General features: G+C 44.6%; 1 protein-coding gene across 2 annotated transcripts; it reads right to left on the bottom strand.

Moving 5' to 3' along the window:
• Positions 1-7,676: 7,676 nt before the first annotated feature.
• On the bottom strand, positions 7,677-104,321 carry LOC308434457 (nuclear receptor ROR-alpha). 2 transcript variants are annotated; one of them, XM_080934734.1, is made up of 10 exons: positions 104,191-104,321; positions 45,537-45,622; positions 32,617-32,747; positions 29,920-30,315; positions 23,640-23,761; positions 22,013-22,145; positions 21,147-21,254; positions 19,871-19,981; positions 18,613-18,725; positions 7,677-16,924 (listed from the first exon to the last, which is right to left on the bottom strand). In XM_080934734.1, exons 2-10 carry the CDS (start codon positions 45,563-45,565, stop codon positions 16,760-16,762), a joined length of 1,308 nt encoding a protein of 435 aa, XP_080790860.1. In that variant the 5' UTR covers positions 45,566-45,622; positions 104,191-104,321; the 3' UTR covers positions 7,677-16,759. The 2 variants fall into 2 exon arrangements, with proteins under 2 accessions (XP_080790860.1, XP_080790859.1); XM_080934733.1 differs by having other exon boundaries at positions 32,617-32,758; positions 104,191-104,210.
• Between the last annotated feature and the right edge of the window lie 16,461 nt (positions 104,322-120,782).

Genomic DNA, 120,782 nt, shown 5'->3' with positions numbered 1-120,782 from the left:
GGATGCCAGGCAAGCACTCTGCCAAGTTACATATTCAGCCCCTTTCATCAGTTTTTACTACATACTGTTAAGGGGTTTGGAAAGGTCTAAATAAGACAAAGAATGGAGCTGTATTTAGAGCACCACTCAACACATACTAGGCCTGCATCACGCCCAAGTTCTCCACTCCACTCTCTGTCCCATTTTAGAGAGATGTCCATGTCTGCTGGTGGGCCTTTGTGTGCCTTACTCTATACTTGCTCTGTTATTTTCTGTTTGGTGTTGAGTGCATGAAGGACCAAGACTAAACTCTAGCTTTTCCAGAACTTTTGATCTTTGGGACTCTAAGTCACCTTGAGAAAACGGATCAAAAAAGAAAGTGGTGAACCACTTCAGGTGTTACTGGAGCTGGAGAGAAGCCTCTGCAGTTAAGAACGTGTGTTGCTGCTCTTCCAGAGGCCCCAAGTTCAGTTCTCAGCACCCACAGCAGGTGACTCACAAACATTTGTAATCTGGCTCCAGAGACACTTAAATAAAACAAATCCTCTAAGACCAGGTGGTGTGGCTGGGGCCATAAATATCCCTTTGGAGATCACTCAGCTTAATCTTCCCTCACTTCCATTTGCTTGAAATAGTTTTCACCCGCTCAGTTTTTGTCTTTACTGGTGTTGGGGCTTCTTATAGGCAGCAGATGTTAGTGTGCTTTCTTTCTTTTGCTGTTGTTTTGATTTTCGATCTTTTACCTTTGTTGTTTTGTGACAGGGTCTCATCATGTAGCCAAGGCTAGCCTCAAACTTACTGTGTAGCCAGGATAGCCCTAAACTCACAATCCTCCTGCCTGGGCCTCTTGACTCCTGGGAACATGGGCATAGGCATACACTACCAAGCTCAGAAGCCTGTATGCTTTATTTGGAGAATTTGGTTTGCGTACTGAAAGATACAGGTTGTCATTTTGTTGGTTTTACTCTGGCTGCTTTAGATACTTTTTATTTCCCTCTTACTCACCTTTGCGAGCTGGTTACCCATATCAACAATATTTGATTCTCTTCTATGTCTCGTCTGTGTATTTTCTATTAATATTACTACTTTAACACACTGTTGCAATGATCTCTTTCTTTCATTTCTGAGTACCCCACGAAGTATCCATGGTAAGGTTAGGTTCAGAGTTCTGAGTTTCCTCGGGTTTTGCTTATCTTGGAAGATCTTTGTTTCTGAAGGATGGCTTTGCTGAGTATAGTGACCCAGATTGGCAGTTGTTTTCGTTCACCACCTGAAATATGTCATTCTGTGCTCTCCTTGCCTGTAGGGCTTTTGCTGAGAAATTTCCTCTTACTCCCTCGGTGCTTCTATTAAATGTGATTTAGCGCTTTGCAGATTTTACAGCTCTTCTCTGTCATGTAGTTAGCTGTCTATTGGCTCATTGCTGCCGTGTTGCTGCTGTCCTGGGGAGTTAACCCAGAGCCTTGTGCATGCTCACCGGGCGCGCCTGCACTGAGCTTGCTCCACTGATCTTCTCCCCTTTGACAGTGTGGCTATGTGATGGTGGGGATTCTTTCTGCTCCTGTCCTTTCTGAAGCTAGGGAAGGTCTCTGTTAGCATTTCATTTAATAATTGCTTACACATTTAAACCTTATTCTCTTTACTTGACAGTGATAGAAATGTGTGTCCCCCCCATTCAGTGCTGTCCCCCAAAGCTTGAATGCCCTTTTGGCCTGTCTTGTCTGAATTCGATATTTTAAAAGGTATGTCTCTAAGTTCTCACTTTCTCTCCCCAACTCAATGTGCTCTGTAGCTGAGGCTTTCAAATGACTTCCCTAAAGGTTATTTATTTTTAAAATAAATTATTTTAGTTTTATGTGTCTTATTTAATGTGTATAAATGTTTTGCCTGCATGCATGTCTGGGCACCAAGTGTGTGCAGTGTCTGTAGGGCATCAGAGGAGGGTGTTATAGTCCCAGACAGTGGACAGATGGTTGGGAATCACCATATGGGTGCTGGAACAAGTGCTCTTAACTGCTGAGCCATCTCTCCAGCCATTATCTATTTTAATTTTATGTGTATGTTTCTTAGGTATGTTACGTGTATAGGTATATACGCACATATATAGTATATATGTGTACTATGTATAAGTAATATCAGATGCCAGAAGAAGGTGTTGGATCATCTGCAACTGGAGTTACAGATGATTGTGAGCCACCATATGAGGGCTCAGAACTGAACTCAGTTCCTCTACAAGAGCAGTCAGTGAGTGCTCTTAGCCACTGAGCCATCTCTCTAATCCTCAAATGAACTTTGTTTTTTTATTTTTGTTTTTGACTCACTCCTGATTTTAAGCATTTCTATTTGGTTCTTGTTCATAACTGGTTTTCACTTGATTTTCTCTTTCATATCTCACACTATCTTCCTAGCTCCACTTACTGGTTTGTCTGAGTTCTCTTGGGCTTCTTTGAGCTTTTCACAGCTTTTCCTCCAACTCCTTTATCAGGTGGTCCATCATGCTGTGCTTATGTCTAGTTTTCTCAAAAGCATATGGCCAAAGGGTGGGGACAGCAGCCACTGTGGGTGTGGCTAAGAGCAGGGTGTCAAATCCTACCTACCAGTGAGTCATGGGCACAGGGTAGCACTTTTCTAAGTTCAGTTCACTGCCTGCCTGCCTCCCTCCCTTCCTTCCTTCTTCCCTTTCTCTCTTCCTTCCTATTTTCTTTTTTCCAGACAAGGTCTCAGTCTGTGGCCTTGACTGGCCTGATACTCGGTTTATAGCCTAGGATTTACAATCTAATCTAACCTCCTGCCTCAGCCTCTAACTGCTGGGATTACAGGTAGAGTCCAGCATGCTAAGTAGTCTGTTCAGTGATTTCAGTTGCCTTGCTCACCAAGGAACCAATGGGGCGTTTTTTTTCCTCAGACAGTGTAGGCGGGGCCTCTCACAGGCAGGCTCCACTGTTGCCTCTGATGGCTTGCCTCTCTCCTTTGGGCTCTGGAACCACAGACTTCTCCCCTGTTCTTTATGTGGCAGATTGCTGAAGCTAGGGTGATGGGAACTGTGTAGCTAAGGGTCATTAGGCCTGACCTGATACTGGTGTGAAACCTCAGGAGAGGCTCCACTGCTGGTCTAGGAGGGCGAGATCTTAGATGTTTATTCCTTTGGCCTCTAACCAGTGGTTCTGGTGGCCCTAAGGAGAGCAGGTGTTTTACAGTGACATAATTGTTGCCATCTTGAAGCAGAGCCTCTTCAATGGACAGCTCTTTCTAGATTGGACCTATTAACATCCTCAGGTGTGTGTGTGTTTGGGGGGTGGGAGATGACTCATGCCGTCCCCGCCTCTTCCTGAGATTATAAAAGTCAGAAGCACTCTTGGGGAAGAGAAGATGCTTTGTGGAGTACCTGTTCCTCAGCCCTGTGGAGGCTTCCTCGTGATCCAGATGCCTTTGGCACATGATCCTTCCTGTAAGTCTAGGACCACCAAACTGTAATTGGATGGAATTGGTTCTTCTGTGTCTATTAAAAATAGATTCCTTAGGAAAAGTCCCACAAGAATCATGCTAGGTTGTAACAGCCATTGGATCACCCCAGAGTTGGTTTGTGAGGCACCTACCCACTGACCAGTGCAGAGGATTGTCCGTGGAGTTTCAGAAATGGGAATACATGAGGATTTCTGACCCTCAATGTAGTCCAAATTTTGACAGTATGTACCACCTCCAGATGGCTTGCAGCTACAGCCTTGGGAGGCTGTTTGGATGAAGTCTTTGTCCAGAGTTAGAGCACTGTGCCGACTGAGGTCTCGCACCATGTAACCTGTAAGTCTGCAGAGTCCAGGAGACTCCGTGGTAGGGGCACCATGATTGTTGTTGGTTAAGTCTGCTGGGACTCTTTTCTGCTCCTTCCCTGCTGAGAGGCACTTCCCACCCCAGCTCCAGAGTGGCAAAGGCTAGGGTATTTTATTTCTCTATCTATGGCTCTTACAAGATTCCTTTTTCCTACTACTGAATCCAGGACCCTCCCCTGGCTGCCCTTCCCACTGTGTACTAGCAGCACCTGTTGCTTTGGTCCCTCCTTCTTGGAGGAGCAGGGGAGTGCTGGGAGCCTCTGTCAGGCCATCTTGCTTCTCCTGCATTGGCTCTTGAAGGGTGGGGACAGAAGGTGTTTCAGCTGTGTAAAAACGCCAGCCGCCAGCTGTGTGAAGCAGCACTGAATGTTGGGAAAGAGAGAAAACTGGTTGGGTTATGGGGGGCGTGGAGGGAGCTCTGGAGTGGAAAGGTGATTAGAGCAGGGATTGTCTTTAAGATAGTAGAGAATTTATTCTCTGGTTATCGTGGACAACTGTGTAACAACAGTTTCTTGAGCTGTAATCTACATATCATATCCCCTCATTTTTAACTGTGTCATTAAGTGACTTTTGGTGAATGAATAGGGCTTGCACCACCAACAGTACTTGCTTTCCGGACAGTTTCATTACCCCTGACTGTTTTTATGTCCAGTAGCACTCAGTCCTGTCTATCCTCAGCCCCATGACAAGCATGGATTTCATCCTTGTGTGTTTGCCTTGCCTGGATATTCCATACAAACGGGATGATCCGACATACGGTCTTCTGTGTATATTTCCTTCTAGCCAGAGATTCCAGGATTAGCTGTGCTGCTGTAGTAGCCCATTACTTTTTGTAGGTACTAGTTCACTTATGAACATATCCAAATATGCTGATTTAACATTGGATGACTGTTTGGAGTTGGTTCACTCTTTGGGAAGATTGTGAAAAGTGCTGCTATGAACATTGAGATGCAGTCCTTGTGAGACTTTTGTGGTCTTGTTTTCCTTGAGTAGATACCTAGGCAAGGCATTGCCTACTAGTATGAGAAATCGCCAGCGTAACTCTTTAAGGATTCCCCAGATCATTTTCCAGGTTAACGGTGCCATTGTTTCCCTGTAGGATCAAGCAGTGAAAGCTCTGGTTTCCTATTTATTTCTGCAAACTTCAAGACAGAATCCTAAGTTGAGTGAGCCAATTTGACTTTGGAATAGTTGACAAGTCTATATTTGTTTCAGTGCTTCATTGGGCCAGAATTTTGATGATGGCAGTCATTACTAGGTGTGGCGCGCTCCTCGACCAGCGAGGAAAGACGAGCACCACCAGAGGATTCTTCTCAGATCACGCTTTATTGTGGGAGCCTCTTGATTGAAGGGGAGAGCAGGAATCGAGGGGCCCCAAACTACCCTAGCTGTCCGCTTATATAGGGAGAAGCGCATATGGGGCTTGCCATGATTGGTTGTCACCAGTCTGCTGACACCAGAGGCCTCGGGATTGGCCAGAGATAGGTTATGTACTGCGCATGCGCAAGGGTGCAGCGCCTTAGCTGACAAGAGCATTACTATATATGGAGTTGTTTACCTCAAACCGTGAGGGAGCCAGCGCCATCTTGTAATGGCGTCCGCATTCGGCTCCCCACAACTAGGTATGTATTTCTTCTTGCAGATCAAATCAAGAGGCAGAAATCTTCTCAGGCATTTCCAGACCCCTCAGCTAATGAGCTCCCTTTGTTTGAAGTAGGCTCTGGGAACTTATAGTTTGAAAACTACTTCACTCAATGAGTTTCCTCACAAGTCACTGGTCATCCATAAGGTGCTCTGAATGCAGGAACCCAGAAATAGCCCCGGAGCTAAGATGCTTGGTTTAGAAACTTGAGAAAATGTTGGTAGTAACAGTTTGCCTAAGTCTGGCTTTTCAGTAAGGTGATATTTTAAGTGAGTGCGTGTGGATCGTCCATCATGCAACACAGCATGTTTCCCTTTGTTCTGTATTACATGGGTCCTGGGCGGAACAAAAGGGGCCCCACAGTAATTGCTCATTGGAATGGTGATCTTTTCTGCGTGTGCCTAAATATCTCCGAGAAGTTGATTCCAACAGTTGATTTCACGTAGAGACTGAAACACTTCCCCTTGTCTTCTGGATACTGTGAGTAGTTCATTAGGACAGGTAGAGCATATTAGAGACTGCGGGGATGGAGCTAGCACAGCCTCAATGAATTAGGCCCCAGTGAAAATAATTTTGTCTTCTAAATGAAAAGTAATTAATAAAATAATTTATGAAAGTCACCTTAAGGTAGAAATGTGATCCCAGAGTTCCCTCAAGTGGACAGGAGCCTGTGGGTCTGAGAGGTGACTGTGTTTATGGGAATCAGTACTGGAACCAATTATTTCATTTTCCAAAGAGAGAGAAAGAAAACTCAGACTACAATTAAATTCAGAGATACAATTTAATTGTTTCTAACAGCAGAAGTCACTGATGCCAGAACAAAAGCAAATGTCTCCTCAGCCCAAAGCTGGAGTTAATCTGAGCATGAAGCCTCTGAACCTCCAGGGTGGGGGTGGGGCTGGCAGGGGGAGCTTTGGTGATTCTTCTGGGGTTCAGGAGGAATCTCTTAACAAAACACCCTCCTCTACAGTACTAGTAGGTACTAAATAATTGTCCATGTTTATGGACTGCAGTGTGATGTTTGGATAAAGGTGTTAGCATTGTCTATCATTTTGAAGTTTGCTCTTTTGTTGGTAATGATCAAGGCCTCTTAATTGTTTTGAAATGCAAACTGTTGTCAACCCTAGTTGCCCTACTGGATGCTGTAACACTAGCACAGCAGACCTTCCTAATCTAACTGTATTTGGGACCCAGTTTTTCATCCTTTCTATTCTTACTGTCGTTTCACTGTGACCTTAATAGCCGTTTTAGGACTGTGGCATTGCACCACTAGACCACGTCTTCAGACTTGTGTTCAAAAAGAGAAGATGCTAAGGTGTTAAACTGTACCCAGCACAGCAGGGGCCTCCCTGGCACCATGGCCTCAGCCATGTATTTTTCACAGGTCTGTTGGGAGAAACTGAGACCTTGGTCCCTGTGTACTTGAGCTGTGTGCACATTAGATTTCTACATTGGGAAGCTACTCAACTTCATTGAGGTCGGGGGAGCCTGGTAATCTAACCAGATACTAAAACATCCTTGTGAGGTTGTACTGGCTGGTCAGTGGCTGCTGCTTTTGCTTTCTTTCCTAGAGTTTATTTCTCACCTCAATTTGCTCTCCTTTCTGCCTTTCCTGTGTGATCATTATAAGGAGAAGTCTAAGAAATTCTTTTTATATTGCCATCTGAGCACTCTCCTGGAAACTGGAATTATTGTGTAAACAGAGGGAATTTAGGTATGGATTTGGATGAGGCCTAGAAGGGAGGTGACTGACTACAATCTGAACTTTTTAGCTCTCGTGTCCTGAGACAGCAGAAGGGAGGAGTTATAGGGCAGAGTTGTAGAATGGCACCATGAGCATGGTCTCTCTCTCTCTCTCTCTCTCTCTCTCTCTCTCTCTCTCTCTCTTTTTCTCTCTGCGTGTGTACTTAGGAAGAAAAAGATGGGGAATTATTTTCTTACATGAAGTCAAATTTCAGACCAATTCAGATATTTATGGAACATCTCTTGCTTATAAAAGATGCTTAGATAGTGCAGTGTCTCAACTCCTCAGGAATACACACACAACCACTTATACACATACATATATTTACACTCCATAAGAGTTTTTTTCTACATTATTCTAAAAATAATTCACATTAATTTTGTTGTACCATTAAAATGATGTGCTACTCAGATTAACCAGATGTTCAATTAGAAAAGTATACAATGCCACTTGGTAAGGAAGACATGGGAGGCAAATGTTCCATTAGAAGCTGAAGTTTTATTATAGGATAATAGCACACAAAGCACATCTAAAATTGATGTGTTCAATGCACTTTTAATAAAGGTACTGTAATGTTAAAGGTACAGTTTCTAAGTACAATATAACAACATCCATATTAGAATGAAAATTGGAGTATTTAAAAGACAACATTAAATCTCTTTTTTTTACAGCTTGTATTTACAAAATGAATCAAAATATTTTTTTCTTTAAATTCAGGATTGAACAAAATAAACAGCTGGGAATAAGCAATCTGCTACTGTAGAGAGAGGACTGAAAAGAAAACCCAATGTCAGTGAAAAGTGGGATGAGCCTCTAGTAAAGATCATTAGCAAAGTTTTAGGTCCATACTATGGTTTTAGGAATCCCATAAATGGTTTGCATTTCTAGTGTGACAGAAAAAGAGGCTTTACATCCTGTACACAAAAGAGACAGCATCTTATTTATAGGTTCAGCATTGCTGCTTCCAAACTTTCACGACTACTCACAGCAGGCCAGTCTTGTCACTTGTAGAGTTGTGTGACAATTGTGTGCTTGATCTTGGAGACCCACACACAGGCAGACTCAGCATTTCATGTCCTCTAGAAGGACAATGCGACTCTTAGACTTGGTTGTAATTGTTGGCTGTAAGATTCCGCATGCTTTATCAGTTTACCAAAACAGCCCTGGATTGGGGAGTGTTTTAGTTGTGGGCACACCTGTCATCTTAAACAGTTATCAAGTGTTGACATTTGCTGGCCATGTGCAAGTGCAAAGAGAGACAAATCACTGCCCCAGGGAACCATGGGATACTAAACTGTGAAAAACAATCAATCAATCAATCCATCCATCAATCAAACAAACAAAATGTTTCAATCTCTCTTCAAGCTAGACAGTTATGGAATGACATGATTGTATTACAAGAGTTCTCTCTAAATTGTAACAAATTCACGTTAAAAAGTCAATTGTTATCATCGGCTTTCATTAACCACCCGACTGCACTGATAATCAAGGGACTAGCAATAAAAATGGAAAAGGTCCAGCGTGGTGGGTAAGCAGTTGATGCATGGGATCCACTAATTGTGACTTAAGAAATTATCACCTTCAGTTACAAAAAGTGCAGTAAACAGAAACATTTGCTCTATGTTTATAAATTGCTCAAAAATCTTTGCTAAAGATCTTACAAATTCAGTAATATTACAGAACAATTCTAATCAATATTTAAGAAGGCTAATTACATCCTTAGTTAGATATTTGATGTACAACTTTAACAATGCCAATCAATCTTGGGGAAAGATGTCAGGAGTGTTTACTTAGCTCATTATTAAACAAGTTTTAAAACAAAGGTCCTCCACTCAGTTCACAGAACTGGTTGTCATATTAGAACCCAATGTATATGCTTATACATCTTGTGACTCAGATGACGTGAATGGCCTAGGGTCCTATCAATGTGTCATGAATATTCTACATAGTATCTGTACTAGGAGTTAGATGTATAGTCCAGTCAGGTGCCAATTACAGAGCTCCCAATAAGGGAGGAAAGGATTTCTCCACTAAACGAGATGGTTGCTTTGGGATCAAGGCCTGTCAAATTATTTTTTTAGATCAGAAGATGTGATGTAGAGCTGAGCAACACACTTAAATAAATGGTAACAGTGTTTCATGTCTTTATTTATGAACAAACTTACCCAACAGATGTCAAATATCCATACTAAGGAAGTAATTTTATCCTAATTAAATACACTCTAGAATAATTTATATAATGATATTATGTATTTAAAGAGAAAAGCGTGTCCCAAATCTAGCACTCTGATACAGTTGCCAGTTGGGTACAGGTAGATATATATATAGATATATATATATATGTATATATATACAAATATATAATTATACTCAGTGAAATTAACAAGACCCAAAGGTGGTTTTGTCTAGGAATAAAAGGGATATTTTTTTTTGTTGTTGTTCACAAAAGTAACTTATCTAGCACCACACATCAGAAAAACACAAAAATAGCACACTCTAGTTCTAAACAGCTATGTCTAAAATAGATTATATAGTAAAACCAGTATTACACAGCATATTGTGGATTTGATAAACAGATAAATATTTGCACTGAGTAGGCTGTTTATAATATAACATCTTCTTATCTATACAGAACTAAAGCCAGAAGTTAGCTGTATAGAGATGTGCAGAACAACATTAAATATTATGACTCAAAAGCAGGGCGAAGGTGAATCTGAAAGAAGAGTAGGAGAGAAAACATGTACAGGCCGTTACAAGTTCTTAAGTTAACAGTAAATAAGGAATCTGTTGCTTGAGTTGAAGAAAGCAGTAAACAAGAGATTGCATTTACATGCAGATGTCTAAAATTTGTAGTTTTTAAAGTCTATGCACAAAAGTCATTTGTTTTATTGCTTGACATTCAGTTATGGCTAGATTATTTAACCTATTATTTTTTTTTTTTTGTACTTTGGAAACAAGTATATTGTTAAAGGTGCCATAAAAAATGGACAACATTGAAAACGGTTTGTAAATAAACCACCCAACACTTCAGTTCTTTACAGATTAAAAGCCTTGTCTGGGGTTTGTCATAAGTTCAATATATTTAAACTGGGAAAATATGTTGTAGCTTGAAGCCTCCCATTGGCCCAAACATCCAATACAAAAACTTGTCTCCACAAAAGGAGCACGCAGACAATACAGGTACATTTAAAGAAGCAGCCAGCTAATGTCCTACTGTCTAAAACATTCACCACTGTTGTAGATGAGACTTCAAACCATGATGATTAAGCAGAGAACTGGGGATTCAGGAAGATGTGTACAGTACATACATAGTGTGTATGTGATAGTCATAGTCACTATATTGCTCAAGAACTATCTGCATTTACATATGCAATGTGTTCAGTGATTATCATCTTAGAAGTAGTTACTCCTCCACACAAGTCATAATGAATGAGAAAGGGATCATGCATGAACACTGGAGAGAAGCCTGTTGTTCTGGGAACAACATCATGACATGCACAGCCCATAATGCTAACAGCCAGCTGTCTGTCATTAGCTTCTAGAAGGACCAAAGAAAAAGCATAGGGCAGCTCATGTGGCAAAACACACTGGACATAAACAGAAAGCACAGATCTTTTCCAAACATTCATCTCCACTCTCCACACTAGACCCTGGGAAAAGGTGGTTTCTATTTGGATCAAATATTCAGTCACCCATTTACAAGTAAACAACTGACTGAATGGTGTTTATTGCTCTAAGTTCTGAGGGTGTGGTCGAGCATGCTCTGCCCCCATTCATAGTGGCTTCCTGGTATGAAGCCAGTCTTCCTGCTTGCTTAAAAAAAAGTATTTTGAGAGTCTGACAAACTGATCACATACAAGCATACATAGGTGCAAGGTGTGCGAGCACACACACACACACACACACACACACACACACACACACACACACACACACACGTCAGAAGTGCAGCCAGTTGCTTTTGAAGACATTGATTGCTGGCCTTCTCTGGGGAGGTCCCTGTCCTCAAAGCTGGTGGAAGAATTTCATGCTTTAGTGTTTAGGAAATAGCGTGAAGACCAGCATGACAGAGTGACAGTCACGCAGGATCTGGCTGTTGCAACTGCAATTCTGGGTACAGATCTGATCCACAGTGCAAGAGTGCTGTGGGGTTTGCACCACAACTTTATGAGTAAGCAGTAGCCCTGTGATGGTAGTAAAAATTTCTATCACATGTGCATGCGTATGTATGCACGGAAAAATAAAGGGGAGAAGGGAGATTTCTGTCACCTACACTCAAAACAAGGTAAGGTATCACTGTCACCTGGTGGACAGATTTCCTGCACCTTGAGTTCTCCTACCATAAGAAAAGCTATGTAATTCTGCCAAGAGTGTATTGTGGGGCAGGAGACTCAGAACCATTAGCTACACTGGGCTTCTCTGGCTTGTTAGAAAGCAGTATATGGGACTGTATGAACAGAGTTGTGGGTTCAGAGCTGTGACTCCCTTAAACGAAAGCTGGGCCATGGAAGGACCAATTAGTCTTTAAATGGCAGATCTCCCAGGAAAACAAACACACCCCACAAATCAAGAAAGCCAGGGATGCAGAACAGGACTTGGTTTGCAAAGTGGGAGCTTGGTTTGCCCCTGGAGGAGTTTTCTAGCTGAAGGACTCTGTTGTGGGTCACTGCACTATAGGTCTTCCTGCTGGGTCTAAAAATGTAAATTCACAACACAGGGAATGTGAAGTTGTATAAAGGTGTTTCACAGGGGCATTCTGACTGTCAGGGATCAGCGTATGGACTGCACTCTGATCCTCCGCTGGGCTCTCACTTCCTCATCCGTTCTCCACTCACACAGCCTTAGGAGGTAACCTGTTCTGAAACACAGGGATTTTGAACTCAACAAGATGACATGGGGAAGAATTCACACAGACAGACAGAAAGACAAGACAGACTTGACACTTCTCTACAGTTCGCTTGTGCCTTAGAGGGATACTGTTACCATCACTTGTTTTTAACAGCAAAGTCACAATTAGTCCCAGTCCACTGACCACCCTGTTTTAAGAGTTTTCGAAGTTCCCTGAGCACAGTGTTTCTGACTCTCAGCCCCAACCCCAGCCAACAGGGCTCTGTCCTTGACACCAAGATGGATTGTCATTCACAGTAAGTCAACTGTAAGGTGCTTAGTCTTTTTATTTACCCTTTTGTTTTCCACCAGTCAGCACAAAGAACTGTCAGAAAATAGCTTTTTATTATTATTATTATCATTTTAAAATAATAGCACTGGAAAGACGTGACTCGAACAATCGGTGTTTGAAACAGTGGCTTTAGGCTGATTATCTGGCTGCCTCTCAACAAGAACAAGTGATTCGATCGACATTCCGTAGCCAAACAACAAAAAAGGAAAATAAATCAAAAAAGAAAAAAAAAAAACCAAACAAAGAAACCAAAACAAACCCAACAACTGTACAAATATGTGTTTTTCCCTGAGGGGTCAAAGTACACCAGCAAGTGCTCTATGTACAGGTATTGCACTAGGTAAGAATTAAAAGACATGTGCAAAAAAGCAACGGAGAGACGCTTGCATCCTACCGAAACCTCCTCAGCAAGGCTTCTGCTAAGTTGCTTTGCATTTTGGAATGTCAGAACACAAACAGCCATCCCTTAGTCTAAAACTAAAAACACACACATCTACTATGGCACATTCAAGGAAATAAAAAGTTTTCCAAAGACAGGCAAATTCCATCAAGAAAATAATACAAAGTTTGTTTGTTTGTTTGTTTTTTTTAGAAAATTACATTACTTTCTTTCTTTGTTTCACATTACAAAATCTTTTTTTTTTCTTTACACAAATCACATTTTATTGCAGGAATATTTCTAGTGCCATCAAATATTTATAGAAGGGTTAAAAAAATAGAAGTCTCTCTAGAGTGGTCCAGACAAGGCTTTGTATAGAATAAATTTTTTTCTCCATCTTCTAGTTTTGACTTATGTATTTTGAATACATTTTCTTTTCCATTGACATGTAGTAGCCTAGAAGCGGTCTTACACACACACTTCATACACACAAAAGCCACACACACACACACACACACACACACAGAGGCAAACATGCTCCTTCCTCCCTTGACCCTCAGCCCACCCCCATCCACTCCCAGAGATCTGGTACCTACTGGCTAAAGAACAACCAAACTTAGAAGCAGTGTCTTTAAGTCATGTTTCCCTTAAGTTAGGAAGGGTAAATCAGGATGTTAAAGACTTTGGGGAAAAACAAAACATGATTTAACACAAATTAGAATACTGAGTGCTTTAAAAACAAAACAACCTAAACTCACAGCCTTAGCACAATGTGTGGTCTGTCCAAAAGGCGCTTTCAAATGCACTTTGGATTTCTGTGTGTCCAAGGCCAGTTTCTTAGGATGTTCCTGGATTGTTTGCATATCACAGAAACAACATTCAGAGTTTGTACAAAAACCTCATTTACCATCTTTAGACAAAAGTTTTTCGATAGCACTCTTGCCACTGAGCTGACAACACTATGGTTCAGTCCCCAGGAGACTGGGGAGCCTTTACCTTTAGGCGACTTTAATGACATGAACTATTAAGCCTCATGATTCTGTGCTATCAACCATCTTGTGGCACTACACAAGTGGTTGTCCCTATCAGGAAGAAAAATAAATTGCCAAAGTTTTACATCCTGTTCTGGACTCCTCGTGTCTCCCAACTTAGGTACATACCCTAATCCTCCATCCTCTGTTTCTCAGAGCACGCCGGGCTCTACAGTTCCGTCCCTACAGTGTTGGAGGACTTCCGCTCTGAAAGCCAACTTCCTGTTTTCTCTCAGCAACACCAGAAGCAGTCACACCGCGGCACAGTATGAAGATGAGAGTATCTTGAGTTTGTGTTTTTCATTAGGTACATACAGAATCCTTCCTGGGAAAATGAATTTCTCCAAAGTTCAACATCACGCTCTCTCTATCACCCCTAGAGACGCTCAGCCAGCTCTCCTTAGTCACACGTGGACACTGGAATTGGGTTTAGTTGCTCTTTAGTGCACTAGCACCTGAGGCTGGTCATATGCAGAAAGCTTTGGTTAAAATGAAGTTAATATACTTTACTAAATCTATCCCCAAATTTAGTGAATCTGAAGAACTAAACAAGAAAGGAAAAACAAAAACCAAACCCAAACCTCACACCATTCCCTCACACGGTAGAAACAACAGAAGGAAAAGGGCAAATAAATAACAAAACTGTACTCTCTTCAGAATATAAATACTATTAATCTTTAAAGGAACTATGTTTAAATAAAATTTTGATTTACCCCTTCTTGCCCAAATATAAATACTATATGCTGACTACTAACCTCTCTCCATATAAACACATAAACTTTTCTATGCTTATAAGAAATTTAAGTAAATATCACTCCCCTGTTTATGGTTAAACCCTTACTATGTTTTTATTTTTTTAATTAGATGTTATTTAGGCTTCCCACACACATTTCTGTAGAAATAATTTCTTCCCACTTTCCAAGTCCCTCAGTAAATAAGGCAGAAAGTCAGTGAAGTTACAACTGTGAAGGGCCCTGGGAAGCTGCCCTGGGAACCCATCAGACGGACAGCAGCAGGGACAGAAATGCTGGCCAAAGATGGTCCCTTTTTTCTCTACAGATACGGTCTTTGATGCCCAGACCAGTATCTTGTGACCAAAGCCATCTCCTAAATGCCTCCTAAATTCTCAAAAGAGCACTTTTTAAAGGACTTATTTACTTTTTATGTTTGTCTTTCACTCTGTGTATGAGTGTGCCCACCGAGGCCAGAAAGGGGCACAGACATCTTGGGGCTGGAGTGACAGGTCTTTGTGAGCTGTCTGAGCTGCCTGCTGGGCTCCAGGCTTTGGTCTTCTGATAGAGCAATAATCACTCTTGACCACTGAACCACCATCTCTCTAGTCCCAGGGCACTTGGTCTTAAAATATTCTTACCTATGAACGTAAGAAAGCTCTTTCCTCCTTCCACTGGGGATTACTTTAAAAAAAATGCAAAATGAATCAATACCAAAACACTTCTTACCTGAACACAAAAGCCAAACTACCTTCTATATGTTTAATAAATTATATCCACAGTTTTCTAGTGAGGACACACACACATCTGCAGCTGGCGCCACCTCCGCTCTGAAGGCAGATCTTAAACACAGGACCAGGCTCCATACTGTCTCCCGCCCTCGGCATCCACCATCTACCCAATACACAAAACAGCAGTCTAGAATCTGGGGCAGCCAGTCTAGTGTCAGTTCACCCTGAGGTGACTTCTTAGGGCTCCCGATGCCAAGAACACAAGACATTCAGTGAAAGCTTCATGTGGGGTGTGTGTTTGCACCACGTAGAATCCTTCTTCTAAATAAGAGCTAGAATCCAGTAAATATCCTGGCTGCTAATTTGAAAGCATCAGAACTGCACGCTGAGACTATGTCCCTGTGATTACTGCCTTGTGTTACACAAGCCTCTCCTCCTTCACCTCCCAAAGGTAGCATCTTAAAAACTTTAACACAATGCACACATGGTGTAAGCCCACAGCACCAGACGCTCCTTCAATTCTGGATGAAGCACAGATACACCCATTCTCAACGGCATGCAGAACAAAGTGTGACGGAGAATGCAGTTCTTTACTAAGTCCAAATTTAAGGTGGGAAAAAAAATTCAACATGTTGATTTCTGGATATGACCAGCCAGTCCGTCTTTTAAAAGTAATTGTTTTGTTTGTTTGTTTTGTTTTTGTAAACAGCAGCATAAATACCTCCCGACGTACCTTCCAAGCCTTCTCAGCTAAACTTGTGTTTCTGGTGTACATGCGACAGGGCAACAGTGAACACGCTAGCATTTAATTTAAAGGAAACAAAAGGTGCAAACGGAAAGTGCCTTATCAATTCAACGGGAAAAGCTACACCAGTCACTACATTTTATATTAATTAAAACAATATATAAACAATATCTCTGTAGCTATATATAGTCTTCATGCCCATTTACCCTGTGTACTATATTATAATGCTATTATTGCGAGCGCTGTGGAGCCCCTTCCCACACTATCCTGCTGACCAGCAATTATCGGTGAGAGAAACAAAAAAAATCTTCCTTCATGACACAGGAAAGCAAGCCGTGATGCTGCAACTCCCGCCATACACACCGGGGTCACCGATTGACGCTGAACTCGCTGTTACCCGTAAGAGTCTGTGGGCAGTGAGCTATGAGAAAAGGGGCTCCTCCAACTGTAGTTCCCTCCTCCTGTTAAATGCTGAGGTCAACCGCTCTAGAAGTTGAGACAGAAAAAGGGTCCGTATCTGTAGGCATAGTGGAAATCGTATGCATGAGCAAAACAAGTTCAGCTTTTATTGGTTTTGTTTCCCCTTTGTGCCTGAACCCCGATCACCACAAGATGTCTGTGCAGTGTGTTGGCGCTCCAGGGCTGTGCAGGGCCATTGAAAGTGTCTCAGTTAAATGTGTCTTCGTTGTTATTGTTTTATTTTCTTTTTTATTTTCTCTCTTACTTTCATGTTTGAACTCCAGATGCTCCTGAAGTGCCCCGGTGCTACATTTACCCATCGATTTGCATTGCTGGCTCAAATTCCGAAGTGAACAATTCCTTGTATAACGGAGGAAAATGGAGTCGCACAATGTCTGGGTATATTGCTTTAAATGCCATTAGCTTTTCTGTATGTCGTCCGCATAGGGCTCTTAACGTAGACACCTTGCATATTAGCTGTAAGCAGGAGAAAGGACAGGATGTCAGAGGAGGGCAGTCATGAGAGTGGAAACCAAGAATTGGGGTGACCTCCGCAACACTGCTTGTCATGGGGAGACACACTTGATGCTGCCTAGGCTTACGGTGGGGGCAGGATGAATGGCAATCCTGTGTTAGGATGCTTGGAAGAGGCCAAATGCATTTAGAATACTTTAACCCAAGGAGGAATTCTTGCTTCTCCTTCTCCCCAGTGCTAGAGCCCAGATGAGGTTTTGGACTCCTCTCTGTCCCAGGGTGCACCATCTGGAGCCTCACTGGCTACCTCTGTGTGAAAGGAAGGAGTCTGCTGATGGGGAAGTAGGTGAGTGGCCGTGGCAAACCTGGCTCCCCCCCCCTCTCTGTGTGTGTGTGTGTGTATATAAGTCAGAGGGCAACTTGGCAACTTTTGGGGGTCAGTTCTCACTTGCCACCCTGTGGGTTCTGGGGGTCAAACTCAGATAATCTCACTAGTGCTTTGAGCCTCTTTAGCCGTCTCACTGACTGTACGAGTAAATTCTACGGCAAGCCACCCAGGGTCTCAGCAGATGAGAACCTAGCAGCTGAAGATAGCAGCAGGGACCTGCAAAGCTTATACATTTTGCTGCACAACACAAAGGCAGGCTGTGGTGGTCCCAGCTCAGTCTCTGCCTCTAGGAAATGTCTTCAATAGATCCTGCCTGCATCAGACCTCTCTAGAATAATAGCCCTCATTGGGGCCTCAGACTTGGACCTTCTATTTCTCTCTTGCTCACTGATAAGGTACAAAATCAAAACCACATCCAGTTTCTCTACTATAACCTCCCTAAACTGTCAGCAAACAAACAAATAAACAAATAAAACCCAGAAACGATCAGGCAGGAAACCTAAGCCCCAAACATCTCCAATCACCTTTTTGTACAATAAAATATGCCAAACAGGCAAAGAATGGAAAGAACTGCCTTTATCCACACCAGAAGCAACCACACTGAAAGATCTAGCATAAGTTTTAGCTGCAAAAGAGAATTAGCCACGAGAAGCATTGTGGTTTTGATACGGCACAGAGATAGGAAACTGATAAAATACAAAAAGCAATGCATTCCTGTTAACTAACAAATTTAAGAGAACCAATATTAGAATATTTGGTTATCTTATAGTCCTGTTTAAAGTCTTCCTTCTGTGTGTGTATGTGTGTGTGAGAGAGAGAGAGAGAGAGAGAGAGAGAGAGAGAGAGAGAGAGAGAGAGAGAGAGAGAGAGAGAGAGAGAGAGAGAGAGATTTTTGGGGGGAGGGGTGGGCTGGAGAAATGGCTTAGCAATTAAGAGGATATACTGCTCCTACAGAGGACCAGAGTTCAGTTCCCAGTTCACAACTACCTATAGTCATATAGTTAATTCCAGAGGACCTGGCGCCCTCTTCTGGTCTCTGTGAGTACTTGCATGTAAATGCACCCCTCATACACACATAATTAACGTAGTGATGTTTACCCAGACTACTGTATTACTGCAGCAAACTTTGTGATCAGTTATATTGAGTAGAGTCTAACTTGGCTAATGAGTTTTTGCTCAACAGAATTTTCTGACTTAGCCCATGCCATGCTGATACTTTCTTTGACTCATAAAGATGGGCATAAGCAAGATTTGCACCAGAGGATAGTTCTGGCCAGGCCAACTAGGCGCCTCTGAATCTTACCTTTGTTAGAATCCCGTCTTCTCGGTGGTTCTTCTGAAGGACATGTTGAAGGGCTAGCTGAATTTTCTGTTGCAGTTTTTCTATTTTTACCTTTTCCTGAAGCCACGAGCGATCTAAACATGGAAAAATGAGACTGAGTACATTCCTCCAACACAACGTCAGACCCATGTTCTTCTTGACCACGATGTCCTTTACTGTGCTCCAGTGTGTGCTTAAAGACTCAGAGGTCAGTTCCACTCTGGATGCAAAGGCAATCTCTGACATATACACCAGGGTGCAAAAGCTTCTCACTCCCACTGTGCTGAGCGTGGGGACTTCTCTAAAGGACAGACAATCGCAGGGCTGAACCCGAGGACTGCAAGTGAGCCTGCACTGCCTCTCCATCCCCAAGCCTCCCTGACAATTCTGCTTCTGCAGGTGCTACCTGCCGGTCCCATTAGCCTTCCTGGAAATGCAGTCGCTGTTTAATCTAGGGCATCTCAGACTGTCAATAGGCCCTCAGATGATTTAGGAGTGTCTTTGCCAGAGAATCCCAAGTGAAGGGCTGCTCCCCAAATAGGCTGACTGGAGATAGGAGTTGTGGATGGCAGTGCTTACAAAGGCCCGTCGTCTTGGAGACCGGCATCAAGTAGGGCAGCCCTATTTTACAAACTCCTTTGTCCTGGTATGTGGAATTAGTGCCAGGTACAGTTTTATTAAGCTATTACTTCTTAATATTTTTATCCACCTATCATGAGTCTCCTTCTCTCTGTGTCTCTGTCTTTCTCTGTGTTTGAGAGGGCAATGCATGTATACATATATGTTTGTAGAGGCCAGAGGAGGATGTCAGGTGTCTTGATTTATCACTCTCCACCTATTCCCTTGAGACAGGTCTCTCACTGAACTTTGACCTGGGCTGGCAGCCAGCAGATCCCACTGGTCTTCCAGTCACCTTCCCCGAGCCAAGGCTTAACTTTACTAACATGTGTGGTTGTGCCCAATGGCTTCCCCTTTTCCCTTTTTTTAAAAATGTGGATGCCGAGATCCTCATGTTTGTATAGCAAGAACTCTTGCCTATTGAGCCATCTCTTCAGTCCTGTAAGGTCTTTGGAGAAGACTTGTGTAGGGAGGGTATTCTTTGAAAAACTTTAAATTTAATAAGGGTGGCAGCTGCTCTTGGGAGCTCCTCAGATATCATATAACACATAAAGTCCTGTGCCTCCTAAAAACACTGTGCACCAGGGCGAGTAAGAAACAGCTCTTCTTCTGATTTTCTTACCTGCTGACATCAGTACAAATGCAGAAAATAATGCAATTTCGTCTTCGGTCAGGTGCATAGAACACAAACTCTTCCCGAATTCAAACACAAAGCTAATGAAGTCTTCACAACCTATGATTAAATGGAGGGAGTTTAGGATGGCGGTGGTTACTCCAGGGAAGAATGAGGAGACAGGAAGTTGGAGGTAAGCTGGGAGAGAAATCAGCTCAGCCAACATTACCCATCACCACAAAGTATTGTCACCATTACCAGCACTGTCAGCTGTACATCGGGACCCCCCCCCACCCCATCATGTGATTCCTAGGCAGATAATTGCTTGAACAACTATCTTAAGAGTTTCCTCGGGTTTTCAGACAGTGCTGTGAGGGGCATACTGTTAACATTCCCATCTTAGGGCTGAGGAAATGAAAACTTAACAGAGATAAGTAATGTACCTATGGTCACAACTTGACATTCAAAGCCAGGCTGTCTGACTTGAGAAGCCTCATTTTGAACGAACAGGATCTAATGGTAACTGGCAATGCCCTCTTGGCTAGGATCCATGCTGCTGGTGTAATTATTGTAACTGTTCACCAAATTGAAACAGACTGTGGAAGTCCTTTAACAATTTAATCCACGTAAGTCTCGTTATGATTTGTGTCTGTTGTATCTTGGTTAATAATTGTAGTTGGCTGTGGGCTGTGCTGCTCTGGGCTAGATAAACCTCCTGTCTCTCACATTTCAAACCAGCCATTTAACATTTCCTGGGTTCTCTTAGTTTCTCCTTAATGGCAATATTCTGAACATTTAAATTGTAGAAAGCCAAAACTACTTATTTTATGATGCACACGCCATAGTTTTCTTTAGCTCTACTGGACTTTTTCGATGTTTACATTTTCTTTTCATAAATGGCTATTGTATGAGGTCACGGATGGTGGGCTTTTACATCTTAGCTTCATTTTACATATGAGACATATTCTCTCCATTTTTTTTTGAACACTGTGATTATAAAAAATCTGCTTTATTTGAAGTTGCCAGGGTGACTGAAAGGCCATGCAGTAACTCACTCAAAGGCCACCTTATAACTAAACTTGAGCTTGCATATGATGTAGACAAAGATATTTGCTGCATGCTGGTGTTTTTATAGCAAATGTCTACTATATACAGTAAAATAAATGTTTTACCCTCTAACTTTTGTTCCATATAACCCGTTTCCATTGTGTACCAAGAGGTTCCGACCAGACATATGCTTGCACATAGCCCCCGCTTAAGAGACAAAAGTGTAAGATTTCCTTACCTAAGGATTTGAAGACATCAGGGCTGGCATACTTCCCATCAAAGTACACGGTATTGTTCTGAGAGTCAAAGGCACGGCACATCCTAATAAACACCACCTCCAGAGAGCCTGCGTGGAAGAAGGATTGTTTAGCACCATCCACAGATTTCAGTTCCTTCCTGAGGTACTGACAGGCCATCCTGGGATGGCACAGCGCTGTGTGCAGGGTAAGGCCCGTGTTCTTAGCCACACTGGCCCTCTGTCCAAGGGGACAGAAGAACTGAAGACTGATTCACATTGCAGAGGGTAACACTTATGCATACTTATTTCAACAATCCAGCCCAGGAATGACTCTTTGAACCCATAAGCATCTTTCCAGCAGCTCAGCACTAGGGTCGGAAGGGGGACAGTAAGATTTTGGATGCAAACATTCCCTAGGATAGCCTTATGAATAGGAAAATGCAAGGAATGCTTTCCGAACGTATCTTTAAAAATTTGTGTACACACACCCCCATAAGTAACTAGTGTTTTGCCTGCATGTATGCGTGTGCCGTGTACATGCCTGGTGACTATGGAGGTCAGAAAGGAACACTGGACCCCCTGGAACTGGACTTATTTATGACTGGGTTTGCATGTGTGCACCAGGAATTGAACCTGGGACCCCTGAAAGAGCAGCCAAGTACTCTAACCGTAGAACCAACTCCTCAGCACCCCCTAAACACATCTTTAAAATACTTTTATAAAAAGGGTCCAATTTGTGCTAAGCATGCCCTGAGCTATTACTGCTGAAGAAAACGCCTTCGACATCTTCCTTAGCAAGCACTTCTTTAACAAGCAGGTGGGGAACGGCGAGGAGCGGCATTATGATTCACTTGCAGCACGCATACCTGCTTTTAGAAGCACAATCTGATCATTTTGACACAGCTCCATGAATCCATCAATGCGTTTGGCAAACTCCACCACATACTGGATGGCTTCCGTAATCTTGATGGCACACAACTGCCACATCACCTCTCTCTGCTGTGAACGAGGGAGAATTAACATGAGACTAGCTAGGGCCCCCAGTGCAGCCAGCCTCAGGCTTGCTTCCCAGGTTGCAAAAAGCTTTCTTTGGAAATGGGTTAAAAAAAGATTATAGGATTAAAAAAAAAATCGGCTCTGTTACTTGGGTTATAAAAGTCTGCTTCCTCATCCTTTCTGCCCACTGAGATTCCCACCTTACAGGCCGTGGAATGGGCGAACCAGCAGCTAAATACAAGCCAGGAGAGCAATATAATGACCCCTGTAGCTGTGGGCTCCACGGTAAAGCAGGATCCTTTTTATGCAGTTAATTTATTTTAGGGAGTTTACCTGTGCTCTCCTTGGGGTGGAGGGAAGAAAAGGAGTGACAACTGTGTTTTATTGGTCTATACCTACTGAGCCAGATGCTTGATGGTATCTCTGTTTCATATATTATACAAATGTCTTCTATTCAGAAATGACATCAAGACTCCGAGGTGTCGCAGCTAGTAGGTGTAAGAGGAGCTGAGGCCGGAGGCTTCTCAGGGCTTGCCAGCTTTCCACATTGCTGGCTCTCCTCTGTGGCTCGATGATGAGGCCACTTGGCATTGAGAGGCAGACTAAGTGGGCTGTTGCCGTCCCCCCTCCCGCTCACCACAGTGTCCTGGAGCGTTCTGTTTCGCCCCTCCGCTCTCCTGCTATACGCTGTTGTTTAAGGTTGGTTTGAGCTTCTTTCTAATGATACGAGGGGATCAAACCCTGGAACCAAGTCTCGTGAGGCCACGGGGTGTGGATGCTCTCACTGTGTGGTCATAGCCAAAGGGTGCCAGCTTTTCTCATTTCACAGTAAAGGGAAGGACTCGCCTCAGTCAATTCCATGGTCCTCCTACAATCACTGGAGAAAGCCTCTACAGCTTCTCAGAGCACCACTGCCCTACCTTCAGCTTAGCCTCCGCTTTCATGGTCCCGTTGGTCATTATAGTGGTAAAAGCAAGTAGGGTCACCACCAGTCAGGCTCAGTTTTGGTTCTGAGCAGTTATAGATCTTCCACACCTCGGTCTCCTTCTTTACTAAAGTTTTTATTTTTAATGCATGCGTGTGTGTGTGTGTGTGTGTGTGTGTGTGTGTGTGTGTGTGTGTGCGTGCGCACGTGCATGCACACACTTGATGTAGGTCTTGGGAATTGAACTCAGAACCTCTGGTGAGCCATCTATCTCTCCAGCCCCATTTTTGTCCACAGTCTCTAACCAACCATTTGTTAATCTAGAAGCGTGCAGCGTAGGGCTGGGAGTACTTTCACTTAGAAGGACTTAGGAAACACAGTAAACTTTCACCCTGTAGCATCTCAGGAAGACGACAACGCCTTGGGCACACATGGAAGTAAGGTCCTGATGAGAGACTTGAGCTCTGGCGCAGGACAGCCGGCCTTGGTCTGTTTGGACTCTTAAAAGAATGCCTTCCCCCAACACCCTCTCCATGTGGCCACAGTGGGAGGAGAAAGTCCTCCGACTCTACCTTGTTCTGGTAGTTCTCAATCTCCTCCTGCAGGAAGGTCTGCCACGTTATCTGTTGGAGCTCTTCCCGCAAGTATTGGCAGGTTTCCAGGTGGGATTTGGATATGTTCTGTGCAAGGTGTTCTGAGGAGAGAACGGGAGGTCACAGCCATGAACAGCTGCTTTAGGAACCAGTAACACGTCTGCTTGTGTCGTCCACCTTAAACAGCAACTCACTCACGCCATGTGCTGCCAGTTGGTTTCCTCTGTGTAGCTAAGGAAGGCAGACCGCTTCTGTGTTGGGCCCCAGGGAATGGAGGAGAGGGGCTTTGCAAAGCCACCAAGACTTCATGAAGCATGGTGGACTGGACACTTGACGGCCTTGACCTTGTCATAGGCTTTCTACCAGTGTCCAGAGACAAACATAGTTCAGGTAGGAAATAAAACAATCAACAGCCTCTTGGCTTTTTATGCTACCCTGACAAAAGTGGCTCTTGGGAAGTCAGAAAATTATGTAAGTGTGTGTGTGTGTACCTTTTTATTTTTGCATGTGTGTATATGTATGTCATGTCTTCCTCAACTGCTCTCCTTGCTTCCCCCCAACCCCAAGGCTGGGTCTTTCACTAAATCTGGAGCTCTTTGATTCAGCTAAACTGGCTGGCAGTGAGCCCCTGAGTCTGCCTCTTCCTCCCTCTCCAGAGGCTGTGTTTACACCACGCCCAATTTTATTGCTTTTGTTTTTGTTTTTAAATGCACGGATTCTTAGGTCTTCATGCTGTAATGGAAGCACTTTATTGATCGGAACTGCTCCCAGCCCAGAAAATGCTATCCTTTAATAATGACAACCAACTCTTGCCTTTGCTTCTGTAACGAGCTTTGGGACACACACTGCTAAGTATGAATGGATTATGTACTACTTGGGCAAAGAAAGAGAAACCCTGGACTGAGACTATCTGGGAGTGTCTTTGCCTTGCTACTTTTGAGATATATGGCCTTGGTAAAACAAAGAAACAGCACTTGTTCATAGGACAGCTGTGAGAATCAGAGGAATCACATGTAGGACAGGAAGTGTCCCAAACTGATGCTGTATAATTGTTATACCATGTATAAGGGCTTTGATGATACTATGCCTATGCCAATGATGTCTCTAGAATTGGTCATCCGTGGTCATGTGTGGACATACAGAAAAGATAATTCAAGATATCAGAAAGTCAAATGTGAGGCACATCACTCACAAGATAAAGACCGTGATCGGGAGAGGTCAGGATTGGCTAGATAAAACTGGAGAATGTTTCTTAGAATATGAGGGAGACCATGTTGGACCCCAAGAGATGGGTAGGGTTGGCAGGAGGGGTCAGTTGTGTTGGGAGGGGATGAGTTCTCTATGAAAGGGGCAGCAGATGAAGGAACACATGTGGCACTTGTAAGGGGCATACAGATGTGATAGGGTGACAGGGTTCAAGCACACACAGCTAGCTAGGGTATGACATAACATTAGGACTAAGCAGAACCCTGGCAAGAAAGCTGAGGTACTGAAGATTGCATATGGGGACAGGACAGGCAGTTTTGTGCTTGGGACCCAGAAGGGCTGGAGTAGAAAGAGGTGGATGGCTGATAAAATGTCAGTAGAGTTTGCACGTGAAGTGGGATGTCAATCAGTGTCGGGCAGAAGATGGCTCGAGGAATATTTAAAAAGCTGGACATGATATTACATGTCTATAACTTTAGACATAGGAGGATGGACATGTATGTGAGGCCAGCCTGATACACACAGAATGTTCTAGGATAGCAGGCAAAAATCCTGTCTCCAAAACACGTATTGGAAAGAACAGATGGGAGTTTACAGACTTCAGATCATACCGAAAAATGACCGTGTTCCCAAGGTTTTGAGTCCACGGCAGGCAAACCGAGTAGGATGGCACGGAACTCGGATGGCACGGAACGCAAGGTTGACGACAATAGCAACAGAGCCTGCTTGTTTATAAACACGCCCCAGCTCCCGTCAGACAGAAGGAGCCATGTATTTGTGTGAAAACAGCAAGCTCACCTAAATGCAATCTGAAACTGGAGTCTCCTTGGAGACACAGAAACATAATAAACCCTAACAGCCCTGTCTGGCAACACACAGGTAACAGAACAGCCTGTATAAATAGTATTAAAAACAAGAAATTGAATGTAAACAAAAGAAAGCACTTCAAGGAGACAGAGCTGAGGAGAAGCAGGGAGACCTGCTCATTAAGATACAAAGAATGGGTGTTGGAAAGCAGAAAATTAGTGCTCAGAGAAAGAGTTCTTGCTATGGAGGACACTGTCTAGATTATAAACCAAGACTTGCATATTTAAAAAATGAGGCCCGGGAGGTGCTATAGGGCTCACACGTTGTTCCTCTTTGTGTCTTTTCCAGTTAATGATCAACATCTTGTTTCAACTGATCCTAACAAAAGTTACTGGGAGCCAAGTATGGTGCTACATGCCCTGTAATCTCAGGGCTTGGGAGACGGAGACAGGAGGATTGCCACGAGTTCAAGACCAGCCTAAGTGACATAGTGAGTTTCAGGGGTACTGATTGAAGTTTTAGTCTTAAATTTTATTCAGGGCTGACTGAGAATGTTGCTCAGAGTCAGAGTGCTTGTTTGCCATGCTCAAGACCCTAGGTTCGATTCCTAGCACTGCAAAAATGGTTCGTGGATGCCTGGACCTATGTGAGTCTTTCACGGCAGCCAATAGCAAGAGGCAGTGACTAATGCAGTTCACAGAGTGGGTCAGCAGGGGGCAGCAGCTACACGTGACCAGCTGTTCATAACAGGTCTAGTAAGGCTAATATATATTTTTAATACCCTCCACTCGTTCCAAATGTCCCTTTCAGCAAAGGGGAGTATAACCAGATCACATAAAATCTCCGAAGTTAGTGTGGCTCCCAGGCTGGGTGAGGTGCTAAATCCTAGGACTTAGGAGACAAGCTTTCTGGGTGAAGCTCCGCGGCTTAGTTAATTTTCTTGCTTTGCGACACAGTGAGTCTGTCTCCCTCCTCAGTCCTGACAGTTTCGGTGCTGTCACGGTATCACATGTGACTATGGGTAGACTCAACGCAAAGCTGTAAGCTTACTTGAGGGTGGGGGGAGAAAAAATCTCAAATTTTCACTTTAATTGTGCTGTGAGTTACAATCTTTATTAAACACTTCAGATGCGAAGTCCTGACTTCTAAGATTTTTCTCTCAGACCTCAGGGTAGGACAGAACTTTTGGTATCATCTGGGCTAAATGCATCTTGTTTTTATAGAGAGCATCGATAATTAACATTTACACCGTGGTTGCTGTGTGGCAGAATAAACATCTTCAGAGGGGGAAGGGGGGGCACCCGAGGGAACATTGTTACCGAGGCAGAGCTCTGATGCAAATATCTGGCTTCAGAGTTTGTGCAAACCTTTATAGACATGTGAATGCACAAGAAGGATACTTGGCAGCTTGTAGGCTGTGTGACTCAGTGGGTTGTGAGACCAACTGTGAAGCTCCACCACCCGCATAAACCAGCTTCTTGTCTCACTGCGCCTAGTTCACCCACCATCTCTTGCACAAGGCACTAGCTAAGAGTTGCTGTAAGAAACCCAGTTAGCACTTTTTATAAAACACTCCTTGGTTGTTTATCTGGGATGCGTGACTCAGGCACCAACTGAATGTCAAGGGCAAGGTTTCCTAGTCAAGGATGAAGGCCTGTGCTGCCCAAAATTCTGGGGTATGTAGAATTGTTGGAAGATGGGATTGGGCTGGGGATATGTTCATGTAGAGCTTACTCTCCTACTGTGCAATTTCACTTGCTTACATTTTGATGACAAAGTTTAGCCTCCAAGAAGGTCAGGATGCCCAGAGGGTCCTCACCCTCTCAGAGGAGAAGGTGGAGGAGGGGCTGAGTGAGGGGTGGACGGGAAAGGGGGCAGCAATCGGGATGTAAAATGAATAACCAGCTAACTAAATAATTAAATAATAAGTAAGAGAAGAGACCACAGACATAGCTGTGCAAAAACATCTCACAGAATAGAAGGCAGCTTTGAAGAAGGTCCGGCCAGTCTTAGGACATTTTATGCCACATTCTTGAACCACCCTGACACACAAATGGGTTAAAAAATACCCCCTTTCAGAATAATTCTAATTTTGTTTCTAGCTTGGTTCTATTTGAGTCACTTCGTCCCAGAGGATGCTATAACCCGTAACTCCCAGACCCAGTGAGAGGTGACCAGTACAGGTGTCCGCAGACTCGAGGGCACCAGCTTGGTCCTTTATAGCCCTGTTCTGGTATTTGTGCACTTTTAGCCAAAATACCAAGTGCTGAGGTAAGGCTTTGACTCAGTTCTGTGGCTCTGTTTGAGCTCTGACAAGCTGGCAGCCAAACACACAGGCTCACTGTCACCACGGTGGAGAGGCAGCAGGCATGGGTGAGTCAGGTCACTCTGCGTGGGAACATGTCAGCTTTCAGTCAAACCCCTTTTCATTTTTGAAAATTTAATTTTCATTACAGTCCTGCTTCAGGTTCAGCCAACCAAGATTCCATGGCCAAAAAAAAAAAAAAAAAAAAAAAGAAAGAAAAAAAAAAGTGGGGTGGGGGTTGTTCTAGTTCAGGGGGAAAAAAAAATCAAACCTACCTCTGCTCAGCATGACTTCTAGCTCAGAGGTTTCTCTGCTAATCAAAAGAGCGGCGGAGCACCTTTAGTGCTGTGCCGTGGTCAAAGAGCAGGCTTAAAATGCCCCAGCTCCCGAGGATTTAAATTTAGATCCATAAAGAGATGATTGTGGAAAAACTGTCAAGAACGTTCGATTTGTTCTATTTGGAGATTTTTGGACTGGAAATATAAATTTTCACTTAAAAAAAAAAAAAAAGGATGTTTTATGCGGTACAGAGGTGGAGGTGCCATCTAAAGAATGCAGCCTTTATGGTTGTGAACCGAGGCTTTCTGCGCTCGTCAGGACCCACAGGTTCCTTACCACCTCAGGTCCCCATCGAAGCTCACTGGTCTCTGTAGCAGCTAATTGAAATCTCCCAACGGAGGATAATAACCCCATGTGCAGAATCACTGGAAACAGCAGATCATTTGAAAACTGTAAAGGGGCTTATCAAAGATTTTCTAATAATAGTGCCATATTTAAAACATTAAGTATAGAGGGGGTGTCAGCATAACGCACAAGAAGGGAAGCATTTCCATTGTCTGTGCTGTCAGTGTTTCTAGGCCATCGTCCCCCCAGAAGCGGCCATGCCCTGACAACAGGAAAACAGAGGTGTTTACATCTTTGTGGTTTTTTTTGTTTCTTTTGGTTTGTTTTGACCTTTTTCTCTTCTTCCTTTTGGCCAAGTATGAAATCTCGCCCCTTTTGCCACCAGTGGGCATCTTTAAAACATTCTGACAAGTTCACAGGAAGTCACCTCAGACATCTACAATTCACCTCAGTGCAGCAAAGCTTCGTTACTCGAGGGACGATGGGAATGGGAAGGGTCATCCCTCAAGGGTACCAGCTGGTTACTGGTGTTCACAAATATCGGCTCAACGTAATAGAAAACAATCAACTCCCTCACAAAGAGCTGCTAAGCTGATTTTTCGGGGAAGTGCTCAAGTTTAGCCGGGTAGGACCGGAACTGAGAGAATGTGCAACCAGTGCACGCACAGCTGGGGTGCATGCACAGCTGGGGTGCACGCACAGCTGGAGTCGGAAGGGAACAAACTGTCCTGTGGGCTCCACAGCAGGGTGGCTCAGATAATGGCAATACGCTGTCCCTTTGAAAACGCTGGATGGGAGGCATCTGAATGTTCACTGTAAGCCAGTTCTAAGTATGGGATGTGATGGATATTCTAAATGCCCTTAGCTGATTATGACGCCGTGTGTGACTATTGAAATGGCACGTGTCCCTCATGGTTTATACACAGATGTCAAGTGTCAACTAAACATTTTTTAAATGTTATTGACCAATTTAAAGACTTTAAAATTACAAAACTATGCCTGCAGCTTAGATTTGGCCGGTGGACCCGGTATATGTGTGACCAGGAGTCTACGTGAAGAAGCAGCTCAAGTGGCCTTCTCCCGCGCCTCCTGTGGAGTGCAGGCCGCTTTACACACACCCTGTCAAGTTCCAGAGCAGTGCATTTGCTGTGAACACCCATGGGAAACAATCAGACAGCGAGGCTGCCATCTGACTTGGGAAAGGTGGAGGGGAAATCCTGACCTTCAGAGAGGACAGCCCCGTGGACCCCTTTCGCTTCATACAGAATGCCCAGAGCAAGCCGGAGCTGCCAAGAGGCAGAGCGCACACTGCCTTACCTAGTTCTGCCATGGACACGGTTGGGGACGTCTCTCCGTTGGTGAAGGAACAGTAGGGGAAGAAGCCAGATGCTGGTGTGTAGTCACATATGGGTTCGGGTTTGATCCCATTGATGTCCAGTCCCGACTGGTCTGGGGAAGGCTGGATGTCCAGGTAGAAGCTGCTGACGGCTGAGTCGGCCTTGCTGCCCTCGGGAGTGTGGCCGTCCATGTAGGTGCTGAGGTCATCATGCAGTTCCGTCAGCCCATTGGCTGAGATGTTGTAGGTGGGCGTCAGCGGCTCGGCCTCCCCAGGTTGCTGCTGGTGGTCTCGCTGCTGTTGCTGCATCCGGTGCTTCTGCACCTCGGCGTACAAGCTGTCTCTTTGCTTCTTGGACATCCGGCCAAACTTGACAGCTTGGAACAGAGAAAGTAAAGCACACCTTGAACCATGCACAGTTCTCCTCAAGCTTTCAGGCTCTAGAATGTCTCCGAGCAAGTCAGCATAAAAGCAGGTCACCCACAAGGCAAGAACAACTTCCTCAAGTGACTCCCAAACATACCTCCTAGGTGACACGGTATTGTTTGCAGGCTAGCCTAGGCAAATCCTTCCCTTGTTTTTCTGCAGTTTTGTATCCTTAGGCTCAATTAAGAATATAATGGTTTGGTTTTTCTTTTTGAGACAAGGTCTCACTAAGTAACCCAGACTGACCTTGAACTGGTGGTCACCTCACCCCAGCCTCCTGAGTATTGCGTGTTAGGACTACAGGTGTGCTCTACCTAACTCTGTGGTGTGATGCGGTCACTTCATTCTACGTGGCCTGGCCCAGACCGCCCCCTCACTTTGCAGTGTCTGAACCAACAGTCAGAGCTGCAAAGATCTACAGGGTAGATTGAGGCAGAAGCTTCATCTTTTATAAAGTGTTCTTTCTATTCTGCACACAAGAATGACATTGGCCAAGGATCTGGAGCTTTTTATGGTAAAGCTGTCTATAGTTCCCAGAACTGTATGTCTGAGTTGGCCTGACCTATGAGAACTGTGGGCATTCGTTGACCCTGTCTGTATTTTTTTTCTTTTTGGAGACGAGGGTCACTTCACTGAGTCGCCCAGGTTGGCCCTGAACTCCCAGATGCAGGCCGTCATCCTGTCTGCCTCTCAAGTGGCCAAGGCACAAAGCCTGGCATCTTAACGGGATCCACCATCCAGTGATACTGTACTACAATCACTTAGCCTCAGGTGAAAAGAACAAGGGACGGCAAGGCCTGTAAGGTCCCCCGTGGAGGATCTGTATCTGCATCTCCTCTCCTCATGACTCGGCCTCACAGAAAGGCAGCAAAGGTGGCAGCAGCTTCCTGCCTCGCTGTTCCTGGTGTGTTCTCCGGAAACACTCATCCAGATACAGAAAACATTTTTCCTGGTTTGATATCTCCCACCGGGGGTGTTGTCCCCCTGCCTATTTGTCTAGGCACTCTATAGATGAAGCTTTTTGCTGGAGGGATTTAGTTCTCCTAATTGATTATAGTCAAATCGATTCCTGATTGGGGGATGAGCTCATTTACGCCAGGACTGTCAGAGTGACAGAGGGCAGAAGGCAGGGGAGATGAACCTGCAGTCGGGAACTGAGACCCACCCCACTGACCAGCCGGTGGATGGACTCTTCCTGCCAAGGGAGGGTGTGCTGTCCTTTAGACAGAGGGACAGAGCAGGGTCGCGGCCATTTTGGAGCTTCTATGGCTCAGATGGGACTGGACAACAAAATGGGTATCTAATTTTATAAACCTCGAAATATATTTCTTTCTCACAAGCTATACTATTTTATGACATACTGAAGATACTAAATTTGGGGAGGGGCAAGGGCCATTCTAGAAAACCCCATGAGTCAAACTTCGGCTGTGGGTCTAAAATTATACTTTAACTTTTGTCTTAATAAAGTGACAATTGTATCCAGTTAGTGAGACTGGCTCTCAAGGAAATGCATTTGTAACAAGCAGACAGGAGCCATACCTAATTGTCAGTCTAATGCTGTAGAAAGACAAAAGATGCAAAAAGATTCACATGCAGGGAAAGTGAGCTTGAGCCCGGGTGGCTCTGTCCACTCTAAGAACAGCGAATGTTAGAAAGGGCAGCCGACACCCCACACCCCAGGAGACCTCTCTCTGGGGACAGTCAGCTAGTGTCCTCAGTTTCCATGTGTGGCTGTCTTGAATCCTGGTGTTATTCAGTGCATTTAAGAGTGACTTCAGGGAGGAACCTTGAGATGCTTTGTAACTGGAAAGTGGCCCATCCCTGGTCGTCATGCCTCCTCAATGACAAAGGACACCTATCACCGAGTCTCACTGTCTTCATACATTTGGAAGGTGCACAATTTGACTCTGGCAGGTGTTTCGGATGACCCAGTTATCGAAAGACCTATTTCCTGCCAAATGCCAGTAGACTTACCGGCATTTGTCCTGGCTTGGGTTTCCTGCATGAGAGCCTGCAGATGACACATACCTGTAGTTTCTGAAATGTTGACAACCTGAAGCTATTCTGACTACAGGACATTTCTTTGTCTACCCTCATCAGCTAGTTAGCTGACTCTAGGAGTTCATGAATTCAGGAAGAGCTGTGGATTGCTGAAAGCTGCCAGAGGGGCCCGGGAAAGGGTTGGGAGAACCTCCCCGATGGAACAGCCCTGTGCGTGGGTGTTTGCCCCTCTCCAGCCACGAGAGGCTCACCATCTCGAGACATCCCCACGGCCAGGCATTTCTGCAGCCGACAGTGTTGGCAGCGGTTTCTGCTGGTCCTATCGATCAGACAGTTCTTCTGACGAGGACAGGAGTAGGTAGCATTGCTCTGCTGACTTCTCCTGAAAAAGCCCTGTGATTCGGTTATAAATACGGAACAGGTTAGTGTCATTTCCAGCGGTGATATCCAAAGGCTGGGCACTCAGCATCGAGCACCGAGTGGCATTAATATTTAATAGAGGGATAAGCTTGGAGCAAAATCGTCCAGGAGCCCATTAATGAAATTAAAGTCACTTCTTTTTCCTTGAGTAAAATTAACCCCCAGAGCCTAATCCTCCAGCCCTTACACATGCAAAACTTCCTTTAACTTCTACTCAATTGCCTGGATAAAAGACACATGATCAGGGTGATCACAAAAAAGCAGTGTGCTTGCTGGAATGACACTTAAGGTTTTGCCTTTAACCTGTATCTCCAAAATACCTTTTCTTTTGTCGCCTGTGTGGAGGTATACACTAAAGCATGTGCGTGTGTGTTTGTGTGCGCATGTATGTCCCCATGTGTGCTGCGGAGGCCAGAGGAGGTGTCCTGGTGTCACGCCACCTTATTTTGCTAAAACAGGGTCTCTCATTGTCCCTGAAACTGACCATCAGGTTGCAAGTCCCAGCGAGCCTCCCATCTCCGCGTCCTTCACGGCATGCCTGGCTTTTTATGTGGGTGCTGGGGATTCGAACTTAGGTTCTCATGTGTGTGCAGCAAGTGTTGTGTCCCATGATGTCATCTATCTCCCCAGCCTCCAAAACACTTTTTGGTAAAATAAACACTTTTTCTGGGCTGCCCAGAGTTAAGGGAGATGCATTTGTACCTAGCTCGCTTCTGTCTGGGTGTGTCTGGGTGAGCCGTGGTGTGCCGTCGTGTTTTCTCTCTACCACTCAAGCCTCTGGCTGTTTGGCTATCTCTCACTCCCCAAGTCTGAACCTATTGGCACAAACAGTTCAATGACACCTGGATTGACTACTTAACCCACCAGCTTAGCACAGGTGCAGTATTTCCACTATGGCTGACTTAAAAATAGCCCAACCCTCCATAGGTTTCTCATGCAATATATGTGCTACTTAGAAGCATATTTCATAATTTCCAAAATACATGGCAGTGACAAGGGTGTGTGTGTGTGTGTGTGTGTGTGTGTGTGTGTGTGTGAAGGAGTTGCTTGTATGACGCAGAAGCACAAAGGGGACAAGAGAGAGAATGCTCATCTTCAGGGCTGCCTTAATGATAAAGACGGAAGTCTCCAACCAAAGGGACATTGGTGGGTGGGTGAAAGTAAAGATTGAACAAGGAATGTCAAAGTATTGATAGGCTTCAGCCAACAGATTTTTCTAGAGGCAGATTTGGCTACTGTATCAGAGTTAGTAAGGACAGAAATAAAATGTGCTTGTCCTGTAAGCCGGGAGTCTTTTCTAGACACCAGATGCCCAACTGACTTCAGCTCTAGCACACTCTCACACTACGGGGTCGGGTGACCACTGAAATCATGGTCAGAAAAACCTATAAAAAGGTGATAAAATTGGCTAACTATCTAAGGCCAGTGTGGTCCAGTCTGAGAGTAAGAGAGCGCATATTTGATGTAAAGACATTATGAAAAATTAGCCCTCCAAAGAGAAGGATTGTTTGTCCTGGCTAGTGGGGGCCACAAGTGACTCTAATTCTCTCCTTTTCTCTTTGCTTTCTGATTATTTCTCTACAGGCTGATGGTGTGTAAGACTCTCAGAATCTGCCACCACTTTCCTTGTGTGCTGCTCTGTGTAATGACCTGCGTCTGTGTGGATCAAGACATGTAAGTTAGATGCATGTGAGCTAGTGTTGGAAAGCAATCCCCGTCAAAATACTTAAAGCCATGTTTTTGTGTGTGTTCCCCAGTAAAAAGGGAGTGTGAAAAGTTTTCTTAGAATTTACTAGAAGGAAGCCAAGAAAATTTATTTTAAAACACCCAAGAGGTCACCTGCGTGGACAGTCACTTTGGTCTCGTCCATTGATCGCTTTCCCGAGGCTCAACCACTGGCCACACCCTCTATGTTTCTTTCATGGGAATTTAAGTTTTTTAAATTTTATTTATTTGTGTTAAGGGGAAAGGGACTGAAGCCTCGGGATGGGATGACTTGCTTCAGGAAGCCAGGACAGATTTTTTTCATACTTCTTTCCAGAACACGTTTGTCCCTTTGTTCCCACAGTAAGTAGCAGGACAGATTAACTCTAAAATTAACATTTTTCCTTAGATGTGTTCCTTCACCTGGCCCAGACCGCCACTGTACAAGCATCTTATCAACACACCATGGTCTGATACTGTGGCTCAGGTGGGGTGGGAGTCACAGGAGAAATCAGCCTCCAATTCCAGCATCTCCCTTCCTTTCTGCCCCAGCGTGTCTACCCTACCCGTATCACAATCTGGCTCATTCCTGGAGTGAACAGCAATGAAACTCAGAGCAAGGGCTCAAAGTCCCTCTCGTTAGGGACATCTGAGCGAATCAGGCTGTAAACTTCAAGGGAAATTAATGCAGCATTCTGTGTGTCTAGGGAGGGAGGAGGGGCAGCAAGCCAAGCTTGTGACTGGCTTCCAAGCTGTCTGCCTAGTTACAGAGTTGGGAAGGATTTAGGAAAGCAAAACCTAGAAGACATACCCTCTTCATCTCACTTTTATCCTTGAGTTGAGTCCATCAAGAACATGCTTGCTCTGCAGCTTTGAGAGGGCAGAGCTGAGAAGCAGGACAAGGCCCTTCTCTTGGACAAAGACGATAGAGTTCCCGTCCTCAAGAAGAAAATCCCATTCCCTACGGGAGGGGTCTAGCGGAGCGATCTAGGTAGAGAGCGGAGAGGCTGCTCTGGCTCAGCCAAACTGAACTTTGCATTTTTAGAAAGACTGAGTACTTTGCCTTCTTTGTGTGGACACACGTGTGTGGGCTCCAGTGCCAAATCTAGGTTTTTCTCATCAAGTGCTATTCACTTTAGATTTTTGTTTCTTTTCCCACTTTGTATTTTGAGACTGAGTTGCTCATGAGAACTGAAGGTTAGGCTTGCTGACCAGTGGGCCTGGGTATCTGTCTGTCTCTGCCGCCTATCCCCTAAGCACATGCACACAAACACACTGACTTTAAACATGGGTTAACTCAGGTCCTCGTGTCCACATGAGCTCCTTGTCTTCTTCAGAAACCTACCCCAGTATTCTTTGGAGAGATTTCTGAGCAGTTTAAATGTCTAGAAAGTTATACTGGTCAAACATGCAAAGCTTTGGAATCCATAGGAGAATTAGAGGTGAGAAAGAAACTGTAGAAAGTGTAGGCGGTTCCTTGCTTCTTAACAGGGCAACAGCACGCTTCTGAGTGAGAAGCAGGGTTTTGTCTTCTGGGAGCACATCCTAGAAGGCTCCTCTGAGACATGAGTTTGAGGTTGAGCAGCCTATGGCAAGGCTCTTAGGGGACTGTGTATGACAAAGCCAGCACTCAAGTCAAGGACTGTCAAGAAAAAAACATGAACTACATCACTGTGCAATTTTACCAGTAACAAAAGGCATGTCAAAACACTTGAAGTAGGTTCCACTCTAGACATGGTGGACTTGAGCGAAGTCACCATGATCTATCTTCCTGGGGCAGGAGATGCTTGGATTGTGGCACACTACTACCACCTAGTGGCAACAGTGCTTCAGTGCAGGAGAAAAGGATTATCAGGCCCTACAGGATGAAGTCACCCATGCACCACAGATCTTCTACCTTCGGAGACACAATCCACGGGAACCCATGAGGCTGAGCAACACGAAACAGTCTCACCGACATGACTGCCTGAGCATGAGCTGAACTGAGGGCATCAATAAGACACGGTGCTCTGTGGCACCAGAAGGCCAACAGAGAAAGGCAGGGGCAGGCAAAGAATGTTGCTATGCGAGATCAGTTGGATAGCCCTGGAACATGTGTGCACCAGCAACGCCGTGCAGACTAAGCAGGCTGCGTTTAGGAATATGTGTGAGTATGTGTGTGTGTGAAACCACAGTTAATGAAACGATAGACTGGTTGGCTAAAATTATTAGAATTAATTAAATAATTGAGTATTAACTGAAATTATTGAAGTGCAAAATGAAAACTAACCGAAATTAATTAAATAATTAATGAGAGAGTGCAAGGAAGGGCATCCGGATGGGATGGTCTGGAGTGAGGCACGGGAGATGATGTAATTAATCATATTATAATCTCAAAAATATAAGAACTAATTATTATGCATGAGCGTCCCTGGGTGTGGGCTGTATACTTGAGTGCAGTGTCTAAGAGGCCAGAAGAGGCCACTGGATTCCCTAGAGTTTACAGAGGGTTCTGAGCCACTTGAAGCAGGTGCTGGGAACTGAACTCTGGAAGAGGAATGAAGTTCTTAGCTGCTGAGACATCCCTGGAGCCCTGTGTGGCTTTGTCTTTAAAGTGCATTTCTGAGTCTTGTTTATGACGTGTCTATTGCTTACTTTTGGAAAATCAAAGTGGCCATTTGGTATATATACAGATATGTATATATATATATATATATATATATATATTCAAATTTGACCACTGTGTGGGACTTTCTTCTACTCCCTGGGTTAGACTAGAGCCAGGGTGTTCACCACAGAAAGTTCACCTGCATTCTAGAGGTGAATACTAAATGTCAGTAAATTCATTCAATCCAGTAGTTAAGCCTAAACACCACTAAAAAGATTATTTATTCTAAGAGGTGATGTCCAGTGTATTGGAAGGGTGGCAGAGCTGGAGATACTGAAGCATTGGTTATTTCTTCCTGACTCCCCAGCAAGCCGGTGCACTGGGGTGCTTGCAATAGCCTCATGGTGGAGTGTTTATACCACAGAAACTGGCAAATGCTACGCTTTGGGGCTCAGTTGATGGCTACTACTTTTGGTGGCTGTCTAGACTGACAAGCAATAAAGTGGCCTAGTGCAGACCCAAATGGGAGACTGTGTCCTAGCCGTGGCCATGTGGTTTGGGAATATTGTAGAAAAATGGAAGCACTTCATCCAGAATTTGAAATTTACTAGACAGTTTGGCAGAGGTGTTCCCATTTCCACGAACAAAGATGTGGCGTTCCAAGATGCATGTCTCTTGTCTCACTGTCTTATTCGTAGTGGAGATGAAATTATCAATCCAATTTCATGTTGAAACCACAGGCTTTCATTAGCTCCTTCCTCCATCAAATCCAGGTACATACTTACCCAACGCCTGTGGCTGGAGTCACCTCCCTGCCTGTCAGCCCCCAGCTTCACCCTCCTGATATCTCCCTCCTTCCAAAGTCCTACACAGACCAAGCTGTGTTCTAGTTCTTCAAAGGACCTCTGTCCTCACTATTGCCTGGAAACTCAGAATTTCCTTCCCCACCCCTTCTCTGGGACCTTTCTGAGCTGGCCCCTCCCAGGCATACGCCTACTGTGACTCAGCCCTCTACCCACCATCACTGCCTCCACTGCCTTCTTTGTTCCAAAGACTTAACTCAGACACCTGCTGACGGCACAGCAGGGTGAAAGGGGGGAAGAGGGCCCAGCACCGGTCATGTTCTGAGCACCATTCTGGGTGCTGTGGAGGACGCCTCATCAACTGTATGTAAAGTATCTATTTGCATACCTGTTGTATGTTCAGGGTTAAAGTTCAGAGAGATATGTTCAAGACCTCACAGCAAGCAGATGACAGGAGGTGCTGGATCTGAGTTCTTGATTCTAGGTGCATCTTATTCCAAAGGCTTGCTTTGGTGGTCAGTGTGCCAAAGGTCCACATTGGGCATCAGTCCTCGGGATCTGTATCCCTCCCTCCCTGGCAGGGATCTGTCACCATGTCCTCAGGCTCAGCAGAGAGGCTAGGCTGGCCTCGGGGACTCTCTGGGGAGTTTAAGTATATGTTACTAGGGATCAAACGTGTGTAGCCAGCACGTTATCATCATGAGGACATCTCACCAGTTTTAGGTCACAGAAATATGCAGGGAAGATTGGAAAACTAAGCCCTCTACCCACTTAGATCTGAAGTGAAAGTTAAGATAAAGACAAAATGGAGCGTGAGACAGGCTCCATTCCTACTCAGGTGGGAAAACTAGTTTGCTAGATCTATCTCATTAAATTTTTTTTTTTGAAATATCAGTCACTTTTTACATCGGGGTTATTATTGATTTCACTCAAGCGTGTGGGCTGGCTGGACACTGAGTGGTGGTGGTGGGGGGGCTCAGGAGTCTTGCCCTGGAGTTGGAGGTCCTTCCTGCTTGGGGCTGCTTCTCTGTAAAGCACACTGCAATACTGATCTGATGTTTGGTCTTTTGACAATTTTCACGTAATGAATTGATTCCTACAGTTCATTAACATACCCACTTCCACTTCTGTGTACACATATGTCTTAATTAGCTGCTCATTGGCTGTTTAATTACAAGAAAACAGCTGACAGCTGCCTCGCGGAATTCTAATGGCAGACGAGTTGGAATGGCTACACATTTGCTTTTTGACAACCAAGATTTATTCATGACTCTGAGTTATTGTGAGTGCTCCTATGCCTGCCCAAAGCATTGCATCTTGCAGTTTGACTACGAATTGGAAATTCAGGAGACTGCACAGTGGGCTCTATGCTGAGAAGAGCTCTATATAATCGGATGTCCTATGTCCTGATTTTATCGAACCTGGGAGCTTTCTTCTGAGAATGTCCAGGACGGTGAGGATGAGTGTGGATAGAAAGAGGAGAAGCTGGACAATGGGGGAAAGATGGCAACTGTCTGGTTTCCTGAGGGTGAGGATAGGTCCTCCACAGATTAAAGTCAGGGAGAGGAAGAGGCAAAGGAAGAGAGAAAGTGGAAATGGAGTCAGAGCAGGATTAAGTCTCCTAAGCAGTAAAGAAAGACTCGAGTCTGTAGAGGAGAACAGGCGGTCTCCTTGGCATCAGTTAGCTGGTGCACAACTATCCTGCCCCCATCCCACCTGTGCCCGAGCATCCCACAGCACCTCCTAGGAAAACCTTCTTCTACAGATAATGGCCCAGCTCCTCCTGGAGCCCTGTGTCTGAGCTCTGACTGGAAGCTGACATCAGCTCATGTGTCCCGTTTGTAAGGGTAGATGTTGCCAGCGCCTGAGTGCCAACTTTCTGAGATCCAGTCCTGGGAAAGACACTCAGCAACCCCAGGAGAACCCTCCAGAAATCTGGTACTCAGACAGGGAAGATTCTATCTACCACACTGGAACCTAAGATCGTTGGCTCTGGAGGCTGAAGCAGAGCGCTCCACCCACTGCATCTGCTCCACCCACTGCATCTGCTCCACCCACTGCATCTGCTCCTCCCACTGCATCTGCTCCTCCCACCCCATCTGCTTCTCCCACCCTATCTGCTCCACCCACCGCATCTGCTCCTCCCACTCCATCTGCTCCACCCACCCCATCTGCTCCACCCACCGCATCTGCTCCACCCCCCCCATCTGCTCCACCCACCGCATCTGCTCCTCCCACTCCATCTGCTCCACCCACCCCATCTGCTCCACCCACCCCATCTGCTCCACTCACCGCATCTGCTCCACCCACCGCATCTGCTCCACCCACCGCATCTGCTCCACTCACCCCATCTGCTCCATCCACCCCATCTGCTCCACTCACCCCATCTGCTCCATCCACTGCATCTGCTCCACCCACCCCATCTGCTCCACTCACCGCATCTGCTCCACCCACCGCATCTGCTCCTCCCACCCCATCTGCTCCACCCACTGCATCACCCAACACACACAATGGAAAACTCAGATGGCGGAAGGGTGGAGTGGCTGCTTGTTCCCAGCCCTGACTTTCATTTTAAAAGGCTGAGTTCTAGTTCAGGTCTAGGCATTTTAAAGCATTAAAAATAAAACGTATTGAACACAAAAGCGTTAGTGTTGAAAACCACACAGAGTCAGCTCAGGGGTCATAGTGACTTTTTACAACTGAATAACGAAAATAGCAGAATTCATGTAGAGCTAGTAAGGCCTAAAGGGAATAGTCATTGAGTTTCTTCCCAGCCAAGCACCACAAAGCTCCACACACTTTGATGATTTCCTCAGAGGGGAGAAAATATCTGTAACATACACTCTAAATATCATTAAAAAAAACCTTCCTATAGTTATTTTACTAGATGCTTGTGAAGAGATGATTTCCCTGTAACTGGCTGGAAGAGGAAGTTTCATGTAGGACATGATCTTAGCTACAAGTCACTGATGATTTTTTTTTTCAGATAAATGAATCTCATATGTTAAGTATACTATGATTGCTATGTGTGTGTGTGTGTGTGTGTGTGTGTGTGTGTGTGTGTATGCAGGTTATATGCATTTTTATGGAGAGCAAAGGGTCTTAAATATGAGAAATTTACTAGCTCCAGTACTAGACTATACAATACATTTTAAAACAGAGGCAAAGGGCTTCGAGGCTAGAACACTTCTGCTCTTGCAAAGGTTCCAGGTTCCATTTCTGCAGTCAAATCTCACACCCTTTCCCGACTTCCATGGTATCTGCACTTACACATACATATACCTCTTAAAACAACCTTACAGTTGAAACTGTAGAGACAAAAAGCCTAAAGCAGTTATGGATCTGAAAAACAAACAAAAAGCAGGTGTCTGACAGAGAGAAATGTCCCATTATCAGCTGAGCTGCTGTTAGAAGTGAGAGCCTGTGACCATTGGGCCATTTCTCAAAGGTCTAATGGCAGGCACAGTTCTCAGCATGGTCTTTCCTTCTCAGGGTCAGGATGGAAGGTCAGCTCTCTATCTAGAGCCCCGGACATTGTTTCTAGGCCTTTTCTCTGTCCTTTCCAACCTCTGGTTCCCACTGGCTGGTCACTCTTATCAGGGTTCAACCAGATTTGGTTCCAGGAGTTCAGAAACATCCCGACAGAGGGAAACCGTTGCATACTGCTGTGGTGCTCTTTCAAGAGAGCAAGCAAAGCACATAATAATGATATATTCTCCCCATAATAGCATCCTTCAGTCTTGGTGGCGGGAACCCTTGCTCCCTTCCACTACCCATAGAAAGCAGCGCTTATTTTCCTTAGCCTGGGGTGTTTGCCCTTCCCTAAACGCAGTGGCTACAGCCAAGGCTGACTATTGCAGGTCATTTTCCCTGCACCATTCCCAATTATCCTCAACTCTCAGCCCAGGATGCCTCCATGGCTCCATATTGGTGCCTGTGACACTGAACCAGGCCCAGATTTCTCTAATACCATCAGCTAAATATAGGCATTGGCAAGTCTATACACAGTTATTTTTACGCTGAGCAGGCCTCTTCTCTACAGATAGACCACAAACTGCTTGAGGGAGGATCTAGGCAGTTACATCTTTGGATTCCTTAGAGTGCTTATGGTACATGGCTCCAAGGGAGAGTTCTAGTATTGCTTTTACTATCCTGTGCATTGACATGAAAAAAGTGCCAATGGCTACAGAAGACAAGACTAGACCATGGATATCCCATTAATAGTACCTGTCTACCTTGGGTGACAGCAGCCAACGCTCTGATATATGAGTGTTTATTGCACAGCTTCTCCTGAGTGTCTGACCTGGATGCGTGTAGGCACTCCAGCAAGCAGCTACCCTTACCTAACAGGCTGGGAGAACTGACTGATAATTTAGGTGATGAGGTCACTGCTCAACAAGTCCCAGGCAGAATTCCAACCCAGCTAGTCTGACACTCAGAGACCATGTAGTACACTGCCCCTGTCTAGATTCCAAGGACACGAGCAGAGGGCAAACTGGGAAGAACCAGAAACAAGGGAGGAGCGTTAGGTTTTGCTTACCTAAGAAACTATATAGAAAAATGATAATGAACTCAATGATCATATTCTCTGGCTTCTTTATGGTCAGGTTGATATTTAGATATACCTATAAAACAGCTAGCTCAGAAAATGACAGTGGTGTTTGAATAAAAGTCTCCCCCTGCCCCCGCTGACTCATATGTTCAAATACTTAGTCCTCAGTTGGTAGAACTGTTTGAGAAGGATTAGGAGGTGTGGCATTGTTGGAGGTGTGTCACTGGAGGTGAGCTCTGAGGACTCAGCAGACTCCTGCCTTTTACCTCTCACTTGCAGTTTGAGATGTGAACTCTTAGCTTTCCTACTGACATGCCTTCACACACTCTAACCCTGTAAAACTGTAAGCCCAGTGACTTTCACTTATAAGTTGTGTTTTTTACGTTTTATTGCAGCAATAGAAAAGTAACTGCTACAACAACACAGACCATTTCCTATCCCCCTCCAAATTACAGATCCATTTGATACATAATGCAGTTTACCCTCCTGTGTCTAATTATACTGCCAGGAAGAAACGTATCTATGATTTGTCAAGGCGGGATCATGTCCACCTGGTTACAGTACGATGATTAATGACAGTGGCATTTCACTGTAACTAGGGAGAAAATTTTACAGTCATACACTACAGTATAGAACAGGTCCCTCAAAGCCAAACTCATAATACTATACAGCACTGAATAAACCATACTCTAGTGGTTTAGTGGTGTTCACTGTGGGAGGTCACATGAGCAGATGAGTTGAACGCATTTCAACATGGAGGTGTCGTATGGACAGGATTTGGGGAGTGGGGATGAGGGTGTCTAGATATACTAGGACTGGAACTGCTGTTATCTTGACTGTTTTTATGTATTTTCCCCAGAATAAATATTGGGCCTTACAATGTGTCCTGTGCATGTGTACTTTGTCAATCCAGGACTTACTGAATAGCCTGTTATTAATGAGCCTGAGGCATAGCACACAAGTCACCCTACTCTACCCCTGAATTTCATTTTTCTAGATGGCACATTGTCAGTTCAGTACATAGAACTACAGCGGCATGGCTGATGGACTCAGAGCGAGTGCTGGGCTTTTGGGACAGAATGCAAGGATGCAGGGTGGCATAGGACCCAGGGGATGTACAGTGCACGAAGGCCATGCATGTGGAGGACAACAGCGCAGATACTGCTGTAGGGATGAGAGGACTTGGTGCTCCCACTGAGGACATAACTTTGGGGTCACAGAGACTGAACTTGAACCAGCTGGCCCAGACGGGTCATCTGCATAGCTAGATTAGGATTTCAACTTTCTTTCCATGTGTGTGGGACATGCAGAGGTCTGAGGAGCAAACTCACTGCTTCAGGTCTGGTGAGCTCTGGAGATCTGCCTGGCGCAGTGCTAGGCCCCCTGCCTACAGAGCAGCACTACCCACTCAGTCTTTGCTTCAGCCCCAAGTACTTCATCTTTAAAATAACTTATTTCAGAGAGGCCAGATTGAGGAAGAAAGGAGCATAGTCCTTTTTTCTTTTTCTTTTTCTCTTTTTTAAATTTAGTACCGTGAGGCCTTAACCACAGAGATGAATAATTCAGAATTCCCCTCCAGTGACAAGTTCCCCACTTCTGAAAGGTAGGTGGCCTTTTAAAAAAGTACAAAAGGATTTGGTGATGTACAAAAGCCCCATACTTTGGACCAGTGAGGTGGCTTGGTGGGTGGGTAGAGGGACTTGCCACCCAGACCGATGACCTGAGTCCTAAGGGCATACAAGGGAGAAGAGAGCAAACTCCTGCAGGGCCTGACCTCCGCCTGCAGGCCATGGCCCCTCTTCTTCCTGCCCCAAACCATTATGCACGATAATTTTGAAAAACCCATCTTCATTAACCTGCAGTCTAGATGGTGCATTTGCATACATGTAAATCAGCCAATGATATGATTAGCAGTATAAGGAAGAATTTTAAAAAATGATCTCACAGCCATTATGTACATATGTCTGCTGGTGATTCTATCTTATGAAATACATTCTAGTTTTCACTAATGGGCAGCAAACCAAGTTCACACATTCCCCCAGCCCCCAGTCTTCAAAAGCCGCAGAGCTAATCTGGGTTTGGCTATTACTGTCTCCTAGGTCTTTGCATCAAATAGCAACTCTTCCACTCATTTCGGGCCATTTTAACCATGTCTTAGGACTCTTCCCATACATGCAGAAGAATTTAAAATTCAACCAATGGAAATTTGGGTAACAGTTTGGGGGCGTGGTCTTGGATTGATTAAAATAATGTTTTCCATCCTCACAGTAAGCCTGTTCTACATTCATACAAATGGTCACAGTAGCAATACTGAAGGTGCTATTTCGACTCAAGTGAGACTTCCCAGATTTCTTATAAGCACCTCCTATTCTTGGAATAGACTAACGGGTGGAACGGGCAGGTGTCATGGCTACTTTATGGATGAAGTAGAGGGATTAAAAGGCTAAGATGTGGCGGGTGACACCAGGAGTAAAGCTCAGTTCTTCCCATAACTTAATATCTGAATAGCAACAGAAACACACAGTCACAACCATGTGAAACTTTACGGGAAATACCTTCTCATAAATCCAGTCATGGGCTATCCAAGGTCTCAGCGTGTGCCTGCACTTTGCAGCAAGGGAGGCCAGAACAGATGTCAGTGTCCTTCCCTGTAGCTCCCTGCCTTATTCCTGGGAGGCAGGGTCTCACGCTGAACCTGGAGCTCAGTGCTGCAGCCAGGTGAGCTGGCCAGTAAGCCTCAGGGGTCTCTACCACAGAAGGCTTGGCTAACAGGCATGAGTGGCCATTTCTGGAGTTTTTGAATAGGCACCAGGGGTTTGAATTCAGGTCCCGAGTTCTCACACACGGAATGCTATTCCCCACTGAATCATCATCTCTCCATCCCCAGAGGTAGTGAAATCAACTCTGGTCCCTCGCTAAAGAAAGAACTACAGTCTATGCAAATGCAGTAATCACTATTTAACAGCACGGCACTGACCACACCCTGTCGGCATCACTCAGAAGCTCAGGAGTTGAACTTTTAGATAGGCTGGAGGTAAAAAATAGAAATTGCAAAGATGCCTTGTAACATGAATAGAAACAATAACAACAATTCAAACAGCTTACCTTGCAGCCTTCACACGTAATGACACCATAATGGATTCCTGACGATTTGTCTCCACAGATCTTGCATGGAATAATTTCAATTTGAGCTGCAACAGAAGCATGCAACCAGTTAATTACATTTTCTTTTAAACACCTTATAAAAGCGTTCCCCGATCAGCATTTGTATAGTGAAAACTAATAACCTGCTAAACATTATCCTGCATTAACTATTCATTGCTGAACTGTGAGGGTCCCCCTAGAGCCCTGGACTAAATTATGGCTGCTCGTTATATAATAGCTTTCGGGTTATTAAAATGGGTCATTTGAGAAGGTGTTTAAGAGCCCACAAGAAGACTGGAATCAGCATTTCAAAGGCTTCTAGAACTGGAGAGTTCGCAGTTTGGGCCTCAGAGAAAAGCAGACACTCAAACATGTCCCCTCCTACCAGCTCCTTTTCAGTCATTATTTTTAAAGGTCATAAATCTGTCTTGGCTGAGCATGGGGCTCTTGACTGGGAAAGAAAAATACATCCCCCCAAAAGTCAGGTCTACTTAGGAAAATGATTCAATTCAAAACATTAATAAATTACGTACGATAGGAAGGGCTCCTCGCTCATCTTTTCAGAGAATTAATGTAGTTGCCATGGGATCAAAATTAGTTCATCTGTACAGCCAAAACCTTTCAGCCATAAAGTTAATATCCTGCCTGAATTTAATAATGATGAATTTTGACAAACAGGAGAGGTTGCTTCTGATTTTTTTTTTTACCGATGGAAATTGATTTTTATTTTATTTTATTTTTTGTGCAGCATCCATGGATTTTATGCCATTGATTATTTAAGGCTGCTTGCCTCTGGAAAACCAAATGATTAAGATATGACACCAAAGTTTTATGTCCTGGCCAGGCATATCTCTAGATACACACACTGTCTTTCAAGTAGAGGTAGAAGAAATAGAATTGAAAAACAGAAAATATACAGAATTAAATAACTCATCCCTTAAATGGGGTTTATATGTGAAGCCACGGAGACTCCTCTGTCTGGTGGGGATGCCCCCCCCCACCCCTTTACCGAGAATGATCTGGCGTGCTACACACTTACATTTCAAAGTTTTCACCTTTGCCTATGACCACAGCACATCATCTACCAAATTAGACAGAAAGCAAGTACCATAGCCAATTTTATTTTATGCAGTATTAAGGTAGCTTTATGCCTCTCACAAAGCAATGGTCTCATCCAGGGACTCTGTTGTGTGATGCATGCAACACACATGCACACATGTGCACACTCACACGCGCACACACACACACGCACACATGCATGCACGAACACACGGCCTACTCTCTTCTAATGAAATATCATATCCGGGGATACTTGATGCAATGATGTGATAACATATCCAAATATACAAAAATCACTGAGTTAAAGCTCATTATAAACCATGCAGCCTGCTAACTCCCAAGACAATAAACATGAGTGCTGTGCTGACTTTCAGCTATTCTAGAAGGACAGTCTTCTCCTATGTATTTTTTCAGCACTGTATCCTATGTTTGCTCATCTGACTTGGCTGTGTATGCGTGTAGGTATATGCATGTGGCAGCAATGCCTCTGTAGGCCAGAAGAGGGCGCACAAACTCCTTGTAGCTGGAGTTTGTCCACCATGGGCACCAGGAACCCAACTCAGGTCCTTTCAGAAGAGCAGCAAGCACTCTTAACCACCACGGTACCTCTCCAGCCCAGACGTAGAGACTGTCCAAATCTCACAAATTCTTTGATATCATTTGGAGGTCTACTGCCTCATAATGGTGACACTGCTTCTTAGAATGTTTAGAGTTGAATGAATAAAAACCCCGTTTCCAACCTCGCCTCGCTTGACTTCCTAGAGACATATACTGTACAGCCTCATATCGAGTGTTCCTCTCCATCTCTTTGCTGGAGTCACGGGAAAGGCTGTCTTGCAGCACCAGGCACTAGTGCATTTCAGACAAGTGGCAGAGAGCAAAGGCATCTAAAAAGGGCCATCAGCCCACATTTCCAACCTAAGGCACGGACTAGTCTTAATAAGAACTGGCTGCCTCCACCCTGACCTGCCAGGAAGAGAATAATTAGGCAACAGTATTCCGTCCACTCATTCAACAGAATTTATGTGTGAAATAAAGACAACCCACCAGGAGCTGCCTTCTGCCTGTGCACACTTCCAGCTAACACTGGAATGACCCCAGCAGACCTCTTTAGGCCCCGGAGTGGAAATAAGCATCAGAACCACTTGAGGTAAATTGAGCATCATTCTTCTTTAAACTGGGCCTTTCAAGAGCCAATCTTCTGGGCATAAGGGTTCAGCCTTGCAAGTAGAGCATGAGACTTCTGATCTCCAGCACCCACCCGAACGCCTGGTGGCCAAGACTGAAATTCCTGTGTTTGGGAGGCAGAGACGAGAGTTTCCCCAGAGCAAGCTGGCTACCCAGACCGACGGACATGCTGAGCACTGGGTTCAATGAAAGACCATGCCTCCATGTAGAAAGACACATGACTGAGAGCCTTTGGTCTCCACACACATGTGCACACAGATGTAAGAACAAAATCATCTTCAGTCTGTCTTAATGATGGTGGATATGTATATCAGTTCTGTATAAGAATCTAAAGGCCACGGGTGCCTGGACCCTCTAGGGAAACTAAAACTTCCTGAATCAGGTAGGGGTGTGAATTCTGCTGAGGCACTCTGGGTGGAGCAGAAATGAAAACTGAAAGGGGGAGTTCAGAGAGTACTCAAAATTCTTTAAAATGGATACAGTAATACTTTATATACAGGGAGGTCTGGCGGTCTGCTCATGACACGGGGAAGGGCTGGAAGTATTTCTTTCTTAGCATCACATGGAAGGGCATCGATCAATGGCAGCACAGACGCAGACTGGTTTGGTATTGCTGGGCCAGGGTCGGGGACCTGAGTCAGGCCTCAGCATCCTTGGTTTTCAGCCTTACATAAAGTTCAGGTTTTTCAGATGTCAAGGTTATCCAAACCCACGCTGATTGCACAAGTTTACACAGAGACCACAAAGCTAGGAATGAATGGGCTCACGTAGACTCACTTATCTGTTCAATGAGGGCATGGCCCTAGACCTTTGTTCCCAAGAGCTGTGCTTGGCCTCAGTGGCAATGTTAGCTAAAGGATCAGAATTAGTTAGAACAAGCTTGTCCAGGCACTTCCCAGTGGTGACCGAAGGGTCTCTGTAGAACAAGGTTCAGCTCCAGGTTTGGTCCGATTAAACTGCTAGCTGACCCCTGAATGGCTGTCTTATCTCAGAAGATAATAATCTCAGAAGAGAGGAAAATGCACCTGCTCTCTGAATGTCATCTGATCACATGTGTTGACATTCTCACAGCAAACATTTGCAGCCTGGCAAGGCACTTACCTCTCTGTTCAATTCCCCTCAGCATGCAGAAGCCCTCCCCAGCCACACTGCTATTCAATGGACAGACTCAAGTGAATCCCAGAGGGGAAAATGATAGTCTACGCCCCCCCCCCATATATTTCATAAGATGGACCCCAATTTCAGTTTTCGTTTCCAAAAGAATGACAAAAATCCCTTCCCCTCCCATGTGTCCAGCCTTTCCATTCTGAACCAGGAAGCACAGTCTTCTCCAAATAGTACTTTTTCAGCTCAAATGATGCACCTTAGCGCCTGTATCTATACACATGAACTCAGCCTTCATTCCAAAGGATGTTCTCTGTCAGATACCACCGTGGTTGACAATCACACATACACAGACTAATCTGCCACACATGTGTGTTGCTCCCAGCCAATATCACTGAGCAGTAGACCACTGGAAGCCAGATGTGGCCGTATAGACCCAGATTAGCCTCGCACTGAACAGTCTTGCTATGAAAACTCTCCTCTGCCCATATTTCCCCCAGTCCCACTGTCTAAATAATTGGCTCTCGTGCACTGTAAGTAAGCCAGGCAGGATCTGCATCCACACTTGCAGAGGCAGATTTTTGGAGCTGACAAGCAGCAACCTGGAAACGCCAGTGTGCCAATGAACCACGTGACCCTTGAGCTGGGTGTTCGGTCAGCTCTGCTTGCTTTTTATTTCTAATCTGCTGGAGGGAGAGGCAGTCGTCTGTCCCTCCTATGGCCGAGAAGACTGTTTAAGAGCAAATGCAGCTCTGGGGCCTGCAAAGTGGCTCAGAGGACAAGACCTTTGACAACACATCCAATGACTTGAGATCAGCCCCTAGGATCCACACGGCAAAAGAGAAATGACCCCTGCAAGTTGTCCTCTGACCACCATATGTGTGCTATAGGACATTTGTGCCTACACACACAAAATAATAGAAACTTTCTCATCCTGCTGTCCTGCCAAGCCAAACCATCTGAACGACCAACACCAATGAGCTTGTCCTTGGTACACAATCATTCATGGAGAATCAAGGGACACTACCTCAGCCACTGGGATAAGCCTACATGTTAAAGAAGCCCATGTCAGTAGCCTGTCCTGGGAATTCCCTGTCTAGCATATAGCTGAAAGTCACCATCCATATTTTGGGCCGTCCTTTCTATTTTGCAGAATTCCAGGTAGAAGGTTTGACCTTCCAGTGACTCACCTCAGGCTTACCAATTCTTAAGCCTAGGCGCATTAGTTAACCCCTCTGATGCCAGCTTCCTAGTTGAAGACTTGCTGGTATAGTATATGAACGGTGGCCTCAGCTATTGCCATGTGGCCATTTTACATGTGCATCCAACTCAGACATGCTCCACATGGTTCTTTCAGACTCATTTGGTAACCACTAGTTCTTTTCCCTGTTGTTGTTGATAAGGAGTCCTCGTGGAATGGAATTCTTTCCTCCAGAGTCTAAGCTCTTTGCAAAGTGGGGATAGAGAAAAGCTGCTTATTTGCTAGGGACCGTGAAAGGCAGTTCGTGCTGGCTGCCACAGCAGCACCCCACACAGCCGCACTTAGCCGCAGAGACAGTGCATGTCACACATTGTAGTGGGATGTAGGAAGTTTTCCTATTGGTTCATAGAAAACAATGAATGCAGCATAGATAGACTCAGCTCACACTATCATCCCTCACTGCAAACCATCTGTGCACCATACTTTCCTTGTGTTCCTGTGAGTGCACGTGGAGGCTAACCCTTGATGTCTTCCTCCACGGCTCTGAACTGCATTTTGTTTTTTTTTTTTAAGATAAGGTTTTTCAATGAACCCGGAACTGACCAATATAGCTAGACCTGGAATCTTCTGTCTCCATTTCGCCACCCACCTAATTTTAATTTCTAACACGGGCACTAGTGACTGAAGTCAGGTTCTCATGCATTCTCTCCTCAGCACCCGCACTATCCTGGACTATATGTGTTTGGTTTGACTTCTGCCTGCCACGAAAGTGGCCAGGGGGTCAACATGGCTGCAGTTATGACAGAATATCTGTCATGTATGTGGATGTCTATCAGCTTTGCTTGTGTTGTTGGGGAAAAAAAACCAGCAAAGATCTGTTTGGAAACAGCCCTCTTATTTGCACAAATCTTTTGAGGTGGGTTTTTTCCCATTTTTAGAAGGCTGAGTGTGTGGAGGACTTTTTTTTTTTTTTTTTTTTTTTTTGCCCTGTTATGTATTTCCCTAATATTTGAATTTTTTTTTTTTTTTACAACCAGCATGTTTTACTTTTGTAAGCAGAAAAACCAATAAAGATTAAAAAGAAAAACCCTAAGGCGTTTGATTTTATTTTCAGTCAAATGGCTGAGTCTCTTTGTGGATTAGTCACTATATTTTATCCCCAGTTTAAAACTCCTGGGGTATTAAAGGCTCCTGCGGCCACCCCTGTGGTGGTACACAGCAGCTTGGCCCCTGTGTCAAAGCTGACTCTGGCTGGCCTACAGCCTCCGAGTTGCTTGGAATGCCTTTGGAAACCCCAGTCTTCAGAAGTCTTGGCTGCTCTGGTTTCAGGACCTCCAAAATCGGTTTTGCAGGTTGCACCCTATTTAGGGGAGTCCAGCTGAGAAAGGAGAGGCCCAGGCTTCAGTTGGACCTGTGAGTCCTGCTGAGGAGGCCTCTTCTGACTGGTCTGCTTAGTTGAGGTTACTTTATCATTCAAACCATCCCTTCAGGGGTGGCACGCTCATCCACATCGCTACAACTTACACAAGTGCTCGGCATAAGTCCACTACAGGGCAGGATCAGCAACCCAGAGGTGACAATTTTGTCCCTCCTTCCTTGGAAGGATTGACCCACCCTTGAGGTTCACTCCTTTTATCTCTGTGGTAGAAGGAGAGTATCCTGTCACCCTGAACCTGTGACATGGAATATAGCGTGGCTTTGTTCCCTGCCCCCTCCTCACCATGTGCCATGGTCCAGCTGCACACTCCGAAAACTCATAATCAACTTGTTTTGCCATTGTGTCTACTAAATATATACTGCTCAGAATGCTAGTTTCCCCCAAGAAGATAGCCTTTTCTTCCCTTGATTTTGGATTCTTTCATGACAGTACTGAAATCATTGCCACACATCACCAAAACAATTAGACCCCTAATTAGGAAAGTCCCACCCCTCGACACCCCCTTCCATAAGCAGCCTCATCGTCATTTTCCTGCAGCAGTAACAGCAGCCGAGAGTTACAGAGCACTGTGTGGTTTTCAAAGTTTTTGACCTCATTAGCTTGTTTTGACTTCCGTGTGCACAGCATCCCCGAAGGAGGCAACTGTTAGCATTCCCATTCTATGGATGGGGAAGGGAAGCATCTGGAGGGTCACATGAGCTCCTTCACCTTTAAATATCCTGGATAGGTACGCAGACAGACAGACAAACATATGTGGTATTTCTTTCCTATCTCGGTTTATTATAGATGCTGTGGATTTGTTACTAGTGGTCTACAGCTCTCAAGAACAAACAACACAAGGGAGAAAGAGCTGGAGAGTCATCCAGCCAAGAAGAGGTGGTACCAGCCCTGCCAACCTGTCCTCAGACACCAGGCTTCCTGGGTGGCCTCAGGTAAGGCACTTAGACCTCTACTTCCTCCACCTATAAAACAGGAATCCATCTTACCTCCCAGGCAGTGGTGGTAAATGAATGTCCCTAACCGTCTTTGAAGATGAAAAAAATCCTATATAAACAGGAAACTTTAGGAAGCTTGACATATCATTGGTAAGAACTGGGACGCCAAGCTCTCACTGCCCACAACCAACCAGTCCACCACAAAGAATCAAAGCACATGGTGCTATAATTTGTATCTATCAGCTAGACATACGCAAGTTTAAGTCCTTCATTCTCAAGGACTGATGGGTTTGGGCATCGCCATGGTAGTCTCAGCCTGAAAGAAAAAGACCCTTAGGATGGAAAAGTTACAGCAAAGCCCACTGAGCCACATTATTGAATCAAGGCTAGATCAGTCATTGGGACCATCACCGATGCCATGATGGTAAACATAGCCCATGTTCATGTGATCCTCAGACATCACAAGTTTCAGTATTAAGGTTTTTTTAATTGGCTCAAATGATGCCCTCCTATCTCCAGTCATGTAACTTCATTAAAAGAAACAAAGACCTGTACCATTTTGTACCCTTGAAGACCTAAAAGTTACCTAATGAAGGAGAGGGAGAGAGAGGGGGAGAGGGAAAACTAGAGAGAGAAAAAGTGTGTGTGTGTGTGTGTGTGTGTGTGTGTGTGTGTGTGTGTGTGTCGCTGGGGAACAAACTCAGGCCCTTGTGGTGCATGCCAGGTAAGCACTCTGTGATGGGCCTATGTCCTTAGTCCATAAAGTCACTTCTTAAAAACTTCATACTGATTGGGGTTTCTTCTAAAGCTTAGCAGTTTTTTAAAATAAGTTTTTTAAAGACATAATTGTAAATACCCATCAAGCATGCATCCACTCACAGACATACAGACAGACATAGATGCATCTCTATCTAAAAAATGGCCACGATTGCAAACTATAATAAAAACTGAGCACAACTGGACATTTGGAATTTGGACTACTTTGCATGCAATTAAATGGAGAAGAGTTACATCAGTAGGTCAGACCATCTCAGAGTGAATTCACAGAAAGCTGGGCTAGCTGAGTATACGGGAAATCTGTGAAGAATAGGGAAGCTAGGCCCACCTTCTCATGTGGTTTCCGGTGAAGATATAGGTAGTCCCGACAATGGGGACAGAACCTTAATCCCTTGTAACGTTCCCAGTTCCCACCCCAACCAGATTAAGCTTTCCTTAGAAAACCTGACTCACAGTCCCTGATGCATTTCTGTCTTTACTAAAAGCCAAATCCCGATGATCCTGTCATCCCTAGACAGGGACACTCTATCCAATGATCAGGGGTCACATTTGCCATGGGAAGAGAGCTGGAAGTCTTTGATTTTTAGTTCCAAGTTTCTCTCGAATTCTCCACCTACACGCTCAGACACAGAATGTCTGAATTTAAAGTAACTGACTCCTTTACCTCTTTTGGTAACTCCCTAGGAACCAACTAAACCTTGAGCAACATGACTTAACCAGCAAGACGATGCGATGCTTCTGAAGTTGTCATTCTGCTCATAAACTGGGCCAGACGCTGAGTAACCCCCGCCCCCACAGGGTGCCACTAAGATGGCAAATACAAACCCTTTTCTCTTCTGGTTTCCCCAGATCTTCTCCCTTTCAACCATAGAGTGCATCTGCGGCCATGGATCTGTGATCTTAATTGAAATTAGAGACTTAGAAGAAGGTCACTAGATATTTTGCCAAAAACTCCCAATTGGAATAAGCTTCTTCAAAGATTTGATAATGAACTAGAAGATTCTAGAATCAAATACACGTATATATCGCTATCTCTAGCTTGCTTGATTTCTTTCTTCCTTTCTTCTTTTTCTTCCTTCCTTCCTTTCTTCTTTCTTCACAGTATATAATTCTTAATTTTTTTTCCTAGGTCTCCAGGATGAGAAACATTTAGAAAACTCATGCTGAATGTTTTTATGTGGGTTTAAAATTATTTCATATCATCAGAAAAAATAAGCCATTTTATTCATTCATTAGACTGTGCTCAGGGAGAGTCCAGATACCTTATTTTCAAATGCCTTAGATGCTACTAGATGCAAAATGTCGCCTGTCTGAAAAAGTTGCATCTAATCTGTTTTTCGATCACCCTTACTACACACACACCACGTTCTCCTTACCACCAGCAGCAAGAACATCGGCACCACATTTAGGTTAAGTCTTTCTTTCCTTCCCGCCCAGGGCAGAGGGTCAGCTGCTTGCTGTCGTCATTCTGAATCGTTTCTTCACCACAGCAGAGAAGAGTGTTTTTAATGACTGAACCCAATCTGCAAATCTCATCTAGTTTCTGCCCAACCAGAACCATCGGAATGACTCTCACCGCCTTTCAGGACACAATCTCACCTAATACAATTACAGCACAGTCCTCATACCCAAGCTCAAAAACAAAACAAAACAACAACAACAACCTCCCCCCCCTATTTTACAGAGTCCCTTTCTTCCTACCTGCCTGTGTAGAGAGCAAGCTAGATCCATTTTATAATCATGGTGTTTCCATTTGGAAGCTTCTTAAGGGATGGACACATACAATGTTATGAAAAGAACATACCAGATGATTCAACTCCACAAGTAAACAGGGGGAAAAAGTCTGTGGGCATAGAAATGGCTTTTTACAATAACTGGACTGTTTGCCCTATGTTTTCTGAGTGTGGGCCCTGGTGTCCTTGGCACATGTCATCACCGTGCACTGAGCACACACTTCTGAACAGTCTGTCTGCCCCAGGGCACTCCAGAAAAGCCCCGAGTCTCCTGCCTGAAAAGCCAACCTCTGATTGCTAATTCCAGTTGCCCACATTCCATGACCTCCTCTGGCCAAAACCAGATGGATGAAGTAAGATGTGTGGAACTGGGTCAAAGTCACCAGAATTCAGGTTAAGTCATAACAAGTGTACCCGGCAAAGAAGCCTGTTGTTTCTTTCCATGACCCTGAGTGGTTTTTGGAAGAGCAGTGGCTGCCCCTTGCACAGCAGATGATGTCAGCTAGGAAACATGCTCCAACCAAATAAACCCTGGATTCATGATGAAAAGTGTGTGTGGGGGGGAACATGTCATTTTAAGCCTTGAGAATGCATTACCTCCCTCAGCATCAAGCCACAGAAGACCAGAAAGACAACATTCAACACTGACATGGTCACGGAGCAGAGAACTACTAGAGCTAAGCTTTGAAGGCCCACAGGTTGTGACAAGTGAGGATGAAGAAGAGGACGGCCCAAGGCCTGTGTTCCACCTCCACGCTGTTTTCCTATTATTCCCAGGGGAGCAGAACTTTGTGTGGTAAAGAAGTCTGGTTTTTTTGTTTTGTTTCATTTTGTTGAAACCTACAAGCATGAATTTAGGCTTGCTTGAGGCAGAGGTGCAGATTTTAAGCTTCATAGGATCATAGGCTGAGGATGCTGCTCAGTTAGCAGAATGTTTGCCTAGCATGCATAGAGCTCTGGGTTCCATCCCCAGCATTACATAAACTGGACTATGGTGGCACAGTCTTGTACACCTTGTAAACACTTGGGAGGTGGGGGCAGGGGGGTTGGGGGCCAAGGTTATTCTCTATCACATAGCAAGTTCAAAGCCAGCTGGGCTATGTAAGACCCTGTCTCAGTAAAAAGACTATAAGACCATACAGGATGAATGGCTAAACTCTTGATAACAAATTTCACCAGTTCTCTGGTGTATCCAGATTCTAGGACATAGTCAATCACATCTGAACACTAGATCTGACAAATTCAAATACATCATAGGTGTCCTTCTTGATTACAATTCAATAGTGACCTTTCCCTTCTCTCCCTCTCTTCTACTTTTCCACCTTCCCTTCTCTCCCTCCCTTATTTTGAGACAACAGGGTCTCACTGTGCAGCCTTGGCTGGCTTGAACTCACTATTGTAGACTAGGCCTGTCTCAAATGGATATCATCTGCTTGCCTCTGTCTCCCCACAGCTGGGATTAGAGGTGTATGCCAAGATGCCAAACCTTCAATGGTATCTCTTAAATATTGTCCTTCACCACGCATTTTTAAGACAACCAGTAGAGCCAGGCATGGGGATCATCAGAAAAATGACAGAAGAACCTCTCTCTATCCTATCTCTGAATGCATGCTTGGAAAACTTGGACAGAGAGATAGTTAGTTCTGCTGTTAACTGTAAAACCTAGATCAAGGAGAAAACAGATAGCAAGAGTGGCCAAAAGCTCAAGGCCAGTTGTTTCTTTCACCAGTCCTGGTGGGGGTGGGCAGAAACTGCTGGCTATTTTGTGGCTGGTAAGGGAAATATAGGAAAAGACAGCAGAGTCTGGGGACTGGGGTTGGCACTGGTAAGACTGGAGAGAGTGAATGCTTGGGACCAGGCTAAGAGGCATCAGATCCATTTTAAGAAGTACTGGCCCAGGAGTATGGATTCACATGCCGTAACATCTTATAAACGCCATGTTTTTCTAGTAAAAAAAACCATAGAGCTTGGAGCCCTGTGTGTATGGTATGTGCCTGTGCACGTGTGTGTGTGCGAGTATCTGGGGGGACGGGCAGAAGAGAAACTCATCCTTTGAGAGAGTGTTTGTGCATGAACCTGGAGCTCACTGATTTAGCTGGCCAACAAGCCTCAGGGAGCATCCCGACTGCCTCCCAGCTGGAGTTTACAAGGGCAATGGTACTGCCGTGCCTGGCAATCTTAGGTGAAACTTGGGTACTCCAGGATGAGCATTCTACTGACCAAACCTCTTCACTGGCCTTCACTGTTTTTATTTAAGTCCTGAACAGGAGTGAGGCAGGAACACAACAGCCAGGTAGAGACATTAAGGCACAGGACACGGTCCTACAACAGGTGCTCCTTTTGCTTGTGACAAACATTTCAGATGACCCTCTGGCCATCCTACACATGTGCCTGCCTATCAACTATCAAATATTAGGCCATGTGGGTATTTGTCATTGAAGATAGCTTGAGTGAGTGTGACATATTCACTCCTAAGTGACTTGAACTTGCAGTGAAAGTTGACCATCCAGACACTTTGGTGCTTAAGGATGTTGGGTTTGGAATATGGTTTACTACCCACTGGAGCACTTTCCACACGGGACAGAAACGCGTGTGACGCTAACAGCTGCAGGAGTGCAGCCCACTGTCATGGCCAAAGCTCTGAACAGCAGCTCTCTCAAGGCCTGTGAGTGCTGCCATCTTGTTTCACTATATGCACATGCATGTGCACACACACACACACACACACACACACATGTACACACCTTCCCAATACCTCACAAATGCACACTACATCTACCATATGCAACATCGTGTCTGTTTACCACACACTCACACACACAGGCACACCCCCCCCCCACACACACACAAATGTATCATGGGCAACGGGGCCAGAGACGTGAACTGGGCTCCAATAACTCACTAAAACAGTCCACCTTGGAACACTAGCTTTACCCCAGATTAAACCCCAGCTTCCTGGCCTGTAAATGTGTGATAAAAGTGGAAGTTATTTTTAGACGAGAGGAAGGTTGAGTCTCTGCCCTACCCCTTCCTAGCCCTGTGAACCCTAGCACTTCATTAAGTGTGTTTCCTCGTGTTTAAAACAATGTCTACCTCATCAGAATGGTCTATACAGGCAAAGGGTCCTGCAGCGTCACCGTCATGCACACAGCGTGTGCTCAGTGGGCACTGGCTGTGATCATCGTCTCTGCCTGTCTGTTAAGGATGTAGAGGTAGCAGGCAGCTGCAGCTGGGACGGATACAGCCTGGAAAATGACAAGGGTTAAGCCGCCCTTGCCTTCTGTGTGTAGCAGCTTTACTGGGATCGCATAGACCTAACCTAAGAAACAACACTCAAAGGGCACAAGAACCATCAAAAGAAACCGAAGCTTCTTTCTGGAGCCTGGCCACAGCAGAGATGGCCCTGGAGAAGTACTGAGAGAAGAGGAAGTGGGGGAGGGGCCCATACATAGGCACACTGCGGTCAGGTCGGAAAGATTGATGTGCAGGGTAGGAGGCGCTCACAGGTCCCTGTGGCCAGGGACCCGATACTTGGGCTAGAGGGTGACCATCTCTCCCCCAGAAGTTGCCTCCGCTTCTGTCTTTAGCTCCACGGCTTCGGACTAGACAGGCAGCTGGATTACAAAGTGAGTTGCCGCATCTCCCTAACCAGAGGGTTGTCTTTCTGTGGTGAGCACTAGCAGAGGGAAAGGGGCCGTGGAGGAGCGGAGGTAGGAAGAGCATGACCAACTTCATTGTGTTTTGGCTTAGAGAGGGGATACTCTGAGATGTTCACTTTAAGTTCTGCAAAGCACTGGGGATAGAACATTGTTTGGATATACCCAGGCCCTCCCATCTTTGCCTATTCTTTTCGTTTATGTATATGTGTGTTTCTATGTGATGTGGAGGGCAGAGGACAACCTTAACTTTAGTTCCTCGGGGACAGTCAGTCCACTTCTTTGTTTTGTTTTGAGGCAGGGTCTCTCTGTGGCCTGGAAGTGAACAGGCAGGCTAGGCTTGGCTGGCCAGTGAACCGGAGAGGTCCTCCCTTGTCTGCCACTCCTTCAATGGGATTAAAAAGGAAGTGTCATCATGCCTGGCTTGTTAAAGTGTCAATTCTGGGGACTGAGTTCAGGGTGTCCTGCTTCTGAGGCAAGCAGTCGACTGATGGAGCTATCTCCCCAGCCTTCCCTTGCCTTGTTTACACAATACTGCAGTTAGTGAGTCCTTTAATACCCCCTCCTGCTATGGTGGGAGACAGAGAAAATGCAAGACAGTGTTGTTGGAAAAGAAAAAATAATAATTTGTCTGTCTTTTGGAAGTAAACAATTGCAAATGAAAATACTATACTAAGAATTTGCTCAGATTTTTGTCTCTTTGAGGGTCTGCCCCAGGTTTGAAATCTGTAGAGACAGCACCCACCATAGGCCGCATTAGTGCTGTAAGCCCACCCCCAGCACTGCACATTTTCCAAAACAAACCTATTGCCATCCATAGGGTCTCAGGTCACATTATATCCACCCACAAATGCCGTGGGTAATAGATTGTAAAGAACAAGGGCAGCCAACACACAGAAACAATGTCCAAGTGCAGCCACACGATAGCACAGGCCTCTGGACCACAGCCTTTCCTCTAGGATGCTGAGGGGCCAAGACCAAGTGAGGTGGTTATGGGCAGCCCCAGCTTCTCACCGTGCTGTGCCCTGGTTACCTGCTATTATTCACAGTGACCCAATACCACCACACAAACAATTCTGAGAAACGGAGTTCAAGATGGGCTAATGCCCAGAAAACTAATCATCTGAATGAGTGTGCAGATGTCCAAGTTCGAATTCTGAGTGGGGTTGGGAGTTTTTCAGATACCTAACCTCTGGTATGCTAGCTTTACATTTCAGTCATGCCTCCAGCAATGTCACCAATCACAGGAAGTGTGGCTGTCACCTACTCTAAATGACAAGTCACATCCCAGATGTGAAAGTAGGAGAGGCTCCTGCTTGGGGAGGAAAAAGTATACAGATGAAACATGAAGGGGTATGAAAGGAATGAGAGAGAGCAACAGGTAGGTGTGTGTGTGTGTGTGTGTGTGTGTGTGTGTGTGTGTGTGTGAAAAAGAGAGAAGGGAACTGGCAAATAAAAGAAACATTTTAGAAAAAAAAATGTCACTCAAAAAATGTCACCGGGTGAAGCTGAAACCATCCCCAGCCTCCAAACTAAATACTAATATTTGGATTAAAGCCCACCTTCCATTGCTGGGAACCAGCTTTCTGAGGTGTTTGTTCCACAAAGGAAACTGATGGTTTTGCTCAGGAACTTACCATAGCCAGTAGCAAAGCAATCAGTTCACTGGAAACCGTCTGGGCAGACACTTCCCCAGAGCGGGTCACTGTACCCCAACAAGAAGATCAGCCTTTCCCACCAGGGTCTACTAAAGTAAAGACTGCTAAGCTTTTGGGCAGGGCGGTCCTTTCAGAGCGATTGGCTTTTTGCACACAGCTAATGAATTTAGAAATGGACCTCCCCCCAACCCGGGTCTCAGGTAACCCAGGCTGGCTTCGAACTTGCTATATAGCCAAGGATGACTTTGAACTCTTGGTCTCTAACTTCTAACTCTACCTCCTCCATGTTGTTATTACATATGCTATTATGCCTGAGATCAAAGCTGGCTCTTCATGCATGTCAGGCGGGCACTGTGCCAACTGGGATCCAGCTCCAGCCCAGTCCCAGCCCGGTTCCAAACATTCTCTGAGAATGTCTCTCAGGCTTCTTCAAGGTCCAGGGCCAAACACCCTATACTTTTAAGGGGTGTAGAAGGAGGAAGACTCACAGCAATGGTTTTTTTTAAATGATTTCAAATGTGGGGTTGTTACAATGTATTTTTTGGGCAGTTTCCCTTAAAGGGACTTATTAAAGGCAGCAGTTGAGATGGAGAAAACGACTTTTTGATGGCAGTGAGCAGTTTGCTTTAGGCTAAGCTGAATAAGGGGGTGGGGTAGGGTCAAAGGTTGGTGGGGCCCTTGGCATCACCACACACCAGAGCTCCCAACCCTAACCTGACAGGTCATCTCCATCCCTGTTAGGATGCCACAGCCCACATGCAACTGTAACAGTAACAATGATAAAATGTGGAGCAAGGACTCCAGGGCTCACTTAACAAAGTCCACCAGTCAGGGAGCTATTAACTAGTCCACGAATTGCATTCAGTATCAAGTGTCATTTGAATTAATGTGGGTTGTGTCTCCTGAGAAAACAGCTGCTAAACTGGGGGAAGATTAGTCACAAATTCTTTAACCATGTGTCTAAATGGCCAGTGGGCCTTAGGGTTTGAGCTCACAAGTGGCAGCCCCAAGAAGGACTTTTCTAGAAACATTGTCATTTGTCCCAGTCTAATGTGGCCATTTTCTGTCTTCTGCAGCAAGCTCAAACAATCCCCAGAAAAAAGGCAGAGCAATAGAAAATAATATAGTGCTTGTGAATATTCTTCAGTGGCATCGTTTACACAGTAAAAAAGGAATACCCCACCTCCAGCATCCACTCCTCAGTTTAAGACAAGGTCTCATTGTGGTTCAGGCTCACACTATGAATAGAAGACTGGCCCTGAACTCCTGATCTAGCCGCCACTTCCCGAGTGCTAGGATTTCAGGCCTGGGCTACCATGCTTGGCTCAAAGGCAGGAAACTTTAGATAGCCCATTTGAATCTCTCTAAACATACCTACACATAAGGAGGGCCGAAGCCACGACAGTTCTGCAGGACTTCCACATCAACATTACGGCTGAGCTTTACACACTCCCACCACCCCGGTGTATCCTTCCCTTAACCCCAGGGCATGTAACGAAGGGTGGCCCATCCTGGAAACAGCTCAGCATGACTACAGTGACAATCCCAAGCTCCACTGTGAGCAAATGCTTCACCTGGGTTTTTGGAATAGCAGCTGAAGTGAGAAATCTCCAGAGAAGATGAGTTTATGCCAATGAGAGTCAGAATTCCAGGTCCTTCTAGGGAGAGGTTCCTGTCCTTGTCTCCTTGTGTCAGCTGGACAGAGTTAGGGGAGCAATGATTCTGATACAGTCTAATGTGTGGAACACAGAATGGGGAACCTGGAAGGCTAACAAGAATCTCACGGCTATAGATGCCCTGTTATAGCAGGTGAGCCATCTCCGAACACCTTCATCATCTACTCCCTTTGTCTTCTGGAAGATGAGGGGTCCCTATTCTCTTCCAAAGAGATCACTGGCCCTGTCTTCCACACCAAACAAGGACTGGTCTTTAGCACACTCATTGTCACAGAACACTGCAGTATTTCTTTTGTAAACACTGGGGGTGGATGGGGGAGAAGGACATGCTGGCTCCTTCCTGGCCCTCCCTCCCATCCCTGAAAAGGAAAGTAGCCTGGGAAGTCTCTGGTTGATGTTAGTTTTTCCAGGGCATTAATGACTGGGTGTTCTAGACTATCTCGTCCACTTCTGCAGGAGGAACACAGCCACCATGAAAAAGAGCTCAAGACATCGCAGGAGGCGGAGGCAATTCCAGAGAGGATTGCTCACAATTATTTTGGCAGTGCCGACATCATTGACACAGATGTTTGGCTGTCCTGGCTGATTGACTGGTTTGAAGGGACAAAGTTCATGGGAAGGGATGCTTCCTGGTATATTTGTTAAAATAAAATCAGCCCCGTCTCCTAATAACAAATGAAACGTAGAATGAGCCCCTACCATTATATTTTATTTCTCCTGACAATACTGTTCAATGAGGGCAGACTTGGTGGAAATTCTGATTTTGTTACCCATTGCCACTGATTAAAAGATACTTTCTGATGTCATGCCCTGAAATAAACCAACTTGTTTGTTGAAACTACCTACACACAAATTAGAAAATTATATGACAGCCAGTTTCTACAGCCTGCAGCCGGGGACACAGGTTATTACGGCAAGCAGTCGTCGGCAGGGTTTTTAGTTTCGCAGTAAAAGAAGATGACTTGAAAGGACTCAGTGGTTTTGATGTTCTTCTGAAATGAAAACCCTTCGCAAGGGCATAGCATTGGGTTGTCATTAATGCCAGCCATGCGAAAACACTGTCTCCATGGGAGCTACAGTCAGCTCCCAGCGAGACCTCAACTTTCCACTCACTGGCTTTTGGGGTCCTGTCCTAGTATGTCCCAGAGACTCAGAACAATTCATTCTAAGCTAACACACACACACAAACACACACACGAATACACACACACACACACAGAGGTTTGAAACGATATTTTTGTACCAGTTTTAGAACTGAACCCAGCAGTTTGCCCATGCTAGGCATGTGGCCTACCCCAGCTCCGACAGCCCTTTAGTACATCCAGGCCACCAATTTATTTTAAAGTCATTCAGTAATGGTCACAGGACGGCATGCCTCTTTTTGAGAAACTCTATAAGTTAATGATAAAGTCCTCAAGGTTTAAGAGGCAAGAAGTATGACCTTCTAACATGTATTATTTAAGCTCAAAATAACATGGATAAAAATGCGGTCAGAGCGCAGTAGCTTTCCATTGCTCCAACTGAACCTCTTGATATGCAGAGACTGGTAAGATCTTGTTGAGGAGGCATGGCAGAACTATAGCACTTGTCGATGTGTTTGATGGTAGATAGCACCTTTCATGATCTGAGTCTGTTGCCTGACTACACTGAAAACACAACAATGTGTCATGTGTCATCTGAGAAATGGGTAAAGAAAAGGAAGCTCGGCAAGCAGGGTTAACTTCGTGCTACAATAGTAAAAGCACAGCCAACTTGTACTCTATGTAGTAGAGCTGGCACCAGGGAGAAGTAAAGCTGTTACTTGGTAGGGAGTATACCAGAGTGGGGTGTGTGTTTGTGTGTGTGTGTGTGTTTTCCTTCTACTATTCACACACACACACGCACACATACACTCTCGGAGAGACAAAGGCAGAGAGAGAGAGAGAGAGAGAGAGAGAGAGAGAGAGAGAGAGATGAAACCGAAAGACATAGAGACAAAGACACACGACACATGATAGAAGAATTCAGATCCCAGCAGCCATGTAATATTTCACTGTGGGCCCATGCATGTCTGGCATCCTAGCTAGTTTTATGTTAACTTGATAAAAGCTAGAAAATGTAGGCTGAGCAAACCATGGTGAGCAAGCCAGTAAGCAGCACCCCTCCATGGCTTCTGCGCTAGCTCCAGGTTTCTGCCTTGTTTGAGTTCCTGTCCTGACTTCCTTTGATGAAGAACAGTGATATGGAAATGTAAACTGAATAAACCCTTTCCCTACCTACTTGCTTCATCACAGCAATAGAAACCCCAGTTAAGACACCTGTGATCTCAGTACCAAAGGGGATGGAGACAAGAGGATGACACACATGAACACACACACACACACACACACACACACACACACACACACACATGCACACATACACACACATACACACACACACACATACACACACACACACACACACATACACACACACAAACACACACATACACACACATACACACATGCACACATACATGCACACATACACACACACATACACACACACATACACACACATACATGCACACATACATGCACACATACACACACACACACACACACACACACACACACACACTAAAAACAGCCTTTACTCTTCAGTCAAGGCAACTGAAGCTTAGAGAGGCAAAAGGATGTCCCAAATTTCTTTAGCTGGCTTGGCACTGGCACGGTGCCACCACACACATCTGCTTGCTCATCTGCCATCAGTGTCTCCCATCATCCTCATCTCATAAAACGCAGGTGAACTGAGCCCGCTCACTTGGGAGGAGAGAGCAGAGATTGGGTTTGCCTGGTGTTTACATGAACCTTGGAAGTCGCAGGAAATTTGAGGGCAGGAAACACAGAACTGCTTCTGGCTCACAGTGGTGAAGTTCGGGAGAGACTGTAAGCTTTGGGCATCGGGAGAACAGCTGGAGAATGGGCAGGTACTGAGAAGAGACACTTAGGAAAGGGAGAGTGAAACCCACACTGAAATGGGTTTCCTATCCCCAGCCCGTCTCATTTCCCCCCACTACAGCACAGCACACTGCAGACACATCCAGAGACGGAAGTGCTACTTGCCTTTAAAGTCTCTCTCAATATCTGTCCTCAGGTACACAAGAACTCAAAACCCAGAGATATCCCTGGCCCTCAGACCACACGTCACCTACTGTGACTATCTGGATTCATTCTTGATGCCATTTATCACCTATGGAAGGCTGTGAGCTGTCACTGGGGTTTGAGCGTCAGATGTTCAGAGTGGAGAGCTGTCTTTCTTCTTCATGGTATGGGTGAGTGTTTTGGCTCAGTGCCTGACACACACAGGTGCCCAAAGCAAGGGAGGAGTTAGTGAATCCCACCAACTGCTTCCTACTTCTGAGTGTGCTGACTCCAGAGTGGAAAGAAAAGGCCACGGCCGACATCCAAGGATATTGCCAGGCATCATCTTCTTGCACGGATATTGAACAGCAAGAATCAAAGAGTCCCTAACTTCCCAGGCAAGCCTGTCTCCTGTACATTATTTATTTTAGCCAGCAGTCCAAAGAGGCCGAAGGGTTTCATAGGACCAGAAGAAAAGGCTAACGAGAAAAGCACCGAGATAAGGTTTAGCAGCTAAAGCACTGCTTCACAACCGTGAAGACTGGAGTTCAGGTCCCACCACCTATGTAGCAAGACAGACGATCAATGCACAGCTGTAGCCCAGCTCCTAGAGGGGTGGAGACAGAAGATCTTTGGGGTTTGCTGGCTTCCAGCCCAGCTCCAGATTCAGGGAGAGATCCTGCCCCAAAGGAACAGAAGGAGAGAGGGAGAGAGAGAGAGAGAGAGAGAGAGAGAGAGAGAGAGAGAGAGAGAGAGAGAGAAGGCCACTTGCCACCTCCTCTGGCCTCTACACCTGCACACAGACATGCACACTTACACATGCATGTGCATACACTCATATAGATACACAATAAACAAACAAGTCTTTCTAAAAGACTATGGAGAAGAAGTGGGCTCAGTAGTTAAACGAGTTCTTGCTGCTTTTTCAGTAGGTTGCAGTTCAGTTCCCAGCACTGAATCTCACAGCTCACAACTACCTATGAGTCCAGCTCCAAGGGACCTGGTGCCCCCTTCTGGCCACAGCCACATATTTATACATGAATAGTAGATATTTTTCACAATGTTTAGAGAATTGGGAGTAAGGTGAGGCTTGCATGACAAGGAAGGTTCTAACTGTTCTTCCGACATCTGGGGTCTGGGCAGGTGCCCCATGTATACCCTGGGTTAAAAAGGAAGGAGGGCTAGGTTTCAGGATAACTCCAGGCCTTATTACAACCATACTCCTGTTGTTTAACCTTTCCCATGCCTACTCCTTGACTGGTGTCATGGAGCTAACAGAAATTACTTGGCAGGGTGATGAGACTCAAATGACTGGTGTACAGTGGCAACTACTATCGCTTCCATAATGTGAGCTATCAGTATTTTTGTCTGCTCTCAGATAAGACCCCATAATCAACGTTAAGCTCCATCTGCTTTCCTGAACTAGGAATTAACTGCTTAATCCCAGGATTACTCGAAGGTCAAGATGGCAAGTGGGTTTCAGCTCATCTTTCAAAGTTGGGTGGCTTTCCAGCCTGTGCTGGTTAAGAGACACTGTGCTGCAGTTGATTATAATGTCTGTCAAGGGTGTAGATCCAGGGTTCTAATATTAGAATACGCAAGCCTTTGGGATGCTGCAGAGATGAGCATGTATGTGTGTGTGTGTCTCAGCATGTATATGTATATATGCATATATGGAGAAAGAGAGAGAGGGAGAGGGAGGGAGGAAGAAGGAGAGGGAGGATGGCCCTGAAGTCAGGTGACTCGGGTTCCAATTTTAGCCTATAGGGAACTGGTGAAGGGGCCTGGGATCTGCCAGCTCTAAGCATGCCACTTTGGCATGAGGATTATTTTGAGCTGGAGGCCAGTAAACACAGCAAATACAGGAAAACCCTTTCTCTTCTCTCCCTCCCCAAGGTAGCATACGGGCTCTTAGTGAAGGCACCACTTCTCCGCAATCTTCTTCCAGAGGCGAGCTCTGCCTTGAGCTGCAAGTACACCTTACTCAGACAGATCTGTTTTCCTTCATCCTCTAGACCCCCTTCCCACAATCCACTGCTCTGATCTCCCACTCGAGTCGGCTTTTCCTGTGTCTTGTCATCTCTCTGCCAGTTGACTGTCCTCATTAAAATAGCAAGCGAGTCTCCAGGTCTGAGGGCACCTTTGGCCTTTGACCTTCTGTTTCAGTTCATTCCAGACGCCCACACGTGCCTTCCTACTACAAACACAGATTTATCAGAGATGTCTATGTCTTTTGAATCAATCTTTTCAAGTTAATTTTATAAAGACAGACATTGAACATAAGAGGGTGGGGGACAGGTATTGGCTCATTTGGTTTTTTCCCTGGTGCTGCAGATGTCATTCCCCACCCCACCCCCCTTTTTAAAGCAAGGTACTTCTATTCCATGAAGCCAGTCCTTACTTAAACCCTATGATTATCAATACCTACTTTAAAAGACAACAACAACAAAAAACCCTGCAAATATAATAATAGAGAAGAAACCTCAGATCCAGATATAAAGTTGTTGGAAAGCAGAAACCTGCCATTTGTAAGAGTCAGAACTCTGTGCTCTCTGTCCTCATTCAAAGAACCCGACTGTTCCTATCAATGACAAATATATTTGAAACCAGAAGAAATGACAGCATTTTTTGGCACGGAGAGAAGCCATCCAACGCGGAGTGAATCTCCTAAGAAAGACAAGGCTGCTGTGAATGCGGCAGCTCTTTAATAACCCAGGCACCATTTAAAAATAGCTGGAATTAATTACGGGGCTAATGACCCATTGAAAGGCTTATTTAAATACCAAAGCCAGCACCCGAACAATTGTGGAAAGAGAAATATGGCTTAAAAGGGACTTTTGGATGCAGAAACCAAGAACAGTGATTGAAATAAAAGTACACATTATCTTAGGACACTCGCTACTCTGCTGAGAGACACTCTGGATGCAAGACACTCAAGGGAGTTCTCCTGGGTAAAGGAAGCCACAGGGGACAAACAGAAACACAAGAAGATAGCACAGAGGGTCACCTGCTTAGAAAAGAAGGGCCTCTGTTCAGGATGCAAAGAGGAGTCCCTTGACAAATATTTCCCCATTACCAATGTTTTCCGCCATTTTGGTTCTGCCTAGTCATTTGGATACACGTATGTTACTGTAGTTTTAAGGCAGGATCTCAGACAGACCAAGCCAGTCTCTAACTAACTATGGAGATGAGAACAAATTTGAACTTAAAAAAAATTAACATGACTTATTTCTCTGTGCGTGTTCCCACGTAGTAGAGACCAGAAAACAATTTGGAATCGATCCTTTCCATGTGGGTCCCGGGAACTGAACACAGCTTATTGGGTTTAGTGGCCGTCACCTTTGTTTGTTAAGCCATCTTGCTGGCCCGGCCTCAAACTTCGACTTCTGCTTGCACCTCCTAAATGCTGAGCCTACAGGCAGGCACCACCATTCTTGGTTTTATGTGGTGCTTGAGACTGATCAGGGCTTCATGCATGCTAAGCAAGTACTATACCAACCGAACTGCCTCCCCAGCCATCCTTAATATGCTATAGTAGAAAATTAAAAATTTCACAGAGAGGAACATACACATTTTAATAAGTCTCAGTGGCTATTTTAGAGCTGCATCATGTCCTTGAGTTTCCTGTGCCTTGGTCCTCTGGGCCTTGCGTCTGTACCATCATAACCCAATGAGGAGGTGATAATCTTCCGTGTGTCCTACTTGTTAGGGACATCGCTGATCTTCTTGGTATGTCTCTGCTCCTGAATAGTCTTTCCGTAAGCAGCATGCTGGGAACACACTAGGTGCCAGGGATTGGACAGCTTCATACTTTGTTCTTGTCATTGATTATACACACACTCTTGTCACCACCTATCAGATGTGTGCGACCTCCTCGGTGCCTGGCTGAGTTAAAAGCATCATGGAATCCAGAGCTCCCCAAAGCCACTGAGATCTCAAGGTGGGGAGGTGTGGTAAGAAGGAGGCGCCCTTGACATAGATTGGCTTCAAGGAGCAAATATAAATTTCAGTATAAATTGCTGTTCACAAAAAAATGCTTTTAAACCAGCAATTATTTATACTATACTACTGAAGGGACCCTATAATTATTCTGAAAGCGCTTGCCAACGTCTGCTTGGCTTCATAATTGCCAACACAGCCTTGTTCAAAAGAATCCAAGGCTAGGTTAAAATTCTATTTGGTGCTAGGTTCGTGTTTAAAGCCAGCAGTGACTGCGGGACACCTGACAGGCGGAGGGGCCAGCCAAGTGGAAGAGAGGGGAAGTGGTGGATGGGGCAATCGGCTGCTATCACGTCAGGGTCCCCCCCCGCCCCCCCCCCCCCCCCCCCCCGTCTCAGAGCCACTACCTGCTGGGTAAAACAATTTGAAGGAATTTTTTTTTTTTAAATGCCCTTGGTGGCAGCTATCTGAATGAAGAACAGCCCATCTGTCCTACCCTTTCCCCTTCTTCCCATAAAAGATGCTTCTGCTTCCGGCCTCTGTCGATAATTCTGTGTGAATCTGGGTAAGTCAGACATCTCAGGACAAGCCCCTGGCCCCTGCACAGGCTGTTGACATTGCTGAAAGTTTTCTGAGTCTCTTTGCTACACATATTTCCCCGACCTAAAGCAGTGATCATTCTATTTCCAAAGATGGACAGAAGAGAAATTGCTTATTCTTTACAAATGTGTTTGGAGCATCTGACAACATATCTCAACGCCCCCCCCCCGTCTTTGTGTGTGTGTGTATGTGTGTGTGTGTGTGTGTGTGTGTGTGTGTGTGTACATCCTGAGGGATCAAACTGGGTTCTTATTTTTGAGTAGCAAGTATTTTAGCAACTGAACCATCTCCTCAGCCCTCATGTTTGGTCTTAAAAAACAGTTCAGTTATTAATAAAAGCCTCTGTTCCCCACCTATCTTTTGATGAAGATACACAGTTAAAATCTACTCTCAGGGTTGGCTAGATGGCTCAGCAGGTAAAGGTACTTGCTTATGAGCCTGGTGACCTGAATTCAATCCCTAGAACCCACAGAGTAGAAGAAGAAAACCGACCCCCACAAATTGTCATCTGGCCTCACGTGCGCTCACTTGCGCTCATACGTGCCCCCTCTCTCCCTCTCTCTTTTTCTCTCAATTAATGTAAAAAATGCTATTGTGAAAACTGAAAGTGCTGTGGATAGTTCACAAATATAAATATGGAGGAGAAAAACCTGGCTCAAGTGAGAGCTTGTGAATGCACCCTTCTCTCCCCAACCCCATTTCTACTCCATCCTTTTTCTTTAATAAATACCCTATAGAACAGTAGAAACCAAGGCAGAGGTCTGAAGATAAGTTCAAGTTAGCCACTTGCACGATGTCCTAGGGAGATGATCTTCCTCATGCTGCTGGTAAAGGCATTGCTATCAATGGCTGCTGAGAAAGTATGACAGGAGACCTGTCTGTGGGTCCTGACCCAAAGTCAATACCTCTGGGACTCAGGAGTTATACGCCATGTTGCAGAAGGCCACTGGCCACAAATGAGATCCTCCTGTCCCCGTGTACTCATAATGTCCCTCTATCTTCTTCATCTGAGGAGTCCCAACCTTGATCTAAAGTAACCTCAGAAGTCTTGGACAAGCAAGGACAGGTTGTCAATTCCAGAGTGCTTCCTCATCTCAGACATTTCCAGTTTGTCCTTCCTTATCCTCGCTTTAGGAAGGTGGTACCCTGCCATTCTAGCTTCTGGAGCCTTTGGCCTTACATCCCAATTTAGTGAGACTTGACAATGGCGGAATTGTAGGAAGGCACAGTTCTGCAGAACATGTCACCCGAGGCCTGACTGACATTTAGTAAATATCGATGGCACAAGCCCAAAGCTAATTCCAACTGTCCAGTCCACCCCACACTCACTGGTTAACCATCTTCTTCCTTTGTGGGAAAGAAACTTCTCCAACTCCTCGCTGACTGGAGTAGTTTTCTCCCACCTCTATTTGCTACATGCTCATGGATTCTGGGTGAGTAGAACTTTAAACTACCACGGAAGTGGCATTATCTACCTCTACTCAGGCCAAAAAGTGACCCCCCCTTTCTTCAGTGAAGAAAGAGCTATAATGTTCACAATTTATCCAGGAGATAACATGCTTGCTGAGTCTTCATTTGGAAACAGAAGAAACCACAGGGTGAAACCAGGCGTGTTAGTAGTTGCCTGTAATTTCAACCATTCAAGACCATCCTCAACTACATAGTAACTTCTAGGCTAGCACAGGCTACATGAGAGGAAAGGGAGGCCAGGGGAAAGGAATGGCCTATTTTGGATGCGTTTTCTTTGCACTTTTATATAATAATCTACAACCTCTCCTTGGCTGGACTGGAGAGTCTGTTACAAACTCTGCGGTCCTAGGTCAGAGTTGGCCAATGATAAGAGGTTAAGAGTATAAAAGAAACATCTTGCAAACTTCGAATAAACAGGGGATGATTTGAGGGGTAGGCTTTCATGGAATAGAATGCAGTAAACCCTCCTGGCTTTAGATACCCTTGTGACTGTCAAGCACTTCTCAGCAGCACTACAGCAGAAGGGCTCACACACCAGCTGCCCAGTGCTTTCGTAAGAGCTAGCTTCAACTTGATCTGCAGTCGAGGATACTCTTGGCCTTCTGGTATGCCTGTCTGTACCCCCACAGTATTGGGGTTACTGGGGTTCACAAGTATCCCACAGTGTATGTGATGCTGGGGATAGAACTCAGGGCTTGGTCCATGCTAAGCAGGACTCTTCCAACTGAGCTATACCCATAGTTCCAGTTCATTCAATTCCTTGAAGATACAGAATCATTATAACTTGTTTTAAGGCTTATTTGAAACGCACTAAAAAATCTAAGGTGATTATAAATGTTACAGTACCTGAAAGGCTTTCTAAGAGTAAAACGGACATAGCTCCAATATGGAGTAGCTGCAGTCTGCCATTCCTTTTGTCCTATATTCTTGTCTCGCCCACTTAAGCAGGTTGGTTCTTTCCCTTTTCTTCAATCATATGTGATATCTGTCTTCAGCCCCCCTCCACTGACCGGAAATAAGTTTTTTTTTCTTTTTTTTTTTTAAAATAGAAATACTTCTAGGGTTGAGCCCAGAGCCTCTGACCTACACCCAAGCCCAACATTTTGACTTAAGAATTAACTATATACTTGGAACTCAACCAACTTGCTGAGCTCATCAGGGAAAGCTTGGTAGAAAGCAATTACAAAGAGGATGCTTTGGGTCTAACATACTTCCTCCAACTGAAGTGTATAAGCTACAGTTCTTGAACTTAGAGGTGATTCTGGCAGTGTGGAAGTCTGCTTATGTGATCCTAAGTCCTCAGCTTCTGGTAGAGGAGGTTACAGGGAGATAAACAAGGGCTTGCTGTAGCAGGAAGATGGACCCATCTAACAAACACAATGTGACAGGCAGATGGTCATTCTTCTCTAATGGTCCAGGGAAAATAGGATGGACCTGTGAGGGTCACCTTTCTGCTAGTCACACAGTTGCTTGATAATTATCAGCAAGCAACACATTCAATTTGAGAGAACTTTTCTATCTCTTTCCCATGCCTTTAAATAGATAAATGTTAATATTTATTTATTTTTATCGTTTGGGGTGTGTGTGTGTGTGTGTGTGTGTGTGTGTGCTTATCTATATGCACATATGTAAATGCAATGCCTGTGGAGATCAGAAGAGGGCACCAGAGTCCTTGGAACAGGAGTTACAGGCACCTGTAAGCTGCCATGCAGGTGCTAGGAATGGAACTCAGGTCCTCTGTAAGAGCAGCTCCTAACTTTGGAGCCATCTTTCTCTTACCAAACAGACACACCGTAAAGGAGGCCAAATCTCTTTTTATATTCTTCATGTGAACCAAAAATCAATGCTGTACAAAAGATTGCACAGCCAAATATATGTAATCTCATAAATTTGGCCACCGCCTTCTTCTATTCCGTTTTGCTTCATTTCTCCTTGTTTAATCTTGACTTTGTTTTCTTTTTCTTGATTATACAGTTAGAACTGACTGTAGTTGTTTTTCAGTAAGAAAGAGACTTAATTTACACCAAGAAGCTGGTGAGTGGTTTGAATTTGTGATTTCATGTTATTTTCGGAACAAGCCAAGCCACCACGTGTAGCCTATATTTGACAAAGTTTAAAATAAAATGAAAAGCTGATAGGAGCCACTCTCCCCTGTTCCCTACAAGACCACATCCCAGCTAGAAATCTCTAGAAAACCCTCATCTCAAGTAAGTTTAAGCTGACAGTGATCATGAAGCCACAGAAGGTGGCTCACTTATGTACTAAAGGAAGGCCGCTCTTTGTGGCATCAGGTAACCAGGACACAAGCCTAAGGATTTTGTTTTGTGTTCTTCCTTTGGCTCTCTCCTGGGGGAGGGGATTACACTGCTTATTTATTCTTTTGAGTTCTTTTTGAAATGTGATGTAATAATGTGGACGTGTCTCCAGCACAGGCTCACGCAGCACACAGCCTTCATGCTTCCTGCACGCAGCGGCACGGCCAATGGCCACTGTACTCTTGTTATGCATATGCAGAATAAACTGATTCCGATGACTTTATATGCTTGCTTGGGAAATATGCCCACCTTCCCATTGCAACAAGTACTGCTAAAATATAACGGTAAGCTTAGCCCCTCCCCCCGTAATGTTAAATGTCATATAGGCTTATTAAAACAAATTTGAAATTTCAGAAAATGACAAAGAAAAGTTACATGCTCTTTACTCCTGGTGCTAACCAAAGCTTCAAAGATACACACACACACACACACACACACACACACACATACACACACACACACACACATCAACATTCACAGGGTCATAGAGACACTCTAAAATAAGATATATTATAAATCATTTGAATTATAAATATAAAATGTTAAGTTTCAATTTATACGTTTGAAATGTTAGAAAATGAAAATTGATAGTTGAAGAGTAATTATTATTTCGATAACAATGTAATAAAAAGAATAAAAGGACAGCCCCCTTTAACTTCAAAAAGCATACAAGAATTCCTTGCAATGTTGTGGAAAAACTTGAGGAAATTCTTTAGCCACAAGATGGCTCCCAAGGTTTTTTGACTCCCCTTCTATAACATGATAGATTTTTGAGTTGCAAAACAGCAATCACTTTCTAAAGGGGCCATTAACCCAGAAAGAAAGTAAATGTCAATTCAAAACCATATTCATAGTAATGGACAGTCTCCTAAAGGCGGACCAGAGCTAGCCCATAAGTGTGAACCAGAAAGAATCTAGATGGTACTATTCAGAGAGTCCCAGGCACCAAAATAAAACACAGTATTTTCCAGCACCCACCAAGTGCAAGATTCTGACCATGCAAATACCAGGGCACATGCCTGACAATTGGATAACCTTGGCCTAACTAGATACCTCTATTTCTCTCATGGAATCCCACTTCTAGTGTCTTGGCTGGGTGTTGATTATCTAGAAAGTGGGGAGTATTGACCAGCAGTCCTGCTTCACTTGAAAATGAAGTTGACCTTGGACAGATTCAGGAGAGATGCTTCTGACATATTTCTGTAACTACTGTGGTCAAAACTCTCAGGGGTCTATTTCTTCCACCTTAGGGAGGTTTTGTTGAGCCTTGGTTTCTTCATTAGAAGCACAGAGATTTTTAACACCCACTTTACCTCCTTGTATTTTAAAAGGAAATATCTCATAGTCTACAACAACAGAATGGCCTGGGGGGCAGAGGACTCCTGCAGACCACAGATCTTGGTCCGACTCATGGCTTTTCCTGTGTGGTTTTATCACAGATACTTGATTAGAGGTTACTGTGCTAGGTCACTGTGGTTCACTCTTAGTGGTCATTTGGAGATTTGTTCTGATACAGAAAGTACACACGCAATGGCTGTGGCTCACATACTTGTTTTGAAGCAAGCGTGGCACTTGGCGTGCAAAGGATAATAGCCCTATTCTCCACAGACCTACGTCTGTCTATCTGTCCTCTCGCCAGCCTTCTGTGTGCAGCCATGTTTGGCACATAAGAAACGTGCATGTCACCATTGAACACAGCTTAGAGACACTGTTGACGGGCTGGCGCTGGAGGTTCCATGTTCCTATTCACACCTCCGTTCTCACGGCTGTGTGACCTTCTGTAGGTGGTGAGACTCTTCTGGCCTCCGTCCCCTCATCCTTAAATCAGGGACAACTATGGTTCTCACTTTCCAAGCTGCTGACAGCTACGGATCATACTTGTTGATTTCCCAGCCCGGTGTCTGACATGTAAGAAAATGATGTGATGAACGAGTGAAAATCAGTCAGCCTGTGTTGCTGTGGTTACCAACTTTACCAGAATGTGATGTTATTCAACTTTGGCCATGAAAAAGATCTTCCTTTAAAAATTATTATTACACGTATTTTGTGTATGTATGTGCACACACCTGACATGCGTATGGAGGTCGGAGGATAGCTTTCAAGAACCGATTCTCTCTTTCCACCATGTGAGGTTCTGGGAATTGAACACAAGTCATCAGGTTTGGCAGCAAGGGCCTATATACCCACTGAGCCATCTTGCTGGCTCCTTAGAGCTGTTTTTACTGGCTTTGATGACAGTTTGGAGAGAGTTATTCAAACACTTATGAGAGAACTGGGCAACCAAAAGCCACAGAATACCACTTTTCTGCATGTACAGCCTGCTGGGGCTTGGGGGTTCTGATCTTTGGTCATATCAAGGACAACTCTCCGACTCCGAAAGTGGGAGGCTGGGTACACAGGGCTTGGACAAGTCATCCTTGACTTTTTGAACTTTCATTGAGTTTATCACCAGATATATTTGGGGAGAAGGAGTCCAGGAGAATCCTAGATTAATAGCATTTTCTTTCCAATGTAAAATAGCAATTTTTCTAAGAAAATTATACATGAGCATAAAATATTGATATTTAAGTAATTCACTACACAAATAACTTAAATTAAAGCCCTATGAGTTGTATGATAATGGCACCATTACCCACTTTTACTTGACTCTTTGGGTTTTAAATTTAATGCCTTGTCTAACTGCCCAGCAACTGTGGTGATCCAACAGTGGTGCCCCCGTGAGGTCCCCAAACGCTATCTATCCTGTTCCAGAAGTATCCCAGCAAAGAGATAGAATGTTCTTGAAACCTCAGCCTCCACATTCACTCCTCAGCACTCACAGGGACACTGTCTTCTCACACCAGCTGTTTTCAAGGGAAACTAGACATTTTTAACAGAGGGCAATACAATTTGATTAAGGTTCAATTACCAAGAATTACTCTGTAGGGGAAACATCCACACCTAAGTCCTTTGCTTTTCTTCATCATCATTTTTAAATTATCAAAGGCAGAAAGAGTTAAGAGGGCATAGCTTTGTGGGAAGAGCGTATCTAGTGTATGGGAAGCTGGGGGTTCCATTCCCCAGCACCAGGAAATACTTCAGCTGATTAATTAAATGGAAAGGCTACTTTGGTACAAGTAGAGGTTCAAGTGCTCTTATGGCCGTTAGTTTCTGATGGTGTTAGGGGCAGCGACAGGGACCCACACCCGTGACAGTCTCTGCTTGACGGACTTGTCAGCAAATGGCTTTAGAGAATAATGAAGTAAACTGCACTTGATCTGTGTCTTTACAGCTATGGGACATTTGTGTTTGGTCATTAATGTCACCCACAGCCACCTCTGCCCCTTCATGATGGACTTTACTCAGATCTATCTGTTTCGTGTTACAGGGCTGACAGAGTGGAACAGCCACATCTGAAGGTATACCCTAATGGGTAACTTAATTAGCCGTGTCACCTACACACAACCTGGACTATAGTAAAGTTCAATTTGGCTCAAATATATTTAGAGACCACCTGTTTTTTTTTTTCCTTTTTTAATTAGGCAATTATAGTGTGGTCTGAATTGAGAAAGTCAACACTCCTCAAACAACTATTCAAATACTTAAGGAAAATGAATTGTACTTGGACTCAAGCCAGGCATTTGATGGGTTCACAAAATGTCACTTACCTCCTGGCTTGAAACCAGAAGTTAACTCTAATATAAGTTTTCTTGCCCACCTACCAAACCCTTGATGTTGATGGGCTGTGAAGCACTGGGGTAAATATGATGCCAAGTTAATCAGAGGGTCTGTAATTAACATTCACTCATATGCACACTGTAAAAACAGGGCAGCAAGGAAAGTCTCCCTATTAGGCTGTGTGATCAAGAAGTAATTAGTTAATGTCTATATGGCTCAGGTATAAATAAATAAAATGGATGATTATTATAATTAGGGAGGGCCCAGGTCAAAATTCACTTCAGGTTCAAAGAATAATAATTTATAGATCTAAGTATAGACGCAAATATTTAACTCCATAAAGATGCTTATTCTAGGGCCGTTCCAAGTATATTCATGGTGAGGTTTTACTTCTTCTTCTCTCTTAATAAAAGATCTTAGATCGTGCAAAAAAAAAAAAATGCCCAATTCCCTCATTAGTTTTTAAAATTATTTTAATTAAAAATGCTAATAGGAAGGGAAAAGAGAAATGTTGGTGTTTCATGCTGTAAGTTGCTTAATCACAGTGCATGCTGGGAAACAGTGACGAGACCAAGGTTTTAGTGCTCTAAAAGCTAAGTTTATATAGAGTGATAAAGGTCATTTCCTAGCCATCACCTTTGGATATTACTGGACACTCAGGAGATAACCAGCTTAGCTCATACTAATAGCACATGAAGACTTCAGTCCCATAACAGTAAGTCAGACTTTTAAAAAAGTGAATTCAGGAGGTTCACTTGCTGCCTGATCTGAGCCACAAAGAAGGAATGTTGCCATTTTATTGGGAGCAAGTGCTGAGATGGTGCTGAGGGGTGTTACACAGAGATCTAAGCAGAGACTCATGGTACTCGCAAAGGCAGCAAGGCTGGGCCTACAAGGAAGCTGAGAGGGGCACAGGGCTCACGCCGAGGATAGAAGGCAGGTGGTCAGGTGGGAGACAACAGCTCTACAGGTCACTGAGCACTGGCTAAGGAATCTGAATGTATTTACCACCTCCTTTCAATGTTTTGGAACAAAAGGAGCCAAGTATGGATCCACACATTGTTGGGGTTGATATATGCAACCTGTCCAGTAATTAGCCACACAATCTTCAATAATGATAAAGACACAATACAATGAAACAGCCATAACTACTAATCAGGCTTTGTAAGTCATCCATGAATCTCAAAAATTGGTTCTAGTAATTAAGAACCAGCAATTAATAATCACAATCAACTTCACATTGACATATCTTCTTAAAACAAAATGAGAGCAAAGCTTGCAGTGGTTACTCAAAATGCCAGTGGGTCGGAGCCCAGATCCAGGGCTCTGTCATCAACATGTATGCCGGTCAGGGCTCTGTCATCAACATGTATGTCGGTCAGGGATCTGTCATCAACATGTATGCCGGTCAGGGATTCAGGAACCCAGGCACATTCTGTATCCATCATCCCCACTTCACCTGTCTAGGGGCACTGAACATTTGTGTTTGTGTCTTCTCTAGTAGCAAGATGCCCTCTTTCATGTTTAGTCTATCACTGAATGCAACATGTTTCTCCCTTCTTTTGATAATCCAATGCTTTTACTGTGTCTCTCATGCCAACAAGACAACGAGGGCTGGGAAGCGAGCTTAGTCAGTAAATGGTTTGCTTTTCAAGCATGAGAACCTCAGTTTGATTATCTAAAACCCATAGGGTTTTTTTTTTGTTTGTTTGTTTTGTTTTGTTTGTTTGTTTTTTTAAAAAGCCATACATGGTAGCTGATGCTTGCATTCCCAGAACAAGTGGAGAAGAAACAGGAGGAATAACAGAGTTTGTTGGCCGGCTACCATAGTCAACTTGATAGATTTTAGGCCAATTAGAGCCCCTATTTCCGAAAACACAAGGTGGTTGTCACCTACAGAATGACAGCCGAGATTAACGGTGTCTTTGCAAGCAAACACTCACATCTGCATGCATAAAGAAAGTGAACACGAATCTTTTTTAACAATACAGAGGCTGGAACCAGGGCCTTACACATGCCAGGCCTGATCTCTACAACGAAGCTATAGGCTCAGCCTATTTTTATTTTGAGACAGGATCTTGTGAGGTTGCCCCAATTGGTCTTGAACTCCAAGTCCTCCTGCCTCTGTCTCTGGGGCATTTAGGATTAAAGACCTAACTCATCAGATCCAATTCAGATGAACATTTAGAAGTAGAACTTAATCTGGCAGAAAGTGCTGATGTCAGATGCAAAGGGCCCATTATGAACCTAAGTCAAAGACCATGTCCTGTTGGGATTTATATGGCTTGGCATGGCTGAAAGTTGATACCAGAGAGTTCCTTGCTATAAGGCTGTCTTGGCACTATGGATGTTTATCCCTGGCCTTTCCTTATTAGTTGCTGAAAGCTCTTTCCAGATCTGATCATCTAAAATGTTTCCACATGTGGACAACATCCTCCATCCTTGAGAACTCCCTGCTAGAGAGGATGGTTTCTGGATAGGAAGCTCTGTGGAGGCAGGTAGGAGTTGTTTCTGTGTCGGAAAATGGATAGGATAGTGCATGAGGCTCCCACTGTCACTTTGGCCTCATGTACTTTTCTGACTTGCTAGAGATAAGTGTTGGTCCTAACGGTGGGAGGTAGAACAGCCATGTAGCGTCAGACAGTGATACCAAAGAAACCTCTCTTACTTAAGAGAGCCTTTAGCATCCCCAAAATGCTTGTTTTGCTTCCTATGGCTTATAGATTTGGAAGAAAGAGGATGAGTGTACACATCTTCCTGGAAGACACGAACCCCTACATATCCATCTTTCTAGTGTGGAGTGAGATTGCCTCTCAGAAAGGAAGTCCCTTATCTCTAGAGTGTCTTGCATAGGAAGTCATGACTTGCTGCTAATTCTCAGGAGGCAGGAGACAGACCTGGAGTTGCAGGGCATCCCCCCCCCCCCCACTTCACTCATTAAGCCTGCAGGCACAGAACCCACTCACCCATGAATTCCTTTCACTTTCCTGGTAATTTCCTTGAATCAAAGCATTGCTGGTATGCTATCAAACCCTTAGCATGGCTTCTTTGAGAGGGAAGAACAGCTGTTGGATGACAGAGATGAAGGGGGTTAGAAGTTGGCTGTGGAGTTTTGATATATTTCATGTGGATTTCGGTTCCGATGCTTTTGCGTCAAACAAACAAAAAATTTCAAGACGCTGGCACTTCCTGGGTGTCAAGTCAATAGTGGATGACGTACTTTACAAGAGGCATTTTCTGTGGTTAGTGTCTTTTCACACTTTTCTTCTGGCACCAAGATTCTAATCATTTCTCTGTGGTAAGAGACATCAGCTATAGGAAACTGGCTAAATTCAATCAATCAATGAAAGTGACTTGCTCATCTTGTTCCTCTTCTCGTGGGGGGAAAATAAGAGAAGAGAAGGCCGTTCGTGCGAGACTCAAGTCCTCTGACGGATGCTTAGACAGTTCACACTCACTATGGCTAAGCCGAAGACAGTGGTGATCATTGAGGTCCTACTAATGAAAGTGGGGTGGTAGTCTAGTGAAAATAAGAACATCAGCAGACAAACAGAACAATAGGTGTCCTCGTTCACCATGCTGTGAGTAAATGAAACAGCAGCCATTTCCCCCAAACAAGGATCCGTTTACAGGAATAGCAGCTCAAAGGCTGAGCTGGCTTGACCAGGGGAAGATGAACAATATAGGGATGCGGGGATGGGGACAAGGAAGGTTTTGAGTAAGTTAAACCTCTTGACTGACAAAGAATCTACAGTTGCTGAGCCAGGCGACTGAAGCATCCTTTTATTCAGAAGTCAAAGGAAGCTATTCAAGCCAATATGGTTTGATTTAGCAGATATTAACTGCAGCTAAAGACATGCAAATAGAATGCGTCAGGCAAGGGAGAGCGAGATAAACAGGAGAAACCTACACTGGCTAAGAAAGGAGACGAGAACAGAGATTGACATTTAAAGAGCAGATGAAACGGATATGACAACCCAGAGAAAGGGAAGATGCGTACCTGAGACACAGAAGGGAGGGGAAGGGACTCGAAGGGGACAGACCCAAATGTGTCCCTCCCACCCTGGGCCTCTTAAAGAGGAGACAGTTGATCCTGGGCTGCAGGTCATACAAACACAGCACAGGCACTTAATAAATACTTGGTTAGGTAGCTCAATGCACATGCAAAACTTCCTTCCATTCTAGATGTAACTTTAGATTTTATGCTGAACTGTATTAATTCGTTTTAGTCCTTTGGAGACTGTTAAAACCACAAACAACTTTAGTGACGAGTCTCCAACAGCTATTCCTTTAGAGGTCTCCATGAACCTGACCCCATACCCCCAACACAGGTTGTCATCACACAATCAATTAGAGGGTCATGGTACAGTAGTTGGGCCATTGCACCGAGAGTCAAGAGACCAAAGTTCCAAAATTGACTCTGCTGCTAAGTGGTGATGGTGAATCAGCCACTTAACCTTTCTGAGCTCCTCTTTCCTCCCAAGTCACAGGGGTGATGTGCACTAGATGGCTGGCAGGACCCACTATGACACAGGAAGAATGCATATTACTGTATTATTATTCATTTTACCAGGTCTCTATTCTACTCTGTATGGTCCAGTGTTGGACAACTGATATATATATTTATCCACCCCTTTTCTTTCTCTCTTTATTTTGCCAGCTAGTAGCTTTGCCAGCACTACCTTACATAAAGAATTCTGGACATGTTTACCCATTGGTATTATCTGAAGGTGGTTATTTACTATCCTTAGTTTTGCTTGGGTGTGGGGCTAGGGGGAGGAATTGGAAGACCACAGCCAACAGTGAGTGGTACACTTTTATGATACTCGGAATGAAGGGGAATGAGTCTGTTGGCTTCTCTGACATAGTCCTGAGTTCACTGTAGTTTATATTGGCGGTGGTTTCCTGTTTTCTGTGCCCTTAAAGGCTGCATTAATGCCTTTATAGACACACGGGCCTTCAGCTTGATTTTTTTCTCCTACTTTTCCACTTGATAAAAAACAATCTAAATTTTCCATGCAAATGTAAAACCCCGAGGGCTGGAAAAGTGGCTTGGTGGGCAAGAGTACTTTCTGGTACTCCTAGTACCTGTATAGAAGCTGGGCATGGCTATTTGTGCAACCCCAACACCATGGAAGACAGAGAAAGGAGATTGTTGGGGATTGCTGACTACCAGCTGAGCTCCAGGTTCAGAGACCCTGTCTCAAAGGACTAAGGCAGAGGAAGATAGAGAAAGACACCAGGCCAGATGTCCTGTTCCGGCTTCCATGGACGTGCATATCTATAAACCCATGTGCACGTACACGATACATATACAGCATACATGTGCCACACTCATACACATAAACACATAAGCAAATGTATAGCCAAATATTCACACTAATGTATAGTGGTGCACTGGTGTGACGTGACACTTATGGTGCCCGGCGTTCTTAGTGTTATCTACTGAGAAGTATGTGCCATGCCTAAACCATGCAGAGAAATGACAAGACCTTGATTCTGGTCTTTAACCTTCCTCCAAATCAATCCAGACTTGGCCGTTAATCTCTCATCTACCTGATTTTCATCACACTGGACAAGATGCCATCTATGGTCTATAGTTGGAATATTCTACACAATACCCAAGTGGCTAGGAGGTGGTTGCATTGAGCTGTCCCTTTCCACAGTGAAGTTTACTCCCAACTGGGTAACCATTGGAACTCACACATCACATGAACACACATTACCACTGTCCTGTAACCCCTTTAAAAAGTTCACTAGAAAGGGAAGACTGAGGAGATTCAGAAGAATAGAACAATGTAGCCCACACATAGCGGGTATCTGAATGTAGAGAGCCAGCACTCCTGAAGAGAAGAGACCTGAAGGTAGAATTCCTCGCATGGGACCCCACAGGACAAGAGGCTGGGTGCCACCTCACCTCTTCTTTGGTCTCCCAGACTTGACTTCAGGGGTGTCTTAAGTGACATAATGGAGTGGCCTTACGCACAGAAAGCAGAGCAGTTAGTTAATGGGGACAAGTTGAATCATTTGAGAGAAGACACTTTGTTCTTGGCTCTATGTGGCCAGGAAGGAGTGGGGAGTAGAGCATGTGGCTGGGAACGGAGAATGGCTTGGACCCTCACATGCTAGAAAAAGGAGCCGCAGGAGAAGGCAATCCCCACGTGGGCACTCTGTCCTGTGTATGTACAGTCCTCCACAGCTTCCAGAGGAGACATGAAAACCCATGAGAAGCTCAGAGGTAGTGTCCTTTTCTCGATTTGCCGGGGAACTGGAGCATGTCACCTTGCTTCTGGATTTTAGAATATTGGTAACAAGATCTGAACAGAAAACCCAAACTATTTCAAAATCCAAAATTGGACTCATTCTCAGCTTTTAGGTTTAGGGTTTTTCAGATTAGGGATGGTCAGTCATTATTATAAGCCACGGTGTCTCACAGGCCCATGACTGTTTTACCTAGCTGGTCCCCCTGCCGTAGGCACTGGTAGGAAGAGAAAGGAAATGTGGTTTATTAGTTATAATCCCCAGCATTTAAAAAAGCCTATAAATACTACCTATAGAGATGGGGAGATGGTTCACATGTAAAGACTGAGCATTAGGAACTGAATTCTGATCCCTAGTAACAGTGTAAAAAGCCGGGAGTCCTCTAATGCTCCAGTTGAAGAGGCAGAGATAGAAGGGTCCCTGAAGCTTGCTGGCCAGCTACCTTGTGGCATCAGTGAGCTTCGAGTTCCTTCAGAGACCCTGTCTCAGAAAGGAGAGTGGAGGGGGTTTGGAGAGAGACAACAGACAAACATGCACACACATACAGCCAACTGTCTTGAACATAGTACCACATCGCATCTGTGGAATGACCGGGAGCCGAGGATGTGACAGAAACCATGACCAGACCAGCAGTCAGGGACCAGACCACCTCTATTCTGGCTCAGTTTGCTTAGTTCCAGGTATTTACCTGGAGGAGAAACCATGTGAGAGGAGCTGGCAATAAAGCTTTTCCTGATTTGGACCTCAGTCCTGCCTAACATGTATTAAATTACCAAGTCTATCTTTAAATAAACGCGTGCTGATTCAAACAGCAATCTTCAGTGTCATAATTATGCCGGCTGAGACACGAGCCCAGCCAAGACCGTATTTTTATTTTAACAAGCCCGAGTAAGTGCATGAGTGTGGGCTGAGCCTTTTGCTCGATAGTCGATACTTGAAAGCAGGCTCCAGCCTTTAATTTACGCCTTTGCTTGTCGCACCCACAGGGCTACGGGGGTTTCTAGAATCAAAGCTGTGCTGCTCCAGCCGTTCATGGCCTTGCTCCTGCAAGCGGCGTGATTGAACTACAGCTCCGTACAAACTTGTTTCCCCTCCTTCTGGCAGTGCAAAGCAAAACACTACTGCCCCATTCGTCTCTGGTGACACCACAATGGAGTCCTAGAATCAATTTATAATAAGCAAAGTGCAAGAAAAAAAAATGCCCCGAAAGAGTCCATGCATCTTGTGACAGCACACAGAGGTGGCGGGGGCATGGGCACAGAAGCCCAAATCACACCAGAGAAGAGCCCCCAAAGCTTTCTGTTCCTTCCAAAACGATGAAGCAAAGGGAAGCCACTATACACACCTGACTGCACTCAGTGACTCTGCGTGCCTTAAAAATGTCTGGCAATCTCCCTCAGCATGCCCCCGTCACTCTGAAACCAAAAAACACCACCCTAGAGAGTGGCCTCAACGGCTTTTCACAATTTGAACCCTGCAGCTCCCTCTGGGTGCCTCGTTTCCAGCAGTCTCTAGCTGAGCACACTGAACTTCTTGCTGTCCCCCAAATTGCTGGTCGTTGACCCCTTTGAGTTTTCATCGGCTCTCTCCTTTGTTGGGCGTGACCTTCCCTGGCTTCAAAGCTCAGCTCAGCCTTTACCTCTTCCAGAAAGCTGCAACTAGGCCTTCAATCGGATCAAGACTCCTCTGTGCACACCACGTTCCCTGACAGGAGCTGTGTGTGTCTGAACAGGCATTTACCCCGATAATTTTCCTTCACCGCTTCATAATGCACCTAGCACATATCACATGCTTAATACATTCCTTTGTATGCAGCATCCACTGAGATATTCAAAAGAAACCCCCCCACACACACACATACAAACAGGGCTTGGGTTCAAGTTCACTGCCTGCCAGATGAGATAAGCTCGGACAAAGCTGTTCTCTGAACTTTGGTCTTGACTATGTGATATGTACTGTGGACCGTGTGAGGAAAGATATCATTTACCTTTTCCAAATTCCTTACCAAATGCCTTAGATGCTAAAACCTAGGGGTCTTAAGATTTGCTCAAGTTCATTTAACCAAAGTGTAGCATTTCTAAGAGGTCATAGATATATTTATAAATGTTTTCTAATTCATACATGGACTTTCTTTTCTTCCTTAAACATTTATTTATTATTGTGTAGGTGTGGTGTGGTGTGGTGTGTGTGTGTGTGTGTGTGTGTGTGTGTAGGTCAGAAAACAACTTAGTAGTGTTCTTTCTTTCTACCTTTCCCTGGGTTCTTGGGATTGAACTCAGGTCATCAGGCTTATCCAACTCACTGGCTGGACACGTCCTTTCACACACACACACACACACACACACACACACACACAAGCTTCTTAACTTCTTTATTCACGTATCTCATTCCATCACAAAGACCCAGAACAGGCCACGAAGACTGCTAGCTCTGGGTTAGAACCTCCAGAGAGAGCTGGAAAGTGCCCGGAGAGCATCACACTGTAGAGGACCTTCTGGTTCCTATGGCAACAACACGGAACCATCTCACCCTTTCCTGTCCACCAACCCCATCATTTCATTGAGCAGTCAGTGTTTACGCAAGGCCCAAATGTAAAGAAGGATAGTCTTAGGTACCTTAACTTTCCCCCTGCAAGGCTACAAATTCCTCTTCACCCTGTTGAAGAGGAATTATGAAGAAGAGGGATAAACAAAAGGTTTGTCCCAGCATAGAAACAGGAGGGACTTAGGAGCCCCAACCCCTAGCCTAGAAGTGCAGTTGACAAGCTGTGGTCCCTGGCTAGTGAACCATGCTACACTGGATGGCCCCAGACCTATGAGTGTGTGTGCAGCTCAAATGATACTAGGTGGGTTACAGAAGTGCACTATAAAATATGAAGCAGGGAGGGTCTTGGGATACTGGGATGGGTCGAGGAGGAGTTAGGGGTAAGAGTAGGGGGTGCATATGACCAAAATACATTGTATGTATAATGGACTTCTCAAAGAATTAAAATATTATAGTTGTTAAAAATAGTGTTTATACAATGACTGGAAAATTCCAGAGCTGAGTCTATTCTCAGTTCCAAAAATATATTAGCACTTTTCTGCTCTTCCCTTCTGAGTGAGCTTCATGTCAAAGTGCAACGGAAGCCAATGCGGCAGCTCTGCATGAAGTAGCAGTTGGCCAACAAGCCTGATGACATGAGTTCGATCCCCAGAACCTGACCCGAGACTGATTTCCCCAAACCCACATAAAGGTGGAAGGACAGAATCAACTCCACATGGCTGTCCTTTGACCTTATATGTGTCCTATGTGCCTCCCAAAATAGTGACAAAGTAATAATATCACAACAGAATCGGGTTAAAGTTATGAGTAGAATTTGGATGAATATTCTGAGCCAACAACTGCTCATTGGTTTTTAGTCAAAACTGCTAAATTATATGCAATTTAGTATGTAAAATCCATTCTTTTATGTCAAGGGACAGGGCAAGGACAATGCTAGGAATTTAATAAAAGACAATGTTTAAAAAGCACAAGGATTAGGGCCGGATGGCTCAGTGGCTAAGATCACTGCTTTTCCAGAGGTCTTGAGTTTAATTCCCAACAACCACATGGTGGCTCAAAACTTTTTGTAATTTAAAGAGGATAATTATGACATGTTATTTTCCAGGAGGGCAAGTTGAATCTTTCATTTTAAGATTTATTTTTTTGCTGGTTTTATCGTGGGGGTTGGGGAGGGAGAGGGGGAAACACGTGTTAAGTACGCAGGTGCTCATGGCGGCCAGAAGATGGCATCAGACCTGGAATTGGGTTAACTGTGGTCCTGAGCTTCCCAGTATGGGAACCAAACTGGGGTCTTCTGCAAGAACAACAAAGGCTCTTAACTGCCGCGCCATCTCTCCAGCTACTTGCTTTCTTTTTAGCCAGCAAAAGAGGTGTTCTTTCTCCCACCTTTTAAAGAGGCAGGGCTGCAGAAGCCTCACCTCCCCACAGCCTTCAGAAGGAGGAGAGTTAGCTTCGCTGCCCTTCCTCTTAGCCGCATCCTTCACCCATCCAGTGCTGTGAGCTGTTCTGAAACTCAGCAGTCCTGCCCAGCCCTCCTTTTGGGGGAAGGGCTTTCTCATGGCCAGCCTGGCTGGGGCCATTGCACAATCTCTGTTTATACAAGTGAGCGTGCCCAGCCTCTACCTTTAATTGGCCAATAAAACCACACCAGGAGCGAGGCATCCTAACACCAAGACCCATCAGGCGCCAGAGGCATCCAGTTCTCTCCCAGTTACTGGCATCAGAGTGCCAAGCACATTTGCTCCTCCACCAACAGCCTTTGCATCAGAAGCTAATGAGAGCATCTGCCCCCACCCTGCCCCCCCATTACTTGATAATAACCAAGAGGCAATGGCTCAGTCGCGGAGGGCAGCGTACACATCTCTGTGTCAGATGCCAAAAAAGTGATTATGAAATTAGGAACAAATATTAGGCATTGCTTTCTAGACTGCATGCTATTTTCCCCGAGAGATTTCAGGGAAGGTTGGGCTTTCGTGCATTTAATTAGAGTAATGGATCGGATTCTGCCAAGTGTATCTGAAGCTAGATGAGAGCTCAGCCTTCTCGTCACACTCTGGGTGCCAACAGATATTTGGGCTGACTGTTCCCTAATTGAGAAGGTCTGAAGGAGGGTGATTGACAGCTGCTGTGAAGGGAGTCATCACACAGTGACATAATTCACCAATGTGGCCACAGTAGTAGCTGAAGTCTCACAACTTCCAGAAGGTGGGACAGAGCTATTAGTGGAATTAACTGTTCAAAATATTTCCTCTACGCAAGTCCAAACCAGACAGGAAGTTCACATCAGGAATTCACCAGTGCCAGTATTGCTAATGCAGGTTGTAGAAAGTTATAGATAAAAATCATGATAAAATGTAAACCACCATTGTACAGTGGGTCTCTGTTGTGTCAATAAAACAACACACACACACACACACACACACACACACACACACACACAAACACCAGCAGCTATGGTTTGCCACTGCTATTAAGGATGGGCTGTTATAGCAGAGTCGAGTATAAATTGGCATCTGAATGTGCCTTGTTTAATAAATTATGGACACTAATCTGTCTACATGTAAAGTTTTCCACTAGCACCTCAGACTCTGCCACAATTTTTTTTCTCCTAGAGTAAACAATAGCACTGAAGAAACTATCCAACCCTGGGTTTCTGGGTCATTTTACACTTATAAAAACTACGAGGAACTGGGCAGTGGTGGTGCACTCAGGAGGCAGGTAGATCTCTGAGTCAAGGCCAGCCTGGACTACAGAGTGAGTTCCAGGACAGCCAGGAGAAATCCTGACTTGGAAAACAAAACAAAACAAAATAACAACAACTAATCGTTTGTTTCTGTGGGTTGTACATCAATAACTACCACCTTACAAAGGAGCACTGGAAATAGTTAAAAATATTTACTTCCATGCATTCAAAAAAATTAAAAACACTCCACCAGAATTTAGCAAAACAAACAAAAACGAAAAAAATCCCAATGTTCTATTGACTTTCTTGTTGTTTTTTTTTTTTTTTTAAGAATCTTCTTCCTCTGTGGAGTTTCGTGGCTGCTTCTGTATTCGGTGTGTCCCGTGCTTTTCTCTCAGGGGAAATACGTGAGAAGAAAATGCAGATAATGGACTAGACAAAGGAGAGGTTACTTTTAATAGTGTTCTCTCTCTCTCTCTTTCTCTCTCTCTCTCTCTCTCTCTCTCTCTCTCTCTCTCTCTCTTTCACACACACACACACACACACACACACACACACATACGCATGCACGAGGCAATAGGTCTTGTGTAACCCAGGATGGTCTAAAATTCACTTTGCAGCCAAGATGACCTTGTACTTCTGATCCTCCTGCCTCCACTTCCTGAGTGCTGGGAAGAAGACATGCATCACCGCGCTCTACCCTCAGCCATCTTGGGAAAGACTTTCCTATGGGTTAGACAGGTGTTGTACCAAATAAGCCACATCACAGGTCTCTTTAGGCTACTCTGGATGCTCTATGATGCTTCATACAGACTTAAGTGGGAGTTCCCCCCCTTCTTGGTTTGGGTTGTTTGTTTTGAGACAGGATTTCACTCTGGAGGCCAGGTGGCCTCAAACTAATGACAGACTTCCTGCCTCGAAAGTTCGGAGTTAGAGGTGGGAACCACTGTACCCAGCAATAGATTAATTAGAATATGGATCCTGAAACCACACCAGTGACTTCATGTTCTGCTCAATTCAAATCAGTTGCTATAGCTTGTCCCGTGGCTGAGGTTTTGTAATCCTCTGTATTGGTTTCACAGGGACGGGGTTGGTTCACTGAGTTCTGTAGTTTTCCAAGGGGTGACACATCTCTTTTATCAGATGTGATCATTTCAAGGGCTCAGCATGGTTAGTTCTCTGCCCCCCACCATCAGAGCAGCTTCTAAGCTTCAGGTCAATCATGGGTTTGGTTGGACCAACCCCATTTCTGCATGTAAGATTGAATGTATTGACAAGAAACACAGATGACTGTTCTCTGAGTGACGGACACTTGGTTCACTTCACAGAGGCCATGTGACACATCCCCAGGTCCTAATACTCACAGTCGGCCCTGTCAAAGCCCAAGGATTTCCATTTAAGAGGTACAACTTAACTCTCGATGCAGACACGGGTACAACAGTCTGTCCCCGGAGACGGAACGGTACTTCAGAACGAAGCAGAAGTCTTATGGAGCACACACCAAAGGCATGTGCTCAGTGGTGAAAACTGAGCAAAGTCAGGGTCTGCAAAAGGGCCCAGCAGTTAAAGGCACTTAGCACAGAGTCTGCAGACCTGTGTTTGATTCTTAGATCCCCACTTAAAGGTAGAAAGGAAGAGCTGCCTCGACGGTGCTGTTCTCTGACCTTCATAGGTGAGCGAGGGCACCCAGCATGCCCTGCCCCATCCCAGATCAGGTATACCCCCCACAAGAATAATAATACAAAACGTTTTACATTTAAAAATTAGTACTTTTTCTACTGCCTCATCAAGGACAGTCTTTAAAGGTAACCGGCACCGACTCTTTCCTTTTATTAACACCAAGTGTGCAGTGATGAAGTGGCTACCCTAATAAATGGAGCGCTAAGCCAAAAATAAATAAATAAATAAAAATAAAAAGAGCCCAAGCCCCCTGGCACACAGTTTTATGCCCAGCAGTTTTATCCACCAGCGCTGTTTGCCGTAGGAGATCAGTGCAGGACAGCACAGCACGTAGAGCAAACCCTGTCTAAACATTTTCATACGGTTCCTTTTACTCCATGAGGGGGACCCAGGAACCCTCTGGGAGCCCTGGGGGACACACTGAGGACCACTAAGTGGAGGGCAGAGACTATAAAATCCAAAAGCTGTCTAATCTGCTCAAGGCCGTGTCCTGGTAGAGTTGGGGTAAAGAAGATTTGAAAGGTTTAGTTTAATTCTGTCTCCGCCCACCTGTCCTCCTGCTTTTATTTACTTAGTTAAAACATGCAATTGTGGTAATTCAATACACGTTTTATGTGGCTCAGTAGGAAGAGGTGCTGGCCATGGAAGCTCTATGGACTCAAGGGGACACCTAGAACCCACAGTGAAAAGGGGAGAGCTGACTTGTGTGCACCCATGTACACAACACACACACACACACACACACACACACACAGAAATAGAATAAAAATCTGTGCAGTTGGTTTCATTAGCATTTTATTGCTAAGAAAGGAAGCCACTATATCATGTCTTTGAAAAATTATCAAACGATCATGAATCACCCCCCAAAACAAAAAACAGAAACGAAGAGACTAGTCAGCTCCTGCCCCAAACCCCTCCTTTAGACCTTTCACACCATGGGTACCGGGGTGCTTTCTTACCAGTGTCTTCAAAAATAATCGGGTGTCCTAACTCAGCCACACCCTAAAGAGGCCTTATTATAATCTCCAGCCTTGATGTCGACATAATCCCTACTGTTCCCTAACTTCTTGCTTTCTACCTTCTGTTTACGGATCCATTGCTTCAGCCGGCTCGGTATAGCATCAACCAGTAACACTGTGTGGATGAAGTTTCCCCAGAGCCCTGAGAAGGATGCTTTGCATTTATTCATGATTGCACATGAGGGCACTACTGTCTCTCAATAGCGTTTAAAAATGAGTAAGTTACTGAAGCTAGACTATAAAAGAATCTCACATTTCAAAGGTGGGGGGTGGGGAGAGAGAAAGAGCATATCGGTTCAAACCATCCCTAAGACTTGCACCACTGGTTCTGTTTCCAATGTAATATTCAAGGGGTGTGTGTCTTCAGCGCTTGACTCTTGTTCTAACCTCAGCATTTTGGAATACACTTGACATGAGTTGGGGAACGGAGACATAGACCCGGTGATTAATTAAGAGCCGGTTTAACAGGTCTAAAATTTCATTATCATACACACACACACACACACACACACACACACACACACACACCCCTCTGTTAAGTACCATACAACTGATTCAGGAAGACTCCACCCACAAGGTGTGGGGGGGGGGCTGGGGGTGGGAAGAAAGGCCATAAACTGAGGTCCCAAATTATGTTGTCAAGGGCAATTCAACAACCAACTACAAGCTCACCCAGTTCAAACTGTCCTATTTGTTAGAGAATTCCATGCAGCATATTAGGTGAAGTTTGAGATGCCCACCTTGGTAGAGTTTGCTGCCTGAAGGAAGCCAGAGAGGATCCCATCTTTGCTGTGATGAACCTTTCCTAAGTAAAGGTCACATGACAGGAGAGAAAACACTCTGAACCCCCATCCCCCCCAAAGGATCTGGCCACGAGGTACAGCATTCCTCCCTTTGTCTTAAGCTCCTCTTTGATGTTCAAGACACTGGTGGAGTAAACCATGAAGGCTTTGATGTTGAACTTGGAGACTTTATTGTTACTAGCATGCCTACAAGGAGAGCCGCCAGTCACTTCTCACATCTGAACAACCATGTTCCTTTACAGCCCCTTTTTTACAAGCATCAAATCCTTAAATACATGTTTTCCCATTCCTGCTGATTACCGTGCTATCTGTGGTGGGGAGGGTTGTGCTCAGAGATAATTGCAGCACCCACATTTTCTGTAAACACCCCTAGGCATCATCAGATGGCTGGTAACCAAACTCTCTCAACAAGAGAAGCTTAAGTTCAAAACAGATTTCTAGCAAATAAAAACAGCCCAAGAACAGTCGAGCTGTCTTAGCAGTCAAAACGAGGAGTTTGGTCAGTATTTCTCCTAAGCAACCATTTGAAATGACACAAAGACGTCTAAGCCACTTTAAAAGAGTTTGAGGAGGCAGCAGCAGCAGCAGCAGCAGCAGCAGGGACTTTGGAGAGGCTGCCAAAAGTTTGAACCATTTTAACTCATTGTAACAACTTTGTTTTCTGCAGTGGTGAACAGGAAACTTCTGTTAGCCGATTCTTCTGGATAGAAGCCTCGCTTTCCCCTTACATTTTCACCCAGCCAGAAACAGGCAATGTGCTCAGTCTTTAAAGATGCTGTTGAAGATACTACTCCAATTTCATGTGTTGACTCCCATCAGATTTTCTTTCCAAACTTTGGTTTAATCGCTTCTGGAAATGTCAAATAGCATCCCCTCAGCCCCAAGTCCTCTTCTATCACACCATCCGGGTTTCTAACAGCCCCTCCTCCTTCTAATCAACATTGCAGTAAAACGTAGGGATTCCAGGTTTGAGGTGAAGTAGGGACAGATCTCCATGCTTCTCCCCCCTCCCCCCACCCCGTGTGTGTGTGTGTGTGTGTGTGTGTGTGTGTGTGTGTGCGTGCGCTCGCGCACGTGCGCGCTCGAGAGAGCATGTTTTCTTTAAGCTGGTGGTATAGTCAGCAGACCATTTCTACCTGCTGATCACTGTACACACACACACTGGGAGATCCTACATGTCTTAGGGATTCAGGGCGTTAGTGTACAGCCGGGAATACAATTGCTGTGGAATACAGTGGTTAAAGCTGTTTGGTGGTTTTCATTTTTCAGCTAATTCCCCACCCCTAGGTTTCAACTCAACCATCAAAAATGGAAAAGACTTTGGGCTAGAACTTGATAAAGCAGGGCTGTAATTTGACAGAACTAAGTCTGGGCATATTGGTTAATATTAATGAAAGCCTTCTTGTTTTAAAATGTATTTAAATAGCTGGCATTAGCAATTACCTCTTTCTACCTTAGAATTTTCACTTCCAAAAGGAGCTGGTTAGCCGACTGAAGTATCTTCAGCAATTATAGCTCGGGACAGAGAGTAAAGAAGTCAGCAGGCTTCAGTGTGCCTTTCCTACATCTTGAACGAGACCCCAGCCTACCTTTCAACTGTAACAGAAACATTTTTATAGAAACGTGAGCTCTGGAAAAGACCTTGACAGCTGTCAATCACAACGTTCTAATTTTACAAACAGGGAGAGAATGCAAGTGAAAAAACCCTGCCAGTTACTATGCGACAGATCCCGACTAGACCCCATGTCTTCACCCTCTGCTTCCCTCCACACACAGGGGCTTTCCACTCCTCAGCACCGTGTGGCAACACTGGAACCAGATGACTCATGCACAAAATAAAGGCATTAAACTTAAGTGATTTCTACATCAGAATCATCTATGCAGCTTAGAATTTACCAACACCAGAGCCATCAGACCAAGCTCACCAGAATTTCAAATAGAACACACACACACGGATACACACAGACATACATATATTGTTCAAAGTTTGACTTGGAAGCAGGTTTCTGTTTCTGCGAGGGCGTATGTGCACACAATTGCAGAGAGCCAGAAGAGGCTGCTGGATCTCCTGGAGACAGAGTCACAGTGCTGCGACCGGCCCGGCACGAGTGCCTGGGGAAAAGCTCAGGTCCTCTGTGAGAGCAGTAAGAATTCTTAAATGCTTCTCCAGCTCTTTAATCCCTAAGAGCTTGTATGACTTGAACGTTCCATCCAGTCTAATACACTGACAACACTGGGTGCTGAGAGACAAGAGAGCCTCCCAGCCCCCTTCGAGGCCTAGTGGAGGGCATTTAGCAAGGGTTGGGGAAACCCTGTGATGGAGTTTCTCATGCTCATCCCCCAAGCCATCACATTTCCATCAGACTGGCTCTGCTGCTACAGTTACCTTTATGAAAGCAGCTGGCATGTTTACTCAGACATCACCCACCACAGCATACACTCACCAAGGACACGGACTACATATGTCATGGTCACCACTGTCTGCACAATCTGCAGCATTGAAGCTGCTACAAGCAATGGGGTATGTTGCACAACTGCTTCCCAGGGCCAGAGTGGGTTGTAGTCTCCATACTACTCAAAGTCCAACTTTATTGGCTTTTCCAGATGAGAACTCACCCTGCACAAAAGGTAGGGTGTCTGGTTATTGGAATCAGAGACAGAATGTCTGGTCATTTGGAGTAGGAGGTAGGGTGTCTGGTCATATGGAGTCGGCTCCCTACACCCCACTCCCCCAGCTTGGCCACTGCAGATATATTCAGGGGATGCTTATGCCTGAGAAAGGCCCTTTTGTTCATAGGAATTGCCTAGGAAGAGCTTGAGGGGTAGGGAATCTTTACTTTGTTGCTAAAAAATAACATTAAGAAAACGTAAAAGGCAACATGGGAAAGACATTGCTCTTTCCATTGGAGTTGGCCTGGATTCTGTGGGGACTCCCCCACCTGCTCTGGGAGATACAGTTCCCACACACAGGGCTAGAACTCACGGGTCCATGTTGCAAATGAAGGCCAGAACTCCAGAGAAGTGTCATTCAGAAAAAGGGGTACAGAGCTTTGTCACTATAGTAAGCACCTCTACTGCAGTACCTAGACTGCCTCAGGACCCGTTCTACCCACTAACTCCTCCTTGCTGGTGTCTAACAAGGCCACAGAAAACTATTTCAAGTGTGGCTGCTATTGAAGTAATGGCAGAAATCCCTCACTTGGGCTCCCATCTCTATTTCTTTTCAGTGGAGCCCAAAAAAGCCTGTGTTTACCCTAAGGTAATTCATGTTGGAGCTTTGCTTCTGTCCTTAGTTGGGAGGCCAGAGGAGGGTTTTCCAAACTGATCTAACCTTCAGGACCATCAAAAGAACTTTTGCAAACACTGACTCATTGGCTTTGGCCCAGACCACCAGAAACATAATGCCATGTAAGATAAACATCTTCCAAAGGATGACCCTGACTTCCAGTCTCTAGGAACCGCTGAGGGAGAAGAGCAGCCCACTGCCCACCCCAGGGCTGATAGCTTAGAACACAAGGGTGTAACAAACTGAGGCCCAAGGATGCCTGCCTGCACCAGAAACACCCAGGATGCTGATTAAATCCGCCCTCTGGGCCCCACCCAACACTGACAACATCAGGTCATCTCTAGGTGGGACTCCGTGATCCTCTGCTTAGGGACTCCAGTTAGGAGCTTTACTCCAGGGTTCAGGAACCAGTCTTAGGGTCATTTGTGAAGATATTTTATAGTGAACTCTTAGATTACTTGAAAGCAAACCATGTTCACAGATAAATTAAGACTTGGCCTTAACCAGTTCATGCTTTGTGGGATCAGATGGTTTTGTGTGTCACCAAGTCAGGTCTCTGGTTTCAAATGGCATTTACCTCTGGGAAAATACAAACACACAAGCCCCAAATCTGCAAGGTCCTCTTTGATTAACTGTGGCTGCCAACATCTTGGTACTTTTTTAAAATGCTGATTCACCACCCGAGACACCTGATTGACAGGAAGAGCTTGAACCTGGCTATAAGAGCATACAGGTGGCGCCAGATTGGTGGAGCATACAGGAAACGCTTAAGCATTGTCCGAAATAAATATTTATGTTTGCACTGTGTTCTGTAGAAATCAGAAGTGAGAAATGAAGATAACAATCCGTGACAAAAGAAAGAAAGAAAATATACAAACAGCATGAGGATCCACTTCTGGGTGGTGCACTTTGAAAAAAAACAGTTTGCTTCAATAGCTGATCTCAACCTAACCACAAGTCCTCACTTCATAACCACGACCTTGTTTCTAAGATCAAAGGGCCAAAGCAGCAGTTTTTCTGCCCCCCACTCCAACCCTTTTGTTGTTGTTGTTTTTGCCTCATTTTCATGAAAAGCTCTACTTGCCTCTTTGCAGCAAGCCAGAACCCCCCCTCCTTTAAAATTCCAGCAGGACCCTTCGTCTTGGTTGCCACTGCTATTACAACTTGGGTCCCAAACTTCAAGCAATGAAAATCCCAACGTACCCTGTGTTCTTACACCTCTGGGATGTGTGTCCCTGCGCCCAAAAGGCATTTCAGTGGAAAAATCAGTATTTTCAGGACTTTGGTTCCTCTGACTCCTCCACAGAGGTAAGATTGTTTCATGGTTGATACATCAAGCAAAGCCAAATTCAAAGCTCATGGAAGAGCCTAACTACTACTCAATGAGTTCTTTTCTCTGAGTCTAATACGGAGTGGCTTTTATGTGTGTTCTTGTTTATATGTTGTTTTGTGTGTGTTTCATTTGTCTGTTTGTTTTTGAGCCCTGTCTTTTTGTTTTACAAGCTGGTCTCAGCTATCTTATGTAACTGACTGAGGATGTGACTCCTCAGAGTGCTGGGATTCGTGGAGGGTGCCACCACGCCTGCTTCATGGAGAACTGGAGCTCAAACACAGGGTCTTCTAAGTGTTAGCAACCCTCTATCAACTGAGCAACACCCTCGCCTGTTTCTAGTAGTTCAAACTGAAAACTCCATGAAGCTCAATTATCCGGCATCATACATACTTTATTTTCTAGACAACCTAAAAGTTTGGGTGAATTAAACCACCCGAGTCTTCACATACCAAGAAGTTAAACAGGTTTTGCATAAATCTTTAAAATTATTCTGATGCCAAAATGAAGTTGAAACTTTTACAGCAAGACAAGGATTTTTCTACAGGTCTTAACAGCTCATGAACCATATGGCACTCAAACTTAGTATAAACAACAGAGTGAGTGCTACAAGTAAACTTTACCAGTGCTTATGTTTCTTAAAAATGACCCTGCCTTCCAAGAAAACATTAGAGATTCATAATATAATAAGTCATTTCTAGTAACGGCATAAGATAATGACTTACACTTTTGAAACTGGCGAAGAATGCTCCACAGCCGCCGAGAAAATATTCACAACCTTTGACCTTTTCCACTAGCCTGATGGGAATTTCATTGGTCCTGGCATGGCTTTTGTTTTTCATGAGCAAGTATCCACTAGAGGGCAGCCTTAACTCAGATGTGAGACTGCTTTTCCAGAGGAAAAAAGGCTATGAGAGCTTGCAATGTTCCTATAATTATTTTTGCGACTTTAAATTTTTCCCGGATAGTTAAAATAATCAACATAAATCAAATAAAGTACCCATAAACACTTAAGACCCCACTTCCACAAATTACAATGATTACCACCAGGACTGATCCCCGATCGAGTTATAGAGCCTTCTTTATGTACTTTAATATGTCTGAAATAAAGTTGGTTTGTTATGGGTTTGGGTTTTTTTTTTTTTTTTTTTTTTTTTTTGGTTTTTGTTCATCTCTAAGTTAAGCATCAAGTCAGCCATATCACACTAGGCATCTGGACTTTTTGCATCAAAATATAAAGTGCTTCTAGACAAACTGAAGTGTGTTTTTCATTTGAGGAAGAAACTGACCAAGATTGTTGTAAGATGGCTTAACAGTGAACTTTGAGTGAGACTGGAGGCAGGCAGACACCAGAGCTTAGAGGTGTGTGTGTGTGTGTGTGTACAAGTGTGTGTTTGTGTATGAGTGTGTGTATGTTTGTATATGAGTGTGCGTGTGTGTTTGTGTATGAGTTTTCAAATATCAGTCTTCAGTGTGAAGGATGGATTACATGTGTTCAATACAGAACTTAAAGATGTGCTCAGAACCAGAGGGTTACAAGAACTAAGCAGACGTGCCTACTTCATAGGGGATGATTTTCCGAGCTCAGCATGGAATAATCTATCTCTGGTGATAGTGGGCTCCCCATCATAGGAGGTATTTCAAGCATAACATGACATTCATGTCGCAAGAATGTTGTGGAGAACACCCACTTGCTAATGGGACACTTAACTTGAGTGACTTAAAAGTTTTTTATTTCTTCCTGAGCCTCTGAAATAACAGCACATCTCAATCCAGTACCAGGAGAGGTTCTGTGCCAACCCAGTAAGAAGTGAGCTCCTTCAAGAAAACTCCTATTCCTGCTGATGTGAGAGACACCAAGCTTCTCAACAGTGTGTACTGATGCCCCTTAGCTGGCAACACAACCATGCTGACAAGCATTTGACCACACGAGGCCTGTTGAAATAAAAAAGACATACTTGTAAACCCCCTCCTTTGCCTAAAGATAAAAGAGACAGGCAGACAAACATTTGACTGAATTCTGTCACAATGACGACTCCTTTCAAAGGCCAGCTGTGCTCCACGATGCTGTTCTAAGTTATTTAGGAAAGTCAAGCTTGGTTTTCTCCCAGATCTTAATACCAAGCAGGCTTCATGAGAATCATGAAGAGCGACGAGAAAGCAATACGAATAACCCCATTTGTACCGAATTGATTTTATTAAAGAGTCATTTAAAGATATTAGGCTCAGCCACGCACTGCAATAATTGAGTCCATTTTCCCCCCATATAAACGGCAGACTTTATCGTTTACGCTAACAAGAGGCAAAGTACAGGGCATATTTACAGCTTCCTTCGTGGGGAGACAGGAAGATGGTGGGACTCAGTTGCCTGGTCCAGGCTCTTCCGGGTGCCAGCCGGAAGAATGAGCTATGGCACACGACCTGCGTGGCTCCATTTTCTTCAACTCACACGCACGGGATCATTGGATGGCAGAAACAGGGGTGTGGGTGAGACTGGGAGTACACACAGACCGATACCCTGCCCATACTGGCTTGGGAAATGCCTAGTTAGAGAAAAGTCAGAAACCGAGAAAGGTACTGGTGGGAGTCAACCTGGCCTTGCTTTGTACAGCTCTGAGTGCAGAGGGTTAAGTTATAATCTCTCATCACCAGACAGGGCCTGGTTTCACTTGAAAGAGAAAATCTAGAAACAAAATGTTTCAAGTGCTTTTCCCCCACCCCCATATTGCCCATCAGCTAATATGAGCTCTTACCTAGACCTCTTCTCCAGGCCTACCACGCTGACAGTTTATGGGAAAAGCCTGTTCTGTCATGTCGACCACACAATACTGATGGCTGCAGAGAGCTCAGGTGGTGAATCTCTCCATCCACCAGTCCAAAGGCCAGAACAAATGGGAAGGATTCCCGGGGAGTGGCTACATGGGGCACAGATTCCGTCTGTCAAAGGATCAATGTGTGGACTTGGAAACTCGGTCGAACTCAGTTCACATTCGATGTGACAGGTGAATGCTTAAAAATGTACCTACATCAGAAGAATATAAAAAGAGCGTAGCCGATGGCTCAATGTGTCTAAAGATGATGGTTTTTAATCGATCAAATGTGAAACATGCACATTAAAGCGGCTTTGATTTCTCTGCACCACACATTGTATGTCTAAAACAAAAGGTCTATCTTTCTTCTTTCTTTGGGTGCTAAGCAAAGAGGAGATGTTCATATGAAGCTAACACTATTCACCAAGCTACAGCCAGGCCTCACAATCACCGCCATTACTAAGTATTCCCAGACAACAAATTCCATCCATCCATCCACCCATCCATCCATCCATCCAAAAAGTTTTTTCTTTTTCTTTTTCTTTTCTTCTTTTCTTTTTTCTTTCTTTCTTTCTTTCTTTCTTTCTTTCTTTTTTTGTTTTGTCCAAATAAATGGTCCTTTCTAAATATTATCTTCTTAGGAGCCACAGAGGAAGTTACAAAGCCAAGGCTGCTCCTTCGGATGTTTGGCAATGATCTGTTTGCTGACCTTGCCCATTGGTATTCTGATCTCCATGACTAGAGGGGAAACTGGGAGAAAAGGGGTCTAGAGAACTATGAATTTATTTACTAATATGGTTACTGAACATAAAGAAAAGTCAGGACTTAAATTACAGGGTATATATTTGCTTAGATACCATTGTTTTCTACTGGCTCAGCTGATGGCAAAGCACCCGACAGAAGCATACTTTTGTCGTGCATGTCCTATGGCAGAACTGAAAAAACACAGCATTGAGAGGCTGCCTAGGGAAACCACACTTAAAGACCATCCCACGGACCAGCACGGCTCTCTTTACATCCATCCAAATCCAGTCCTTCTGTCTTTAGTTATCGTTAGTGCTTATTTATTATGTCTTTATGCATGTGGGCATGTGCATGCCTCGGCACACATGGGGGGGGGGGTCAGAGGCCAACATGGGACTTGGTTCTTTCCTTCCATTCTGAGGGTTCCAGGGACAGAACTCAGGTCCTCAGACCTGGCAGCAGGTGCCTTTACCCAGTGAAGGCATCTCTTAGGCCTGGGACCTTCTGCCTCTCAAAGAACAGAGTCACCTTTGCAACACACACACACACACACACACACACACACACACACACACACACTTGGCTGCACACTGGCAGCCATTTGAGTTTTCACTCTTTTCGATTTTCAACGTTCAGCCCTCACTTTCTCCTGGTCCAATCCATCACAGGTCTCCTAAATGGGACACAAATCCCTGCCTAGTAAGGGATACCACACGAAGGATGTTTAAAATGAGACTAGGAATTGAATCCAGTTTTCACATGATAAAAACAGAAGCCAAATTCTTCCAGACTGTTGAAGTTATGTGTGACACCAAAGTCCAACACACAGAGTATTTCCAAAGGCTCCAGGTGCCTCGGCATCTGTGTGACAAACTGGAGGACAGATCCACTACAGGATGGAGGCTCCCACCTGAGCCTTCAGCCTTCCAAGTCTTCATACAAACAGAGGCTGCAGAGCCTTACAATACCAACTGCCCCACCTCCAAGCCTTCTAACACTCAGTGACCAGCCAGCAGCGCTTGGCCGTGTGATGACCACACCAAGTGGCCCTTTTGCCTTCATAATAAACATCATCCCTATTCTTTCCCTTTGCCCAAGGAGAATCTAAATGGTAGTGGGAAATCTGTTGTTAAGCAAACAAACAAACAAAACACACTGGAGGATAAGCAAAGAGTTGTTCAAACTCAAGGTTATTGCTTCCTAAGACTGAACCACTTTAAGCCTAAACTAATTTGACAACTAACACAGGGAAAGGAATTTCTTCTTTGGTGAGTTCAAAAAGGCCTGATTTAATGATGTTTAAAAAAACATCATTAAATCGGGCAACAAAGAGGATGCCTCTCTTTCTATAGTGGCTTGTTCTCCTCTGTTCACAGGCATCTACACACCAGAAAGCTATACTATGAAGAAGAAGCTTACTGTTTTGCACAAAAAAATCTAATTATGTAAACTTGCATATGGAACCAATTTAACTATTAAAACCAAGAGGCAGCAGGGAAGTATTTAATATGATTCCAGGCCAGTTTTTTTTTTTCCTTCCCTTAAATCAGATATGGAAACATTTACGGCATTCCTTGCTTTCCCACAAACTATTTTTCTAAATTTTGCACCAAAGCAAGACAATCCTATTAAGACAAAAGACATAAGACGCTGGGACTGAAATATTCTAATTCTCACACCCCCAACACCCCTAAGCTTGGGTTTTAAAGAAAACTGCATTGCTAGGACTTATAGACAGTTTTTTCTTTCTCAGTGAAAATATTATCAATCTAGGAATCTATTCTCTTTACAGCAGCCAGAGGAAGCTCCCAAGTCAAGTGTGTGTGTGTGTGTGTGTGTGTGTGTGTGTGTGTGTGTGTGTGTCGGGGTGTCTGGGGGATACTGATGACCTTGGGGGGATTTTATCACAAAGCAAGTTTGGTTTGAACTTCACTTGGTACTGAATCTACAGAAACCAAAAGCCAACTTACTAAAAAAACATCAGCCTCAAATAACATCGTCAAAAGACAGTTTCTTAATGTATAAGAGGTTCACTGTTCGGTAGGAGGAAAAGGCAATGGAAAAGAAGTCTCTCAGCTGCTCACCTTTCCCTCAGTCCACACAAACCATAAGCAGAATGGATGAGGACCATGGCCAACACTTCCCGAGCAGCGACTTCTTTTCCTTCTTCTTTTTAATTTAAGGAGGTGAGGGAATGAAATACAACTGGCTTCCCGGCTTCTGCAGTCAGTTTTCACTTAACAGGTTTAGTGGAAAGAATTACCAAGATTCTCTGTTGGGGAGGGGAAACTGATTTCTTTTACATAATAAGAAACCTCAACACCTTTCCTTCGCCAATACTTCCACACACTCAAGACCACGCAAGCTCTTCCCTCGTGTGTTATACCAGTCACATATTATAAAAGTGATTCAACCTCACTTCCCGCAAGTGAGGGGAAAGGCACTAAATTTGCCGTGGGCACATCCTACAGAAAGATTTCATCGCACGCAGCTAGCTCATCTCAGCGTCCTGAATGCTTCGACCTGTTAATAATTAACAAAAGATGCTACCCAATCTCTAGTGAAAAACACGGTGATCTGAAAGTAAAGCCGGCGCAGACACGGTACGGGTGTCCTTCATCCTGGATTGCAACAACAGAAGAATCCTAAACCTAGCAAACGTTTAACGAGGACCGGGCGGCCGCGCTCGAGGGCAAAACCCCCGCGAGACCTTCAGGGTGCTCACAATTGTTGCCCCTGAGCGGAGCGGTCACTGTGTCACAGACAGATGGAGCTTTAAATCCCCAAGCCGGGCGACCGGGCCTGCACATTGCTTGGGCAGATTATCCGCCGGGAGGACCCAGCAGGCGCGCGATCGCGCAGAGTGCTGCGGGCTGAGTCCAGGGCCATCTGCAAAGGTCGAGCGCACGTCTCGGATTCTCCCTGCGGCACAAGCAACTTCCTGCGCACCTCCAAACTTTGTCTCCATCACAAACTTCCCTGACTTGCCTGGGCTTCTTCCTGCCTCACCTTGGGACACCTGAAGCCAGCCGTCCCTGCAAACCACTTTTCTCCTTACACCCCCCCCTCCCCGACCCCAGCCCAATACAACAGATCAGGGAGGAGGCCTGGGGTGCGGAGGCTTGACCTGTGCCCGTAGGCCCTAGCCGCGGTCTAACCTCGGCTTCTCTTCTCCAATCCAGTGGGCTGATCCTGCCTGCTCTCCACATCCAAGCACAAAATCTAAGTGTGTAGCCGGGGCGTGCAGTGGCCGGTGCAGTGACCCAGGGCGTCTTGGCACCTTAGGGGCGCAGGGCTGAGTCCGGCCCGCGCGCTTTCGGAAGTGGCGGCGTCCAAGGGACGCAGCGCTGAGTTGCCACACTTCCCCAACCCGCTGGCCACTCGGGCGCTTGGGCACTCCGAGCTGCAGAGGGTGGGGTGGCCGTACGGAGCTCGGACGCCAGGCCTGAAACGCTAACCAGTCCTGGGGATGACACCAATAGCGTTCGCATTTAGGGCTCGGCCTGGCCGCCGCTCCTCCCCCCACACAGGCCAGAGTTGTCCCGGGGTGCGGGCCCTGGGGACCCAGTGTAGACATCTCCCGCTTCCTCCCAGTTGCCAGGTCTTCCCTATGCGTTCCAAGAGCTACGACTCTCGGCAAACTTTCTTTGGGGGAGCCCCGCTGGGTGTCAGGCGCACCCTGACGAGTGACAGCGGCTAAGGAGACGCCAGAGGGGCGATCGGGCCCGTGAGTCTAGCTCCATCGACCCGAGGCAGGCCAAACCCTCCTCTGGGCTCCAGTGGCTATGCTGCGGTGGCCCCGGGGGCCCCGTTGGGTTCCAGTGGCAACCCCCAGGCGGTACGTGAGCTCGGGCAGGCGCGCCCACCCCTCCCCCTGCGCGCCCTCCTCCCCGCCCCCCGGAGCCGTCAGTCCACTCGAGTCTCCGCGGGCCACCCGGAGCTCACCTTTCATCGCTGCGATCACAAAATACATCCTTTACGCCGCGGTGCGGAGAGCACAGGGAGAGCCGACCGTCCGACCCCGGAGCCCCCTCTTGCTGCCGCCGCCCGAGCCACAGCAGCAGCTGCCGCAGCTGCCCGCCCGCCGAGAGCCATCCCGAGCCATAAGAGGCTCCATGTGACCGGCTGACATCACGGCCGCCGCTCTGTTTACACCGCGCCCCTCCGCTTCCTCCGGGGCGGGAGCGAGAGGCGGGAGGCGGGTGCGCCTGGGCGCCGCGCTCCGCCCCCGCGGGCAGGTGACCGCCAGCGGCCCACCCCGACCGGGTACAGCCCCCTCCCCTTGCGCTCCCCGGGGCCCGCACCAAAGTCCCTAGCCACCTCCTAACTAACCGATCACCTGTGGCGGCCCGGAAGCTCTCTGCCTGGCCTCTGACCACTTTCCACATGCCCTTCCCCCGCCACCTCAGCTAAGCGCCCCATGCCACTCTCAGCTCAGTCCCGGAACCCTTCTTGGTGGCAAAAGCGCCCTATGGTTAGCCCCAAAGGAGCTTTCGGTCTGAGGAAGCTACAGTCTCTCCCTCGTGTCTCTTGGCATCCCGGTCCCCGGGCCCTGAACTGACACTAGTTTTTGGGAGGAGCAAGCTCCCCCTTAAGACTTTCAGGACTCACCCAGCTCACAGCATCCAAGGTCCTGGTTCCTGGCTGCCCACTCCCGCAGCATCCGGAATTCAAGTCTGCCTGTATGTGGAAGACTAGAAAACCGCGGCTGCCTGCTAAGTGAGCTCCAGGTACCAGACAATTTGAGCCACTAGTCTCCAGGCTTATCCCATCTAGAACTCTCTCCAGAAAACCCATCTACAAGTGGAAAGGGTGCTTTGAGTTTTCTAACCTCAAAGATAAGACATAGCATTTTAAACAGAAGAATCAACAAACCACACCGTTAGCTGTACCATTCACCTTACAACCAAGATTTAATTCCCTCCAATGTTTGAAACTTTTTACTGCATTTTACGTAAGTCACGGTTTTATTTTTGTCCCCAGATGCATCTCTCTGTGCTGAATTTCAAGACTACTTACCAGGCGTCGGCTTTACTTAAAACGTTGGCAAGTATGCCTACAGTATTGCGCATAATAGAAAAAGAAATCTACTAAGCCAAGCTTGCTTACCTAGTGCTGTTCCGAGACAGCCCCCACCCTCCGATGATCAAACAGGAAGGATTCTAGTATTTCTCTTTCCATATAACCAAGCTGGCCTTGACCCTGCACTGTGGCCATAATTTAGAGCACATGCAGACATCGACCCTATAATGAAGATCCAGATCTGCCGTTCTCCTTTCTCCCAATCCCATTTCAAAGAAAAGAACATCATTTTCCAAACATTTACACAGTGCTGGGACTGGAATGGTCAGAAAACTTCATTGTCTTTTATTCGAGCTTCAGCCTTACCAAAATGTTTGATTGCAGACACATTCATTCCCAAGTAGTTTTTTTTTCCTTTAAAAGTTTTTGAAACACAACCACAAAAATAAGAAGAGACAGGATAAGAATCTGAAGCCAGGACCTACCCATGTTAACTCAGCTGTCCGGCCATAGTGAAGTGGACAAGGGTTACAAAGAAAATCAGCCATACCCACGGTAATGTTTACAATTATGAAATTAAATCACACCATGTTCCCATGATGCAACTCCATCTCCCAATGAGGCAACGCCCCATTCTTCAAATTTGGTTCTGGGTTTTCCTTGTGCTAATAACGTAAAAAGCAGAGTGCCGCCAGACTGGCCTAGCGGTGGGTTCCGGGCGCATTTTTCTTTCCTTTGTATTTTTAAAGAAGGAGAAGAGAATCACAGAGCACACGCTCATGTGTTCTGCGAATGCAAGTGCCCCTTGACATACAACTGAGGATTCACTTTAAAACAGAATCTTGCTGTAGACAGGAGTGCTCTCGCCTGCCCACCCGACATCTGACTCCAAGGTAAATAGTCTTACATCTACAGTAATCGGCGGTTTCCAGGCCATGTCACTTGAAATCGGTAAGGAGAAATGGCAAGCATGGTGACACAGACCCCAACGATTACAAATAGGATACCCCCCCATAAAGAAGTCCTCAATAGAAATAGAATCTCATCATATGTATTTGAAATATTTACACATGTATCCAGCAAAGACATTTCCAGGATAATGTAATCCTGACCTTGCCCTTTAGAAATGTTTTGCTTTCCCATTGAATCCTACAACCAATGAGCAACAGAATTCAGATGTTAAGTCATCACCTTCCTAGGTGGCTAGATGCTATTTGTAATACACGCCTCTATTCCGAACCATCAGCTTTTAACCGAGGGGAGATAACTGTATGTCATAGGAACGGCTTTTATAAAACTTTTAAAAATAAAAAGGAGAGAATTTATTTTTAAATAGTTGATAGAATATATTTCCCATGGAATTATAAATCTTTGACCGAACAAACCAGCCGGGAACGAAAGCCCACAAATCTTCCTTGAAGAAAAATCAAATTAGAACTACAAATACATTCCTGTACAAAATTTCACACACTAAATTAAAACATCCCTAACACGAGGGAAATAGTTTTTAAAAATATATTCTTTGCATCCTTTTAAACAAGCATTCCGAAGGAAAAAAAAAATATTGCTTACAAGAAGGAAGTTCCGTCCGATAGGAATTCTTTCCTGCAAATGGGAGAATGTTACAAACAGTTTTGTGTTGGCTAATCTCAGCGAAGGAGTCAGAATGAGTGTACAGATGGCTTGATCACATCAGATCTGATACTTAGTAGAAAGTAGAGATACACTGTAGAGAGCGGATTTCCCCAGAACAGCCCTGAGCAGAGTCTGGTGCGCTTCTGCGGCGGTCCAGACTGGAGTAGGACCAGGAAGTTGGTGTCAATCTCTCTTCCTGAGGTCAAGAAAATGATTTGGGCTTCACTCCACAGGGCCAGTTCAGGAATCTCCAGACATGACTGCCCAAGATGCTGAGCCAGCAAAGTAGCAGGTCCCAGCCCTAAAGAAACCATTCCTATCCCTCCCTGCCTTTCAAGAAACACCATGGAGTGAGTGGAAAGAATGTGAAACATGGGAAGAGCGCTGAAGTCCCACTCTCTTGTCAATATTAGCACGGACTCGGAGCAGCTGCAATTGCATACAAGGGGCCCATGTAAGACAGGGCTTTGGGTGTGGCCATAGCTGTGAGAGAGTTAGTTCAAAACAGCCCACCCATTACTCCAGCAGAGGGGAGCCATTGTCTTCAGTTGTGTATCTACTGCTCAACCTGCCGAACTACAATAGTAATTCTGATCCTAAGGCCCAATGGATGGCCTTGGCCAAACCCAAGGGTCCCAAATGAGAGAAAAAGACAGCAACATGGGGCATGAGTAGGGAGAGGAAGAGAAGGTGGCTAGATGGGGGAAGGAAGGAGATGAGAAGAGGGCAGGGTAAGAAAGATCAGGATGGGTCATGTACGCCTATGAATCAACAATTAATTTTCATTAGAAACATAATTCTTAGTTTTTTGAGATTTGGATTTGTACCACACAGAAGCCTGGTCATATGCTATATTACACTCAAGAATGTATATCTAAGGCTTTGGAGCAGGGGATAGCAAACCAGTGGGTTGAGGTGTTTGTCCTAACTCTTCAGATTCCAGAACAAGATGATTTCAACATTTGGGGATGCTTACAACTAGGAGCATTTTGGTTCCCTCTTTCCCCTGCCCCATCTCTCCAAAGCTTGATAATTCAATTAATTGCATTTTAACTGAACAGAGAAAGAGTCACCCAAAGGTTAACACAGCTCTATGACCTGGTTTCAGTGCAGTCTTTGCCTTCTGAAAGACCAACAGGGTCAGCAAGACTACCCTGAGGGATGCCACAGAGAGGGCATCTGTTACCTTACATAGATCGTGGTCTTGCTAAACTGTTAATCTAGAAGGCTCCAGGACTCACAAAATAACATATTTTTGAATAATCCTGGAGAGATCCAGAATCAAAGGTAAGAGAGGGAATCCTTGATTTATCTTGTTCATTCACGTTAAGAGGAGGAGGTGGATATTTTAATATGGCTTGTCTGTCTTACTCACTATTTTAAGAGCAAAGTAGAGAAGCATTTAAATATGCATGACTGTATGCAAATATCCGTACACACATACACACACACACACACACACACACTTCTAGATAATTGTGCTAGCTGAGCACAATTATTGATTATCTATTTTTTGCCTAGAATTGTATTCCAGAACCAAAAGAAAACAAGGTGATTGCTTTGGTCTCAAGAAGTTTACCAATGAGATGATCTTTTTTTCTAAAAAGAAGTCAGTCATTTCCTTGTGTGAGGCTGAAATTTTCTGCAGGAGTTCAGTGTCTGGGTACCCTTGGCCACTATCAGTGGTTTGGGCACTCCTGTGCCTTTTAGTGGAATAGATCATTGAGGTGGGTGGTTTGGCTGGAGCTAGGCCATGCTATATGGACTTTGGGATTTCTGGAGCCAAACATTTCATATGGCTGTTAGGAAATTTGGAGATTTGGCCTGTGTTTCATAATCATTACGATGAGGAAAAGGTTGAAGTTCACTGGCAGGCACCAATGACCAGCCTCCACAGACTACGTAGGCAGCAGGTGCTTCACCATTCACACACATGCTAAGGTGACAAGCAAAGAGAAGGAAGCTGAAGAAAAAAAAAACCTGATTCCATTTGGCTCCCAGGGGTGTCTTCACTACATCAGAACGGGCCACACATGAAACCTGTGCCTTTCTCTGTTTTATGCAGAGCATTGACTTTGGTTGTGGCATTTGCACACACAAACCATTGACTGTACTTTATTCTCAATTGTCCATCGTTCCCACTGCTCTTGTTTGGTACCTTTGCCCACCTCTAGCTGTTTCCCATCCTTCCCCTCAGCAGCCCTCATTTACTTTATTATCACATATAGTCTTTCTCTGTCTGTCTGTCTGTCTCTGCCTCTGTCTCTGTCTTGCTGTCTTTCTCTCCTGCTCTTTAATAGAGAGACAGCACATAACTAAGAATTAAAAATTCTAGGACCTCATGTTTCATCCATAGCCTTTTTCTCTGATACTTCTGAAAAGTCCTTCGCCTCTGAGGACCGATGTCTGTGCCCCATGGACTGAGGGAGTAACATAAACATCAAAGGGCTTTATCATTACAGCCTTTCGTGTTTCCAGACCACTGCCATCCCTTTCTCTGTGTTGCGAATTTTCTGTTCACTTCCTCAACTCTGTCCCTTGGAGGGACAAGCTTTGGCATTCGATGGAGAAGCTGGGCTCAAAACCAGCCTTCTTCCCACTCTCCAGCTGAGTGATCTTGAGCAAACTATCTTTCATCACATGTGAGGGAAGGCCAGTAGAATCCTACAGGGTCACGAGGCAGATTAACTTAAATAATATAAAGAAAGATTGGTGCTGTGGTACTGCCACAACCATCAGCCCCCAGTCCACTCATTCCTGGAGTTACTAGCAGTCTGGTCATTTATTCGTCACTTTTAAAGACACGTTTCCAACTGGACTCTGAGAAGTGGTGGCTCTCAGAGGCCAGCCATAACTCTCAGTTCTCTGCTGCTGGCATTTTACTTTGGCTTCCATTATTCTCTTGGCTAAAAAAAAGTAGCATATTCAGTAACTTCCTCCTGATGTTTCTTTAGTGCATTGTTTCTTTAGAGCAAAGGCCTGATGTGTGTCGCAGGAAGGGCGGGGTGACAGGATGCTGTGCATTTGTCTCAGGCTTTGTACGTTCTTTGCTTAAGGGCTTTCTGACGACATATTGGTGGACATTATCTATCAGTCTGGCAATATACTTCTTCTCCTCCTCTCCTGCCTCCTCCTCCTTCTCCTCATCTTCCTGTTCTTTCGTTCTTTTGAGCATAACCAGCTGAGAACACTCAGACTGCCATCACAATGCACTCTGAATAGACTTGAGCTTCTTTTCTCCACTGCTCCTTGGTCTATAACAAGAAACAGCAGGTACTCTCTGCCATGGGTCAAAATACCTTGCTTCATGGCAAAACCTTGCTTTCCCTGTCACTGAGGACCACACAAGCTTTCAACTCTTTACCCAACATCAGCAGCAACATCTGTCGTCATGTATTTCCAAAGAAAGTATCAAGTCCGAGTTCATCATGTATATCATTGAGTTTCTGACAGCTGGCGGCTGGGAAGGAGGTACTTAGCCTCCTCCTCATGCAGCCAAAGGCCTGGAAAGTGCCACAGAAAAGAGCTAATTCCTGTATTTACACAAATACAGAGCCCATACCAACTCAAAACACTGATCCTCAGTAAGAACTTGTTGAAAGGAGACTGGAAAAGTAGAAACCATGCTTTATTTAAAGTAAGTACTTATTGGGGCTGAAGGGGTATGGTGCTTCATGCTAGCATGAAGACCTGAGTTCAGATTCCCTGCATCCATGTAAAAAGCTGGCTGCAACAGCATGTAGTTCTAGCATCATGGAGGCAGGAACAGGAGCTTTTAGGCTAGTCAGTTTGGCTGAATTGGCATGTGAGACTTCAACTCCGAAAAATAAAATGGAAGACAATGGAGGTAGACAAACTACTTCACCTTCTGGACTTCATACGTCATACCCACATGTGTATGTACATTTAAGTACACAAACATGTACACACACACACACACACACACACACAAAACATTAAGAAACTGCTACATAGGTAGTAAGGGACACAAAAATTATTTAGAATTAGGCCTAGGAGGACTGTGGTCAGGCAAGAATTTCACCTTTCTTTCTCCGTGAGGGAGAAAGTTCCCACATAATGGATAACCAGTAAAAAAAAAAAAAAAAGATCTCTTTGCATGTCTATGCACAGACAGAGAAGGAAAAAGATCTTTCTGATGTCCTTTGAGGAGTTTGTGGTCCAGCTGGGACTCGAACTCGAATGAGTGTGATGGTTATTCCAAGTGTTCTGGAGATCAAGTGCCGTGTTAGTCAAGAATGAGAAATATGGAAGCCAGAAAGATGGCTGAGTGGCTAAGAGTGTTTGTTGTTCCTGTAGAGTTCTCTCGTTCTTTTCCCAACTCACACACAGTGGGTGGGTGGCTCATAACTGCCCATACCTCCAGTTCTAAGAGATTCAATGCCCTCTCCTGGCCTTCGAGGGAACTTTATGCACACAAGACACATACAGCTGATCAGGCACACACATGGATCCACATAAAATAAAAATAAATAGAAGAAAATCTAAAAAACCAAAAACAAGCACACAAACAAACAAAAAACAAACTAAGTTAATATGTACACAGCTAAATTTTTTGAGAAGGGGTTCCTGAAGCAGGTTCCATCGAGGTTAGACCTTGAAATCCAGCTCGGATTTTTAGGAGAAATAGGGTCCAGGATGCCGATATGGTATGCAGAAGGTTAAGGAGCATGCAGTGCCGATGGCTCCCAGCAGCATAACCACACATCATCAGATCGAAGAGAAAGTCTGAAAGGTAGGCCCAGAGCTCCATCCCCTGCCTTCCTTCATATGCCTCGCACCAAGTTCTTCATGCTACAGACATTCAGCTAGACATGGAGGTACACACTGTAATCCTAGAACCGGGCAGGTGGAAGCTGAAGGATCTGGAATTCAAGGCTATCCTTGGCTACACTGTGAGTTCAAGACCCACCTGGGCAACATGAGACCCTATTAAAAACCAGGATAAACAAATATTTAAAATCAAACTGGATCTATTCAGCGAATGGTTTTTGAGGGGTGGGGTGGGGAATCAGGGCATGAGAAAAAAAAACATGCTCAAGAAAACAGGTGTCTTTTTACCTTGCCCATTCTGTGCTCTGATTGCAAAGATTGACGGTCGGTTTGGTAGTCATAAAGCTAAATTATACTTAGTAAAAAGCGGGGCCAATGAACGCCGCATCATGGCACACAGAGGAAGAGTAAAACAGAAAGCAGTGTTGTTTCACTAAAGCTCAGTGGAGCATTTGAGGATGAATAAGATAAATTGAATGTTACTTGATTTTTGTATCACATCCATTTCAGCTCTGAAAATTGTAACAGACAGTTCTATTAATATACACAGTCGGTAGAAAGGCTGTATCTTATTTTTAAAAAGCCACAATCACATATAAATACAAAATAAAGGAGACAAGATGAGCGATTTCCGACAGTTTCCCCCCATTTTCGTCATGTGTGATCAAGACCACAGAGTCATGAGGGCTTTGCTGGGAAATTCAAGTCCTGAAGTGAGGAAGTTCCCAGGAGAGAATGCTGTCATTATTTTGCTCTCATAGAGAAAATATGTTCATGTTCAGTCAAGCAGAGTAATCAATTATTCTGCATTATGAAACCCTCATCTTGTATCTATTGACATTTCAGACAGCTGTGCCGCATGTCAATAGTAGTTTAGATGCTCAGATCTGAGCGCCCTGCCCCCCATCCACACTTACAGCCTGGGATTCACAGCACACGGGTTCTACCTACAGCCTCTTCTCCTTTGCAGAAGCCCATCTAATATTTATGCCTAAGTCTGAGGCAGTGCATGTGTGCCCTGGGCACTAGAGCCAGGACAGAATCCAGTGGGTATTTTTGTCTTAATAAAAATGTTAGTCTTCTAACTATGTTTAATTAGTATTAAAAAATAATCACTGCCCTCCTCTTGAATTAAAATTGTTCCTATGTAAGAGCAATATAATTAAATTAGGCAATCTAGTCACAGTGTATGAACACAATCTTGTGTCTCCCCCAACCAATGCCAAGATAATTTTATGGAATTGAAATGGCTCTGTGTCTCTGTGTCTGTCTGTCTGTCTCTCTCTTCTTCTTCTTCTCTCTCTGTATATGTATGTGTGTAGTGGACATGAATTTTTCTTCCAAAATGTTTTTCCTCAGATTACATTGTTTCCCCTCCCCCCATGCTCCGTTTAGAGAAAAGGGAAGTAGGAAACAGAGCAACGAAGTGTCCTAGGACACAGGACTAGAATTTAGGCAACTACACATATGGGTTCTGTGGTGGTTACTTGCTATGCCACAATAATCAAATAATTTATCGTGTGTTTTTCTTGCATCCAGCACTACTTAGTAATTTTACAGGCATAAACTGATTTGTCCATAAATCAAAATTTACCATTCTTATTCTATCTAGGCATGAGTACAAGGAATTCTTCTATCACCAGCTCCTGTAATCGAGCAGGGTTAGCATGTGTCATCATGAATTATTGCATAATTTAGTAAATTATTTAATTGCTACTAATGAAGAAACATTCTGTACACAGTTGTAATTACCTTGTTTGGAAAAAATGCTGCCATTTGTATATTTAAGGGACACTTGCTACAAATTAACTCTTGAGGGGAGTTTTTTTTTTTTTTTTTTTTCCAATTTGGAACTTACAACTCTAAATAACAGGATGTTGCATGTAATCCTAAGAAAATTTAAAATTATAAACACCAATAGCAGCACTTCTCAAAGCTTCCAGACACAACAATGTAGAAAATAGTAATTTTATATTTTGTGCTATTCTACAGGAATTGTACAAGATAAAGACATTTGCTGACTTTTGCTTTAGTCAATGGAAACATTACTACTGTCTGTAAGTGCTTTTGCAACCCAAGATCATATCTCACCCACCTACTCTAACACATGGTGTGGGACATGTACCCTTCTTAGGCAGAGTTTTCAGAGTGCTTTGAGTAAAATTCTTCCCTACATTTATTAAGTGGCTTCGTATGTGTGTTTATCACAAGTGCTCTTTATACAAAACGAAAGTACACATATATAGAGGTAAGGTGTTCTGACATTGTGAAGTAAAATGTAAATTGTTAAAATGCCACACTACAGGAAGGACCTGTTGGTGCATCCGAAGATACAGTATTGCAAAATGGCTGATATACATTATTGAATTTGCTGTAAAGGCTTGGGAGCAATGAGAGTCTAAGCAAGCCAAGCTTGCCCATTATTCCAAAGGTTAGGTACACCTCGTATGGTGAAACTGAGTTTCATCAACTGGATTGGGATGGTGAGTTCATTTACGACATCATCACTCCTTGAAATATAATTGAGTTAATGAGCAAAGCCATGGTAAACAGGAAAGAATAAAACCATCAGGAACTTTCAGAGAGTGTGGTGGGCCTCTCTGGCTTCCAAGGACATGGGAAGCTAAACCACCCTCGTCTGACAGTTGCCCATGATTAAATGACCACACACAAGGAAGATAAGCCGCGCCGTCGTCATATTCTCTCTGATGTCTTCGCTCTACGGTCTCAAGGTCAAACTGCTATTTAACTGGACAGTTCCCGTCATGAAAGAGTTCTGTCCTCTGATAAATAGTTTTATTTGTTGTTGTTGTTGGCAGTGGTTTTCCTTTTCTTTCTGTTTTTGGAATCACGGTTAACTTCGCAGATTTCAGTGTCTGTTGGAGAGCCAGTAAATATTCCACCACCACACGAGATTTGGGTGTTGCAAAACAAGAGGAAAGAAAATATTTTTTGCGTGCTTAGGGGCAACACCACTCAAGTTGTCATGTAACACAAGTTGTCATGTAGATTTTTTTTAATGCTTCCAATGTTTTATCAGCTAGAATGAACAGGTGAAGACCAGGGCTCCCCCCCTGCCCCCCAGCAAGTAAGAAACACACACAGTCCATCCTTCCCATGGAGGACAAAGGCATTTAAGGGCTTGGCCAACAACTATTATGATGATCTATCTGTTCCTATATCGTCTCTGTAGCCAATGTGTGCTGTTCAGAATTCTGGAAACAGGAGCTCTGTTTTCTTCTGTAGATTTTTTTTTCTTCTAAAGAGGGAGATAGCTCAGCCAGTAGAGTTCTTGCTTTACACACACAATGACCTCAGTTTAATCTTTAGAATCCACAATTTAAAAGCCAGGTATATAGACATAATCTTATAATCTTAGCCCAAGAGAGGCAGAGACAGAGGCAGAGACAGGAGGATTCCTGGAGCTCACTGGCCAGTCAGTCTAGTCTAATTGGATATATTCTGGGCCAGAGAGAAATTCTGTATACATATACATATACATATACATATACATATACATATACATATACACATACACATACACATACACATACACATACACATACACATACACATACACATACACATACACATACACATACACATACATATACATATAGTGTGTGCATGTATATATGTATGAAAGTAGATGGTACTTGAAGAATATAGCCGAGATTGTTCTTTGGCCTTTACACACAGGTGTATATGCTACAAGTGCATCTGGTACACACACAATTAAGTGCACACAGGCATACACATTATGAATGCACACAAATGGTCTATTAGAATGAAGTTTCTTGACTCCGGACATTACATACTTGAGATTTATCACACACTGCTTAGTATGTTGATATGACCCCTTTCCCTGTTATTGAGTAAAGTTGATTATCCCTTCCTCAGCAAAGGAGGAGCGTTTTCTAGCATTGGGAACCACAGTTAAACCTGCTGTAAATAGTCACATTGTTATGTAAATGAGCATTTTTTACTTCATATGGGTGAATGTCTAGTCACGGTGGATCATGCAGAAGGGAAAATACATGTCAGAGAGGCAGGTACAGTACATGCCAGAGCAGCTGTGCTATGCTGCGTTCTGGGCAGTGATGTGACCTAGAGCTGTCCCACTTGCTCTGGAAGCACACTGGCACACGTAGCCATTGGGTGCTTGCTCATGCATTGCTTCTCTGGCTATTTGTTAGGGTTGTGTTTAATGAAGTCAGCAGAAATGCTGGCTAAGGAATCATCTTGCCCAGAGAAAACGTGGGGCTCTCCTTTTGCTAGTCCATGTTTGTTGCATTTTTACCAACTGGTAAAAATGTAACCCTGTTATATTCCTGTTTAAACCACCCGATTTAATGCATTACATTGATTCATTACATTGAACTCTTAGCCACCTGCACCAGGAGTCCTGGAACTGTGGCTGATCGCAGCGTTCAGTGCACAAGCACATGGCTGGCTCTCCTGCATTCAGGAGCCCCAGACAGCTCTTTGGCGAGCGTAATGCTGCCAGTCATGTTAAACAGTGAGGTCATCAACAAAAAGCACAAAGATGAGACAGATGTGGTGTTAAGCAGACTTTGGGAAAAGCCCATTTGTTTACAGTTGGAGAGATGAAACAGGGAGGCAGAGCGCTGCCCTGGCTGACCTCGGCCAGGAATGGCATTCCGCATGGCTGCTTCTCCGTCCGCGCCCAGAAAACCAGGACTGATTTGAGGGGTCAAAAAATAGGAGAGGTTAACACTTGTAAAATTTCATACATATAAAACCCATCAATAATAAAAACAGAGCATGCTTCTTCTCCATTGACTGATGTCACTCAGAACTCTCAGTTTAAACGCCACTGTCTTTGGAAGGCCATCGGGAAAGCCCCAACCTCCACCAGCAAAGTTCGGGGTCCCCGTTTGCAGACTGCTCGTTTTGTAAACCTGAATCTTTACCTTCATTTTTCTTGTTTGTTTCTAATTTTACCTTGTTCTTTCCCTAATGCTATTTCTTTTTCAAAAGTTAAGCATGTATATGTGCCCGTACATTCCACACATGCATGTGTACATGTGTTATCAGAGAGCAACATGCCAGAGTCAGTTGTCTCTTTTCACGCTGCCAGTCTCTGGAATTGAACTCAGGCTGTCAGGCTTGGTGGCAGATGCCTTTATCCACAGTCAGCTCCTCAGCCTCACTCAGTCTGGCTATTGGTGATTATTTGTGCTCCTGTCTCCAGGGTCAGGGAAACAGCATCTTAGTCTCTTTGCACTTCCCATGATTCCAAGGTTTATCATGGCATCTGACACATCCAGTTGCTGGGTAGATATTTGTCAACAAAGTGAGCATTTTGCAGAAATTGGAACACATGATAGAAATGGTGCTGTGGCTGGGACAGAAGAACCTGGTTTCCGTCTCATCCCAGTCTTAACACTAACTGTGTGTGGGGCTCTAAGCTTCAGTGTCATTACCTATAAAACCAAAAAAAAAAAAAAACCCAGAAGAACCTAGCTCTAATAATAGCTTTCGGAAAGACCAAAAAAGTCGGTTAATAAACAGTAAACTCTTAGAACCTGGAAAATGGTTGGTTTCTGATTATTAGTGCATCAGGATGGTTTATAAGCCAGAGTCAGAAGTCTGTGACCAAGAGATGATGTAAAATGTATCAACCAACAATGCCAGCAGTGACCTGACGTGGGCATCCATGGACGGCTACGGTAGATACTAAGGGTTCAGAGAATTTTCCATGGCAAAGTAGATGTTTTGTTTCCCAGACACCCCAGTTGTGTGCTATATGTTTAGGATGTCAGACTATACCATCCCGAGATTGAGTACTTAAGACTGCAGGCCCTGTTAGTCCTCAGAGTTCAGCACTGGCACCATTTTCTAACAATGTAGTACCAAGATGGTCTGAATTAAAGTAAGTTGCTAATTTATTCTACTTCAAAAAGATTTGTTGAATGTTTAAAAGTGATGCCTCAAACACAGAAGTTTGTCCTCTCTGGAAATACCACGTCTTTTTTCCCCTCTTCCAAGCATTCCTAAAATACATATTTAATTAACAAACATATCATGATTCTATCTGAAATGGTTTCTGATGTGCTCCTTAAGATTTCAAGGCCATAAAATGTGAACAGTTTCTGTGGAGTTACTTCATACTGCCTGCACGTACCTAAGGCTAATGAATCAGTATTAAGTCTGCGCAGTGGTGGGTCAGAGATGGCATCTGTCACCCAGCGGTTACCACACTCAAAATTTATACCAGTGATTGCCTTATAAAATCATAATCATCAGATAGGATTAAGTGACACTCTTCAAGATCATAGGTCTTTAGAAGATTCAAAACAAGATGAGTCACTGGCAGCAAAAGGAACAACGGCTGGGAAGGAGAGATGCTAACGCCATGGGTTTGTCCACACAGCAGAAGAGAGCTGTAAAAATGGCTGTCTACAAACCTCCCATTGCTTCCTAACTTATGTTTATATTAACTTTTCCGGAGACAACATTTTCATCCCAACCCATCAATTCTCATCAGGAGACAAACGACAGATCTGAATCAAACCTGCAGTTTAAAACAGCACCTGCGGACAGGCAGGCTCCTGGTACGCCCTGCGGAGGGTTGCTTCCAATTGGTTCACGGCTATTTTAAATGCTCCTGGATGGGGCTACTGAATTACTCGTCAGTGAGCAGGAAAATGTTATGCCATCCCTTCTGCAAATCCCTTCCCAGAACACAAAATGTTGGGAATCGTTCTAAGAGAATCAAGGATAATTTGAGAATAAAAGCAAAGTAGTTGTTTGTCACTGGAGAGCTTTCGGGTCGAACTGGCGGAGGGCGCCTAACTCACATAGGGCAGCTGGGCTATGACTCACACAGCCTTGGAATTCAGGCCAAAGTGAGTATTTCCTGAGAATGAGTCTGATATGCATGCGCATCCCTGGTGGGGCCCCCAAGGGTCAGAAAAGAGATGCTGTGGTTGGGAAAGAACGGCTGATAACATGTGTATGTTGACCCATGGGTGGCTGTATCAGCAAAAGAGTCCTATAGGAGAGTTGAAATGCATTTGGAATTTGTGTTCGTGAATAATTCTATTTCCATCTTTTTTTTTTTTTGCCTTAAAAAAAGCATTTATACTCAGTGTGGACTTTCTTGACTTTTTTTTTTTTAACTGAGGTGTGAAAAACAGAAATGTTTTCCAGAACAGGAAAGACAATTACAGTTCTTAGAAAGCTATGTTGGTATACGGTATGTGTTGTAATGATGACTTTAAATTTTTTTCAGAGGTATTTCTTGGAGCAGCGTTTGGGTGAGACGCTGTAGGGAGGTTTGAAAGGGAAGTTAAAGGAGCCTGGCTCTTCTGCGTTAAACACTGTCATCAAGATTTGGAGATGGAATGCCATTTTCAGTGTGTGCACAAGGCTAACCGCAGCCAGAGAAGTCGAGTCGTGATAAAATCTTCCACAATTAGAGGCATCTCACTTGAAACCCTTATACATGCAATGTAGTAGAAAACAATAATAAAATGGCCAAGAGGAGGAGGAGGAGTAGGAGGAGGAGTAGGAGGAGGAGTAGGAGGAGGAAGAGGAGGGAGAAGAGGATGAGGGAGATATAGACGGACAATATCACACACACTAAAATCTGAGAAACTGTGCTCAAGAAACTGTGCTTTTGTGCTTCAAAAGCAAGCTTCTGGCAGTCACTGGGATGGCCTTCTTGTCTGGAAGACAGAGTTCTGAAAACTGTGCTGTCCTGAGTTCCAGTGTACAAAAGATTTTAGAGAAAAGGCATTGTACAATCAGCTTAGACCTTTGCAATTAAGAGCAAAGGAAAACACGGGATAAATTATTAATGGAAGAACTTTCATGAAAGATGAAATGTGAGACATAAGGAATTTCCATGACAGGACAGGATCACTCAGTTTAAGGGCCAGCCAGCAGCCACACCTTGGGTGTCCTGAGGACATCTTGTGTTACAGCATGCTGTGAAGACGGTCATAATAATTAATGTTTATAATAGCTTTGAACCATTAAGAACGACTTAGCTCACGAAGGCAGGAACTTACAAAATGTATTTTGAAAACCCTTCCCCTGCAAAAATAAAAGTGAGGCTGTTTAAGCATTTATAGAGACATGCTCCAGAAAAATTAATTTATAAGGGAATATCTCATTTCTCCTCAAACGTCTGCATGTGCAGAATTGGTATGTGTTCCTGTAATAAACCTTGTTACTTAAGAATTTACAGTCAGGGATTTGGCTATTTTGGGTTTAGTGAGAATGCCCTGGGGTCTCTTGGCAGGAAAAGATTTTTACTTAGTAGGACAGCTTTTCGACACACAGGGAGTTTTCATTCACTTCTTACATTGAGCAAACACTGATAAAGTAATCCAAGCACCTGCCACCTCTATTTAAAGCAGACTTGCAGTCAAATGCTTCCTTGGGTAACTCAGAGCTGGCTTTTAAATGTGGATCTTTCTATTAAGATATTTGTTGTCATTGCTCATTCCGTACGATGTTGAGCCTGCCAGCATTCTAGAGAAGAAAAGATTAGCAGTAAGGGGAAATTCAGTGGAGAACAGCAGGAAACCTTCAGCAGAACTCGGCAACTGTTTCCTTTCGGTACGAGTGAGGCAACAGTTTTGTCAAAGGACACCTTTATACACACACACACACACACACACACAGAGAGAGAGAGAGAGAAAGAGAGAGAGAGAGAGAGAGAGAGAGAGAGAGAGAGAGAGAGAGAGACTAATGCCTTCTTCAATGGCTATGGTAACTCATTAAAATAAAACAAAAAACCCTGCCTGCCTATTGCCAGGGCAGTTGGCACACACTCAGGAAAACCAGTTAAATTGTGGGAGACATGGAAATTGCCACCTCCTCACCTGTCAGGTGACAGCCACTCTGCAGACACCTCAATGGGCTGCAGATAAATTGTCCCAACTCCTGCCTCGTAGAGGAAGAGGGGAAAACAGAACTCACTGCCTAGAACGTCTTAGACCAGCGCCCAGGTGCTTTGGGTTTCTATCTCGGACTCTAGTCCAGACTCCAGATTAAAGATGCTTTTTGTAGTGAAATCTTCATGATCACTTCCAAGTTCCCGTAGAATTCTAATA

The sequence above is a fragment of the Micromys minutus genome, assembly GCF_963924665.1.
Source record: "Micromys minutus genome assembly, chromosome: 21".
Taxonomy (NCBI): domain Eukaryota; kingdom Metazoa; phylum Chordata; class Mammalia; order Rodentia; family Muridae; genus Micromys; species Micromys minutus.
The sequence above is the reverse complement of the archived record's forward strand: the minus strand, read 5'-3'. Positions and strand labels throughout refer to the sequence as shown.

Coding starts and splice junctions, on each gene's coding strand:
- LOC308434457 (XM_080934733.1), bottom strand. Junction 32,759..45,536: donor TTACGTGTGAAGGCTGCAAG/GTAAGCTGTTTG, acceptor ACCGAATCACAG/GGCTTTTTCAGGAGAAGTCA. Junction 22,146..23,639: donor TTGAGAACTACCAGAACAAG/GTAGAGTCGGAG, acceptor CCTCGTTCACAG/CAGAGAGAGGTGATGTGGCA.